Genomic DNA, 143,063 nt, shown 5'->3' with positions numbered 1-143,063 from the left:
GTTAGTGGAACATGATGTTTCGGTGTTTCAACTATTTCGGCTTTTCGTTTCAGAAAAAAAGCTACAACTGAAGAAATTTATTCTTAATAAAAAAAATTAAAAATAAAAATTATTAGAAAAATATAAGAAATATTATATTAACCAACTATAATTAAAAACATATTTTATTACTTAAAATATTAAATTTATTGCAATACATCAATAAAAGTAAAAAGAATAATCATATAAAATATCAAGAATATTATAAATTACATCCCATCGCTCAAACATAAGTCATCTCCTTCTAGGGATCGTCATAAAACGGATCATCATATTCAATGAAGCAGTACCCCTCGTCATCACCACCAACATCTCTAGGAACATCAATAGGATCGATGTATTCATCATTGTCATTCGCAACAACAACACATTAGGATCTTCCACATTTCGAAGCCTTGTTTTGGATGTTGAAAATACCCTTAGAAGCCTTTCAATGATGAAAATATCCTTTGAGATGAGTAGAGATGAGTAGAAGGAATTGAGCATAAGAAGAGGGATTAGTAGACATTAGAAGGAACTGAGAGAAAAAAATAGTGTGCAGAAGAAGTGATGAAAATGAGGGCTTAGATGGGTTTGTATAGTTTTTTTTTATTGAGGCAAAAAGACGGGAATACCGTTCAAATGGCTATAAAATGGTAAAAAAACAGAAGCAGGTGATCACGACCTCACAAGATTGGGAACAACCAAGTCCATGTCAGCTAAAGCTTAATATTAACGGGTCTAGGATGGGAAACCCTGGACCAGTTGGAGACGGGGTGGTTCTTAGGGACAAGAGCGGGTCAACAAGGTGGGCACTCTCAGGTCCAATAGGGATCACTGACAGCAATGAGGAGAAGGTTAGAGTGGTCCTATAGGGCATCAGGATGTTAGACAGAAGTTCCTTGGACCAAGCCATAGTAGAGGGAGAATCCTTCAACATGATAAGGTGGCTCAAGGCCTTGCCTCCCCATGGAGATTTGCTCGTTACTTTGATGAAATTCAGGACCGTGTGGCCGGCATATCTAATTCCTTCCAACATATCAAAAGATCCGCAAACAACGACATTGATGGGCTAGCCAGGGCAGGCTTATCTAAGGAGAGATTAGAGAGCTTAGATTTTCTCCCTCCTTGAGGGCTTCCAATGTTTGTTTGTTTTATGTTCATTTTCTTCTTGTAATGACTATCTCGATCGCGGGGTTTCCTCTTGTTGTCCTACACATCTCCTAACTATCGACCTGCAGTCTTGGACTGTCATATTTCTTGAACTACCCTACTGCTTGTGGTGGTTTTACCAGTGATTTCTTGCTGACTACTTCACCTCCATTGCAGGCCTTTACCACCTCCTTGTTGCTCTTGGTGTCCCCTTTTCCCCACCTTTAGGCGCGATATCGATTGCTTGGCAGTCCTTGGACAGATCTTGGCTTCCATTATTTCTCCTCCTCCTCTTGGACCTCCTACATCGTTGGATTTGAGACCGGCGCACACACTATCAGGTGAGACCTGTCCTATTTCAGTGCTATTGCCATTATTAACCATATCTTGCTGCTTTTATCATTATATCAGCCTTCCACCCAGCCCATACCTTTTATTAACGTTACCCTACCCTAATTAGGTGATTTTGGGCCCTAATATTTATCATTTCATTTTACTTTCATAGATCAGATATCATTTGATATTCACTATTGTTGCATGTTTTATTTGGGTCGAATTAAGCTTGTTGGTGAATTATTTTAAGGTAAACATATGTGTGAAAACCTTAACTAAGATTTGATCAATTTTTTGAATGTCTAATCTCATTTGTATTTGTAGTGCTGATTTTAATTAAAATTTTAGGCATTTTATGCCCCTAAAAGTTCTCTAGAGAACCTGCGAACCCTAGGTTTGCACCAAGATCTCACTGTATTTTATTTTTTAAATAACCCTAACCTACCTTTGAAATTCAAACATAGATTAACATACCTCATAGGCTTATACTACACTAAATGAAACCAAAAGGGGTCAAATTGGCCAAGGACGAATTTTTTACACATTATAGTAAAAAGATTTCAACACCTGCAGAAATTGATGACATTTTCTGTGATTTCTCATAAATGTCTCTTACCATTAAACAGTTTTATCTTCAAATACGTATTTAATCATTAATAATTCAACACTCCGCCTGCCTTGTGGCAATATCTCTGATACGATGTGAAATGACCAATTACTCCAAAAGCTTAAACTGTTAGAGTTGGTGTTATTTATGTTAGAAATATGATGTGCAAATCTGTAATTTTGGATTCGAGAATACTTTATACCGAATTAATCTCGTAACTTCAAAAGCAAAAATCAACATCAACTATTTTCTGTAAGAATTAACTGTAAACAAATAACAGAGTCATTAGATCACTTATCAAGTTGAGGATCTTTGCTGTCCTTAAGACAAATCCCGCCCCCACTATGACGAATCAACGGTGCAGATGGGCATCTCGGGGTATGCCTCCAGGATACAACATCTCTTGCTCCAGGGGTGTGCACTCACGTAGCCCGGATGCTTTAGAACTTGCTTATATGTGCCAAATCGCCTTGATCAGAAAGCTTGGGGGAGAAAAGAGAAGTTGCAGAAAAACATATCGAAAACAGAGAAGAATAATGGAAAAACAGAAAGTCGTTCCAAGAGGTATCTTTCTGTTTTCCACAAATCCGGTTTTATAGAATAAGAAGAGACACGTTAGATGAAACGTCTTACCCTTTAGGCGTTAATGACGTTTCCCAAACGATCACTAAACCACGTTTACAACGTATCTTAAACGGTAACAAGAAGATAAGTTATAACAGTAATATCAATTAAGTAATTAATAAAAAAATAATAAGAAATGATAAGAAAAAGCTTCAGGCCTACGCGCACGGCCGACCGAGCCGCGCCGGGCTGGGCGGTGCCCGTGTGTGGTATGGTCTAACCCATCAGGCCACCCGATGGCTCATGCGCAAGGGTCTCACTTTTCCTCTTTCTCATTCACAAGACAATGAGAGTGAAAGTATATATAAGTGCCCTCTCTCCCTTCCAAACTTCCCATCTAGGACTAAAGGTTTACACATGACTTTAGCCCTTTTGGAGGGAAGTTCAAATTTTAGTGAAAAGCCTCAAACACATAAAGTAGATCACAAAAGGACAAACCATAAAGGACAGAGATAGAGGCCACTTGTAATTTTAAATTACAAATGACTTTTTCTTTAAAGAAAATTCAGTAATCCCCCACTAATTTAAAATTACAAGAAAATAATGAAATTATAAAGAAATTGATTGAATCGAGGCAAAATATGTTTTGCATCAGGTATTTTTTGGACTTGAACCTTTACTTCGTGTAAGTATATCGAGTTTATCAAGTAGTTGGTGAATATATGTCTCGAACCAATTACTTTAAGAGATAAACTGAGACAACACACCACACACAAAACAAAGAAAGCATAAGCAAGTTCATACAGTGTCGCACTTTTCGGCCATGTGTTATATCCTGTTTTCATGAGCGCTCTAGAGAATTTAGCCCAATTCTCATAGGAAGCGACCACACTTCCACACTCATATAGGTGTATCTATCAGGAGTGCCCTGTAACTACGCACCTTACTGACAATCAGCTAGCCATCTATAGATAACATTAAGAGTCCTACAACTCATCGTCTTATCATTACAGCTTGCACCCACATCATAGGGATAGGCTTAGTGAACTTAATTCACATACAACTTGATGCAAAACAGATCACTCAAATAACTTGTTTTTCCCATTGAACCTACTTCTTGGGATCTCCAGTCAGATAGGTTGGGGTTCCTGTTATAGGTGATCTAAATAGTGGGCTTCAGCCCCATCCCCCTCAATGTGCTCAAGACTAAATTTTTATTTAGTCCTTTTGTAAGCCAATCTGATATATTATCAATTGATCTTACATAATCTATAGTTATCACTCAATTCTTCAACAATTGTCTTATGGAGTTATGTCTCCGACTAATGTGTCGGGATTTGCCATTATATACATTATTACCTGCTCTTCCAATAGCAGCTTGGCAATCACAATGGATTGTAATACCCGGTACTGGCTTATTCCAAAGTGGAATATCAGACAAAAGGTTTCTAAGCCACTCGACTTTCTCACTTGCTTTTTTAAAGCAATGAACTCAAACTCCATTGTGGATCGAGCTATACACGTTTGCTTGATTGACTTCCAAGAAACTGCTGCACTTCCTAGAGTAAAGACATATTCACTCCTAGATTTGGTCTCAAATCCAGAGACCCAATTGGCATCGCTATACCCCTCCAGTACAATAGGATATTTAGTGAAATGCAAACCATAGTTTATAGTTCCTTTAAGATATTTCAATACTCTAATTAGGGCTTCCCAGTGATCACTACCAGGATTACTGGTGTAGCTACTGAGTCTACCTACTGCATAGGCTATTGTGGACCCCGATCCGAGAGAGTCGGCGGTGAGGGACGTGTGCCCCCACGCGAGTCAGTCTCAGGATCATCCACGTGAATGGAGAGCTCTACCAAGGAACTCTCGAAAGAATAATGCCCCTCACAGCATGAGTGGCGATACAAAGGTGAGATACCTCTCGATTCGGGGACTAGCCCAGATTCGAGGCGTACCTTAAACAAAGAAGAGTCGCCATCCAAGGAAAAAGGCAAATGGGCCCTGGATCCCATACTATGCTCTGTTGCAACGGATAACCAGAGATATAAAATAAGGTTCGTGCCTGGTTACGAATTCGGAAGGTCTAAAGAGCACCTCATCCGCCCAAGTGCAAACACCTGGTCTCTTATGCCATTTACTTAATAATTTTGAAGAGCTTTGGGCGAAAATCATATGGAATGGGAATGAATATCTCCGAGAAGACGTCTATCTAATCATGCATGTCTCGGAGATGAAATCAAAGGCACACAAGATAAAATAAAAGAAACATGTGTCACCTAAGCATAGCTAGGTTATAAGTGACATTGCCTAATGGGTGTCTAAGTTCTGATGAACAAACACATGCACGACACACCAAAAAAGTATAAGGTCTGCGCAATAAAGTAAGAAAACACTGCAAAACATAGAAAAATGACTCGATACTATACAACCCTAAGACTCTAATCTATACCTAGGCCCGAGTCTTTAGATGATCTGATGTTCATCCAAAGAAGCCTACGTATCCCCGCCTCCACGAGAATCAAGGCAACGTAGTTCTTCGCACCTATTCTAAGCTATGATGCCTAAGACATCTAGACCTCTATCCTAGACTCGATCTAAAAGACCGGACTAGTTCTTAAAGCTTCTTGTGTGATTATTTAAATTCCAATGGATTGTAGATTTTAGGACACCCTATATGCCTTAACTAAATGCAGGTTAGCCCTAAGCTAATGCAGGTGGTTCCTATAATCTATGTGTAACTAGGCTGTACGCCCTAAGGGAAACAATGGGATCACTAGCGTATCCAAGACTTAATCATCAGTCGGCGATATGAATCGCCAACGGACTGGACGGAGGCGCTCCTATAACTCTAGGACAAACTCCTAACTCTAACACAAACACAAACAAACCACACAACACATCAAAGACAAACTCAAAACTCTAAAACTCTTTATCTAGGACAAACTACTAACTCTAGAGGAAGATCTTGTTGAAAACAAGGTTTTGAAGATTTTTGGTATTTTTTCTTAAAATGGGTAAATGATTTATTTACAAAGGTTTGGCTGGACCTGAGATAAGAATCTCAAGCTGCACTACGTACCTCGTGGAAGAGGATCAAGCCAACGTAGTTCGAAACAGAATTCCTAACTACTCTCCTAATGACTCAAGATTTTTTGAGATTTTTGGTTTTTCAGATGTTTTTGTTATTTTTAAGTGTTTTTGACTCGAGGGGAATAAATCCTATCATCATAAAGGGAGGACAGACTCCCTATATCCCGCAAAGGTTGGACAGCATCCTATGCTTTGCGGAGGGAAATGAACAGAATGACAACTCTGCAAGGGTTGGACAGCATCCTATACCTTACAAGAGCGGATAGAAAAACACAAGATTTGATGAAAGGTTGGATAAAATCCTAACCCCTATGATGATAGGACTGACTCCTGAAAGAAAAACAGACTCTCTAGCTAAGGACAGATTCCTAGGCTAAGGACTGACTCTGAAAATAGGATTCTAAGAAGGAGGTGCTAATGAGACAAAGCCTGTCTCCTAAAAGAAAAAGAGATAAAGAAGAGTGCTAGTGAGACTATCAAGTTAAGATAAAACTCACAAGTAATAAGGGAAGACCTTGTGCATATTTAGCAAAGGTAGAACATCCAGCCGGGCCGGACAGCTACCTAGCCCTAGGGTGCAACAAATGTGCAACCCAATACCCATAAGGGTAAGGGGTATGATGCCAAGCCGAGTAGGATGTTCTCCCAAAACCAAATGATGCACAAAGATGAGGATGCTAATAGAATGAGACTGGGCAAGTCTCTTAGACATATAGGTAGGATAGAGAAAAAAATGCGAACAAAGAAAAAGAGACCTTGTGCCTATTTGGTTTAGGTAAAACACCCAGCCGGGCCGGACAGCTACCTAGCCCTAGGGTGCAACAAATGTGCAACCCTATACCCATAGGGTAAGGGGTATGATGCCAAGCCGAGCAAGGTGTTCTCCCAAAACCAAAAGACGCACAAAAATGAGGTTTAGAAAGAAAAAAGAGATTGGGTGAGACTCCTAAACAAAAGATGAGCTCCAAGAGAGGTGCTGACAAGACATGGCATGTCTCCTAAGGATAGACTCACTAATGAGACAAAGCTTGTCTCTAAAGGATACAACTTTCTCTGTCTGAGACATAGCCTGTCTCCCTAAATTGAGGCTTTAAATGACAAAATTTAAGGGTATCTCAAAAGACTGGGCACGTCTTAAAAACAAACGAGGGAAGGGCTACTCGGACTAAGAGAGTCCCCTAAGGATGGGCTTAGGCTAGCGCCTTCATCGCCCTACAAGAAAAGGGGATTCTAATATCTAAAGAGAATTAACAGCAATCTATAAGACTGTGTTAGTCTATCAAAAAGAGAAGAAAATGCTACCAGATAATCGCAAATTTTATTCTAAAAACAAATCAAGTGCTAAGCAAAGAAGAATATACAATTTAATTGCAATCATAAAATGATAACTAACATTAATTAGTCCAGACCAGCCGCTGGATAGCCTAATAAAGTAAAAAAAACAATATCAAACACTTCTAAACCAACCACAAACCCCAATATGGGGACTCCAATGAAATTAGATGATGCCAAAGTAATCATCTGATATCATATACACATGATAATATTTCTAAGCCCGCCTTGAGATCAGACAGTACTCATGTCGATAATATCGAATAGAGTAGTCATCTGATCTCCTTCTTCCTATTAAAAAATTTATTTAAATAAAAATGAATGAGTATAATAATAAAAAAAATGAAAGGAAATGAAATCTACGTGATCAATTATAAGTGCTACAAAGTGTAGGAAATAATGGACAGCAGCTATGTGCAACTGTAGACAGCAGTTACGTGCTTGTGAATCGAACCAATGGGCAACAGTTATATGCAATAATAGACAACAATTATGTGTTCAAGATTTGCCAAAGGATAACTATGATTATCAACAATACCCCTAATGCAATTAAATCATAGTTAAACAAATCACAACATCTCACAGATAATATATTTCTGCATTAATGCCTTGTGATATGACTAGAGTAAACCAAAATTGCATGAAACACCAAAATCTTTAACAAGGCTATGGTTAAAGTAGAAGTTGATAGTTAAGAGGGTAGTCACTCAGTCACCCTGAATTTGTAAACAAGATTAATGGGCCAAGAGAGGCAAGACATTGGGCCGAAGCTTACGAACTTCAAGATATTAATAAAATGGGAATCCAGTAAAGTCATTGGATGCCACAAGCAACATCAGACTATAAGTTCAATCAAATGACAAAAATGAGCTCCTGTTTGAATCAACATCCTTACAACATAAGATTGAATAGCTGTTAATCCAATAAATTTGAATGAATCTCTACATTTATCCATACCCATTTTATTCTTAGGCCTAAAATAAGCCTACTGGGCCATAAGAATATCATTAAATCAATTTCTAGTCATCCATAGGTTGCACAATTAATCCCAAGTTGTTAAAAATAGAGATCAATTTATGAACATTTGGTATCAAGTCCAGAGTAAAAGAAAAAAAAAATCTTATAAACCTGTTGCAGCGAGAGAGACATCCAAACAATTACAAAAGCTTCATTTTAACTCTTATCTTTAATCATTTTAGATATAATCATCAGATTTAGCATGATTCTTATCATTAGCAGAAATCCAAATTTTCAATGGAAACACATACAGTAATGGCTAAAAGTAAGAATTTCTTAAAATTCTCTATTCAAAAGAAAATCATTTAACAGCTTTTCAGTACTAACACCAGGTAGAACATTTAACCACAAGAAACTGAGCAAATTTCTTAAACACAAAGAAATAAGTTAACTTTTCCTTAAAAAAAAAAAATTGAATTCCATCACATTAATGAACTAAATCCAAAGCATATTATCAATTATATCAGAACAAGTTCTTTCTAGCTATCTTTTGACAAAACTTAGCAAAAAAAAACTGAATCTGAACCAAAATCAAATTTTTTTTCCATTGATAACGTTAAAGTCGATCCATAGCAAATCATCTATCATATATAAGATTCTAGCAATTGTTCACATACAAAAGGTACACAGACTTTCCAGATAACCAAAAGAAGGTGAATCATTCTAAAAAAAAAATCACGAGGATCATGTCAGCACAGCAACTCAAATAAAATTGTCACAAACTACACACACAAATATACACAAAAAATAAATAAATAAATAAAAATAAATGAATAAATACCTATTTTCCTCAGCTAAGAATGAATATTGATGAGATAATACTCCAAAAGATGTATGGATGCCTCGATCTCCCTCTCTTTGGACTGCTTCAAGGTGCAGATGATGATCGGAGGTGAAATTCCGGGCCGGAATGGACAGATCTGGCCGGAAATGATATGGATCGGTAAGATCTGCAGGTTAGGGTTTCAATGGCGGAAACTAGGGGTTTTGTCTTGAAAAATCAAACGGAAAAATGAACTGAGAAGAGAAAGAAATAATTTTAGGGATGCGGCTACCGGCGGAAAATGATCTGGAAAAGATGATCGGAGAAAAGAAAATTGATCGGAAAATCAAACGGAAAATGAACAGAGAAAAAGAAAGAAACAGATTTAGGGATTCGGGATTTTTCTCTTATTCTCTTTCTCTGCAAATTTTCTCTATTTCTCAATCTTCTTCTCTCTCTGCAAGATGCTTGTTGTAGAAGGTGAATCGGCTAGGGGAAATGACCGGAATTTGATTGGATCAAATCGGAACTAAAGAAACTGCCGGAGAAGATGACCGGCGAAGGAAAAGGAGGATCGGCTGAAGAAGATGCCGGAGAAGGATCGTTACCAGAGATCGTGATTGCCGGAGACGAAGAAGTGGAGACCGGAAAACGATCGGAGGGTTGCCGGAGGAGGTGGATTGACCGGAGAAGAGAAGATCGGAGAAGAAGAAGGGAGTTGGGGTTTCGCACAGATCTCGCCCTCTCTCTCGGATTTTTCTTTTTTTTTTTAAATGAGGCTTAAATGGGTATATATAGGTAAATGGGGATGTTGATATCGGCACTCCATTTGATGGGCGCACAAATGTGCGATCTCAACAGGATAATTCACCTCTACTGTTGATAACTGCACTAACTTGCCTTGTCTTTTGTGCAATATCTTGGCGGATTTTTCTGGAATTTTGCAGGGGTATTTCTGGGATCATAAGGTTCTCAAAAATATGGTCATGGGTGCTTAGGGTCTTTGGATGACTGGAATTTTCCTTCAAATACACGGATTTTGGGGTAAAATGAAAAACCTAGTGGGCCACCCCCTCATTTGCACTACATACACTATTTCGGTCCATTTACTGGGCAAACGAGCTCCAATCTTGATGAAAATTTGCAGGGGGTTAGAAAAGACCCTCATCCAGCCTAGGGTGAAACTTGGGACCCTAATGCTGAGATTCGGATGAATTTGGCACGAGCCGGGAAGGTTTAGGGCTTAGTCAAAATGGGGTGTCTACAGCTATATCTGGCCTAGTGCAGTTCATCAAATACATTAGACTCCCTATAACTCTAGAGTATTCAAGTGGATTTACTCCATTTCCTTTATTCTTACATAACCTTATACTAGAATCATTACGGGTAGCCACAGGTTTACAATCAAATTGATTAAACCTTCTTAATATTTTTTCTACATAATGAGACTGAGTTAGAATTATTTCTTCTGGGTTTCTTTTTATTTTAATATCCAGGATTACATCTGCCTTTCCCAGATCTTTCATATCAAAATTATTTAATAAAAATTTCTTAGTGTCTTCAATTACACTTATGTCTGTTCCGATAAACAACATATCATCTACATACAGACATACAATAACACCACTATCCCCACTAAATTTGCTATATACACACTTATCTGATTCATTTATTATGAATCCATTTGATAGCATCACACTATCAAACTTCTCATGTCATTATTTTGGTGCTTGTTTCAAACCATATAGAGATTTTATTAGTTTACACACCTTATGCTCTTGGCCTTGGATTACAAAGCCTTTAGGTTGATCCATATAAATCTCCTCATCCAGTTCACCATTCAGAAATGCTGTTTTGACATCCATTTGATGGATTTCCAGGTTATAGATTGCAGCTATGCCAATTAAAATTCTTATAGTAGTTATCCTGGTTACAGGTGAATACGTGTCAAAGAATTACATTCCTTCTTTTTGCTTAAACCCTTTAGCTACTAGTCTAGCTTTGTACTTATCTATAGTTCCATCAGTTTTTAGTTTCTTCCTAAAGATCCACTTGCAACCAGGAGGCAGATCAGTCAAGATCCATTCTCATTACTCAAAATAGAGTCTATTTCACTCTTGACAACTTCTTTCCATAATGAAGAATCTGAAAATGACATTGCCTCTTTATATGTCCTTGGATCTCCTTCTAGAAAATAAGCAATGAACTCTGGACCAAAGTTTTTCTCTATTATTGCCATTTTACTTCTTTTAGGCTCTATTGATTCCTTAGACACTTGATGGTCTTTATCTATAGATTCAATGGGTCTTTTAAGTGTGTTCTCACTTAGACTAGACTTATAAGGGAATATGGTTTCAAAGAGTTCAGCATCTCTGGATTCTATTATGGTGTTAGGTTGCATATCAGTATGATCTGATCTATAGACTAAGGATCTAGAGGCACTGATGTTATTGGCATAACCAATGAATGCACAATCTACAGTTTTTGGACCTAACTTCGAACTCTTAGGATCTGGAATCCTAACTTTAGCTAAGCACCCCCACACTATAAAGTATTTAAAATGTGGTTTTCTATTCTTCCATAATTCATAAGGAGTTTTGTCAGAATCCTTAAAAGGTATCTTGTTCAAGATATAACAAGCGGAGAGAAGAGCTTCTCCCCATAGGTTCTGAGATAATCCTGAACTTCCTAACATTGAATTTACCATGTTCACTAAAGTTCTATTTTGACGTTCAGCAACTCCATTTTGTTGTGGTAAGTATGGTGCAATTACTTGATGTATATTTCCATGGTTTTCACAAAATTACTAAAATCATTAGAGGTGTATTCATCACCTCTATCAGATCTTAAGATTTTAATTTTCTTTTCTAGCTGATTCTCTACTTCGGTTTTATATGTAATGAATTTATCAAAAGATTCATCTTTATTTCTAATTAGATAAACAGTACAATACCTAGAGAAATCATCTATAAAGGTGAAGAAGTATCTTCTACCTCCTCTAGTTAATACAGTGTTTAAGTCACATACATCACTGTGAATTAAACTTAGGAGTTCTGTTTTCCTTTCTTCTACTTTGTGAAAAGGCTTCTTAGAGTACTTTGATTGCACAAAGATTTCATATTTTTCTGTTAGAGTTTTATCACTCTTAGGAATTAGGCCTATGTTCATCATTTTCTTTAAAGAAGAATAGTTAACATGACCTAGTATACCATGCCATAAACAAGTGGAATCAGTAATATAAGCAGAAGAAGATAAAGCTTTATTCATAATGTTCTCAGTTACATTCAGTTTGAATAGACCCTCACTAGAGTAACAATTTTCCACAAATACACCACTGTTAGTGATTACAAATTTATCAGCCTAAAAAACCAGTTTAAAACCTTTTTTAATCAAAAGTGACCCAAACACCTGATTTTTCCTAATATCTGGTACATGAAGGACATCACAGAGCTTTAGAACTTTTCCAGATGATGTAAGCTTCAACAGCACTGTTCCTTTACCCGTTCCTTTACCCCTTTACCCGTTCCTTTACCCGCCACAACAGAAGATGACGAGTTTTTCTTTCCAGATGAAGATTCAGTGAGATTTGCCTTAGAGTTAAACTCATAGGCCTTTGATTTCTATTTCCTGAAATGGTTTTCATCTTCAATTCTAAGATAAACAAACAAGTCTTGAAAAGAAAAATCATTTCTGTCATGCAATAATGTGTCTTGAAATTTCTCCCATGAAGGTGGTAGTTTTTCTATAATTGCACCAATTTAGATCTATTATTCTATCTTGATCCCTCTGGCATGTATGTCAGAAACAATCAACCGGATCTCATTCACTTGATCCATAATAGATCTACCATCTATCATCTATCATCTATCATATGTTTCTTTGAACCCACTGGTTCGACTAGGTATTTCTGCTCTAGAGTTTCCCACAACTCTTTAGCAGACTCAATTCTAAAAAACACATCAAATAACTGATTACTGAGACAACTCAGTATATGCCCTTTACAGAGATAGTTATCTCTTTCCTTTTCTCCGTGAGATGGGTTCTAGCAGGTTCTTCCTCATTTTCCAAGGATTTTGGTTCATTCAAAATGTAGTCTAGATTTAGAAAGGTCAGAAAGAATCGCATCTTTTCTTGCCATCTGCCAAAATCCGATCCATCAAATTTTTTCGGTCTCTCGGTTTAGGAAGGCATGATGATTAATTTTCAGAAGTAGAAATCCCAAAATTACAGATCGTGATAGATTTGCCTTAAGATTGTTAGAAATATGATGTGCAAATCTGTAATATAGGATTCGAGAATACCTTATACCGAAGTAGAGAATTTATATGATGGGTGGCCGTGAAAACACGTGAAGTCTAAAAAAATAGGTACGACCCACTTTTTTTGACGATCCAAACCGTTCATCTGTTTGGGCACAACGTAAATAGGTTGTGCCCCAAAAATCAGTTCCATAGGATGATCCTAACCCTCCGATCTGAACTGATCTGAATATGGAGATTTCCAAAAATCATTTATGGAATCTTCTACATATCGGAGGTTAGGATCATCCTATGGAACTGATTTTTGGGGCACAACCTATTTATGTTGTGCCCAAACTGATGAACGGTTTGGATCATTGAAAAATGTGGGCCGTACCTACTTTTTTTAGACTTCACGTGTTTTCACGGCCACCCATCATATAAATTCTCTACCAAATTAATCTCGTAACTTCAAAAGCAGAAATCAACAACAATTATTTTCTATAAGAATTAACTATAAACAAATAACAGAGTCGTTAGATCACTTATTGAGTTGAGGCACGAAGGATCTTTGTTGTCCTTAAGGCAACTCTCGCCCCCACTACGACGAATCAACAGTGCAGATGGACGTTTTGGCGTATGCCTTCAGGATACAACAACTCTTGCTCTAGGGGTGTGCACTCACGCCCAGATGCCTTAGAACTTGCTTATATGTGCCAAATCGCCTTGATCATAAAGCTTGAGGGAGAACATAGAAGTTGCAGAAAAACAGATTGAAAACTGAGAGAAGAATCATGGAAAAACAGAAAGTCGTTCCAAGAGGTATCTTTCTGTTTTCCACAAATCCGGTTTTATAGAATAAGAAGAGACATGTTACATGAAACGTCTTACCCTTTAAGGCGTTAATGACGTTTCCCAAACGATCACTAAAACACGTTTACAACGTATCTTAAACGGTAACAAAAAGATAAGCTATAATGGTAATATCAATTTAGTAATTAATAATAAATAAATAAAGCCGAGCCGGGCCGGGGCGGCGCATGTGGTATGGTCTAGCCCACTAGGCCACCCGACAGCTCATGCGCGAGGGTCTACCTTTTCCTCTTTCTCATTCACAAGACAATGAGAGTGAAAGTATACATAAGGGCACTCTCTCCCTCCCAAACTTCCCATCCAGGACTAAAGGTTTACACATGACTTTAGCCATTTTGGAGGGAAGGTCAAATTTTAGTGAAAAGCCTTAACCACATAAAGTAGATCACAAAACGACAAACCATAAAGGATAGAGATAGAGGTCACTTGTAATTTAAATTACAAATGACTTTTTCTTTAAAGAAAAGTAAACAATTTAATCATTTATACTTCAACAAAAGTAGATTTTATTTACATTTCTTGTTAAAAAAAATCTCATAAAAAACCTCACTCAAGAGATTAGAAGAAATTACAATTTTCTTGCTTAATCAACTCAATAAACTCAAGACATTATGAAAATAAACCTGTTGAGAGGAGAAGAGTTTAGAGAGAAAAGGAAGAAGTTAGGGTATGCTCCCCCTTACTCTAGTATTTATATATAAAGAGAACATACAAAGACCACTATGCCCTTAGGCTATGCAATACACCTTCTAACACTCCCCCTCAAGCTTGAATGTATATATTGTACATTCCAAGCTTGTTACATATGTCACTCAATTTTGTATAGCTTAAGGGCTTTGTAAACACATCTGCTAACTGATCAGCAGATCTCGTGAAAGAAACATGAATCTCGCCTCTTTGTATCCTTTGGCGAATGAAGTGGCAATCAACCTCTATATGCTTGGTTCTCTCATGAAAGACTGGATTGGTAGCTATATGAATTGCAGCTTGATTGTCACAATACAGCTGAGCTGGAGCAGATGAAGAGAAACCAATCTCTGAAAGGAGAGAACGTAACCAAATAAGCTCCCCGCTGGTATGAGACATAGCACGATACTCTCATTCGGCAATCGACTTGGAGACTATGTCCTGCTTCTTACTTTTCCACGACACTAGATTGCCACCAACAAAGGTGCAATATCCAGTGGTAGATCTCCTATCTGCTGGAGATCATGCCCAGTCTGCATCACAGAAGCCTTCTACTCGGGTATGACCAAGCTTCTTGAATAGGAGTCCTTTCCCTGGTGCTTCTTTCAAGTAGCGAAGAATCTGAATCACTGCTGCCCAGTGAGAAGTACGGGGTGAGCTCATATGTTGACTGACTGAGCCAACAGCAAATGATATATCTGGACGAGTGACTGTAAGGTATATGAGCTTACCCACCAGCCTCCTATATCTGCCAGGGTCATCTAATAAATCTCCTTCTTCTGGAAGAAGTTTCCCATTTGGGTCCATGGGAACAGACGCAGGTTTCACTCCAAGGTGACCTATCTCCTCAAGAAGATCTAGTACATATTTCCTCTGTGAGAGGGAGAGACCTCTAGTAGAATATGCAACCTCAATGCCTAGAAAGTATCTGAGACGACCCAAATCTTTGGTTGAAAACTCGTTCTGCAAGAAGGTTTTCAACCTGCGTATCCCCTCTGAATCACTGCCTGTAATGATGATGTCAACGACATATACTATCAATAGCACACAACCAGTAGTGGAATGAGAACTGAAGACGGAGTGATCAACTGCACATTGCTTCATGCCATAGTGCATGATAGCATCACTAAATCGTCCAAACCAGGCTCTAGGAGACTGCTTGAGACCGTATATAGACTTCCGCAACCGACATACTGAGGAGGACATCGCCCCCTGAGCAACATACCCAGGAGGTTGCTCCATATACACCTCCTCAGTAAGCTCACCATGTAAAAAGGCATTTTTGACATCTAACTGATGCAGAGGCCAGTCATGTGTAACTGCAAGAGATAGAAGAACACGAACAGACGGAATCTTAGCGACCGGCGAAAAAGTCTCTAAATAATCAACACCAAAGGTCTGAGTATAGCCTTTTGCCACCAACCGCGCCTTAAGGCGCTCAATAGTACCGTCAGGTAAGTGTTTGACGGCATAAACCCAGCGACAACCAACTGGTCGAGCCCCAGGAAGAAGAGGAACTAACTCCCATGTCTTATTGGCCTGGAGGGCCTCCATCTCAAGATCCATGGCCGCACGCCATCCCAAATGATCAAGTGCAGCTGGTAAAGACTGTGGCAAAGAAACAGAGGACAAAGAGGAAACAAAACTCCGAAACATCGGGGTGAGAGAATCATATGAAATAACAGAGGAAATCGGGTGAGCAGTACTGTGAGAACGAGTACAAGAAGCAATGGGAGAATCTGAAGTAGGAGTAGGAGAGATAGGTACCCGAGATGTGGGGGGTGTGATCTCCGGCTGCAAGGACGATGGCGCAGGCGGAGGAGGATGAGCTGTAGATCTCGGTCGACGAGGATGAGCTGTAGATCTCGGTCGACGAGGATATGTCTGCGGAGGAGCGGGAGGAGGAGCCTCAGTAGCCTCAGGAGCCTGTAGTGAAGAGGAGGGATCACAAACAGGAATAGTCTCAGGAACTAATACAGGAGGGGAGAGGAGAGGAGCCTGAAGGGTGGGGAGGGGAAGAGGAAGGTCCGAGTCAAGACCTGTGGAAGGAGTCTCATGAGAAGATACAAAGTAGGACTCAGACTCGAAGAATGTGACATCAGCAGACACAAAGGACCGACGCAGGCGAGGACTGTAACAGTGATAACCTTTCTGGGTACGGGAGTACCCAAGAAAGATGCATCGTTCAGCCCGAGGGTCCAGCTTATTAAAGCCAGGACCAAGGTGGTGAACAAAACACACACACCCAAAGACCCTAGGGGTGATAGGAAAGGGGTCATGACCAGGGTATAACACATCAAAGGGGGAAGAGCCACCAAGAACCGAAGATGGAAGCCGGTTGGCAAGGTGGCATGCAGTAAGAACAGCATCACCCCAATAGCTCTTGGGAACTCGCATCTGAATAAGAAGAGAGCGAGCCCCATCAAGTAAAGAGCGCATCTTCCTTTCAGCCACACCATTCTGCTGAGAGGTGTGAGCACAGGAAGACTGGTGGAGAATACCCCGACTGGAAAGAAAATCCTGGAACCCATAGGTAGTGGAGAAATATTCTCTAGCATTATCTGTGCGCAAGCATTTGAGGGTACAATCAAACTGATTTGTAACCTCAGAATGAAAAGTACGAAAAGCAGAGAAAACCTCAGAACGATCGTGAAGCAAATACAGCCAAGTCATGCGAGAATAGTCATCAATGAAAACAACAAAATATCTATATCCAAAAATAGAAGGAGTTCTCAGGGGACCCCATACATCAGAGTGCACTAAAGCAAAAGCGTGCGAGGCCCGACTAACAAGCCTAGAGGGAAAAGACACACGGTGGTGTTTTCCAAGTTCACAGGCCTCGCACTGAAAAGACTGAATAGGAACAGAAACTATAGAGGTGCGCCGTAAGCGCTCAATGCATGGATGACCAAGGCGGCAGTGCCACTGGTAGGCGTCGACAGAACTGTGTAAAATGGTACGGGGGGGACCTTCATCCAGACGATACAACCCAGCTACCTCACGTCCTTTACCAATCGTCCTCCCAGTCGCAAGATCCTGTAATAAGCAATAAGATGGATAAAATGAGACATAGCAGTTAAGATATTTAGTGAGCTGACTGACTGAAAGTAAGTTAAAGGGAGACTGGGGAACACAAAGCACAGAGGAGAGAGTAAGACCAGGGTAGGGAGAGGTACTCCCTGTACCAGAAATGGGAGTAGTACGGCCATCAGCGAGGGTCATAGACTGAGAGGAAAGAGGGTGAAAAGACCTGAGTGATGATAGACTACCTGTCACATGGTTCGAGGCTCCCGAATCAATGATCCAAGAGCTCGAGCTACTGAGAAGAGAGGCAGGAGTGCTACCTGGCTGTGCAAAGCCAGCACTGGGAGGATGGGCGGCCAAGCGTAGGCGATGGAGCTCATCATAGTAGGCCTGAGTGAAAGACGGTACAGCTGGGCTGAAGCCGGAGGAAGATGCTCGAGGATCAGAGTCGTCCAAAGTAGAAAGGTGCGCTGATCGCCCGAACTGAGATGGCGGCGGGGGACGACGCTCAGGATGTAGCACATAACAGGTCTCATCACGGTGGCCCTCGCGCCGGCAATGTGTACAATATGGACAAGGTCGGCCACCATATCCCCTGCCACTAGATAAATCCGTACCCATGGTACGTCCGCCACGACTAGAGTCACGGCCACGGCCTCGGCCAAACATCCCACCACCACGGGCAGGACGATCTCCTACTGCATATGCCGCGGTAGCATGACCATCAAAAACAGCAGGAGTAAGAGAGGCTCCACCTAGACACTGTTGTGCCCGCTGATAGACCTCCTCGAGGGAAGGCATAGTGCCAGAACCATAAATCTGCTGGCGAAAAAACATAAACTCGGGGCCCAAGGTCTCGAGAAACTGAACAACGCGAAGCTGATCCCGCTGCCGAGCGGCGACGGCTAAGTCTGTCGTCAAGGGCAGAAAAATGTCAAGCTGCTGACAGTGAGAGACGAACTGACCATAATATGTAGAAAGAGAGGTGTCACCACGCCGAAGATGCATCCACGCAGAATATGTGGCACTAATATGGGAGAGGTTACCAACGCCTGAAAACATAACCGCATGATCCCAAATCCTCTTTGCGGTCGGAAGCTGCATCATAGTCCCTGAAATCTGTGGGATCATACTCTGCCAGAGTAAACTACGGATATGAGCATCATCCGTTTCCCACTGCTCATAAGTGGGATCCAAAGCCGCAGGAGGGTCACGACGTATGGTGTAGACCTTCCTTTTGGCAATGAGATAAACTTCCACCGCCACTTTCCAATTCATGTAATTGGAACCATCAAGCTTGACCGTGGTCATCGGGAGGAAGGAGGCATCACCCGATGAATGGGAAATAGGGGTAGAAGAAGAAGAGGTTTGCCCGAAAGAGGGATTGTCTACAATAGGAGGATCCATAGAAGGAATGAAGTCAAAATAGACAACACACGACGTCAAAGTAAGGGACAAGAGAAATGAGAAGGCCTCGAGGGCATAAAGAGACCACTATGTGTGGTGAGAGAATGTGGCGCGACTCCGACGAAGGGGAGGAGAAAAAAAAAGACATAATAGGGCCTCTAGGGCATAAATGGAGAAGATGAAACGTCGGAGTCGCGGAGCGAAGAAGAAAAAAAAAAGGGGCGGAAGAAATTTAGACCATAGAGAGAAAGAGGGTTAGAACTTAGGGTGGGAGGGTTAGGGATTTAAGGTTTCATGAGAGATAGGAAATGTGATTAGTAGGGAAAAATGAGGGTTTTAATGAGGGAAATGAAGGGAAGGGTGAAAATGGGAAGAAAGAGGAAGAGATTGGGGTGGAAGAGAGAGAGAGAGAGCGAGGGAGGAGGAGGAGCAGGAGCAGGGGCGTGTGGGAAGGGTGGGCGAGAAGAAGGAGAAAAAAAAAAAAAAAGGAGGAGCGTGATGGAGGGAGGGAGGAGAGAAGAAGGAGAAGGAGAGCTCCTCCAATGGTCCCTAGGGCACAAAAACCCCTAGGGCTCTGATACCATGTTGAGAGGAGAAGAGTTTAGAGAGAAAAGGAAGAAGTTAGGGTATGCTCCCCCTTACTCTAGTATTTATATATAAAGAGAACATACAAAGACCATTATGCCCTTAGGCTATGCAATACACCTTCTAACAAAACCTATTTAAATCATTGAACAATAGCGAATTGTCTAATTCTGACGCGCATTAAGAGATTTGTGAAAAAAAACAAAAAAAAAACAGAAAATGGGAAAGAAGAGAAGGACGGAATAGCTATATCAAGATCTCGGATTTGGCTGAAGACGATCGGAAGACAATCTCGAAGACAGAGAAAAAAAAAATTCCTATTTTAAGCAAGGAAATTTTTTTCTTTATTTACCAACACCATCACATGCTCTCCGACACTCTCAAACCACTTTTCTAACCTTGAATAAACAAATATTTCATGAATATTTTTTCATAGTTGCCAAACATGTCCTAAATAGCGTATTTTCTTTCACCGGAATTCCAAATCCCATCTATCACAATTGGCCCCACAAATATTCCATGAATATGTTTTCATGGTTGCCAAACATTCCCTGAGTAAAAACAAGAGCAACATTAGGGCAACTAAAAGCGTATCAAGTGGATCATTTGATTGTTGATATAACCATTTTATGCATCAATTATTTTATGACCTACCCAAATTAACAGCATCAAGAATTTGGGGCACACTTGTTAGAGCACAAGAGAAATTGGATCAACGCTGATGATCAAATCAATGGTCCCAAACAAAGACATGTATGCGCATCAAGACCCTTGATCTTATAGAACATCATGAGATGGCCCACATTGTCTGGGTCCCATGTCGACTGTACATCCCATTAGCAAGGTTTTAAATTTCGGTCAACACCGAAACCAAAACGTTTCGAAACCGAAATTCCCGAAACGTACCAAATTTGGATCGAAATTTAAGATTAAATATTAATTTTTTATTCCTTACATAATTTGAGCCGAAATTTCAGCCCAAAAACAACATTTCGAGCGCCCGTTACCAAATTTTGCCCTAAATTTCAGGATTCCTGCTAAAATTTCAGTTTTAGATAGGACCGAAATTTAAAACCTTGCCCATAAGTCACAAAGAACTACAAAAGTCACTGGCTTGGCTTTTCTTGGTAGAACCCTAAAAGAGGCTTGAGATATCAATGACCTATGATCATCTAACTGAGGTGTTCTCGGGGTCATTTGGCATGGCTTGTGGTTGCCGATTGGATCGATCGGATAAAAGTGACACAAGCGGGGCCCAAAAATGTGTGTTAGGATTTCATCAACCGATTGTGAGGGCCAAACGAATTATATTGGACTCAAATTTAAATGTAACTTTGAGTCCTATAATTGGTTCTACACTCACAATCGGTTGTCATAATCTTAAACGAACAGGGCCTTAGCATTTTTCTTTATAGATTATTCATTTCATGCAGGGTCCCACTGGGCGGACAGCCAAAATCATGATCAATCCTAACAATCAATTCCTGCCATACATTTAAGGGAAAAGCATTCTTGTTTCCAACAGGAACAGTTGGTGGGCCCAACAGAAACCGTTGGTGGAATGGTGGGCCCATCTTTAAACAACGTAGGCCCCGCCCATACCACACCATAGGATAATCCAAACCGTTCATTTGATGGGCCATAAACGTAAATAGGTTGCATCCCAAAATATTATTTTCATAGGCTGATCCTAGCCCTCCGATCTAAATAGAAACTACATCTTATGCAACCTCTATAGATTGTAGGGTTTGATCATCCTACGGAATGATTTTTGGGGCACAACCTATTTACATTGTGGCCCATCAAATGGACGGCTCGGATCATCCTATGGTCTGGACGCTACACTTCATTTTCAAAAATATGGGTGGGGCCTAAATTGGTACGAACCACACCATAGGATGATCCAAACCATGGACGGCTTGGATCATCCTATGTTGTGGACGGTACGTTTCAATTCGAAAAATATCGGTGGGGCCTACAATTGGGCCTTAATGTTAGTGTACGACCAACTCCATAGGATTATCCAAACCATGGACGGCTTGGATCATCCTATGTTGTGGACGGTACGTTTCAATTCGAAAAATATCGGTGGGGCCTACGATTGGGCCTTAATGTTAGTGTATGACCAACTCCATAGGATTATCCAAACCATGGACGGCTTGGATCATCCTATGTTGTGGACGGGCCTTAATGTTACTGTACGACCACAAGATGATCCAAACCATTCATTTGATGGGCCAACCCTTTTGGGGGCACAACCCATTTACGTTATGGCCCATCAAATGGACGGCTCGGATCATCCTATGGTCTCGACGGTGCACTTCATTTTCAAAAATATGGGTGGGGCCTAAATTGGGCCTTAATGTTACTGTACAAACCACACCATAGGATGATCCAAACCATGGACGGCTTGGATCATCCTATGTTGTGGACGGTACGCTTCAATTTGAAAAAATATCGGTGGGGCCTACGATTGGGCCTTAATGTTACTGTACGACCAACTCCATAGGATTATCCAAACCATGGACGGCTTGGATCGTCCTATGGACGGGCCTTGATGTTACTTTACGACCAACTCCATAGAATGATCCAAACCATTCATTTGATGGGCCACAATGTAAATAGGTTGTGCCCCAAAAATCATTTCCATAGGATGATCACAACATTGCATAAGATGTAGTTTCTATTTAGATCGGAGGGCCTATGGAAATGATATTTTGGGACGCAACCTATTTACGTTTATGACCCATCAAATGGACAGTTTGGATTATCCTATGGTGTGGTATGGGCGGGGCCTACGTTGCTCAAAGATGGGCCCACCATTCCACCAACGGTTTCTATTGGGCCCACCACCTGTTCCTGTTGTGTGTGTGTGTGGAGAGAGAGAGAGAGAGAGAGAGAGAGAGAGGTCAAATGGTGGGAAAGTGACATATACGTTAAATCCTAATTACGTTTAACATTAACCAGCCGTCGGGGGGGGTATCAGCGCCCTTAGTTAAAACCTCTAATGGTGGTGATTGTTGGAAGGATAGCTTTACCCAAGATAGTTGGGGCCTAGGGTTGTCAAAGGATCCACCCCCATATCTACGTACCTATCCAAGTTAAGGTCCGTTTCAAATTAGACCCTCCATCATAGTGTCCTAGTATGTCTTACAGATTAAATTCTCAGAAGAGGGTGAGGGAAAAAGCACGCAGTAGCATTCGGTGCACTGGGTTTGGGACTTAGGCTCTGTTCACTTGTTTTCCTGGGAAATGAAAAGAAAATGTTTCCCGGGAATCTGACGTGGCATTAGGAAAAGAAATCCAGGGAATCTTTGCAGGAAAAGGTTTCCCTGGACTGTTTCTGGACTGTTCACTTGCGCAGGAAAATGTTGTCAAGGAAAAAAGAGGCTGTTTTCCAGGGATTTGCTTTCCTGGGAACGCAAGTGAACAGAGCCTTAGGGTGATTAGATTAGGAAGAAAAGAGGGTGACTCGAACAGAGAGAGATAAATGACAAAATACTAAAAATAAAAATCATTCAAAAAATTGCATGACATGTTTTTACTAAAATACCCGTAAAATAGTACTTAAAAAAAATGGATGGTATTTTGGTTAATAGAATAAAAATCGGATTAAGGATTGTGTTGTGGGATTTTGTTAATTGTCTGGGTCTGATCGGAAATAATTTAGGCTCCTATGGTAAGGATATGAAATGTCCATTGATCCTGGTAATGTCCATTGATCCTGGTCATTTGCCTTTACAAATTGGAAAAAGAGAGGAGAAGTGAAGAAATAGAAGGGTGAGGAGATAGGGACCAAAAAAAAGGAAAGGTCAATCATCATTTTCCGGTCAACTAATGAACGACAATAGAGGAAAGGAGTAGATAAGAACGCGAATAGCAGAGGAAACAGGATAAGCTAGGTGGATATCTAGTCAATATGAAATGATGAATGAAACAGAGTGGGAATATCATTTTTCCAAATATTATGCATGCTTCTCTTGAGATTTTTTTTTTCTTTTACTTTTTCTGAAAGTTGGAAGTAGCTTGTTAGAATATGTGAAATCTCATATGACCTTATTGGTGGATTGTGTCGAGATCTCACCGTTGGATCATCTTATTATATTAGGCAAGTTGGCTAGTAGCGGTAACCTAGATAGATTAGGAAACTAGATTTGGTTAGTAATTAGGTTAGAATATTCTACACATATCTTCTTCCATATCTAGCTTAATTTATTTCTATGTTTATCATGAAAGTGCTCTATAAAAGCAGCACCGGTTGGTTCTCTTGTAATGGTATCCAAGAATTAGTTGAAAATCTTGTCTTCAAAATTATCATGGTATCAGAGGGGTCGATTGGACCTAATTTATCAGAGCTTAAAAGAGCATCTTCTTCTTGGAATTTGCATTTGTCTGCAACACAGCTCAACCCAACTCACATAACCAAAACATTAACAAAAGGCATTTTTTCTCATTATCATATGGGAATCCAAATCATTCATTTGGTGTACTCTACCAAACATAGGCATGCCTCCAAAATCATTTCCATTTGTTGATCCTAGCCATCCAATCAATGACCATCGAAAAGCTTGGTATGTGTGCAATCAAGACTGTTGATCTTGTGGAACATCATGAGCTGACTCACATGCTCATGGTCCCGTTCCGAACAGTCATGCGTCCATAAAATAAGCGTTTTTTCTTTGATGGAATCTTTAAAGTGGATAATGCCCCCAACCCACCTCCCTCCCTCTTAACCTGATTTGACGTCAAAAAAGCATTAAATCTGTGACAATGATTTTTTCGCCCTACCTGTGGGATAATGCGCCTCCCTTAAACATGATTTGAGCGGATTTAAAGAGTCAGCCGTTAGTCGGAAGGTACTTTTTTCGGGACTTTTTAAATACACCGTTAGTCGAAATTTATGAAAGTAGCGGACATTTAGTGGGGCGCGAACTTAAAGTCCCAAATTACACGGGAAAAAATCACGTCTAATGTAAGTTCACCCTCCCGAGGTGAAACTTCAAGTCCGTGAAAAAAAGAACGTATCACAACCAAAGTCGTGCTCTCAAACCCTTCTCTCTCCGTCTCTCTGCCCTAGCTCTATCGCAACTCCAATCTTCAGATACTCTCCTCCCTCTCCCTCTATCTCCTCTCTCCCCCTCCCAAATAGCATTTCGAGGTGCAGAAACCCTATTTTGGGTTCTCTCTCTCTCTCTCTCTCTCTCTCTCTCTCTCTCTCTCTCTCTCTCTCTCTCTCTCTCTCTCTCTCTCTCTCTCTCTCTCTCTCAAATAGGGTTTTGAGGAGCACAAACCCTATTGGGTTCTCTCTCTTATTCGTGCTCTTCTCCTTCTTTATCCCCTTTCGAAATGTAGCAACCCTATTTAGGGTATCGGTTTATTCTTGAAGATTTGGCATGGGGGTTTATGGAAGATAGGGTTTTCATTTGTTTGGAGAAAAAAAAGGGTTTTATTTTCTCTTCCACACGGTCACAGTTCAATTTAGGATTTTCATCTCTCATTTTTAAATTGACTTGAGCTAATAAGAATTGGAAGTTGCCTATGAACTGTTTGTTTAAAGTCCTGTAGAGAATTTGCATACACAATAGAACTCAGACAATAATATGGTGTGGATCAATCCAACATATGGCCTATCAAATTGACGGTATGGATCAATCAATGGTGGGGCACATAATTTAATAGCATAACAATAATATGGTGTGGACCAATCCAACATATGGCCTATCAAATTGACGGTATGGATCAATCAATGGTGGGTCCCATAATGTAATAGCTTAATAAGATTGGGCATTCTAAAGCATTCCTCCTACTGAACAAATGTGATAGGACACGTCCATAAACAAGGTTTAAAATTTCGGTTTCGGTACCAGTTTCGGACCTTTGAATTTTGAAATTTCGGTAATTTCGGTCGAAATTGCGGTGAAATATTAAATTAATATAAAAAAACAGATTTTTTGGGGCAAATTTTGGAAAAACCGAAATTTCGGCCGAAATAAATGACTGTTTCGGTTTTTATCGATTTCGGTGTCGGTCTCCGCCGAAATCCAAAATTTCGGTCCGATATTTCAGATTTCGGTCGAAATTTAAAACCATGTCCATAAAGGTATAGTGCGTCCCACCTTGGAATGATCCAACCGTCCATTTGATAAGTCTTGCTTTGGCCCTATCCAAAGTAAAATGACTACTTTAGCAGGACCCACAAATGCACAATATTAATTTCACAGTTCGCACTACAGGTACACATTGCATTTTAAATTACAATGATGCTAATTAGAAATAGAGAATTTGCATACACAATAGAACTCGGACAATAATATGGTGTGGATCAATCCAACATATGGCCTATCAAATTGACAGTATGGATCAATCAATGGTGGGGCACATAATTTAATAGCATAACAATAATATGGTGTGGACCAATCCAACATATGGCCTATCAAATTGACAGTATGGATCAATCAATGGTGGGTCCCATAATGTAATAGCGTAATAAGATTGGGCCTTCTAAAGCATTCCTCCTACTGAACAAATGTGATAGGACACATCCATAAACAAGGTTTAAAATTTTGGTTTCGGTACCGGTTTCGGACCTTTGAATTTCGAAATTTCTGTAATTTCGGTCGAAATTTCGGTGAAATATTAAATTAATATTAAGAAAAAGATTTTTTGGAGCAAATTTTGGAAAAACCGAAATTTCGGCCGAAATAAATGACCATTTCGATTTTTATCGATTTCGGTGTCAGTCTCCACCGAATTCCGAAATTTCGGTCCGATATTTTGGATTTCGGTCGAAATTTAAAACCATGTCCATAAAGGTATAGTGTGTCCCACCTTGGAATGATCCGACTGTCCATTTGATAAGTCTTGCTTTGGCCCTATCCAAAGTGAAATGACTACTTTAGTAGGACCCACAAATGCACAATATTACTTAGATATTTTAGAAGGCCCACAAATCAGTGAGATCATAGTAAAAATTGATTTTTTTTTAATATTAGTAAAAATTGATTATTAAAACTCTATGACTTCAAATTCATGTATTTGTTGATGACTAACGGGTGATTTGAATGTCCACATGACTCTAAAAAGTCCCTGCCGGAGTCCCCAAAGTCACAAGTGTCCGCACATTAAAGTCCAAGGGGGGGTTAGTCGGGCGGGATTTACGTGGTTTTTGGCGGACTTGACGAGTTACGCGTTAGTCGGGAGTGCCTTTTTTCAAGAACTCTACAATACAGCGTTAGTCGCAAGTCTCTTAAAAACAGGGATTTTTGCATTGGCGGGGACTTAATGTTCACGAATACACGTGAAAGTGTAAGCGCTGAGTTCGCCTCAAATAGGTGTGTTGGACAAATTAGATGTTGTCGAGTAGGGTCTGATATATGGCTTGATTGAATCCAGAAATTAGAAATGTAAATAAATCAGTACTTAGCTTTTGTAGAAAACGTTTCTGTAAAACAGATTGAGAAAAAGAAGGCTGAGTCGTGCCACTGGTCACTCTCCTTAAGAATCGTATCCGCCCCCTACCGGTGCAAACCGGGATCCGCGAACCGATGCTCCAAGATAAAACAGCCAAAGTTGGCTCCAGTCCACGTGTACTCGCTGACTGGTCCACCTAGAATCACCGTAAAACTGTGCTCAGATCAGAACGGAGGAAAGGAAGAAGACAAGCAGAAACTTTGATGTTTTTTTTTCTGTAAAAAACTATATCCTCCAATGGTGCTGTTCTCTTCTTTTTATAGATGAGAATATGACTGTTGGAGGATAATTAATCACCATTAAAAGACCAAAACGTTTCTCTTTTAATCACCATTAAAAGACAAAAAACGTTTCTCTCTTAATCACCATTAAAAGACAAAAAACGTTTCTCTTTTAATCAAAAAACGTTTCTCTCTTAATCACCATTAAAAGACAAAAAACGTTTCTCTTTTAATCACCATTAAAAGACAAAAACGTTTCTCTCTTAATTACCATTAAAAGACAAAAACGTTTCTCTTTTAATCACCATTAAAAGACAAAAACGTTTCTCTCTTAATTACCATTAAAAGACATAAACGTTTCTCTCTTAATTACCATTAAAAGACAAAAACGGTTTTAGTTTTGAAAACACACCACAAGCACACTCACCAAGGTCTTGGGTTCAAGTCCCCACATATGCAAAAGTCTTTTGCTTTAAAACAAGAGAGGGAAACATAATTTGAATCTTCCCTCCAAATTTTTTTTTAACAAAAAGAAAAAGCATCTTTGACTTTTCAAATCATTTTTTATTATTTTGTTTTAAAAATTCTAACAAGGTGTAACTTTAAAAAGTCACGCTCGTCTGTCTTTCTTCCTTCTTTCGTCATTTCGCCTCTCTCCTCTCTCCTCTACAACGACATCCACATATCAAGCAACTCTCTCTCTCTCTCTCTCTCTCTCTCTCTCTCTCTCTCCTTTCTTTTGCCCTCCCTTTTTCAATAAAATTTCTATCTAGGGTTTTGGGTTTTAGAGACAGATTGAAGCTGAAATTTTCCCCCCTTCTTGAGAAGGGTTCTTGCTATAGGTTGTTGAAAACGAACCCACTTACCAAATGATATTCTCCTAATCTGTTGTAGTGTGCTTTTCCTTGTGCAACCCATTTTACATCTCCCTCCCTCCCTAGCCATTTTTCAAGGCCAAAACCCATTTTCCGTGATTTTTCTTGTTTCTTTGGTTCTCTTTTTTATGTCTGTTTTTAGGTTTGAGAGGGTTTGGGATTTGGAGAAAGTATGGCAGTTTTGCTTTTCATTTTCCCTCTCCCTCTCCCATAAGGATTTTGGATTTTCAGAAAACATGGCTATTTTACTTTTCATTTCCCTCCCTTGCTCTGTATTTGCCTATCTTTTAACCCTCTCTGTAAATCTATGTGGGTTAGAGAGGGTTTTTGATATCTCTTTTCTTGTGTAAGAATGAGACCCGTGCTTCTTTAGATCTGATCTATCTGGCATACATGGATTTTTTTTGGACGAGAGCTATTGTTCTTTTTCCCCAAACCCATCTCAATTCTTTAATTTGTGTAAAATCTTATCTATCTAGCCCACAAATCCACTGGATCATATTAAAAATTGATTATTAAAGCTCTTGGTCTTCAAATTCATGTATGTGTTGATGGCAAACGTGCGATCTTAATGCCCGTGTGACTCTAAAAAGTCCTTGCTAGAGTCCCTGGAATCCAAGTGTCCGCACATTAAAGTCCAAGTCCCCAAAGAGTCATGGACAATTTGTTAAAGTCCATTGGGGTTTTAAAATCCCCCACGACTAAACCCCCCAAGTCTCCAAAGAGTCATGGACAATATGGAGAAGTCCACGTATCAGTGTCCGCACATTAAAATCCCGCGCGACTAAACCCCCCCCCCTAAAGTCTGCTCACAATTCACACTAAAAGCGCGGCGCATTATCCAGTATCCTACAGTTGGGGCGAAAAAATCATCAGTCAGTCTGCCCACCATTCACGCTAAAGGAAGGGCGCATTGCAGGCGAAAAAAATATCACCCAAAACCCTTTTCTCATTTCCACAGTAGGCGAGATGCCAGTTTCGAAGTTCGCACTCCATCTCATGAGAATCACGTAAACCAAACGTCCTCTTCTTAAAATGTTAAAATACGCATCTTACGTAGTCACACTCCTCATCCAAAATACTTTGTCATGTGGGCCCCACAACCTCCTAACTATCTAACTCCGAATCTTTTATCTGTACCAACAATCACGGAGCAAACTCTCCTTCATAAAGCCTACCCAATTAGCAAGCGTCTTCTTTATTCACAACCCATCAGACGCGTCTTCCTTTAACACCTCCTTTAAAATATCTCTTTTCAAAGTTCATATCTTCCACCTCCCTACTCCCTCTCCTCAGTCCTCCCTCACCTCAAATGGCATCATCAAGGGGAACGGTGACGCGGACAGATAAGGTCCGTTCGATCTTCGAACGATTCGACATCAATGGTGATGGAGGCCTCGATCGTTCCGAGATGGGTTCTCTCGTTTCAGCAGTAAACCCTAATGTTGAATTCAGTTCCGAACAGATTTCCGCCATTCTCGACGAAGTTTTTCGAACTTATTCCGATTTCATCTCCGATCCGGTCGCCGGAATCTCATTCTCCGGCCTCCTCCGTACTTATGATGACGGTGCCGGTGACGTGGATCGTGATTTTACCGCCTTATCCCTCTCTTCTCAGGTAATTCCCTCTATGTTCCCTTCCATTTCTTTTGATAATAGGGTTTCCCAAAACCCTAACCCTAGGGTTTCTCCTGCTTGGGCGGCATCGCCTAACCACGGGATTGATTATGATAACACGTGGAAGATTGTCGATGATCTTGAGATTGTGATTAGGAGGAGAATTAGGGCTTGTAATCGTAAAATTAATGGAAAAGATTCGAATTTGGGCGATGGGTTTTCGGATAATGGTTGGTCTACGGATTTTAGTTTAGAATTGGATAGTAAAAGGGCGTTTGCAGATGAGAATTGTAGCGAATTTAGGGTTTTCTTGAAGGAATTGAAGGAGATTAGGGTTAGGATTGATGGGAATTCGACTAGGGAGGAAGCGTTTGATGGGCATATGGCGATTGGGAGGACTCTTTATGATCATAGATTGTTTAAAGAAGCTTTAGAGAGCTTTCTACGTGGGGCTGAGCTTAAACCGACTGATGTTCGGCCGCATTTTAGGATGGGCAATTCGCTTTGTTCGTTGGGACGATTATTAGAGGCGAAAGGGTGTTATATTTTGGCTTTGGAATCGGCAGAGATCGATTCGAATCGATGGTTAGGGTTGCTTCCGCAGATTCATGTGAATTTAGGGATTGTCATGGAAGGAGAGGGAATGTTGCTAAGTGCGAGTGAGCATTACCGCGAGGCTGCGATTCTGTGTCCAACGCATTATCGAGCTCTAAAGCTTTTGGGGAGTGCATTGTTTGGCGTGGGAGAGTATAGAGCAGCTGTGACTGCGTTAGAGGAGGCGGTTTTTTTGAAGCCTGATTATGCTGATGCTCATTGTGATCTTGGGTCTGTTCTTCATGCGATGGGGGAGGAGGAGAGGGCGATTTTGGAGTTCCAAAAGGCAATTGATTTGAAACCAGACCATTTGGATGCTCTATACAATCTTGGAAGGTTGTTTATGGACGTGGGTCGGTATCAAAGGGCGGGGGAGATGTTTGGGAGAGTACTCGCCATTCGACCGAACCATTGGCAGGCGCAGCTCAATCGAGCTATCTCGTTGTTGGGTGCAGGGGAGGCAGAGGAGGCAAAGAGGGCTTTGAGGGATGCTTACAAGATGAATAACAGGGTTGAACTGTATGATGCAATTGCTCACATAAAGAAGTTGCTGCATAAGAAACCCAAAGGCTGGTTGAGTTCAGTTGCTACTAGCATGGAAGTGCAACGTCAAATCAAGGCAGATTTGAAGGAAAGAGTTGATGTAATCAATGTTGAAGCTTCTAAATTCAGAGGGGCTAGTGAGAAGGCCACGCATAGGGAGTATCTGGCCAATGCCCTTCAGATAAGGGCATTCCAGAAGGTTACTAGACTCTGTCGCTGTGATGTGAGTCTCCTAAAGAAGGAGATGACAAGAACTGAGATTCCTGTGTCTTATTCGGGGAGTGGAGGGCCTGAGAAATCGATACGGAAAGCTGCCTTGGAGGCTATTCTTTGCAATTTGCTTAATTTTCTTAAACCAGAGACCTTACAAGAAGCAATTAAGGCGATTGATGAAAGGGTTCTGTCGGTCTTGGATGTGACGGGCTCTGGGAGAGTGGATCTCGGCATGTTCTATGCCGTCATAGCGCCCGTCTGTACAGGCCCACCTGAGAAGCGCAAGCGTGCATCTTTCGACGCCCTTTTGTGGCGCTCAATGAAGGGGGTTCCAGGTCAAATAGGAAAAGAAGATGCATCAATTTACTTGAGATTCTTGAGGGTTATATACTCTCCTTCTCAGGGATATAGTGACTTGATGGAAGTCAATGGAGAAGAAGAAAAATCGATGATTTCATATCCTGAGTTCCTCGACATGTTTGACAATCCCGAATGGGGATTCGGCATCTTAAATACTTTGGTGAAGCTTGAGAGTGCTGACCGGATTCGTCATGGGCTATCCTGTGCTGTTTGCCTGTATCCAATTATTGGGCCTAGATTTAAAGAAACAACCTCGCGATTCAGCCTTTGTGCACTTTGTTACAGTGAAGGCAATGTGCCGGCTACCTATAAGCGAGAAGAATACAGATTCAAAGAGTACTGGAGCGAGGCTTAAGCAATGAAAAATAAGCTAAGGCTTTTTGGGTTGCATTCAGAGAAGTCCCGGGATGATGGTTAGTCACATCCGCTTATGAATATCATTGGTTTGATTCCTGTATATCCTTGATACCTTATGATTTACTAAGCACTTGTCAATTCTTCCGGTTTGAGAGGTAGAAATCTTGGGAGTAGCCATTTTCTTTTTGTTACTGCCAAAAAATCTTGTGGGAGTGTAGAGTGATTCTTTGTGCCGCAATAACTTGGTATGAAATGAAATTATTATAGGCTATTTGTAAAGCAATTCATAGTAAAGCAGACTGATTTTATTCTTTTTGTTTCTTGTTGCTATCTCAATTTACATATTTGCTTGTATGATGTTGTGCATGGGTTGCTTTTCTTTATTTACTGTGAGTTTCTCTAAAAGAGGGGCTTGGAATTCAGTTGACAATGTGGGATACTTGCACCATACAGTTTCTTATATAGATTAATAGTTAATACTTGACACCAGATCTCTCTTCACACCATTTTTCAGTTGACATTGTGGGATACTTGCACCATACAGTTTCTTATATAGATGAATAGTTAATACTTGACACCAGATCTCTCTTCACACCATTAGATTACAACTCTGGATTGTACTTGCTATTTAGCATGAATATATCTGCTACTAGTGAATGAAAATTCAATCTAGCTCCCAACATAAAGAAAATTTTGAAAAGAATGTCTTCAAAGTCCATCTTTTGTCTTCAAATATGTAAATCGAGTGTAAACTTCACCTCCCATATAGATGCTTTCAAGACCATCTTTTGTTTTCCAATACTTGCAGGTTCCTCTCTTTCCTTACAGCCCATAAGATCACACATGGAGTTGCGTGCCACAAAATAAAAACTCTTTTAGATTGGATTTGCCCTCACCAACTTCGAGAAGATCCTTGAGTGGCCAGGGAAAGAACCACTAAATACTAAACCATTGCAGCACCGCTTTCCATATGCTCCAACCATCTGACACTAGAGAAAGATGTGATTTACATGTTCTTCGTCTTGCCTACACACGACACACCAATTCGCCATCTGCAATCCTTTCTTTTCCAGCACATCGAGTGTGTTGATCTTATCAAGAATGGCCGTCCAAACAAAGCGGCAAACATGGGATGTGATGGCTGGCTTACCCATCATCCTCCTCACGCTTCTTTACAAGGGTGGAGAAGACCGAATTGAAAAAAATACCATTGGCTTTCGCCTACCACATTCTACTATCCTCATCACCTAGAGATTAAAAAACACCCTCAAGAACACTCAAAAATTGCATAAACCTAGTAGACTTGGGCTCAGTTAGCACCCCTACCCCGAATCTCTATGAATAACACTTGGACACTTTCACCCTTTTATCATTGACAGTGACACTGACCAAAATGTTAGGGGCCGATTGGATACGCGGATTTTAGAATCCAGGTTTTTAGTTTGAAAACAGTGTAAAAGAGGGTTTATGATCAAGCTGTTGTGTGCTGTCCAGGAAGCGTTTCTTGGATTTTAAGCAAGAAAATCAGGTTTTAAAAATCTCTCATGCATCCTAAGATTCCTAAAACCTGGAAATATTGGAGGATCTGCTACTCTCTTGCTGATGGAAGAAGGGAGAGAAGTCAAAAGGAGTAAAAAACGACGGCTGGTCCGCTTCTTCTCGTCTCTTACCCTCTTTTACACTGTTTTCAAACTAAAAACCTGGATTCTAAAATCCGTGTACCCAAACGGCCCCTTAATGTCTGAAAAATCATATCACAAAGGACTCTCTCCCATTACAAATCCAACCAAAACCTAATCTCATTCTTGTTTCTAAATCTAATCCTAATCCCAGATATAAAGTCCTAACTTGGTTTATCTTTGAGCTTTGGCTTTAGTGAAATTTTATTTCTTTGATGATTTAATATGGCAAATCACTATCTTGGATTTGGAAGTTGTCGAACACCACTCTCTCCACATATACACCACTCTCCCCACACATTTCAAAAGGAGTTTGCTAAAAGGTTCTAAATAAAGGACCTTATCCGGGTAATTCTCATGTGTCATTGACAGAATTATTTATGTGATTTGAAAGGAAAATGCTTGTAATTGAAGCAGCAGCAGCAGCAACAAAAAGGGCTATTTCATTCCTATTGTTCCATTTGTTATTACCTTTATCTATTTACGTGCTAGGAAATCTTTGGAAATGGGATTATATTTTCATAAAAAAGGCAACAATAATTATGCCCCTAGCTCAGGGAATAATTTCTAAAAAGGGATTTGCTAGCGACCATCGCAGAAGGCATTTCGAGGATGGGTCGTTGCATGTGAGAGAAGCCACCTCATGAATGAAGACAAAATCTGCTGGACACACAATGCCTTCTGCGATGGTTGCTAGCAAATCCCTTCACTTTATCAATTATCAAATGACACATAAATCTCAAATCCATGGAGTAAGACATCAATTTCTCAGTAAGATCAATTCTCTTGATTGCATGATGGACTCCCCCTCCAATCAGCTTTGGTATTTCGTCGATGCCGGAGATTGCTTTTCTGGTTTCTCAAATTCTTAAAGTAGGGGTATTTTCATCATTCTTTTAATATAGTTTTCTGTTCAACAGTTCTACTGCTTAACTTGTTTTTCCAGTGGCACATGTCTAAACACAGTTCTTTCAATGAAATCACATTTATGTTTTCCTAGCAGCCCATAAGCTATAAAAAGAATACATGTTGCATTTCGAGGAGAAGCGAGTATGGCTTCGAGAGGGACTCATTTTCCCATGAATAAATGGTAAATTACCTTCTCTATTATGCCAATGTCATTTTTACAGGTGGTTTCGACTGGACAGGTTCCATATAAACCAGTTATACAGTCATTCTTTTTTACTGTATGACTATTATAAATCATTGTTTTGTGGGACCAACTTGTTATTGCTGTGGAATTAATCTTCTTTCAGGGGAAATCTTTCAAGAAGTACTACACTCACATTAGCCGCATGGAAGGAGAATTGAGGTTCTCGGTTACCTATGAGAGAAACAAAGTTTTTGCATGAGCCCAACAAAGAGGGTCGCTTGTGGGTACTTAATACAAGAACTTTTTTCTTTAGTGGAAGACTCATTAAACCGTAATTTTGGGATAAAAAAGGAGGTAGTTAGTAAAACATCCATAACTTTCTCATTTTAAATCCAAATCAAGTGAAATATGTCTCTATCTGTTCATCTCGAAGTTTTCTTTCAAACCCAACAAACAGGATCAAAAAATTCAAATGAAAGAGAGAGTTATGTTCTGTTTTCTAAAGACTGTGCGAAACATCACCCCATTTAAAACCTCTATAACTCTCCCATTTTAAATCCAAAAGTGGTGAAATTTCTACCAATTGGAGATCTTAAAATTGTCTTTCAACTAAAAAAACTCATCAACAAATTCATTGGGATGAGAGAGATATGGTCTCCATAGGTTTTGTTCATGGAAAACCTCTATTCTCCATTCCAATTTGGGTTGGGATTTGTTTTAAGTCAAATTAAATTAATATTTCCTTTTTTATTATAAACGCAGGATTTGAATTTTGTGCTATCATAAGATCTATATGAAATTGATCATAAATGGACTTATGATCTATTTATCCAGTAGCTTCAAGTCTACATATATTCAATCTTTAAGCCATTTCGGGGTAAATCACTCAAAGGGAATCACACCATCAATCTTTTTCCCTTGAAAAATAAGGACAAAAAACAACAACCATAGCATGAGTTATAGTTTCAAATTTTTTGACGAAAAAATTTTACCAGAAAAAACCTTTTAAACTAAAAAAAAAATGGGTTACCAAAGCTCAAAAGTTCTGATTTTTGCTAAAAAGAAAATTCGGACTAAGCATGTCAGCTTCTTGATAAAACCATATGTACTAATAGCTTTAACAACAAAATAAGAAAGATCACATACGCACACTGATATGTGCTTTAGGTCCAAAGTGCTACATTGTCACTGGTGTAGATTATTTATATGCAAAGAAGAGGAGTTCAGAGGACTGATCGATTTCTCTACAGAGAAACCTACATTTTCTCCTGCTAAGCTAATGTAGCATGCTGGGTCCTGAATGCAGCTGATATGTCTTGCTTGGCACCACCTGAAGAACACCCGGTTGCTCTGCGAAAAATAAGATTCATAGTTAATAAGCGCCTTCCATAAAAGCAAGTGGTTAAACAAACCAATGTCCTGGTAAAGAATCAGAATTTAAAAGCATGATGAGACTACGGAAAATAAAATTTTAAAACAAGGACTCATTACAGTTTTGGCATGGCAGGCTTGCCAGAGAAGAATGAGTTTTGGAAACTGTTTATAAATTGTAAAGAACATGTATCCCATACCCAGCTCACAACAACTTCATAAATTATTTGGAGACATTAAAAGAATCCATATTGTGTAAATGAAAAGACCACTGGAGCTATAAAAGTTGGAAGTCAGGTGGAAGAATGGCGGTGACAGGTTATCACCCTAACCTGATGGTAGCTGTAATTTGTAAATTGGAAGAATGGCAGTGACAGGTTACCATCCTATTGGCATGGTAGCTGTAAATTGCTAGTGAAGAAATGTTAATGGAGAAATCACCTCCCACTAGCTGATTCACATCTTGTCTTTCATCTGCTACAAAGCTAGCAAACAATGATCTGAAGACCAATGAAATGTTTTTTTTTTTTTTTTGAAATGGCATCCAATGAAATGTTATATCCTTCAGTTTGGTAAAATGGGATTTAATTTTCTTCTTGTGCGGGGATGAGCTAGAACTGAACTATTGATCTCAAACTCTCAAAATTTCCCACCTTCTACAATCTCTATCCCAGATCATGGTATATATTATGAGTTGGGGACGATTGCTTTAATGTGTGAATTTGTGATGAAGTTTATCTAAATTAACTGTGTCTATAGTTCCTATGAACTCATGGATCCAGATAACTGATTTGTATCATAGTTTGAAACATCTATGGATAAGTATCACATGAGGAGGCCACCAATACTTTTTCTATACTTTTTTTTTTGAATGACAAATACTTTCTATACATGGGTCACTGTAAATGTATCATGGGATTTATAACTGGTCTGTACTGCTAACCTGTTATTAGGGCACAGGCAGTTTTCTACATTACATGATTTTTTTTGGTAGGTAAGCTGGGATCGAACAGCTGACCTCAGGGTGAAAGGATGAAGTCTTTACCAGCTGAACTAGATGCTCAACCCCTTTCTAGATTTGCATGATTGTGCCCCATATTTTATTTTATTTTTGAATAATATGATTGTGCCCCATAATAAAGGAAAACTGAAGTGTGGCACAACTTTTGCAAGTTTTTTTTTTTTTGAAAATGTTATTTATAACATTTTTCATCATCATCAGGCTCCAGACAACTTTTGCAAGATTCTGGAGTTTAAAATGCAGATGGCTTAGAATTATTTCCTTATGGGAAAACTGAAGTGTAGTACAACTTTTGCACAAATTCTGGAATAGTAGCAAGTAGTGTTTGGTTGCGCAGCAGTTCTTTCTTAGAGCAGTAGAAAAAGTAGGGGTGTCATTAGCAAAAACAAGACAGTGAAAAGAGAGAGAGAAAGAAAAGACAAGACCTTTTCACTATTCTTCTACCAAAAATTTAACAGTTTGGTAGAATTTGGTTGGAAGATGAGTAGAGGGGACATTAGTGCCACATGCGCGTCACATGTGCAAAAAAGCAATAATGTCTGGAATATGTTGGGGAGTCAAATGGAATTTCAATGCAATTTTGGCAACCAAATAAGGAATCGGCATTCATTGGCATTTGAAATTCCAATGAATGCCAAGTGTTTGTGCAACCAAACATACCCTAAGTGACGAACTCAAGGCTGCAAGTACACACAAGTCAAACCATCCTACCCAAGCATGCTACACGGTCCAGATCTCCACACCTAAACTAGCGACTATGATACAACATTAATTGTCATCCATGACTTCAGTCCTACCGAAAATGATGATAATCCATTGCCCCACAAAATGCCTCAACACTCGCCATCTAAAAAACAGGGGGAAAAAAGGCTCCCAAACTCCCCTCAAATATCTTCATTAAAAAAAAAAAAAAACTCCCTCAAATATTACATGGAAGAAGCTTCGATCAAGCATATCTTCTCAGAAAGTGTCATTTCCCTCTATGTCCTAGCACCAATAACAGAAAATTGAAAGGAAGAAAAAGTTGCTAACAATTCAAATGGCAACGAACTTTTTGCATCATTGATTCAATTATCGAAAGGACCGAATAACTCGTAGGAAAATTTTCAATCATGAATGAGAGGAACCTTCAATTTAAGGGTCCGGTTGACAGAATGTAGATCAGAGACCTATATGTAGTTACAAATTCATGGAAGGCACATACAAGGGTGAAAGAATGCATGTCACACCAATGCTAGTACGTGAAATGAAATTGCGAAAATGATGAAAGGACAAATCATTGATTTGGCAAGGAAATGGATGGGCATGAGCCTGCGCACCCCAAATAAAGTTAAATTTTGGGCTTGATTAGCTTAGGGGTCCAGCCAGTTTCCATATCCTGTTATTGACACCACATGAACATTCAGATCACCGATGTTTCTTAAGGTGTCAATCTCAACCCTGACATACCGAACAATGCCTTCACAGTCGAAGTGCACGTAAATGTTATGTGCTATGTTCATGTGTATGTTACGAACATCACAATCTGACAAATGTACCGAGTCTGGAATTCAAGAAACCTAAAAACACAAAGGATTCGTGAATTCAGTAGTATATTTTAAATTTTTAATCAATTTTAAGAATTTAATACTTTTAGATCTCAATCCGTATGGTGAGTGAGGGCGGGAGACTAATATACCTGAGAAAAACAGAGTGGAGAGAGGTTGAAAAAAGGCCGAACAAGAAGAAATAGAAAAAACTCCACTGTCTCAGGTACTTCACCCAATCTGTCTCGAGTGCTTCACCCATTCAAAATAATCCACGTAACATAGGTCAATTGCAGCTGAAGAATACTAAGATCACTCTTTTTTCTTGTATCAAGGTTTCAACTGATACTTGATACCAAGTGATTTTATCAGTTGACACAAAGGCTTGATTGGAGTTGAAATGAACTTTAGATCTCATAAGGCTCAAGTGGAGTTGAAATGAACTTTAGATCTCATGCAAACTACATAATATAAGTCACAGAATCGATCCATCCCAATGACCTCTCATAACACAAATTTCTCACTCTATATAATATATGCAGAACCATCATATAACCCATACAAACAATATCCATATTGTGCAATTTCCATGGTTTAGGTACGAACTCAATCTACCTAAGATCAATCTTTCAAGAATTTAACACTGAACGATATACATAATTTATCTGCTTATATATCCCAAAAAAAAAATATATGTATGCGATCCTGAACCAAAAAAATAAGGAGAAAAATTCAAACTTAGTTGGAAGTTGGAACATCTTTCTATACACACACACACTACGCCTTAATGATTCCAAATTGTCATTCGCCTTTTCCAACAAAACAGGAAAAAGTTTTTTTAGCAATAATTTTCCGCCTTCAAATTTTGAGTTTGCCACCTCTCAAAAATGAACATGCTGAGCAATTTCGGTTTCGCGCCCCCCAAAATCAACTTGGTTGTTTGAAATAGAGTCTGCCGCTTAAGAATATGTTTTTCGGCTCCAAATCCAAGTTTGCTTATGAAATTGAGTTTCGCGCCTCTCTTAATTTCAGTTTGCCGCCTGCTATTATTTAGGGATTCCAAACGAGTTTTGTAGGGGCGCAAATCTCTTCCAAATCCCCATAAGCCTCTCTAACGATTCATATTCCATGGAATGAGAATCACAATATAGCAAGCCAAAATCTCTCTCTCTCTCTCTCTCTCTCTCTCTCTCTCTCTCTCTCTTCAAAGCCATCAAATCATAAAATGAAATGGTGATTATGCTGGAGGAAACAATTACAGGGCAACATATATCAGCCGAACCAGATACCTTTGCCCTGCCCACGCCTACTCCACGACGACCAAAAGGTAAAATTTTGGAGATTTTCTCTTTTTACTTGAGGCTTTTATACACGTTTGTGCTGAATTCCATCTATTTGGATAGGCACATACTGGAGACAATTCTGCCAGACTACAACTCCAGTCTTTGGGTGGAATCCGGTCAGGTTTGTTTTGCTTGACTTTATCTTGAATACCGAAAAGGACTCTGCACCTTTTCAATTCATATATGGTAAACTGAATTTTTTTGTATTTTCTTCCCCCTTTTTTCGATTTTCCATTTACATTTTGTATTTTTTTCAATATCTATTTTGGGAGGGTAAGATGGGATCAAACCTGTGGCCTCGAGATTCAGTATCTTTTTCCTTAATAAAAGCAATCTTTTCATGATATGTTGGGCAGGGCTATGGGTTTCATGCAGAAAATTGACTGTTGGACATGAGCTTGGAGAAGCTCATCACGGCACACAACATGATCTTACCTCGGTTGCGTTAGATTCAGGTCGGGATATCGAGGTCCACCACGTATTTGATCTTGAATGTGGGACCTGCCATTACTACTCCTCCAACGGCTATAAATAATAAAGGTCTGTCATAATTTCTGTCTATGAAATTGGGTTGTCTATCTGTAGATATTCTGTGAAATCTTGAATTTATAGAGAAAGGTCCTTGGTATTCGTCATCAGTAAATAGCATTTCTATTGGCATGAATTTGTCGGCCCCGTACATTGCATGGGTGTTCTTAACCATGTTTCTATCCATTGATCATTTTACACCTAATCTGTCCTAAATCCATGCAAATAGTGGGGCACAATATTCTACACCTCATGCTATGATGGATTTGGCCCCCCATTTTACATCTCATGTTTTGTTGTGGTGTCCCCCTCCCCAAACCCATGAATAATGTGGCAATTTAGACACTTCAGGTTATTGATAGAATGGGGCTATCATGTTTTTTAAGGGGTGGTGCCTACCATTTCACAACTCAGTTTTTTACTTTTTTCATTGTGTGGGGCCAACCTTTTACACCCATGCATAGCATGGGCCCTGAATACTAGTATGGGTGTGTATGTGTGCGCGCGCGCGCGCTCGGGCGTGCATGTGTAGATGAAATGACACAATTTTTATTAGGGGTGTCAATGGATCCAGACGGTCCGATGGATTGTCCGAATCCGAACGTTAATGAACGGGATCTAAACATATGAATAGGATCCATGGGCATATTTCGGATCATCAAATTTGGGATCCGAAAAATTTTGGATTGTGTATGGGCACGCCACAGATGCCCATTGGATAGTCACGATCCAAAATGGTTTACAAAAATACCCTCCAAATTTTGTTAATGCTAACCGTTCTATGAAGGGTATTTTGGTCAAAACCACTCTTATCACTCAATGAATCAGATTGGAATGCGATTTCACTCATTTTAGTCGTTTCATTTCATACTTTCACGAAGGGAAAGAGAGGAGTTTTGTTCTCTATGCATCATATTCTTTGATAATAGTTATACATTATATTTGTGTATGTAATTTTGATTAGTTTTATTGTTTACAAGCATTATTATACACATAGATTAAACATAGATAAATTTTTTATTTAGTTGTAGAAAATGCATAGAGACACACTAATAGTGGACTGCCATTCTATCTCTTTTTTTAAAAATTAATTGTTTACATAGCTTAGTGGGACATAATAGGACACTCCGATGAACGGTCCGAATTAAAATGGCTCGTGATCATGACGTGGAAAGTAGGATCCGAAGAACAATCCGACTCCGACCCAACCGATAAGGAATTTGAAATGATCGTGACTGTGACATAGGTGGATCTGACCCGAAGTGGATCCGTTGACACTCCTAATTTTTATTATAAAAAAAAGGGAGATCAAGAGAGAAGTTGATAAAAAATCTCTAGGCTCGCCTTATTAACATCTGATTTGACGTGCCAGTCAGCCTCGCTATTAGTTGATCGTCGAACATGTTGCAAACGGACCAGATCTCATAAATCAACTCTGCAAAAACCTTCAAGGTGATGTCAGTTACATACTATCCATCTAATAACATTGAGGGAATCTCCTCTACAATTAGCCTGACTTAAATCACTTTTATCAGTGATTTTGATTCCATGCAGCATTGCTCTCAGTTCCGCCTTATTAGTCCTTAACCCCAATGGGCCCTGAAAAAGCCCATCTATTCGATTTCCTTCCTCGTCACTGAGAAGACCTCCTAATCCTATCGGCTCAGGGTTACCAAGGTTAAAACATCAAAGTTTAACTCCAACCAGCCTGTATAAGGGGGCCCATCTAGGGGAATTCCACCCTCTTTGAGCTAGTGTGAATCTCATTCTAGCACCTATTAACATCTTAGACAGATAAAAACTTGAAACAAGATGGCGGTAGTCGTTTTTTCTAGTAACGATGGGATATGACTTGTTCGGGAAGTAACCTTTATAACACCTGGCGATATTGAGAAAAGAACGTGGGCCTGGGAATGCGAAGAGGTGAGTTTTATTTTACATAGGCGGTTAAAGGGGGAGTAGATTACTTTTTGGGCTGTTCTTCAACAAAGGCATTTTTGTTACTGTGGTAAAAAATGGCCGCTTCTTCCTCTTCCTCTGGCCCTCGTACTTATAAAAGAACTCAAAAAGATATTCCACAGTATATGGAATGGTTTCAACATCGTCACTGGGTTTGAAGCTTGCGATATAATTCTGCAATTGCCGAGGTGAAAGTTCCCACCTTACCAGAACAAGTCAAGAAGATTTTCAAGCAGCTGTGGGAGCAGTTCAGGAGGACTACAACCTAGTCTCTGAAGAATTCTTCCCTTTTACCAGTACACCTAACATTAAGGAGATTAGTACACCGGTGTATAAACTCCCTTTTTTCGAAGCTGGTTGGAGTATACTGACAATCTGAGGCGGACTCAATGGGAGGAAAAAAGGAACCTTTGTCTCCAAAAGATAGCCGAAATTATAGCTATTCGGAAGAACCCGATAGAAGAGGTCCCTTTTCCTCAATATGCCTTGGAGTTTTGGCTTGAGGACATGGAGTTGGAATTGGATATCGGAATCTTAATGGTAGAGCTGCAGGATTGTGCTGAACAGGTTTAAGTTAAGGATCGGAAAGGAGTTAAGTTTGGGCAACTTGATAAAAGTTTTTGTCTTTTATGCTCTGTTTGGTTGCCGGGTTTTTTTTGTTCCTGGGAGTTATGTGGGAGAAAAAAATACCCTGGGAGATAGGTGGGAAAAAAAAATTCCTAGAAGTATCCTGGTAAAATAAAAATCCCATGTTTGGTTGACCGGATTATGGTGGGAAAAAAAAAACCTTTGTTTGGTTGCTTGAACTGTTGGGTAGAAAAAAATTCTTCTCAAGCTTATTTTTGGTTCCTGAGTTTATTTTTGTTCCTGGGGTTATCTTGGGATGGGATGAAAAGGCAATCATTACAAAAGTGGGATTAAAAAATTCACCCCACAAGTAATCATTACAAGAGTGGGATTAAAATAAACCTAGTGCTAAAAGGCAACGAAACATGGGATGGGACCAAAATTTAACTAACTCTCCCACATAACTCCCAGGAACAAAAAAAACCCGGCAACCAAACAGAGCATTAGGGGTCTAGGAGCACGGACGTGGGTGGAAGTTAGTGATGGATGACACAAACAGGTATCCATATGTATGTAAAAAGGGGGGATAAGAAAATATTAGCAGGTTGGTTATGGTGGATGCTCTGGAGGCTGCTTTTGGCACCGGTAACGTTTAGGAGATAGTCTCATTTCTCTGGTAGCCCATATAGATACTGTGTTTTGTTTTAGGGACTTCTTGTCCCCAATGTACGACTCATGGTGTGTATATATATATATATCACTTTTCAAAAAAAAAAAAAACTTGAAACAAGAGAGAATCCACATCCAAGAAATAAAGAGAATTGTTGTCTAAATAAAGTGAGAGCCATTGACAACATTTTTTAAAAGCTTGGCATTCGTCTCCTTCCAAAGAACTCTGAATTTGTAGCTACCAGTGTCACCCTCCAAATAATCCTCCATTTCCTAGGCCAGGATGCAAAATACCAACTATCCAGGAGGTCAACCAAACGAAGAGGGAAAACACACGATATCCTTAAATCTTTATAACTAACATAATAGTTTTCAAAAAGGCAAACCAAAACTCCTACTTAAATTCACACTGAAATCCTGCAATAATATGAACAAAAGGAAAAAAATTCCCAAATATTTTACCATCAAAAGAAAAATAGTTTACCATCAAAAGAAGAGATAAATAAAATTCCAAATCCACACTCTCCTCCTCCAGTCCATTCCAAACCACCATTCAAAGAAAAAAAAAAGAGAGATAAAAATCCATCCACAAAAATCAACCCATGAACAAAACCCTAACATGGAGAAATCAATCCAACTCAATAGGCCTATGTTAACAATGCGTGTAATTTCCACAATTGATGCCACAGACTACCTAACATCAGATCAATCTTTCAAAAGTTTCCACACTGACTGATATAAACAGTTTATCTGTTCTTGGTAGAAAAAAAAAAAAAAAAACTAATTAGTTTGATCATCTTTTATAACTAACAAACATTTCCCGATAATCAAATCAAAAGCTATTTATTTAATTCATGCCAAAATTCTAAAACAATATGCGAACAAAAGGAAAATAAATAAAATCCCGAAGGTTATACCGTTATACCATTAAATCAAGAACTAAATCAAAGTTGTAAACCAATAACACCTACAATTCATCCAACCAAATCACCATTCATTAAAAAAACAAAACGAAATTCAAGAACAAAACCCTAACATAAACAAAGAGATAAACAAAAGGAGAGAGATAGAACCCTACTTGACATTTCCGAGACCTGTTGAGGAGTAAGCCTGGCTGAAAACCCACTCGCTGCATTCTTGTAACTGTAAATCAAAGCATCCTTCGCAGCTTCCTCACTACAAAAAAATGAAAAATGTAAAGACAAAGAAACTTTAGAAATGGAAAACGGGGAAAAAAATCAAGAGAAAGAAACCCTAGAAATGAGAAAAAGGACCTTCCAAGTACAGAAGCTAGGGTTCGAATGTGGTAAGTTTCGGGTTCTTCTTCTCCTTCGGGTCTTTCTGTGTAGACGATGTGAACAGAGGTATCTTTTTTGTCGTTTTCTTTTGCTCCTGGAACTGGAACAGCTTCTGCCATCTTCGATTTTGATATTGCCACCACCACCAACAACAATAGCAGAACCAACGATTTCTTCATTGATTGATTCTTCCTCCTTTTTCTACTACTTATTATTTTCTTTTCTTAGCTCTTACGTTTAATGAATATTATCTTCTTGTCTTGCTGTCTCCGTCGTTGGATCGTTCTATGCAAAATGAGTTGTCTTTTTCCTCTGATTCTCCTCTTACCCCCTTGTAGTGTAAAAGGAGAATCATAAATACACTAGAGGGGGCTGGACTGGGGAAGAAAAATAAGACAAATTTTACTTCTATCCAGATGATCTAAGCCGTCCATTTGTTGCCCCTAAAAATAACTCTTCCTGAGATGATCCTAACTCTTCAATATATTTAGTATAAAATGGATGGTTCGAAACATTCATAAAATAGGAAAAGGTTTTCGAGCTTAGAAACCCCATCTCCCATAGTTGTTTCAGTCATCCAACCTATTCATTCTATAGGTTATGATTAGGGTTATAATTTAGGGTTATGGTTAGGGTTAGGATTTGTAGAGGTTTAAAATAGATGGCTAGAAGATTGGCTACTATAGATTGAATAGTTAGGATTATGGTACGGAGATGGTTTGTTAGGAACACCCTATCTATGTGAGGTCCTATAGAATGAATGGGTTGGATGAGTCAAACAACATGGAGATGGTATATTTATAGTGCTCTAGCACGGGCTGAGCTAGAGCTAAGAATCCTCGCCCTCTTCATAAAATGGCAGTTTATAAACCTAGGACCCACTGTATTTTATTGTGTCGGTGTATTTCTTTGGGAATTCACCCTCATGTATAAAATCTAGCATTAAAGATCATGTATTCAAGTGGGCTTACCCTAAAGATAGGAGTTTTTATATCATGCCCAATCGGGCATGCTCTTGAAAAAAGCGCTACCCTTGATATTTGATCCAACAACAACCCCCTTTTTCATCTTTTTAAGGGGCTGCTGTTGGATCAAACATCAAGGGTGGTGTTGTTTTCAAGGTCATGCCCGATCGGGCATCATATAATTTCTCTAAAGATGGATGGATGTTCATATTCGGCCAAAAGAACAAGTAGAATAGCTTTTAAATTTTTTATCCAGGTTTCCAAGTTTTTATGTGGTGTTGGCCCGTGCTTGATTATATTTGTTTTAAAAAAGGTAAATGATATATTTGCCCCCTTTTCCTTCCTGGGCCACCCCTTGTACTATAACAGAGTGGTGATAAATACACTACAGGGGTGGCCCTGGGAAGAAAAGGGAGTATATATATCACTTTCCCTTTAAAATATGCAGTGGGACCCACGTGGTTAGATGATCCAAACAAATCATTTGTGGGGTCCAACTTTAATATGTCGTGCTTAGAAAATCAACCCTATAGAATGATCCTAGCCCACTGGTCAAGATCATCCTGTGGAGATGATATTTGGATCACGTCCTCTTTTTGGCTGCAGGTAGTACCTTGTAGATTAGTGGTGTAAGTAGTCTATAGAGAGGAGACAAACATTTGATTTTCCTAGAATTTATCTCGTAGAATAGTGATAAGTAGTGTTCAATTGCCAACCTTGTAAAGTGACGGGAGGTGTCATTGGAAGGTAAAAGGAGGGGACATGGATGCCATGTCACCAGATATACAATAATTTCATATGAAACTTGTCTTGTGGCCTCGAGGAATTTCAACGCTACATTGGCAACCAAACAAGAGATTTTAGTGTTCAAACAGTTAGCTAGGTACGTGTATGCGCTGGCCGTACCAGTGAGTAAAGTGAATTTTCAAAATTCAATTCGAGGGATAATCAATTCTATCCCCTGGGATTGGATTCTAGCTGATTGAAAATAAGAGGGGAACATCACTTCTTCCTTGGGCTCTTGATGACGTTAGAAACAGAGGACTTTCAAACACAGCCAAAATGCAAGCTTAAATGTCAGTCCATGCATAATGCAAGCGACAGAGTTGAAATCGATAGGTATTCGATTAATTTGCGACAAAATAACACAAATAAACGCCAATGCAATGGATTTAGAGCTGAATTTTTTTTTAAAAATGCTCATCAATGTGGATGAATCTATTCCTTTAAGGTTTCATGTTCTCGAAGTGATAAAAAATGGTAATTGTAATGTAAATTATGACATATTTTGTATTGGTTCCGAGACCCCTTCCTTGGATGCATCCATCTCTTTATATAGATTTCTATTGCAAAACGTCCACAACCAACTGGTTCTTGTCTCTCGGAGGAAACCCGTCAAAATTGTCAACTTCCACTTTGAATTTCAAGCTCTAATTCGTTGAGAACAACTGTTGTTGTCCATATTCTTCGGAGAAAATGATAACTATCCATTGATTTAGTTCCATGAGAGTGATCTTAAATTCAAAAGTGGGTGTAAATACTTTTTCATGAGGTGATCTAAAAATCTCCCACATACAAAGCTGGATGCTTAAAGCGGATATGGGTTTTAGGCTATTAACACTTAACATCACACGTGTTTATTTTTGTTATTAACCTAACTCATTCACAACAAGTAAATGGTCGACAGAGGAGCTTTGTTGAGGCCAAAATCTGGATGCGATTCAGATGGCCCCAAGGAGGAAGAAGAGCTGCTTGCGCATAGGAACAAATGGTCAAAAGACCACCAGGAGTTTGTTCTCCAAGAAGCCCTTCCGCTACTTAAGTCAATGGCATCAATATATACGTAAGGAATACACAAAAGTAATGGTTTAGGACCCGTACCCTAGAGCCTTTGAACGATTTATAAAGACCGAGAATCTTGGAGCAAGGAGGAAAGTTGCCTCTTGAAGGCGCTTTCCTGATTGGCTGAAAGACTTTCTAGATTATGAAGGAATCCTAGGAACTCTGAGTTTCGTTCTTGAATTGGGGAAAGATTCCTGGAGTGCAGAATTCCATGCATATCTTCTAACTGTTAGCCTTCCGGGAATACTAAGCTTCTCGAATTTACTCTGACGATTACTTTGACGACTGGCTTTTGGTGTTGTGCTCTTGTGAGATCCCACCTCGGAAAGGGAGAGAAAGTTCATGGGCTATCTATGTGAACTCTCCTTCTCCCTGCATAGATGTGTTTTCAGCATCCCTGCGGGGTGGGTCACAGTTAGTGCTATTGGAAAACAAAACCGTGGCGGGTTGTGACCCAAACTAGACAATATTTACACAGTGGGTCAGGGCAGTACCTCCGTAGTACTGTGTGACAGCGATGACGTTGGGCCCTAAGGGGTGGATTGTAAGATCCTACATCGGAAAGGAAGAGAAAGTTCATGGGCTATAGTCACTGTGTAGATGCGTTTCAGCATCCCTAAGGGGTGGGTCGGGCATGGTTAATGCTACTAAAAAACAAAAAACGGCGCGGGTTGAGACCCTGAACCAGACAATATTTACACGGTGGGATCGAGGCGTCTATGGTTTCTATGGCTTCCACGTTTAAGGTGTGGAATTACTCTATTACCATTGACATGTGTTAGCCCTGGACTAGGTCATTATTTTTACCCCCATATGCTCCATCGAAAAAAAGAGCTTATACTTGATGTAAATCTCATGCACGATATGAAGCTTTAACACTCTTCATTACTTGATTAATTCGGCCATTCAAATATCTTCAAGGTCATTAAGAAGCTTAGAAGCATTAGTAGAGATGCCTTTTTTGTCGGTTGGGGTGGTGCCTAGCACCTTTGAAACAACCAGTTACTCAGAAAGCTTAAGCTGTTGGAGAAGGCGTTATTTAATCTTTTATACTTTAACACTCCCCCTCACGTGTGGCGCCTCTTTTGGGTTTGGCCATTGCATGTGGATTTTTACTATCAAGGAGGGTTGAACCCAGGACCTTTTCTCTGATACCATTTGAAACAACCAGTTACTCCAAAAGCTTGAGCTATTGGAGAAGGCGTTATTGAATCTTTTATACTTCAAAAGCACCTTCGAGCCCTCGCAATTTGGTTCTAAAACCCCTTCGACATTGAAGATTGATCCATTGAGATTAGAGTCAATCGCTCGGTCATCATAAGCCCTAACCTAAGTCGTGACTCTAAGAAAAATAGTTAATCAGCGGAAGGCATCAATACACTCTCACATCCCTTGAGTTAAAAAGTGTAGTTTTATCTAAAATATTTGTTACAACAACTAATTTAGTGTGAGATATTATCATGTGTGTGCTCGTCCGGGATGAAATTCTTTGGTTCTAATTGTGGGCTTAAAATGTCGTAAAACGGAAACCACAAAATGTTAAGTGATAGGTTTATCTGCGCGACAAAAAATGCACTTGATTGCATGTTAAGCCCGATCCAATGGGGCAGCCATTAGTCCTAGGGCTACCCCTAAGACAAAAAAAAAATCAACAAATTTAATAGCGAGCTCATGAACTTTGGACATGATGAAATTTGATAAAATCCCAACATTAGAAGTCTATATCCGATTTAGGATCAGGATCCCAATGTTACAATCGTATACTGAGTTTAGTGCTCCATTGGACTGTCCTAGATTGGAATGAGTTCAAAATTTTATAGCAATATCTCTATACGTACACCTCAATTGTAAGCAAATATATACACACCTTAGTCATTAATTTTATTTAAACAACTTAAGCAACATATGTTCGGAGTAGAAATGCATTCTAGTTTCCATCACAAACTGGAACATAGGGCATGTAAATCAAGTTGAAGGATAAACAAAGAGAGAGTATCTTGATCCACAACCACTATTAGAAAAAGGGATCTGCTAGGCAATTTCGCGGCTCACTTTTACAGGAGAGAACAACCATCTTCAGATTAATTAAATGAAACAGACAAAATCTGCTAAAATACGAGCCCGTGCGGCTGTTATCCGGTGAAAAAGTGAGCCGCGAAATTGCCTAGCAAACCCAAAAAATTAATCAATAACTCATGCTTCACCATATATTGGAATCTAATTGACCTTTTGAGAGGTCTTAATGTTTCCTTAACTTTCCTTACACATGGCTCATCTTTTTGTTCCTTAAACTGAACCACAACGTTTAACCAATGTTTAAAAGAGGAAAGATTCAATCCGATCACTTCCCTCTCCTTTTACTGGGGACATTTTAGTGTAAAGCCTTGCAACAATCTAATCTTAATTGGGTACAACTTCTCACATGTGGGGGTGGTACATTTTACTGCAAAGCTTAACATCAATCAAGTCTATCATTGGGTACAACTAGTCACATGTGGGGAGGGGGGCTATTCGTCATGGGATCGATGGATATCCTTGTGCCCAAGAAGAAGAAGAAGAAGATTATTCCATATAAAATTATTCCATGGAATATTTCCGGGCGCAGTTGTGAGAGATAGGCAGAGCAGGTGGGAGAGAGAGAGAGCTTTAGGCCATGTCTGGCATTCATGAAAAATTCTCCATGGATTACTAGTGTATCCACTCATGAGAGAAGGGCAAGGAGGGCGAGAGAGTGAGATAATTGAGAGGGCACTTGTTAGGAGAGGGCGCAAAGTGGATGAAGAACAGGGAAAAAAAAATCTCTACCAAAAATAGAGTTTTTTTTTTTCCATCTCTTCACTTATGCCCTCTCAATTCCATCCCTCTCCGAGCCTTTCTACCCCTATCAAACAAATATTCCATGAAAAAAAAAATCATGGTTGCCAAACTTGGCCTTAGAGGGTAGGAATGAGGACAAAATGGGAAATCTCTAAAAAAATAGCCCCATTAAACTGGATTGCCCCCTATTTTTAGATACTTTTCATGCTCCCCTCACACCCCACCCTATCAAGTCTGTCAGTCACGGGCCCCTCTCTCACAAGTAGCCCCACAGATATATGTATGTTTTTTTTAAAATTGTAAGTGGCCCCACAAATATTGGATGAAATATTGTTCCATGATTACCAAACATGCCCTCAAGACATTTATTAAACTTACTGAAAAACTTGCAAAATCATGGGACCCTTTTTCAATCCAAGAGAGTGGTCCGTTTGAAGTTAAAACATGTTGTACCCAACCAATTAGGGAGCGTCTGATAGCCATCTCATAGTAAGTAAAGTACATTCGCCATTTAGAAACTCAAACAGTGGCAATTTAGTCATTTCATAAAAATAATAGAAAATGGCAATAAAGATGTTTCTAGGTCTCAGATCGAGAGAGAGAAAAGGGGCAGAGCGCCCTCCTTTTTTCATTTTCTCTTCTTCCCTCTCTCATTTATAAATAACACTCGTTCGATTCTCCTTCAAAACCCAATAAAAAAAAAAACTAGGGTTTTTGGTTTTCTTTCATCCTTTTTCAAATGGATTCGGCCGTCGATTCTCAAGCTTCGGTAGAATTACAAGAGAAGAAAAACGAGAACGAAGACGAGGGTTTGTTGCCGAGAGCGCAAAAGCTGATGGCAAAGATCACGTCCTCGCCTTCAAACCCTAGCCCAAAAGTCCTCCATGCACTTGCTTCGATTCTTGAGACTCAGGAATCCAGGTCTCGATTCTTTCTCTTTTCATCTCTTTTGATTTCCCGCTCGATTTGTGTGTTTTTTTTTTGTGTGTGTTTGATTTTGTGTGGGAATTCTAGGGTTTATCGTTCTTATTCTAGGTTTTATTGTTCGATAATGATTATGATGGGGTATTGGGTAGTATAGTGTCTCTGGGTTTAGAAATTAGGTCTTGATTAGCGTTTTGAGCACAGAAATCATGGAAAATGCATGAGAGGTTTGGATTATTGGAGGATTTCTTGGGATTTAATGTTAGTAAGTTCTTGAAAGTTGGAGTTTCTAGGTTTCAGATTTTATTATGTCAAATGTGATTAGGGGCGATTTTTTATTTTTTAATTTTTTTATCACTTGCTACTGTAATTACTGTTAATGTTTTTTAGATAATGATTATTTGAATCCAGGGTTCTCTTTTTTTTTTTTTCTATTTTCATCTCTTTAGATTTCCCGCTCGATTTGTGGTTTTTTGTATCTTGGAATTTGAGTGGGAATTCTAGGGTTTATGGTTCTTATTCTAGGTTTTATTGTTCGATAATGGTTAATATGGGGTACCGGGTAGTACAGTGCCTCTGGGTTTAGAAATTAGGTTTTGATTAGCATTTTGAGCCCAAAAATTGGATTATGGGGGGATTTCTTTGGATTTAATGTTAGTAAGTTCTTAAAAGTTGGAATTTCTAGCTTTCAGATTTTATTTTGTAAAATGGGATTTAAAAAAAAATAAAAATCTTTTCTCACTTACTTCTGTAACTACTGTTAGGGGCCGTTTGGATATGTGCATTTTAGAATCCAGGTTTTTAGTTTGAAAACAGTGTAAAAGAGGGTTAATGATCAGGCTGTTGTGTGCTGTCTTGGCAGCATTTCTTGGATTTTAAGCAAGAAAATCAGGTTTTAAAAATCTCCCCTGCAACCTGAGATTTCTAAAACCTGGAAAATGGGAGGATCTTCTACTCTCTTGCTGATGGAAAGAAGGGAGAGAAAACAAAAATGAGTCAAAAATGACGGCTGGTCCTCTCCTTCTCTTGTCTCTAACCCTCTTTTACAGTGTTTTCAAACTAAAAACCTGGATTCTAAAATCCGCGTATCAAAATGGCCCCTTAATGTTTCTTAGATAATGATTATTTGAATCCAGGTTTCTCTCTCTCTCTCTCTCTCTTTTTTTGAAATGGTAGTATATTAAAAAGGAACCGTGATGTTCCATAGAGAAATACATGGAGAGGAAAAGAAAAAACAATGGTTCTTTTTTTTCTCTATTTTCATCTCTTTTTATTTCCCGCTCGATTTGTGGTTTTTTGTATCTTGGAATTTGAGTGGGAATTCTAGGGTTTATGGTTCCTATTCTAGGTTTTATTGTTCGGTAATGGTTAAGATGAGGTAGCGGGTGGTACTGTGTTTCTTGGTTTAGAAATTAGGTATTGATTAGCATTTTGAGCACAAAAATCATGAAAAATAGATGAGAGGTGTTCAGATTCTTGGGGCATTTATTGGGTTTTAGTGTCAGTAATTTCTTAAATGTAGGAAGTTCTAGGTTTCAGATTTTATTCTGTAAAATGTGATTCGGGGTGATTGTTTTTTAAACTTTTTCTCACTTACTACTGTAATTACTGTTAATGTTTATTAGATAATAATTTTTCTTAATATTTATTTTCTCTTTTTGTATCTTCTGTAAATGTCATTATCCCTCATGTTGTAAACATTAAAACATTGAAATGAAAGCGGTGGACTGTCAGATTTGCCTCTGCTATCTTCTCCTCGGTGGATGGGGACGTTTTGGCTCACCCTACTGTTTGTGTCTGATGAGTTTGTTGGTGGGAAAAATTTCTACACTCTACTTTTATAAGAGAGAAAATTTCTCTCAATCGAAGGTTTTTGAATGCCTTTCCAATTAATAAAAATGTTCCTCAAATTTGAATAATGTGCGAACCGCGTTCAAACGATTGTTGGTTTGGATGCCTCGTGAACAAGGACTTAATAATTTGTTTAGTGTAAAGAGAAAAGTTCACCAAGGAACAAGACCAGAGAATGCCTTCTTCGAGGCAAAGCCCATTGATGTTTTCACCGCACACAATTGAATTATAGGAAGAAAATGTAGAAGGGAGAACGGATCTATGTTACAAACTTCTCTTAGATAAAAAGAAAAGATACAAGTTGTATGTTGATTTGGAGAGAGATCTCCATTCTTCTTCTTCTTCTTCTTCTATTCTATAGACTTTTGCCCACGGTAGTTGTTGATTAAACGTCTCATAACTGCTTATGATATCTTTCAAAATTTGAATTTGACCCTTTTGCGATCAACATGTGATCTTTATTTCAAATTTGAAACAATAACCACTCATCCCTCTGCATTCAACACGTACTCTTATTTCAAATTTGAAACAACAGCTACTCATTTTGCAATCAACATGTGCTCTAGTTTCAAATTTTGAATTTTATGGTGTAAACATTTCCCCCCGCCACTGTTTAGATGTTATCTGAGCATATTGTCACGCTTTTCGGAAATGATACATGTCTATTTGTGAAGGCGGTTTACCTTCCTTTTCGAAAAAGTGTAATAATTACATTTTCTTCGAATCCGGTGCAGTCCTGTAATCTCTACGCATGGCAGTCCTTTTCTGGTAACGGCATTCTCCTATGTAAATAGTAACCTTGGTCAGTCCAGAATCAATTTCCCAAATCTTTCATTTCTTCGTCTTACATCAACAGAGAGCTCATACAAATCAATGAACTCCATTCCATCAAAAAATTTTGGAGCTTGAAATCGAACTCTTCTTGATTCAATTTAACAAATTCTATTGTGGGCAATAGAACATGATTGCGATTTGTTGCCCGTTTGAACCCATTAATAAAGCTTTTGACATCCTCTCCTGGCTGTTGTTTCAGCATAGTATAGTCGAGTCCATTGTCGATATTGTTGATAGGTTCTTTGAGATGTGACATTTCATGTTGATTTATGTAGCTAGGAGTTATTCACGAGTCATTTCTGAAGAATTTTATAGAGCAAATTAGGAGTTATATTTCAATTTGATAGCACATACTATGTCCAATAAGGCAAACAAATAGGCGTGATGAATCACAACTGAGGGCATTAGTGGAAATGCTTAGCTGACGAGGAACATCATCAATGGAACTTAATTCTACCCATAACATAGTTTACATACCACAGTTCCATTCCTCGTTCTCTTTAGATTATTTGTGGTCATCCCCGTCTGCACCTTCTAAACTATACTTCAATGTTCTGTCTTGGGATGCACATTGTAGAGGTTGACACCTTGTCAACTACATCGATGAGGTACATTGAGAGATGTTAGAGAAATTGCAACCAAGTATTTAAAACCTCATTGGTTGCTCTCATGGCCGCACCCCAACGAGTTTGGGACAAAGGCTTAGTTGAGTTGAGTTGAGTTGAGAATTGGTTGCTCTTATGGCCCATCACTTAAATCCTTTAAAACCTAACAAAGCCTTTTAAAACCCATTTTTTTCCCATTGGACAAAACCCTAAGACCCACCACATAACCTAAATCCTTTTCCATATAAAGCCTAGCACCCACTCGTTCTAATCCCCCCCTCTCTCTTTCATGGATCTAGCTCCCGTCCTCTCCTCTCTCTCTCTCTCTCTCTCTCTCTCTCTCCTCACTGCTAGGTCAGCCGTCCCCTTTCTCCCTCCATCTCCTTCTCCGCCTCATGGTCTCTCCCTTCTCCTTGTACAAACTTAGGGTTCACGAGTCATTTTCTAGTAACTTTAGGAGCGTAGATAGGTTCTAACTTCAATAAAACAATGCCACCGTACGTACTCATAAAAGAATAAACTAGTAATCAAATGGCAACTAGGTTTTTGCAAAGATTCAAAGCCTTAAAATTATTTCACCAATAGAGATCAAATTACACAATCAAGTTTCATACATTGAGTTATAAAGCTGGGAAATCAGGTAGGAAGAATGCTAAACTGAAGGGGTGCCCTTGCAAAAACCAGCTACAAGGTGGCCTCTATTGGATCATCCCACCAAAGTGCAATTATTATGGCATGGAAAAATATAGGATTAAATGAATAGTAAATGCACTTTGGTGAGATGGTCCAATGGTGGTGCCCTTGTAGCTAGTTTTTTTGCAAGGGCCCCTTTCAGTTTAACATTCCTTCGTGTTACTAATCAAGAAAAGAAGATCTCTAATAAAATCTATTAGACAAATCAGATTTATAAAAGAAACTATCAACTTTGGCCAAACGAAGCTAGGATGGATTGTTGGCCAGTAGCAAAGGTGAGAGTGTGAGTGTGAGTGTGAGGTAAGGATAATGAATAGGAGCATGCTAGGGTAAATAAAGTGATAGGTGGGTGGGAGGGCTAAAAGAGTGATGTAGGTAAACTAGTGAAATAAAGTTGACGGATATGTACCTTTGATGTCGTACGGGGCCTCGGACGTCGTTCTAGTGTAGGTGGTCTCCAAGAGGGGAAAGAGTGATAGCTAGAGTAGAGATGAAAATGGGCTAATCTTAATGAAGAAAAGGAGAAATGAAGGAAAGAAGGATCAAAATCAAGAAAAGAAGAAGATCCAGAATGGATCAAAATCAGGAAAGGATCAAGATCACGAATAGATCAAGATAATAAAAAAGCGGCTAATGAAGATCAAGGGAGAAGAAAGATATGGTGGAAAATAGGAATAATTTAAACATCCAACCGAAAGTGGGTGAAAAGGGAACGGGAGAAAATGATGTAGGGAATAGGGATGTAAGAGGGGGAAGAGGAAAGAAGAAGAAAGAAAGAAAGAATGAGACAAAGAAACAAGAGGGGGAGTGATTGAAAGAATGTAAGAAGGGAGAAAGTATCGAATAGAGAGGGAGGGAGGTGTGCCTTTTTCCACAATTTTCAAGAATTGGGCTGGCGGGGCTGTTTTAGGAGTTTATATATGGGGTGGCTTGGTATTAAGTGGTGGGCCATGGTTTTTGACAATTGATCATAGTTTAAGTAGGCCAAGGGTCAAGGTTATAAACAGTGTTGTATGGATTCAGATTCTGTGTATATGCATGAAACTTTACACACACACACACACATGCGTGCGTGCGTGCGTGCGAATTTTGAGGGTGGAAGGTTGGAGGCGTTAGAGTGCTTATTAAGAGAGTCGAATGACAAAGGGGCAGTTAATCTCAGAGGTTCCTGGGTCGAGGCGCTAGGGTTTTTACTAACAGAGGTACGGGTTGTGCTTTCACATAAAAAAAGTTAAGAAGAAAACACGTTTAAAAGGAAAAAAAATATACAAGACTCGCATTTTAAAAGAAACAATAATGAGTTAGATTCGCCTGAAAAAATAGGATTCGTGCGGGACATGGCTACGTCAAGAATCGGGTGTGTCCCACCCGAATCCGTGTTCGATTCGAGTGTAAGGATGTGTCGACGCGGATTCGGCATGGGGGGCAAAGAATCCAAGCAACATGGCTTATAAAGATGAGTAAGTGGGCTAGTGTAAACGCTATAAAAGGTGGGTAAAAGATGGGCATGTGAGAGGGTTAGTGGGTCATATGGTTATATGGACATCCCCATATCTAGGCTAAATAGAAGGCTAACACATCTAATAAATTATGACCTAAAAGAAATATAACATATGTCCAATTGTCCAATAAAGAAAAACATCTAAAGACTAAGATGACTGAATCCCATCACCTTTTATTTCTTTTCCTTATCCCTTTAGTATTGTTTTGGCCATAGTTAAGTGTTTTCTTTATAGATCTAATTTTCTAGGACATATTTGACATATTTTTTATTTTCATTAGGTAGCTATTTTGTTTTTTAGATTATTGTACGGAGCATGTTTTGATGAATTAATTTCTTTTGATGGTTTAATTCTAAAGCTTAGAATTTCTCTGCTTGCTTATTAAATTAGAATCCATATTATGCTCCTAAATTCCCAGAAAAGTACCTGCGAATCCTATGTTTTCATGAATCTTGCAAGTGCAAAATTCGTTTTTGATTGATCAAATGTCTTATATTCTTAGAATGTTGACTGCTCTGATATGCTTCAATTTTCCTCCTGATTGGTCAGTATCAATTTGTGGCTTCAATAATTGATTTATTCACGTTGGTGTTTTCATCACAAGTTTGTGTTATAGCCTATCTGTATGATATAACCAAAGCACCACATTTCTCGTATTATGCTTGCATTGTCTTCATGCTTGAAAGTTCCAGGTGGATAATGTCATGCGATTTTTCTTACTCATTTTGATTGTTTTCCTCACAAGTTTGTGTTATAATCTACCTATATATTTTGACCAAGGCACCATTTATCTTGTATTATGCTCGCATTTTCTTCATGCCTGAAAGTTACAGGTTAATGTCATTCTTTTTCTTACTTATTTTTGGAGAGGTCTCTGAACTGTTACTAGGCCTGCTTTTACTTCAGATATGTGCAGGAGTCGGGTAATTCCTCTTTCAATAACACGCGAGCTTCTCACAATATTGGAAGGCTGGGGAACTTACTCCGGGTAACCGATTCTATTTGTACTTGCTTTCATGGTTTGAACTTAATGGTGAACTGCTGCATTGACCATTTGACCTTTAGTTGCATTGCTTCTTCCAAATCTCTTTGTATCAACTTGGAATATGATATTGAATATGTCAGTTGGGGTTTCAGCAGAATTTTTCTTTCTGAAAAGTTTTTGTTTTTGCTCTCAGGAGAACGAAGAGTTCTTTGAGTTGATATCAACTAAATTTTTATCTGAAAGTAGATACTCAATCAGTGTCCGTTCAGCCTCTGCAAGGCTTCTTCTCAGCTGTTCCACAACCTGGATGGTAACCTCAGCATGTTTTTTTACTCCTTTTTGTACTTAATTTCTCTTTTCTATTAAAATAACTGCTCTATCTTCTATCTTCCTAAAATATGTCCTTTTTTTTGTTCTTTGGGTATTATATGGCTAATTACATATTAAAAATCCGTGTAGTATCCTCATGTTTTCGAAGATGGCGTGCTTGAGAACATCAAATCCTGGGTGATGGATGATACAGTAAGAGTTTCAGGCGACGAATGCAACGGGAAGCACAAGTTGGGGAGGAATGATAAGCCCTCTGATTCCGAAATGCTGAGGACTTATGCTACTGGACTTCTTGCCTTACCTTTGGCTGGGTATGCACTGTAGCTTAATGTCATTCTCTTCTTCCATTTTCTTCAATGCTGTTGCTATTGTTTGTAATATTCATCAAATTTGATGTTTGATGATTCCAGAGGTGGTGAAGTGGTGGAAGATGTTTTGACATCTGGGTTATCAGCTAAACTTATGCGTTATCTCCGCACACGGTTCCTTGGGGAGATGAATCCTAGTCAAAAAGATGCTAATTATGCAAAAGACGCTAGTAAAAAAGATGCTAACTATGCTACTGAGATTAAGCATGCCTCTGGTGCCACGTGCATCAGAAGTAGAGAAGACAGTAGAAGTAGGTATCGGCAGGTGTTGGATTCCACCCATTTAGATGGTTCGAGAGTCGGAGACGAGGGGTTATTATTTGATGATCAAAGTGGAGATGCTTCAACAGAAATGGTTGCTATGTATGAGGTGGGTGAGGATGATGCTGAACAAATTGGTGAGGACAGATGGCACAGCAGGGATTTGCATGATGGTAATGCGAGAGAAGACTCTTCAAGGCGCAGGACAAACCGGGGATGGACGAGGATAAGAGGTAAGGGGAGGATTAATGAAGGGCCCACAGAATATGATAGGGCTTTGGCCTCTCCTGGAAGTGGACTACGATTAGGAGGGCAAGGGCGGAGTATCAGGGATAGGAATCTCGCAAAAAATGCTGACAACAGAAGTGTAATAGATGCTAAAAAGAATTCGAACAGGGTTGAAGATGATGGATTTGCTTTAGAAAGAGATGATAATGATGATTGCTTCAAAGAATGCAAAGTTGGAACAAGGGATATCTCAGACCTGGTGAAAAAAGCAACAAGGGCTGCTGAGGCTGAAGCCAGAGCAGCCAATGCGCCTGCTGAGGCAATCAGAGCAGCGGGAGATGCCGCTGCTGAACTTGTCAAGACGGCTGCCTTAGAGGTAAGATTTGTGCTTTCAGACAAGGTTTCAAAATTCCAGTATCGGTATCGGGCTGAAACCAAAAGTTCGTCCGAATTCCGGTCATTTTTTTCTCGTTAAAATCTGAAATTTATGCTTTTCGGCAAAAAAGTTTAAATTTTGGGAAAAAATTAAAAAAATACATATGGCCGAAATTTCTGAAATTCCGAAATCAGAAATTTTGGCCGAAATCTGGGCCGACACTGAAATTTGTAATTTCGGTGTTGGCCCCAGCCGAAATCCAAAATTTCGACTGAAATTTCGGCATTTTGGCAAAAATTTAAAACCACGCCTTCAGATATTTCACCATTTTAATTTTTAGTTTCTTCCTTGAAAATCATACTTATGATGCAGGCATTGAAAAATACGAATGACGAAGATGCTGCTGTTTTGGCTGCTTCTAAAGCTGCATCTACTGTTGTTGAGGCTGCTATAGCTACTGAGCTCTCAAGGTCAGAGAAAATTTTGTGTTTTGTTTGACACAAGGGATTTGCTAGCGTCCATCGCAAAAGGCATTTCGCGGAGCGTCTGTTGCAAGAGAGGGCAGCCACCTCAGATGAATCAAATGAATAAGACAAAATCTCAGCCTATATGGCTGATTGCCACATTAGATGAATTAAATGAATAAGACAAAATCTAAGCCCATGTGGCTGCTCTCTCTTGCAACAGACGCGCCGCAGAATGCCTTTTGCGATGGATGCTAGCAAATCCCTTGATACAATGAGCTCAAAATGTGCATGTGATGATTTTCAGTTGATGACAGGAGCTCCTATGATGTCAAATCAGATTCAATGAGTTCGAAGGCATTGGAGTCCGAAGCAGATGAGGACCTGGAAGAATTATTCGTCTTGGATGATGATTCTCTTGCACGATTGAGAGAAAAATACTGCATTCAGTGTCTTGAGATCCTAGGAGAATATGTTGAAGTTCTTGGTCCGGTTCTTCATGAAAAAGGCGTTGATGTGTGTATTGCATTGTTGCAACGCAGTTCAAGGCATAAGGATGCGTCGGAAAGCTTGATACTTCTGCCCGACGTGTTGAAACTTATTTGTGCTTTAGCAGCACATAAAAAATTTGCCGCATTATTTGTGGATCGAGGTGGCATGCAGAAACTTCTCGCTGTCCAAAGAGTCCCTCAGACCTACCTTGGTCTCTCTTCTTGCTTATATACCATTGGTTCTCTTCAGGTAAGGGCATGGAATGAGAATAATTGGGTGAAAGTATCAGTAACTTCTTTTGACTTCTTTACCTCTTCCAGCTTTAGTTCTCTTACCCTGTGTCAAATATCGGCGAGAAATTGAAATTCTCACGAATATATTGCGATTTTTTCGCTATAAACTGGGGGCTTGACTTTAAAAAAACATCTCGATCTTATCATTTGTTCTAAAATCTCCCAAACCTCCTAAAACCTCCAACCCAATCCTAATTCTGGGTTTAAAAAGTCTACATATTTTTTATATTTTATATTTTTCAAGAGAAAAGGGTTCCTGTGCTCGAGCGCAGATAGCTTATCTGCGCTCGAGTGCAGGAAACAAGGGTGGGGCCACATTGTTGGGGTGATCCTAAGCATTCATTTGTAAGGCCCCATCATGGATGGGGTGTGTACCAAAAATCAGCTTCATTGGATCATCACAGGGTGTCCATTTGTGGGGTGAAAATGGATAAATACTGTTTGTCCACTAATCTGCCAATTTTTTCACCCCACAAATGATCCAATGGAGCTGATTTTTGGTGGACACCCTATCCATGAAAGGGCCTTCCAAATGAATGCTTTGGATCCCCCAGCAATGTGGGCCCAACCCTGTTTTTGCACTCGAGCGCAGAAACCCTTTACTCATTTTTTAAGTAATTTTATTTTTTACTATTTTCCCTTTATAAACCCAAAAAATATATTTTTAAAATATCCCGAGATTTCCCTTGCCGAGAAATCCCGAGAACGATATTTGTGACATAGCTCTTACATTTCTTGTCCACTCCACATTTTTAAGTTCTGTTGATTGCTCATGCAGGGGATTATGGAACGTGTGTGTGCTCTTCCTTCAGATGTTGTCAACAGGGTCATAGAGTTAGCTCTTCAGCTTTTGGGATGCCCCCAAGATCAAGCCAGAAAAAATTCTGCCCTATTTTTTGCCACCGCATTTGTTTTCAGAGCAGTTCTGGACTCTTTTGACGAGCAGGATGGTTTACAGAAATTACTGAACCTTCTACGTGGCGCAGCATCAGTGAGATCAGGTGGTGTTAACTCTGGAGCACTGGGACCCACTAATCTCGGATCTCTTCGAAACGATCGATCACCTTCAGATGTTCTGACTGCATCAGAGAAGCAGATTGCTTTTCACACCTGTATTGCACTGCGCCAATATTTCAGAGCACATCTTCTTTTGCATGTCGACTCTCTTCGCCCTAACAAAAATAATCGGAGTGTGTCGCGGAATATTCCCAGTGCTAGGGCTGCCTATAAGCGACTTGACATCAGTAATGAGGCTATGGATGCAGTTTTTCTTCAGATACAGCGTGATCGAAAGCTTGGACCTGCAGTTGTGAAAGCTCATTGGCCTGCAGTGGAGAAATTCTTAGCCTCCAATGGACATATCACTATGCTGGAATTATGTCAAGTATGATGTTTCGAATTGTTTACCTCTTTTATATCACTGCCCCAAATTTCGTACCTATCAATGTTATATTCATACTCTACAAACTCTTACGAGTCATACGAATCAACGCTCGAGTTAAGTCGTGTCGCATGGGCTTTTGAGGAGAGTCGCATGGGTGACTCGCCTTTGTTGAAGACTCTTACGAGTCGTCTGGTGACTCTTACGAGTCGATGGGCCCTTGCTTTCTTGTTTTGTTGGTTGAAAACTTTGAAGTTGGAACTTACTTATTTTTTTGCATAGAAGTTACAAGTATATAGTCCCTTTTCAAAAAAAAAAAAGTTACAAGGATGTAGTTTCAAGCATATAGTTATTTATATTTTTGGCCTGGTGCTTTATCCATGTGCTATTGGGTTATATTTTTTACATGCTTCATCTTTTGATATATAATTATATTTTTTTCAACTAAATTTCTGTTCTTGTCAAAAACTCTTACGAGTCATGAGTCATAAAATTAAGAAATCGAGTCACAAGTCGAGTCACGGGTTGGCAACTATGGTTATATTGACGGATTTTGTTGTTTCTCCACTAGGCTCCACCTGTTGAGCGTTATTTGCATGACTTGGCCCAATATGCTTTGGGTGTTCTGCATATTGTTACCTTGGTTCCCTATAGCCGTAAGCTGATTGTAAATGCCACATTGAGCAACGAACGTGTTGGTATGGCTGTTATTTTGGATGCTGCTAATGGTGCTGGCCTTGTGGACCCTGAGGTAAAAACTTCACGAAAAACATTTTTTCATAAATTTGAGTTCTGCAAGTGAAACCTTGAAGCCAGTTCTTGCTTTTGCAGATTTATGTAAAAGTGCTAAGATCTTAATGTGGGTCCCTGCTTTTGTCTTTTGCAGGTGATTCGTCCAGCTTTGAATGTGTTAGTCAATCTGGTTTGCCCTCCTCCTTCAATCAGTAACAAGCCCCCTGTGCTTGCCCAAGGTCAGCAATCTGTTATAATGCAGACTTTAAATGGTCCCGCTTTGGAGAATAGAGAAAGACATGCAGAAAGAAGTACCTCAGATCGAACTGTTTCCTTTCCCATTCAGAGTGAACCCAGGGAGCGGAACGGGGAACCTAATGCAGTGGAGCGAGTGAGCTCATCAGTAAGCAATTTACAAACAGCTGTGCCTACTATTGCTTCTGGTGTAGTTGGAGATCGCAGGATTTCTTTAGGGTCTGGGGCAGGATGTGCTGGACTTGCTACACAGTTGGAACAAGTATATCGTCAAGCAAGGGAGTCTGTTCGTGCCAACAATGGAATAAAGGTTCTCTTGCATCTCCTCCATCCTCGGATATTCACACCGCCCACTGCTCTTGATTGTCTCCGTGCTCTTGCATGCCGGGTTCTGCTTGGCTTAGCCAGGGATGCTACAATTGCCCACATATTGACAAAACTTCAGGTGAGTGAATGTTATATTGAATACTTAATTTGTTGGTGAAGCACATCTGTGAGTTTTGCTTGTTGGGTCGTGTGCTTTGGGCCACCGTCTTTTGGCATAGCATTGATGATATTTTCTAAACAGTTCCAGAATGTTTAAAAGTTTTGAAGGATTTTCATGATTGAATAGAGTGGACTGTTGCTATTGAAAACAAAAAGAAAAAGAACGAAAAAGTGGACTGCTGTTTCCTGTTCTGATCCAGCACATGGCATGTATGTGGCGAAAAGGACTATCATCTCAGCCATGTGAAGACTATCGGAACATATGGTCCCATGTTGTACGTGTTAAAAAAACTTGAGGTTTGATTTTCTGTGGGCCTCAACTGACCCGTCCTGATCACTATTCTTCCAGGCCTTGTGTATGGTCAGTGCAGGAGCGTAGGTAGAAATTTTAAGTGGTAAGCAAGTTTCGCTGTCACTCAAATATGATTCCTCGTCCCTGCACACGCTTACTTTTTAGGGCATCAATAAAAAATGCAAAGCCTAAGGTTGATGAGCTGACTGTAGTCCCTTGACCCTTTCTCTCTCAAAGTTTCCACTCCCCCACAAAGAAAAGTCTCTATTTTTCCATTTCTATTTGTTTGTAACCGTCATGTCCTACTCTCTCTCTATAATCTCCACATTAACTTACGATCCCCTTTCGCTCTCTCTGTCAACACTGTTTCCCTTCATTCCCCTCTCTCTATTTTTGTGTCAATTTTTTTTCTTCTCAAGAATAATTTATCTGCAGAGAGGTTTGTATTCATTTTTTTTGAATGGTAGAGGGGTTTGTATTCATCTAACATATGTTTTTTTAATTTGCTTTGAATATAAGCTGTTGGTTCCATCCGCTTCTCAAAATTAACTCATAACCATTATCATTCAAAAAAAAAAAAAAAACTCCTAGCCACTCTCTCTCTCTCTCTCTCTCTTGCATGTGTGCGTGTCGCCACTGTTTTAGTCTCATGTTCGAACATTGCTGCGCTTCTGGTATTGCTTAAGACCAGTTAAGTTGGTGGTTCAGTGTTGGCCTAATGGTCTAAACCTGAAAATGACTTATTTGCACCGTTATTAAAGAAAGTTGTAAGGAAGAAATTATGCTTTTAGATTTCCATTTTTTTCCTTAAATGCAACTCAAGAAATTTTTAGGCGACAGAAATTCACATAAATACATGTTGATCTCACTTGAAACGTCTCTCATTCATTACACCCTTGACATGGCAGACATGTTTCCTCAAAGTTCCAAACAATAGCTCCCCCCAATTTGCACCTTTCCCTGTAAAGATGTGCAAACCATTAGAATTTAAGCCTTTTTGTCTTGATTTTACTCATCTTGTGCTTTTAAAAATCCTCATGAGTTCATGGAAGATCACTTAACTAAAGCTATGTATTATCCTCCAGAAGCGAAAATGAAAACCCCAAGGTTTGATCCAATAACTCTAGATTCAGAGCTACGACCTGAAACCTGCATCTGGATCCACAACTAAAATGAAGAACATGGTAAATGTTCAGCATATATTAAACTTGTAGTAACGCAATTATTGTACAATCATAAACCTGTTGTTCAAACTGTTTTAATCTTTATTCCAGAAAGCCAAATCCTACCCTCAAAATATGTCGCAAACTATGTATTCATCAAACTGCTTCAGCGGTCCTTTTTTTTGAATGGCAAAAATATTTTTATTAAAAGAAGAGACCGAGAGGGTCCCTGGCATTACAACATCAAGAAAAAGAGGAACATTGGAAGGAATAAATCAGACAACTAACTAGGGAGGGAGGAAATCAACGAGCTCTACACTCTCTTTCGACACCCCTTCTCTAGCTAACCTATCGGCCTACCCATTTGCTGAGCGCTTGACATGGGAGAAAGATTTGGATGCCCTCTTATTCTATCCTAGATTTCATCAAATAAGGAAGCAAACCTCAAAGGTACCGCTTTTGAACCTCTCTGCCATCTAATGACATTGAGAGAATCCCCTTCCACTACCACCTTGTTTAGGTCCATGTTCTGAAGAAGTTTACTTCCACGGTACACTGCTTTCACTTTTGCCTCCTTTGCGTCTGCCACCCCAATGGGTCCATTGAATGCCCAAATGACCCCCCCCCTCCACGCCCCCAACACACACACACACCCATCCTTCGTTCCTGAAAAGGCCTCCAATACCCGAGGGTCCTGGGTTCCCTGTACTTGATCCATCAAAGTCCAATTTAGGATCCCTTGAGAAGGAGGTGACCATGCTTGTACTTCTTTAGGATCGAAGCTAACTTCTTCACATATTACACTCCACCCGTGCCATAAATCATTGGCTGGCACAAATCTAAACTCTGGCAGAGTCTTCACCTAGGAAATAGTTGAGGCAATCACTTTATTGAAGATGAAATGAGCTCCCTTGGAGAACCCCTTAAACGTCCCAGTATTTCTTTCTTTCCAAAGCACCTACATCGTAGCTAGAAAAGAAACTTGCCACCTTCTTCTTCCTTTTCCTTTCCATGGTGCTATTGCCCAACTCTCCGATGCTTCCAAAATTTTGGCTGGAAAGACCCACGGGATTCCAAATCTACTTAAAAGTTTGCCTCATACTTCCCTAGCTATCTTACAATGAATTAGTATGTGATATGTTGTTTCTCCCGCCTCACTACACAGGGCACAATGTCCGATGATCAGGATGTTTCTGGCTCTAAGGAAGTCTATGGTTTGTATGCTTCCAAGCAATGCAGTCCATCCAAATAAACAGACCCTTGGAGTTAGTATGTGATATGTTGTTTCTCCCGCCTCACTACACAGGGCACAATGTCCGATGATCAGGATGTTTCTGGCTCTAAGGAAGTCTATGGTTTGTATGCTTCCAAGCAATGCAGTCCATCCAAATAAACAGACCCTTGGAGGTGCTTTAATGCCCCACACTTTGGCTACTTTGGAGGAGACGGGGCAAGGTAGGAGATAATGGTAGAATGATTTCACCGAGAAGTCCCCACCTGAATTCTAGACCCAAATGTGTTTATCTTCCCCATCTAACTTGATATAACACCTTTCCCAAAATCTGCAACTATCTTCCCACCAATTCCAGTTCCCTATCAAAGAAGTTTCTGCGAAAAGGCGGAGACCACACAACCCCATAATCTTACGAGAGAAGCACTCTTTTACCATAACATCCTTTGTCATAGTTATAGCAAACAACTGAGGAAAGGTTTCCTTCAATGGAGTGTCAGAACACCATTTGTCCCACCAAAATCTTACTCTATTCCCTGCACATACTCCGAATTTTATTCCTTCCATGAACTTTACTTTAAAGCACATTATGTCCCTCCATATAGTCCGGCATGGCTTCCTGAACCTATCCTCCGTCTCCCAATAACCCTGACAAGCCCCATATTTTAATTCAGTCACTTTTGCCCATGGCTGAGATCCCTCTTCCCCAAATCGCCATAGCCATTTACCTAGAAGTGCTTCTCGGTCTCCTTAACTCTTCTAATTCCCGAACCGCCAGCCTTTAAAGGCTTGCAGACATCTTCCCATCTGACTAGGGGAATGCCTTCAGCAGTCTAAACCCTAGCAGTCTAAACCCTGCAAAAGCAAACATCAATTGATATCTGTAAACTAAATGCCTAAATCCTAGCTTCCTTAATGACTGAAACCCTGATCTTTAATTGATTTAAGTGGTGTGAGGAACATATTTTTCTATCGTGATTGTGTTTTATCATGGTATAGCTTTGGGGTGATGTGTTGTAGGTTATGATTTGTTTCTTATTATTTGATATGGGCGGAGATGTGAAGTTTTACGTGTGTACCTTTCTGCTTCATCCAAGTAAGAGAGGCGAAAGCTGAACATCATATTTCTTCTCTCTCGGATGCTGCAGAAATAGCACGACAATCACAAATTTCAACTTAAAGATTACACCAAGCAGATAACCTCAATAAAAGACAAGAAGAGAAGGATATGGTGTTCCATCAAAGATAAAATGACCGCAAAAGGGGAAAACTCCTTGCACAAACTTCAAATTCATAATGGTTACAAAACCACTCTGAAAACCCCTTGTATACACCACTGGAGTGCATAATGTGAAAAAGAACCAACCTTTTATTGCTGCTTGGTGAAAAAATGGTTCTATAAGCCATTATTCTCTCAGCCACACCATCAATCATCTTCTTTGTTTTCAGGTCCTAAATGACATAATACGAAGGTTCAAGGTTACAATGCTGTTTAATTATCTGATAAGACTACTCACATATAACATATTAGATGAAAAATGAAGTTGTAGAATAGAGGAGAGGGTCAAGGAAGGAGAAACCTGAAGAGTTTCATTCGCAAAAACAGGATTGATCCATTGTCTATTTTAACATTATCTTTATTGTGAGATGAAATGGAGGAGATAAAACCATCGATCTAACCATTCATATGATCTGAAACTCTATAATCAATTATCTAAGATGTAGGGGAAGATGACATTGAAGCATGGGTACCAGATCTATTTCCATTTTCTCCAACTCGAATATGACTTCAAGGCAGATTGCTGAGTAAGAGAAGTACCTCATCATGTAGGATTGGCATTGCTTCTCTTGCTTGCCCTACCACAGATATAGTTGTAGACAACTTCAAATGGAGGAAGTTAGTCTTTCTCTAAAACTTTTAACACCCTGTGACTGGAGATTGTCATCTAGCTCTACTAGGAACTAGGAAATCCTTCTCTTGTCAATTTTTTTTCTAAATGTCCTTGACAGTTATCTCGTGTCAATTTTTTTTCTAAATGTCCTTAACAGTTACCGGGAACTCCTAGTTGGATGGGAAGCTCGCTTCAGAAGCTAAGTGTTTCTCGCCTTCTAGATTTAGGGGAAGTGCTTTCCCCAAATGCTTCCTGTGCTTTTCGTCTCAATTAAGAGTACGCTTCCTATTTAGGTGATTGTTTCTTCCTAAAATAATGTTTTCTCCTTTTGATAATGTTGAAGAAGCGTATTTAAGAAAAGAGTGCATTTAAAACTTGAAAACTCATATTATGTTTCAAATGAAAATTTGTGAATCTTTTCCGAAAGCTTAACATTAAATATACATGAATAAAACATGTGAAACTGTAAATTCCTAAAACTAGTAAATTCGAATAGTCGTGAAGTCTGTTTTTTTTTCCTGCTTGTAATCCTTACCTAAAATAACCCTTCCTCTCTAAGCTAGTAGAATCCTACTCTTTCTATATACTTTTTATTCGCTTCTTCCAATGGGGCTTCTATGAACGCTTCCCACACATTTTCTCTTTCTAAATCCCTCGCTTCCCACTTTCGCTTGCTGCATTGCTTCTTGTACTCGTTTCCCACTCTTTCAATTATGCACTTGAGCAATGGGTTGGTAGTGATCTAGCTTTCCGCTGTTGCGTCTGACGATATCATATTATTCCTTCACAAACATTTGACTGTGCAAGATTTTCTTTATCTCGATGCAACTGATAGCCCCTAATAATATCATGCTTGTGGGAATGTGTTTTGGCCATGGTATCTCATACACTCTTCTCTCCACACAAGAATAATAATGATGAAACACAAATCAATTGGTTCTTCAAATTAAAAATTGGTCCTTCAACATCTATAAAAGATCAAGATCAAGAAAAGAGCAATGAAGATCAAGAGGGAAAAAAGATAAGTGAAATGTTTGTGAACGGTGAAAAAGAGGAAAAAGGGGGAACAATTTATGAACTCAACCGGGAAGGTTGAAAAGCGGAAAAAGGGTAAACGGTTTATAAACCTAACCTAAAAGGATCAATGAAAAAGGGTGATTATGAATGTAGGATGTAAGAAGGGAGAAAGGGAATTAATGGAGGATGTAAGTAGGGAGAAGAGAGAGATGGAATAGTAGAATAGGGGAGGAGAGAAGAGAAGAGAACAGAAAGAGAGAGGGCGTACCTTGTTGCAAAAGGGGCTTCTTTTCATATTGCTTCCAAAATCTCCCAAACTTCCTAGGGCTTCCACCTTTTTGGTCTTTTATATGGACGAAGGGGTTTCACGCTTATTAAAAATAGTAAGCCTGCAATCACTATAAATAGTAATTTTGCGATCACTATAAATAGTAAGTCATCAATTATTAATGCAGGTGGGCCATATGATGTGGACATCCTCCACATATAGGATACAAATTATAACTAAAAATAGAATAAATCTCAAATAAATGAGCTAAAAAGTGGATTTAAACAAACTAGTGGTGGAAGGGGGTCGTGGAAGGGGATTCACTAAATGTTATTAGATGGCTTCGTGGATCAAAAACAATACCTTGGCATTTTGCAGCTTATTTTGATGAAATTAAGGATAGGGTGGGGATGGCATCCATCTCATTTTCACATGTTAGGCGGTCTGCCAATGCCGAAACAGATAGACTTGTAAGAGATGGGGTCTTCAAAGAAAGCTTGGAGCTCTTTGATTTTTTACCCCCTTAGCTTTCTTTTGTCTTTTTTTTTCTCTCTCTTCGGTTTGTATCTCATGTGTCCTCAGGGACATTCTCCGTCTCTGTTTGCTTTAATGGAATTTTTGCCATTCCAAAAAAAAATGAGCTAAACAAGTCTGATAAAAAAACTAACTAAAATTAAGTCTATGGCTAATGGATCACATTATATATGCTTTAAGCATCTGCTTATCCCAGAAAGCTCTTAGCAGCATTTGACAACTTCTTAAAGCATATAAGACTAGGTGACTTTGGATAGACAAACAAATTGGCATTTTCTAAACATTAGCGACACAAATACAGATACAGACATCCCATATCATGAGATTCATGATAGTACACATGACATGTATCACAAAATATCATAAAACTTAACTAAATTTGACTTAGAAGGTAGAATTAATAGTAAGTTAAAAGTATAACATGATGTGTCAGACACAAGTATTTAAGTATTTTATTTATTTGCTTATTTTATTTGGGTTGAATTGATGTTCAAAACTTGTGATTGTTTTCTTTTTTCTTTCTGAAGGGTAAAATTTATTGAGAGATTGCCATAAAAAAAAAACATATATTGAGAGAAGGGAACAAAAGACCGAGATGGTCAAGCTACATCAAAACAAAAGAGAGATCAAGGAAAGACTCCCAAGGGAAAACGGAAATACAAGAAACTTCAAGGGGGCATATGGTCAAGCACCTCAAAAGCAGCTCTCCCCACCATTCTACAGGCCAGGTTATCTATCTCCGTGTTAGCTGATTGAAAAGCATGCTTGAAGCATTGCAAATGACCCTCGATCAAACTCAAGAGTTCCTCAATTAAAACTGCGAACTTTCATGTAATCATGTTAAGTGAATCTCCCTCCACGATCAAAGAATCAAGGATTTCTTGATTGACCACCTTGATGCCATGCAGGAGGGCTAGGATTTCCACCTTGTTGGAATCCGTTGTACCAATAGGACTAGAAAAAGCCAATCTAACCTAAGAATCGACTCCACAGAGAAGCTCACTTATACGAGCAACCCCTCCCCTGCCATCCTTATCTTGTTTTTGGTGCATTGTAATTAGTATTAGAGCAAAGTCAATTATTTGACTTGTATCTAGTGACATTGGTACAAGAAATCATGGTCATGAAAACTTTGACGAGATAGATTGACTGGGTTATGCACGAGATTCAACTCTTACGACAAGGATTGGGCGAGGCTGCATTGAGGGATGCCAAAAATCCTTGTGAGAATTCCACAAATCAACATAATGATTTCTAAGGTCGAACTCAAGCCCCAACCCAATTAGGAGGCAGAACAAGGTTTGATTTGGTGGAATCAACATGGAGGAGTTTTGGGGATCCATACTTAGCATGCTGAAATGGTAAGGCCTACAATGAAGAATAGAAGTTTGACTTCATTCAACATGCTATTGCAGATAGGGGTGTAAACGAGCCGAGCCAAGCCGAGCTTGGCCAGGCTCGGCTCGTTAAGCTCAAAAGCTCGGCTCGGGCTCGAACCAGGCTCGGCTAGGCTGGCGAGCGGCTGGCGAGCCTTATCGAGCTTGGGTTATATTAAATTCACACCTCTCATCTTCCCTGGACAGCCCTATCTAGTGTAATTTGACTACTCTTTTTACACTACGGGGGGTGGTCCAAGTAACAAATGGGTTCCAAAAAAAAGTGACATATTTTGCCTCCCCCTTTCACTCCCTGGACAACCCTTTTAGTGTATATATTAACATATAATATATATATTTAAATATATTAAATTCCTAACGAGCCTTAACGAGCCGAGCTTGGCCTAACTCGGGCTCGGCTCGTTAAGCTTAACGAGCCTGGCCAGCCGGCTCGGCTCGGCTCGTTAAGGATTCGAGCCGAGCTCAAGCGAGCTTTCGAGCCCGAGCTAAAATTGACACCCTTAATTGCAGATGATGGAACTTATGCACAATTGCTGGAAGTAATCCATGATCTAGACTATAATGAGTATCTAGAAAAGGAGACACATGATTATGAGTTTTGTGGAGAGTGTGATCTTGATGCCATTACTTAAGTATCTCCGAACTTGGGCATAGTCTAGGTTTGCCACTTAATCCACTATCAACTCCGCTGGGCTTGAAGACTGTGCTTCATGGATAGACTGATGAAAGTCCTTGCTGCTGAATGCGCTGATTCAAAGATTTACAGATTTGGCTTAAGAATAAGCTTCCTTCTCTCGGGGTGCCGCTCCCACCTCGGAACCTCGATTCGGCGCTCCTTAGAAAGGAGCTCCAAGGGAGCGCAACCCCAGAGAGATGGGAACCGCTCTAATGATGCTCCCAGCCTGCTTCTATTACTTTATAAGTTCCCCCATCACCAATTTCCTTATATCAAACTTCTCAAACCCTTCAAAGTACTTCATTGCAGCAAGCACAAAGGCTTGTGACTCTTCAGAAGGCACGAGGAACGAGTGCACACAAATGAAGATGGTTAGAAATTAGCTTTTAGATGTACTTAAATTTTGAAAGATACATATGAAAATGGTTAGAAACTATTATTTTTTGATGTACTTGAATTTTGAAAGATATATAAAGAAAATATTACATACACACTCCCATGACGCTCCCAAACTTAGACTCTTCTAGGCCCCACGCTTCCCCGCCCCCGCCCCCGCTTCGTGCTTCTAAGAGAATAAGAACTTGAAAAGGACTCAACCCATTCAAAACGATTTTTGGCATCTCATTTATCAAAAACATAGATGTTAACTTCAGACCAGAGGATTTTTTATACGGAACATCTTTCGATGACACCAAGACTATTTAAGAGGCTGAATGGTTTCATACCACTCAAAGATCTCATGAAGTTCCTGATCGACAGAGCGCAGTCGAAGAAAAGTCCAATGTGTTTCAGTGCGGAAGATCCAACAACAGTTTCACCAATTGATTTGATTGACCACCCAGTGGAGGTAGTAGCAAAGTCAGTGGTTCCCCTTATCCGGAACCAATAGTTGATTTGGGACCAGCCTGTCCTTTCGGCTTTCCTCTCGCTTCATCGCCTCCTAGTAGGGGTGCAACTCAGGTCGGGTTGATGGCTACCCGACCCTGACCCGAGCAACCATTTGCTCAACCTGAACCCGACCCGACCCGAGTTCCAACCCGATGAGGTTCAACCCGACCTGACCCGAGGAACCCTTTTTGCCAACCCAAACCCGACCCAACCCGAGAATTTAAGCTTAAAAAAAATAAAAAATTATTAAAAATGCCGGGTTCACTCGGGTCGGGTTGCCCAAGCCCTCAACCCGAAACCGACCCGAACTCAACCCGGGCTGAGAAAACTCAACCTGAACCCGAACCGAACTCAACCCAACCCGACTTTTTTCCGGGTTGAACCTGCCCAAGTTGAACCCCTACCTCCTAGTCCTTACTTTGCTGTCACTGGAAAGGAAGGATAGACTACCCCTAAATGAGCAACGCCAACCGCAGCCTGGCTTAAGTTGTAGCCACAGTCTCCCTGTGCGTGTGCCACCGTAGCTTTGGGTAGCCTTAGCGGAGTGCGTGTGCAGCAGTAGGGATGATTGAAAGAAGGACACAAAAGATTTGGCCGAAAAAGTGATTATAGGCTGTTCTAGTAATTTCTTAATCTGCTTTATCAGGCTCATCAGTTGTCTTGCCTCGGGTAAAGGATAATTTGCTTAAGCTTAGAATTCTTAAGATTAGGGAGAAACATGAGCTTTTGGTTTGGATGCTTCGGTGGGTTCAGATTCTTGTATTAAGGAGCTACTTTCCCGATTCCCGCCATTCAATCTCGATTTGACCTTGCACTGGGAGCTCACACCCGAAACACGCAATGGAGGGCATGTGTGAAAAAGGATGAAGACAATTGATTGCAAAGTCTCATTATTAATTTTGTGGTTTGTGTTTAATTTCATTTTTCCTGTAATATAGAGAACTTTCTGCTAGTTTTGTCTTATTAAGAACTGGATGGTTCTTCGTCTTGTAATTTGAAAGCTTTAATGCAATTCCTAGTATAGTTGGCTGAATGGATTTAGTTTTTCATGAGATGTTATGGTCTCATCCTGAATATTCAAGATTGAGAAATGTTCTTTTACTTACACAGAAATGCAAGAAATAAAAGTATTTTTTTTAGCATCACTTAGCATAAATATTATTTTAGTTTTTTGAAAATCAAAACAAACAGATCAATTGAACTGCCATTGACTGATTCAAACAATAATTATGATTTTCAGTAAATGGACAATCGTCCGAATTTTTTGTAGGTGGTCATATTTTTCACAGATGCGAGGTTTTCTGTGTCTATTGCATTGCCATATGTGTTCCTCCTTGCAGGTTTACCGATAAAATCATGGCATATTAGTTGAGAAACAAAAGTTAAAGAAATCATTGTGTCCTGATTATTCTCACTGGGAAATGATTTTGAATTCTCAATCATATGAACGGTCTCTTTGAATTGTTCTGGCCATACCAAATATCCCTTTCCATTGATGCCCATTTTCTTGAGTTTTCAGGTTTTTGTAATATCTTCCCTAGATAATCATGGTCCATAGGATTCTGATATTCAATTTAATTGGTATATGGTGGCTGAAGTCGTGATAGATGATCTGAGAAGATAGGTAGAAATACATGCCATTGAATTCACAGACAACCATATCGTTTACTTACAGTTGCAACCTTTGGGTGCTTCGAAAATTGCTAATAATATGAATTAAATTATCTTAGTTTTTGTTTTTTTCCTTCCTCCTTTCTAAGAAAATGACCATATTTCCTTCCTCCTTTGAAGGATCTATTTCCTTCTCTTTTTCCTGTTACATCAGATGAGTAAGCCTTGGCGAAAGATTGCTTTGAGAGAAGGGGTGACTGGGTAATCTGGAAACCTGGGTTTAAAAGAAATTTCTTTCATAGAGAACTTCATGCAGTGGCTAGCTTTTTTGAGACCCTAGAAGGCTGTTATATTCGTCAATTTGGTAAGGATAAATGGGTGTGGATATGGGACTTTACTGGGTATTTACTGCCAAATCTTTCTATAATAATTTGGTGCCTTCTTTGCCTTCCCTATTGAAGCAAAAGTGTGGAAGATTCAAGTTCCTCCAAGGGTTGGAGTGTTTAGCTGCGCTGCTATCCGAAATAGAGTTCAAACGATGGACTTCCTCATAAAGAGAAATGTAATAATTGTCGATCAATCTCTTTGTGCTTAGCGACATGTCAATCTTTTGACCATATTTTCATTCATTGTAGAGTAGTATGGGAAGTGTGGAATGGTATTCTTGCTAGGTTTGGGATTTCTTGGGTCTTTCCTTCCAAGCTCTCAGATTTACTTGATAGTTGGTCATTGGTTCCATGGAAGAAGAAAGGGAAAGTTCTTTGGTCTGTTTGCCTCCTAGCCACCTTATGAGTGATATGGAAGGAAATAAATGCCAGTCTTTGAAGGAGTCACTAAATCCACCCATTTTCTTTTCATTCGTGTTATTGAGTTGACTATAGCTTGGGTGAGAAGTCTTCTGCTATTCCGATTCGTCTCTGCATATGATATTTGGGAAGGTTGGAGAGTAATCTGCTAAGTGAAGAACATAGAGCCTCAGAAGCTCAAATTTGGATTGCCTCTACAAATGGGTTGTGGGAATTAAATTTTGACGACTCTAGCATGGGGAACCCGGATCCAGGTGGCATGGGAGGGGTCCTAAGGGACCAAAGGGTTGAAGTTCTATGGGCATTTTCAGGGTCAATAGGCTTGGTTGATGCCAGTGAAGCTTAAGGCAGAGCTGTCCATTAAGGTATTATTCATCTGGATAAGAAAGCTCTTGATCGAGTGATTGTGGAGGGCGACTCTTTAAACACTATAAGGTGGCTCAGAGGTTCTTCCGTTCCCCCATGGTCCCACCAAGGGCCTATAAAGATACAAATCCTAATTAAATCTAGGCCGTAGATTTTTCGACCAAAGATTAACAGCTAGATCTTCGATTTTTGCGTTTTCGGACAGTAGGATATGTAAATTAGATATTGGACCGATCTCCAATTTGTAAGATTCTTGTGTATTTCCTATCCTGTATTTGATTTAATGATCTTAAAAATCGATGGTCATTGTGTATTTTCATCACTTTTAGTATAATCTATTTTTGGGGCATCAAATCTTGTCCGTCCGACATGATTTTGGTTTTGGTAGATAGGTATTCCGAATACTTATCCAACGGACCCAAGATTTAGCGATTTGGACGTGATTTGAGCAAGTTATGACCCTTTTTCTATTAGGGTTAGTCATAGTTACGAGTTTTGTCTTATTAGACAACTTTTAGGTTGTTTTATTTAAAAAAGATAAAATGTAAAAGTAATCTAATATAAATCTAAATACTAATAATATATTAGAATAAGCTAGGAAACCCAATATTGATATTTCCACCCATCTTAAGTTAGTATTAGATTATAGTGAAGAATCTAATAATTAAAAACCTTATTGAAATAAAACTCTAGGTTAAGTTTATAAATAAATCCATCCAGGGTTATTTTAATCACCTAAAAATTGAAGGAAAAGGAAAGAAAGAGAGGAGAAGAAAGGAGAAAGGAAGCTACGGTTTTACATCAATTGGTTTTTCGTCTTCGAGCAAGTGCCCGAAAACCTATTTTTTTGTATTTTTTGGTGTAAAATTGGTATGTTTTTGCTTTTAGTGTTTTTGGTTGTTCAAATTAGGATTTTAAATGTATTTCACATGGATCTTAATTTCTTTTGAATCAAGAAAAGAGTTTTTGATTTTCTTTTTAGGATTTTTAATGTAGAAATCCTATTTTTCTTATGTGAAACTATTACCAAATCTATTTTAAAGTTTAGAGGGTTTGTTTATATATGTTTTATCCCACACGTGTGATTTAAAGAAAGTCTTATCACCACTCTTTACATGCATATTTTTCTCAGCTTTTAGGGTATGAAAACTGCTGATTTTACGGAGTTTTGTACCATAAAAACTGCTGATTTTTACTGTTTTATATCCCTAATTAGTTGCTGATTTTGGCAGTTTTATACCCTAATTAGCTGCTGATTTTCGATGTTTTATATCCCTAAATCGGTGCTGATTTTGAGTATTTAAGCACATAAATAGTGCTGATTTTCAGTCTTTAAGGGCAGATTTAAATGGTTTTTTAAATGATTAAGTGCTGATTTTTCGTAATTTTATTTCGTGATTAGTCGCAGATTTTTATAGTTATTATGACTGATTTACTTGCAGATTTTTAGAGTATTTTGATGAAAAAATATATATTTTAAGGTATGGAAAATATGATTTTTGGGACCACATAGAGAGTAGTTGCTCTTAACTTCCACTCTCCTCTCCCTTTCCATCCTACCAAATACATGGCTATCTACTTTCCTACACTGTCCCTTGACAGCCAAACACTCTAATTCATACTTTTCTTCACTTGACCTCCACTTCACTTGGATGTCACGTCACATCCTAAGGATTTCCTCCCTTTTCTGTGGTCGTCTGTAACCAGACAGTGCCTAAGCGATTAAAGAAGAGAGAGAGAGAGAGAGAGAGAGAGAGAGAGAGAGAGAGAGAGAGGATTGGGTATGCTGCCAATCATATAACATCCCCTTATTTTATTCACTTAAGTGGAATAATATGAAATGACTATTGTGCCCTTACATGTAAAACATAATGAGGAAGCGTAAATAAATAACATATATCTCAACATTCTCTTTTAATGGTCTAGGGAAATCTCAGTCCTCCTTGGCTTGTTCTCGCTTTTTTCTCTTTCAATAAAGTTATCACTAAAAAATATCATATTTTATGAGTAATATGATAGGAAAACGGCGTGCATATTTTCACGTATGGTTAGGGCTTTTGATTTTCTCAGCTGCGGCTGAGGTTATCAAATATCTTATTCAATAGTGAATAATTTGTATAGTTGTATATACAATTAGAATGCTTCAAAAAGACCGTCTTCTGCTTTTAGCCTTTTACACACGTGTGCTATTGATGATCATCCCTCACGGCTACCACTTTTAAACCGCTGTTGTCACTTAAAGCATATCTGTAATATGTTTAATATCCATTTTATTTATTACACTAATTACCATGGGACTTCAACTTTGCTGCAATTAATTTTTCTTCTTCCTACCCAAACAGGATATATTTATTGTAAATATGGTTTGTTGATTTTAAGAAGGTTGCTGCCTGCTGATCTTTATCTGTGAACACTTTCAAAACTCCCCGCATCAATCGTCTATTTACCGGAGTCGACTACCTTTTACCTTTCAGAGTTCACATTTTTCACTACCAAATCAATCGAAACTCTTTTGAACCTCTGGAGTTATGACCTCATCATCCGAATACTTGGCTACACTGTGCTGAGTCGAGTAGGATTTGCTTTGTTTGCATTTGGCCCGCATCCACATTTTGAAACATTGTATTGCTATCTACTTTATTTATTGAACCTGGAAATCCTATATCTAATCAATTATGACAGTTAAAATGGGTCTGTGATTTGTATCTCTATGTTTGGCTCAATATTTTAGGTGGGTAAGAAGCTCTCAGAACTGATTCGAGATTCAGGAAGCCAGGCATCGGGAACTGAGCAGGCCAGGTGGCAGGCTGAATTAGCTCAAGTGGCTATTGAACTAATTGGAGTAAGTATCAAAAGACCTACCACACACTGCATTTACTCATGTGCACTTATATATATGTTTTTTGCCAAGACCAAGTCTGCCTCTTAACTGGTTTATGATTTCTAATTATTAGAAGAAAATAATTTTGGGAAATGATATCAGCACTCCACTGTTATAATAACATGCGCGAAGTATGTTGTTGTTTAGTATTTAAAGAGCTTGAAAGAGCTTTTGAGAACTGTAACATCCCTCTGACAGCCCTTTAAATACTAAACGATAAGATGCTTTCACGCATCTTATTAAAACGGTGGAGTGTTGATATCATTTCCCCTAATTTTTATTCATTTATTTTGCAGATATAATTTTTTTATTCATATATTTTGCAGATCGTAACTAATTCAGGCCGTGCAAGTACATTAGCAGCCACCGATGCTGCTGCTCCGACTTTGAGGCGCATTGAAAGAGCAGCAATAGCTGCAGCCACTCCTATTACTTACCATTCCAAGTAAACTACTTCCTTTCTCTGCAAGCTATGTTCTTTTAAAAATTTTCACCTCTCCTTTCCATTTGTTCTTATTTGTTCTTTTGTATGAATTTCAGGGAGCTATTACTCCTTATACATGAACATCTCCAGGCATCCGGCTTGGCCACTACCGCCGCTTCACTACTTAAGGAGGCCCAGTTGACACCTTTGCCATCTTTGGCAGCACCACCACCTCTCCTCCACCAAACTTCTGTCCAAGAGACCTCTTCGATACAATTCCAGTGGCCATCTGGTCGTGCTTCCTGTGGATTTCTTTCAGATGCATCAAAGATAACACCGTGGTATGAAAACCCCAACATAAAGTCTGTCTCAGATCTATCTTTTTCAAAGAAGAAACCACTGGTTTTCTCCTCTTATCTCAACTCTCAGGGAAAAAACCAACCACCATCTCAATCATCATCAATCAAGAACTTACCCAGTTGTTCTAAAAACCCATCTGCACCTGTAGGGGTATCAGAAACTCAAATATTGCCTCCTCTCAGTTCTAGCTCGGATGCTGATCTCCCATTTAAGACACCAATTGTGTTGCCCATGAAGCGGAAGCTAATTGAGTCAAAGGATACTGGTTTCTCATTGCCAGTAAAGCGACTCAACACCTCTGATATTGGGTTTCAGTCTCCAGTGTGCCAGACACCAAATCCTGTTCGTAAAAGTGGTCAATCGATTGAGACGGTTGGATTCTCTGCCACTCCAAATTATTGCCAGAGAGATCAATCTGGACGAATAACACCCTTGAGTGTTCTTGCTGATAATCAGGACGATATCCAGTGTCAAAACACTCCCGTAGGTCAGACAACACCCTTTGCAGCTCAGCTTGGTCTTCTAATTGACGCCCAAGCCGGCAACACAGAGCGGGTGACCCTTGATTCATTAGTGGTACAGTATCTAAAACATCAGCATCGTCAATGCCCTGCTCCTATTACCACATTGCCCCCACTATCCCTATTGCATCCACACGTTTGCCCCGAACCGAGCCGGAGCCTCGATGCACCGACAAACACAACTTCCCGGCTCAGTACACGTGAGTTCAGGAACCATCATGGTGGGGTCCATGGCCACCGTAGGGATCGGCAGTTTGTCTACAGCAGATTCAGGCCATGGCGTACTTGCCGGGATGATGCTGCCATTTTGACATGCATTACTTTTCTCGGAGACTCTTCTCAGATTGCTACGGGATGCCACACTGGTGAGCTTAAGATATTCGACTCAAACAGTGGGAATGTGGTGGAGAGTTATTCGTGCCATCAGACACCAGTGACTCTTGTACAATCATCCCTATCTGGAAGTGCCCAGTTGGTGCTCTCTTCTGGGGCCTATGATGTTCGGCTGTGGGATGCGTCTTCAATATCTGGCGGGCCCATGCATTCGTTTGATGGGTGCAAGGCTGCACGGTTTAGCCACTCGGTAGCCATGTTTGCAGCCCTGTCGTCAGAGTCATCTCGTCGCGAAGTTCTCTTGTATGACATCCAGACCTGTAATTTGGATCTGACACTCTCTGATAGCTCCAGTGCCGTGTCAGGTCAGGGTCGTGGGCATCTACAGTCTCCTATACATTTCAGCCCTTCAGACACAATGTTACTTTGGAATGGGGTCTTATGGGATCGGAGGGTTTCTGGTCCTGTCCACCGTTTTGATCAGTTTTCAGATTACGGGGGTGGCGGCTTTCATCCTGCTGGAAACGAGGTATTATTATCCCACTTTAATTCTGAGTACCAATGAATTATTATTCGTGGATGCATTTTTGTATAGTTTTGCAAGAACCTCTGCTGTTCGTTGATTGATATCTTTCTGAAAAAAGGATAATCTTTTTCTTGTCAGTTCCTGCAGCCAGTAGTTCTTCTTTCTGAACATTACTTTGAACATAACTTTGATACTATGACATTCTAGAAATTATTTTGTGATCGCAACCCACAATATGATAAAAGATTCCTCTTGCGAAACGTTCCAGTGCCGCTTTACGTAAAACTTGAATACCCAGTAGAAATTGCCATGCAAACATGGTGGTGCGTAGAATACCCAGTAGAATATATTCAGAACCATTAGAAATAAAACAAAATGCTTCTCAAATTGACCCGTGTGTGTGTGTGTGTGTGTGTGTGTGTGTGTGTGAGAGAGAGAGAGAGAGAGAGAGAGAGAGAGTTAGTTAGTTAGTTAGTCTTGATCTTTTAATACCAGTTGATGCAAACATAATGTCATGAGAGCAACATGTTTTCCAGAAGGATTTTCTTTAATATGCTGAAGCACCATTTTATTGATGATTTTCATTGACATAGTATTCTACATCCTTGTTTCAGAGTCACCTGTATCTAGTTCTGTTAATTTTCTGTTTCTGTTTGCTTCATGTATCTGAATTTAATAAATATCCTCCTTTTAGTTCCATATGACTGCAACTTTTTTTTTCTTTTTTTCAAAAGGTTATTATAAACTCGGAAGTTTGGGATCTCCGAAAGTTCAAGCTCCTCCGAACCGTGCAATCATTGGACACAACGGTGATAACATTCAATACCAGTGGAGATGTAATATATGCGATCCTCAGAAGAAACCTCGAAGAGTTAACATCGGCCGTCCACACTCGCAGAGTTAGGCATCCACTGTTCGCTGCATTCCGAACTGTGGATGCTGTAAACTACTCGGACATTGCCACAGTCCCCGTTGACCGGTGTGTTCTCGATTTTGCCACAGAGCCAACAGAGTCTTTTGTGGGAGTGGTGGCCATGGATGACCATGAAGAGATGTTCTCCTCAGCTAGGCTCTATGAAATTGGCCGCCGGCGTCCCACAGATGATGATTCTGACCCAGATGATGGGGTTGAGACAGATGAGGATGAGGATGATGAGGATGATGACTCAGAGGCGGATGAGGATCCCCTCTTGGGCGCAGATTTAGATGATGATGGTGATAGCGAGGGTGATGACTTGAGCAATGAGGACGATGATGAGAGTGTGGATGATATAGATGATGAAGATGGAGATTTCAACATTGATGATGTGGACTTTGACGGCGGCCATGGGATGTTGGAGATCGTTACAGACGGTGACGATGATGAGGATGACAGTCAGATTGTTGATTCTTTCAGCAGTGGGGATGAGGGAGATTTTGTGGGTAATGGTTTTGGATTTTAATGTTTATATTTTTGAACTTGTAAGGGGAGTTTAGTTGCAACTTGGAGCTGTAATTATTGTTTTTGGGTTCTTCATTAGGTTTCCTTGGCATTTCCCTCTGAAGAGAATGAGAAAAAGAGAAACAGTTAGATGCATTGGGTACTCGGATGAAAGTAGAGAGGGAGATTGTCCTTGGCCTGTGATTAAAAAAGGGGAAAAAATAAAAATAAATTTCTGATTCTACAATTTTTTGTATTTAGGAAAACTCCTTTGCCCCTCTTTTTTCAAAGCATTATCCCAAGTCTTGGTTTTAATATATACCCTTTTTTAATCTTTTGTGATATTGAAATCATAGTGTTCTTTGAAATGAGATGGACACAAAGATCATAAGTAGCCACCATTTCAAAAAGAAAAGAAAAAAAGAGATCATAAGTAGCCTTTCAATCCCTGTATATTTAGTTGACAAATGATGTCGCCTGTGGATTTTAATTTTTGCTAAATACGAAAATCTTTCAATTGATTCCATATGTGTAACATTTCAACCCACCCCTTCCAACTTTTTTTATGGTTCTCACTTGGCAAATATCCTGTTATGAAAAGCTACGCACTGAAGCTTGGTGTGCGCCAACTCCCCTGTCCACTTTGGCGTGCATTTCAACTCCCAAATAACAGAGCCCACTGTAACATGTAACAGGCAGGCGTGAATAGTAAATCAAGGGCGTTGGAAGATGGTCCTTAATGATCTACATTAGATTAACTAAATGCTCAAGAAACCAAAATAGGAAATGCCATTATCATGACTAGTCAAAAGATCTGCTACAGCCTTTCCTACAAATGAGAAAAATAAAATAAAATACAGCCCACCTGGCTTCCAATAATTTCTCTAGCTCCCAAATGTCTTACAAAATTCAAATTGGAAGATGAGCTGATTCAACAAATCAGGAGTAACTGATGAGTTCTTCCATAATCCTGTATACCATAAGTAAAGAGGCACCTTTGCCAGAGGCAAAGTGTACGAATCTATTTTTCTTGACTGGAGTTTTGGGTGATGGTCAACTTTTCATTCGTATGTCCGCTTTCTCTTGAGGAGGGTTGGAAATATGGAGATTGAACCGATAAGGAAAAGGACTGCAAGGGTCTTAAAATCATAGAGATCTTTAACTGACTTAAGATCACCCAGAGCAAGGCCCGCCTGTAAAAACAAGAGAATACACCTTAATGTATTAGCATATTAACAATATAATGTCTATAGTTTCTTAATTGGTTTAATAAATTTTCGCTACCAATTTCCATAATGGCAGGTCCTGAAATTTCTTACGAAGAACAGCAATATTCACAATCGCCAACGGGCTGCTCATCAGGGACACAAGCATAATAATTAAATTTAAAACATAAAGAAAACAGCAAGTAGGAATGGAACTTGGGCCCATAGTTCAAATGGGAAGTGAACACCACCCAGGTCTATAAACCATCATTCAGTGATTTTGCATGTCTATGTTTTCTGAGAAATAAATTCCTTCAGCACTTTACCAATCAAATGTTAGAGGACATGGCTATCCAAAGTCAATACAGTCAAAACTAGTGTACAAGTAAATAAACTATCATAATGGTATAATATATCAAGGGTTGACAGTATCTTCAGGCTGCAACTGAGGAAACATATCAACCTGAAAACTCAAAAAAAATAAATGTAATAATAAATCAAATGCAGACACTTCAAATCTCATGTCTATGTTTTGCTTGACCTACAAAGAACCAGAGCTAGTTTACAAATCAATCAATCATCATCATTGCCTACCACATCAACAGAAGCTCTAGTGCTACAAGAAAGCATTCCAAGTTGAAAAGGAAGGATTATCAATAGGAAACTACAAAAAATGTGAAATACAGAATGAATGATTTTTTTTTTTTGAATGGTAAAACAGAACGAATTAAATGTACACAAAAAACAACCTTACACAAAATTTAAGCATAATAATGGAGAAAATCTCTTATCATATAGTGGGTGGAAGTTAGCAACTCTCTAGTTTTAATAAGGGCACCCAATCATTTTTTACACTTATCTAATTAGCTATTAAAGGCTGCTACATCCAACAAAAACCAATCAAATGCCAACTAGAAAAAGAAGCACGTATACTTCCCTTCAAGAAACGTTTCGTAGAGACAAGGATATTATATCCTCTTATCAAAAGAAATGTTCCGTCGAGACAAGGAGATTATCTTTCCAATTCCTTCCCTTCTTCATTTCAATGGAAGGAATATACGCTTCTTTTTCTTTAACATAGTTAAGAAATGTTTTGTAGAGACAAGACTGTCTCTTTCCAATTCTAGTAGAGATCGTACACTTGCGGCTTTATTGGCTATTAATTACATTTCTTGAAGAAAGAAAATACCTCTGATTATCCATCAAGAGGTTCCCTATCTAAATATAACTTTTAGTAAATTATCCTCTAGAAAGATCTGATTTTTGTCATCAGATCCTTTCGAATAGAGTTTCTTTGTCCTAAAGACTTTCTTCACCTTCCTTTTGAGGAGCCATCATCTTTGAGGAGCCATCATCTTTATCATCCTTCTCCTGGAGGAAAAATGTCTTGTCCCTTTAGGGAGTCTCTGGGAAGAGATCCTCGAGGGACCTTTACAGAGTCTCTGAAAAGAGACCCTAAAGGAATTTTCTTCTTTCTCCCGAAGGAGAGAGATCTTCTTTCTTTTGAGAAAAACGCCTTCTTTATCATTTTGGAGGAAACCGCTATCTTTATCATCTTTCTCCTGAAAGAAAAATGCCTTCTCCCTTTAAGGAGTCTCTGGGAAGAGATCCTAAAGGGACCTTTAGAGAGTCTCTGGAAAGAGATTCTAAAGGGATTTCTTCTTTTTCCAGAACGAGAAAGGGTTTCTTTTTTTTTTTTTTTTGGAGAAACCGCAATCCTTTTCATCTTTCTCCCGGAAAAGAAAGGTCTTCTCCCTTTAGGGAGTCTCTGGGAAGAGATCCTAAAGGGACCTTTAGAAAGTCTCTGGAAGAGATTCTAAATGGATTTTCTTCATCCTTTCAATGAAAGAGAAACATCTTCCCCAGAGAAAATCTGCAAAAAAAAAAAAGAAAAAAAGAAAAAAAAAAAAACTGGTAGCCCATATCTTTTCTCACCTTTTCTCTCTTCTCTCTCTTATTTTTCTCCTTTCGCGTAGCTCTTTCTCTCAAAATATCCGATCCCCTTTGTTGAAGGATCTTCCCTCTATTTATAGAATTCTTCTTGACGTGGTTAGGCAGCTGCCACCTCACCCCTTATCTCTCAACTTCACGATCTCCAATTCTTCTTTTGTGGGGAGTTAAGTGATTCCCTCCTTTTTGAAAAGTGGACCACTCATCTCTTCCTTTTGCGAGACTTATTTTGGTCCTTAAAATTTAGGGATTTCTTTTCCCTTGGTTGTGGGCTCTTCTTTTATTTTAACTTTTATGTTTATCCTTTTTACTTTAAGGAATAACATGATGCGTAACCACTGCTTTTCTCTTTCTTCCTACTTTAATAAGAGATTTTACTATTATCCCCTTTTTTGTAAAATTTCTAGTCCAACACTAGTAGAACCTTCCCCTTTTGGTTGTATATTTGAGGACCTACGGATAAAGGCAATGAATGGTGGAGCTTGTGAATTGGTGGATTGTACCACCTTGTCTCTCAAATTCCCAATAATCCGAGTTAGAATAAGGATGATTTTTATAAGCAATGTTTTGAAAATCAGAAAAGAATCGTAAATTGTATTGAAAAGATTCATTCAGATATATATATATATATATATATATATATATATATATATATATATATCAAAAAATATAAAAATCATAATCTAATCGGCTCAAATTGACCAAGTCTAATCTTAACACTAGTTGGGTTCGTCTATATGGATCATTTTCTTCCATCTATCCTATCCAGGGTCATGTTCTCTGATATGTACCTAGCCCTCGAGTCTTTCCTCATTGTTTCTACCCAATTTGTTTTCGGTCTCCTCCTACCTCTTTTTACTCCATCAACTTGGCACGAGTCACTTCTTCTCACTGGAGCATCCAAAGGCCTACATTGGATATGCCCAAACCATCTCAAGGGGTGCTCTCTCATCTTCTCCTCAATTGGTGCCACCCCCACCTTTTTACGGATGTCTTCATTTTTAATTCGATCTAACCTTGTGTGGCCGCACATCCATCTAAGAATTCACATCTCTGCTACACTCATCTTATGCACATGCCGCTTCTTGGTGACCCAACATTATGAGTCGTACAGCATGGTTAACCTCACAGCTATCTTATGAAACTTTCCCTTCAACTTGGTACGTATTTTACGATTGCACAAAACTCCTAAAGCATGCTTCCCCTTCAACCAACCTGCTCTTATTCTGTGGTTAACATCATCTTCAATCTCTCCTTCCTTATGTAGGATTGAACCAAGATAGCAAAAGATATCCCTCTTAGGTACCTCCTGTCCAATCATATTTACTAAATCCTCGCCCCGCCTTCTTATATTACTAAAGTTGCACTCCATATACTCTGTCTTAGTCCTGCTCAGTCTAAAACCTTTGGATTCCAAAGTAGTTCTCCATAACTCTAACTTAGCATTAACTCATGCTTTGGTTTCATCAATTAATACTATGTCATCTGCAAATAACATACACCACGACACCTCGTCCTAGATACCCTCTTTAAGTTAATCCATAACTAGAGTAAAAAGATACGGGCTTAGAGCTGATCCTTGGTGTAGTCATATTGTAATTGGAAACTCACTAGACGTGCCATCCGTAGTTCTGACACTAGTTACCGCTCCATCGTACATATCCTTAATCATATCAACATATTTAGTAGGCACTTTTTCCCTTTGAAGGACCCATCACATAACACTCCTGGGAACCCTATCATACGCTTTCTCCAAATCAATGAAATCTCTCAATTAACTGCCTAATCAAGAAGATAGCTTCCATAGTTGATCGTCCGGGCATGAAGCCAAACTGATTCTCTGACACCTTAGTCTATTTTCTTAGTCTATGCTCAATTACCCTCTCCCAAACCTTCATCGTGTGACTCATTAGCTTAATTCCTCGGTAATTGGTGCAACTCTGGATACCCCCTTTATTCTTATAAATAAACACTAATGTACTCTTCCTCCACTTATCGGGCATCTTCTTAGCCTTCAAAATATTGTAAAATAATCTAGTTAACCAAATCAAACCCACCTCACCCAATATCTCTAAGTCTCAATAGGAATACCGTCAGGCTCCATAGCCTTACCTATCTTCATCTTTTTCATAGCTACTCTTACCTCTGATGTTCAAATTCTAAGGACAAACCTCCGGTTTGTATCATCAAAAGCGTTTTCAAGTTCTCCAAAATTCGCTACAGGTTCTCCATTAAACAACTTATCGAAGTAACTTCTCCACCTCTCTTTAACTTCGTTTTCTTTTACTAACAATCTTTGATTCTCGTCTTTGATGCATTTTATATGATTCAAGTCCCTGCTCTTCCTTTCTCTCATCTTAGCAAGCTTGTAAACATCTTTTTCACCCTCTTTCGTCCCTAACCTCTGGTACAAATCCGCATAGGCCTTGCCTCTAGCTTCACTTATTGCCTTCTTAGCTTCTTTTTTAGCCAATTTATACTTCTCAATGCTCTCCTCATTTCTACAATTATACAAACATTTATAACACTCCCTTTTAGACCTAATCGCCTTTAGAACCTCTTCATTCCACCACCACGTATCTTTAGACGGCGGCCCACTCCCTCTAGATTCTCCAAGTACTTCTCTAACCACTTTCCTGATATAACTAGTCATCTCATTCCATATATTATTAGTCCCTTCGTCACGACTCCCACGTCCTTCTTTAAGCAGTCTATCCTTATACATATTCAGTTTTTCCCCTTTGAGATTCCACCACCTAATCCTCGAATGCCCAACATCTCTATCTTTTCTGTTCCAACGTTTAATGCATATATCCAACACCACCAGCCTATGTTGTGTGACTAAACACTCCCCTGGTATGACTTTATAATCTTTACACGCAGCTCTGTCCTCTCTCCTAGTGAGGATAAAATCTATCTGGCTACAGTTGGTGCCACTGCTAAAGGTTATCAAGTGTGAATCTCTTTTCTTAAAAAAAAAAGTATTTGTTAACATCAAATTATATGCCAGTGCAAACTCCAAAATATCTCCTCCTGCCTCATTCCTATTGCCAAACCCAGTCCTCCATGAACCCTCTCAAAACCTCCACTAGTTCCTTCCCACAAGCCTGTTTAAATCTCCTCCTACAAATAACTTCTCTCCATGTGGTATTCCTTGGACTACTTCATCCATATCCTCCCAAAATTGCCTCTTGACCGAGTCATTTAATCCTATTTATGGGGCATACGCACTAATAACATTAATCATCTCTTCACCTAATATTAATTTAATTAGAATAATTCTATCACTTAGGAAGCACGGGTACTCTCCCGGGGCTCCCGCACCCGCACCCGACACGTATGGGGTGCGGGTACGCCCCGGGTACGTCCGGGGTACGTACCCTATTTTTTTTTTTAAAAAAAACCAGTTTTGGTGGTTGGGTGCGTGTCGGGTGCGCACCACGCGTACCCGACACGTCATGCTTCTTCCTGCTGTTTCTCTTTCCTCTCTTGTACTTCCCTCTACTCTCCTGTACTCGGTATTTACATGTAAACCATTAAAGTAAATGGACAATAAAATAGTAAAGACATTTACTTAAGATTTACATGTAAATAACGGAATACCCCCCTTTTGGATTTACTTAAAAATAGTCAACTCTCCAGTTCTAGTACAAAATTCAAAGAAAAAGGGTCGGGTCAAAATTTTAACTTTCTTAACTTCCAAACGGTGGGGTATTTTTCAAATTTTAAAAATTCATAAAATCTATTTTGTCCAAACATTATTAAATCCCAAAAGTCCGGTAAAAAAAATCTCATAATTTGGTCTTTAAAAATTATTCATCTTGTTAGGCACTGGTCAACACAATGGTCACATACTTTTTTTTCTAATGAATGATGTATTGATGCCTCATGTTATGAAATATGGAACTTAATCACTTATGAAATGAAGAGTAATATTAGAATTTTCCATTTTGGTGATGTTATTGTTATTTGATTGCTCTACAATTATTATTTTTTTAATTTTTATAAATATATAATAAAATATTAAAATATATTATTATATTCGGCGTACCCGAACGTACCCGCACCCGGTTTTTTTGGCAAATCACGTATCCACGTACCCGTGTCGTGTCGTACCCGTGCTTCATAGTCTATCACCCTTCCTTTTGATATTTTCAATTTCATTTCTTAGGCTCTTATCTATTATAATCCCTACACCATTTTTATTCCGCTCCTTCCCTGAATACCATAACTTGAAATCCATATTTTCTATTTCCCTAGAATTTTCTCCTACCCATTTAGTCTCCTGAAGGCAAGCTATATTAACTCTCCTACTCATCGTATCAACTAATTCCCTTAGGTTACCTGCTAGTGAACCTATGTTCCAACTGGCTAAACGAATCCTACTCTCTTGAACTAGCTTCCTCGCCCCCGTCCAGTAAAGTGCGAGGACCCTTGCTCATTTTTCAAATGACAAATATTAAGTATTTTTGTGTGATGCCATTTTGGTAGCATATAATTTAATTAATAGAGTTCACAACCTACTTTGGAAAATTTGTTTTAATAGAGGGAGCAAAATTTGGCTATGCTTGCATTGGGCTTATCTTTTCTGCCAATTATTTTTGAATGATAATAATCCATTCAAAAGAAAGGAAAAAAGGCTAGGGACCAAGGGGGTCAGAAACAAATGTAAAGGCGAAAAAGAAAAAAGAAGAGTATAAAACACTACAAAAGGAAATGAAAGCATCCAAAAAACAACCAGAGGAAGGATCTGCAAACATTCCAACTCTGTTTTGAAGGTAGCCAACCAGACCAATAGATCGGCTTCCCAGTAGATGGATCTCAAAATATGTTGAAAGGACACTACGTGATCCTTGATTCTATCTCAAATTTCATCAATAACATCTGCAAATCTACATGGGTAACTAGAACAATATCTCATCCAATTGATGACATTTTTATAATCACCTTCTACTATGACCTCTAGATCGGCTACCCCTACCAACTGAATTCCTACTAGAAGAGCATGAACTTCCACCACCATTGTGTCTGTGCGCCCCAATGACCCCGAATACGCCCATCTATGGCACCATCTTGCTCGCGAACGTTCCACGCCAGTCGGACCAGGATTCCCTAGGCTAAAACCATCGAAGTTCAGCTTCAGATAGCCTAAGGGAGGAGTTCCTCTGTGGGTCGCCCTATCCTTATGCACTCTTCTTGGGCGAATCCCATTCCAAGATTATTTTAACTCGTTTTCGCCAATTCCTTTAAACTCTGTCAAGACACAAGCCCACCGAAACACCAAAGATTGAATACGTAGTTAGTACTTGCGAATGCTTTTAGAGCTTCCTCTGAACATCCGATTGTTCCTCTCTTTCCAAAGGCTCCAAATGATTGCTAGCAATATTAGGCTCTAGAGAATGCGTCATCTCCTTGGCAATGGCGCATAAGACCAGGCTTCAAAGAGGTCCTCACACCTCAATTTGAGCCGGAAGGGTCCAGGCAATGTTGAATAAAAGACATACAGAAGAACAAATAGCAAGCATGCAATAAATAAACAGATGGTCTACCATTTCTCCTACTTCAAGCCAGAGGGCAAAATGGTCAAAGATAATTTATCTTCAGGCTTCACAAGTGGTCCACATTCATGATCATGTTGCGACATGTTGTCCAGGCGAAAGGACATCCCCTAGGGGCGCAGGGGATCTCCATGCTCTACATGTTGGCGAGGCAGACGACACTAGCATTAGGCATCGGTAGAAGAACCAAACTGAAAATGCTTCACCTGGTTTCTAGACCCATATCCTCCTATCCTTAGCACTCATTTTAATGTAGATCGTCTCTACGGTTTCCTATGCATCTATCTGTCAAAAAAGTTCCTGAGAAACTGGACTCGCCACAAGACATTGGACCCTTGTCTCAGAAATGAATCACCAACCAGTAACCCCAAGACAGATGCTACTCTAAACAAATCTGAAAACTTTGTTTTGAGGGGCACATCCTCGCACAACAAACACTTTGAATCTCTGGAACTGGCAAAATGCTTTTTTCTTCATGAGAGATTATGATAGACATGATATTTGATTGGTATTATCATATTGCGCCACAGCACAAGATATATCCCTTTTGTGGGATCAATAACAACTCTGTGCAGAAAAGGATATGTCGTGAGCGAAGATGATAGACTTGCAATGGTAAGTAGGCTTCACACAAACCTCAAAGCCCATGATAGGCTTTAGCGCTGGCCAAAGCTTATAAGTCATGATATGGTATGCTAGAGTTTTGACACCCTTGTTAAACTCTAAAACAAATGCCTTGAAATCCTTGGTTAAGTTCCTAGCCTCCAATTGTAAGCAATCATATCAGTTTCAATTCCACCAAAGCCAAAACTAGAAGCAACATTGTATGGACTTTGCACCCAATCTTTAACAAAGTTTACCCATGTTTCTCAACTTCCCTAAGGTTTGTCATCACATCAAACAAGATTCTAGAGGCTATAGTATCATGAAATGTTGTGTCAATTGCTAGTGATATGTAGTCATCAGCTTCCAAACATCCTAGCCCGAGTGCAACCTATTTTCACTTGGATCAAATTATCGGTTGAAATTTTACAAGATGTACTGTTTTCTATTACTTACCAACAAATACAATTACGTGTTTCCAACCTCCATATGTGTCAAGACATAGAGAAAGCCTTGTCGTGTGAAATTAGAAATATAGAACACAATCTCATTAGGGTCCACCAAAACCAACAACAAACTACTATAAGAATACACGGCTGTTAGAAAGAAACCAACTCGGAGAGAAAAACCTAATTGAACGAGAGATGTGTTATGGTTAAAGAACTTACTCTTACGGTGATGTAAGATGCGGGAACAAGGCCCACCAATGTTGCAAGGAAGAAAACATGAAAAGGAATATCGACTATGGGAGATGCCACATTAATAAATGTGTTGGGCAAAGTCGGAGTTATCCTCAAAAAAAGCATGTAATTCAGAAGCTTTTCCTTGCGCTTTGCAATCTGTTTTGTTGCCAGAAAAGTTATGTCAGCAGATTTATCAAACATAAATCCACTTCATGGTAAATTAGACTAGCAATTTAAAATCATAGATATTAACGTCAAAGAAATCCCAAAGTATATTAATGTCAAAGAAACCCCAAAGTATACCTCTGCCTGGAAAAACCTCAACCTTTCAGGCCACAACCAGCAAACTAAAGGCCTGCCAATTAACTTAGACAAGAAATAGCAGGATGATGCCCCAGCAGTTGCAGTGAAAACAACCAAAAGAAGGCCTCTGATAACACCAAAGAGGGCCCCGGCAAGCAATGACATGAATATGGTTCCAGGAATCATAAACGTCTGCATGAAGATGTAAGTTGAACAGTAACCTAGCATGAATTGTGCTTGGTAATCTCTTGCATACATTGCAAGATGATCTCTGCACATAAAAGTTGCAAAGAATGAAAATCATAAGAGAAAAACACATTGGAGCACGAATACATTATGTCTCAGCAGAGTATCTGAATTTTTGTAGAAAAAAATGAAAATCATAAGAAAAAAAACACAAGGGAACACGAATAATGATTTGGGCCATTTCGCAATGAGAAAGACAATCGAGAATCCTGACATTATGTCTCAGCAGAGCACCTGAATTTTCAATGCTTTCCTAGTACAACTAGTATGAGTTTGAAATTTTAAGTAGATACCATATGGCGATCATTTTGAAAAAATGCAAACAAGTGGAAAAAAAAATCAAACTATGAACCATGGGCACACTGCATTAACAACAATTCATTTTGAAGCTTTAGCGACGGTATCGAACACTTTAATGCAAAAAGCATAAGCAGACAACAGTAACATCACTAAGGACAAGTTGTTAGATAAAAAAACATAAAAACAGAGAAGTTATAACGGCACCAAGAACAATTATGAATTGTTAATTCAGCAAGAACATACTATTTTGCACATAATAGAAAGAAGGACGAATGCCACAACTTGGCAAGAAGATAAGCACTGATAATAATAATAATAATATGATGCGAGCTAATGTTATTTTAACAAGTGAACCCCTCCGCAATGGAAGTTCAGGAGGCTCTTTATGGAGATCATTACATTTCTAAACAAGTTGATTTTCTATGCTCTAAAATAGACAGGGAAGGAAATGATTTAGCTGATAAGTTAGCAAACTTTGGGTGTACTTTTATCAACACAAAGGTTTGGCATGAATCGAATTGGTTCAAAAGACAAAATAATATTAAGGATAGATGATCAGAAAAGATCTCGAATAAGATTAAATTATATTTAGGAAAGACTGTCAGAAAGGATATGTAATAAAAGTTGCAACTAAGAGATTCAATTGCAAAATCAATAATATGGCTTGAAGAATATAAAACTATGAAATACACAACAATGATCTGACCATATCCTTTGAGAAAATGGAATCTGATAAGCCGGAAAAGACTCCGTTAGTATCGCCATTAATTTACACTCAAGCAAATCAATAACAGTGGCATTGGGTGCACATCATTGACTCTTAAAATTTCTAATATCACCTAAACTAGATTTATCAAGATATATACCTTGTTAGAACAAACTTCTAACATCTCGAAGTTCTTACTAATCCAAGTTTTTAAATTTCGCTTTCGGCTTTGGCCATTAAAATCGAAATATTTTGGTTTCGGTGTTATAAATCCCTGCCAAAATCTTGTAAAACTCAGTGAAAATATTCAGTTTCTCTTAAATTTTGGTGGAAATCTTATAAATAGGATGTACCCATCATGAAAATGAACAAAAATTTTGGTGAAATTTGATGAATTTCCAATTCAATGTGAATTTCATTTCACATATTTCGGCCAAAACGAAATGTTTCGGACGAAATTTTAAACTATGCACTAAGCCACCCATTCACCCAACATACAAACAGATGGGAATTTCAACAAATCAAAGAGGAATCCCACTAAGGATTCAAAGATCCGATATGGTGCAGGGTATTTTTTAAATTGACCAAATCATCGGTCAATTTCACCATAAACGGTATCCCATTTTAGAAGTGTTTTCCTATCAAGATAAACTTTTATTGAACAAGCATTTCAAAAAACCAAAGAGAAATCCCACCTGAGGATTCGAAGATCCGATATGGTGCGGGGCAATTTGAGAATCTTGTCATAATCTGCAGGAGGCATAGTCAAATAGATACAAAAGAGACCCGTCGAAAAAAGCAAGAACACGCTCATTGCACCCGCCAATTCCCATTTTGACAATGGAAATCTCCCCTCCACCTTTGCCCCAATTGGTTTCTTACTAGTGGGCGAATCCTCTAGTCCTTTTTCTTCATCCCTCACTCTCAAGCTTTCATTAATCAAACTCCTTGGTGCTGCCATCATGACAATATTCAGCACAATGCTTTAACACCATCTAGACCGTGAGATTATTCGAAATCCCATCAAATCATAACAGATTAATCCAAAACCCCTTTCTCAAAACCTCAAATGATGTTGAATTCAAAATAATTCTCACAAAAAATGCCCAAATTTCAAATTTAACAACGAATCCCTCTTTTTTGGATCAAAATGATCTCAATCTCGGAGAATTCAATCCGAACCCTAACAAAACAATGCACAAATTTGAATCAAACAGAATAATACACTTAAAAATCCACCAAAATTCTGTGATTTTAGAGAATTTCTAACCCTAGAATGAAACCCTAGAACTGGAAAGGAGAGGAATAAAAAGGAAATCGTTACAGATTCGTCTAGGGCAATTAAAGGGGAGCTTAGAAAAGACAAAGCAAGAGAAAGAGAAAACAAAATTCAAAGGATTGGAGAAGGAAGAAAAGAAAAACACAAGGAAAAAAAAAATCTAGGGCGAAAGTAAGGTCTTTTGCAGGCAAAAGGGCATGAGGAAAGCGTGTGGGGCCACAAAAATGAAATAGAGTGTTTTTCGCGTGAATGACTCTGTGTCCTACGTTTTATATAGGGCAATGATAAATTCGCACCCTCTGTCGGATAATACGCTCCCCAGTAAAGGAGCGTATGTGGCAGACTTTAACGCTTTTTGACGTCAATTCACGGTTAAACTGTTAAAGTGGTGCGAAATTATCGTCACCCTTTATATATTAAAGCTTAGGAGCTGTTAAAGACTTGATTGACTCTGACTTCCTTAGTATCAGGATTTGCTAGGGAATTTCGCGGAAAGCCATTTCACGGATGACTTTTGCACGAGAGAACAGCCACCGCAGATGAATGAATTAATAAGATAAAATCTGCTGAAAAGCGAGCCTGTGTGGCTCTTCTCTCGTGCAAAAGTCAGCCGTGGAATGCCTTTCCGCAAAATTCCCTAGGAAATCCTTATAAATAATTAATTGATTATGGGTGCATGATATTTCCCTAGGAAATCCTTCTCCAAAGGATTGGAGAAGGAAGAAAAGAAAAACAAACGATGAAATGAACAAATAAAACATCTGCCATTAATCTTCTTCAGTTTAGCAGTTTTCTGAAAGGGAAATGATATCAGGACTATCATGTTTTGAATTCTGCTGTCCTAGCTTGTCTCTTGCTAGAGTATTTTAGGAACTTTAATAACCTTTTCACAGCCCTTTAAATGCTAAGAAGCTTGCTTCCGTGGAAATATCAAAACATGGTAGTGTGATATCATTTCCAATGATGAAATTCAATTGAGAGATTGAGAGATTTTAGGAGGCCACGTTTGGACCCCCACAAGATCTAGATATGGATTTCTCACATTTGCAGTTGAGATTTGGACTTAGATTTTCAAATCAGCTACAACGAAAAAAAAAAAAAAATCCAATTTTCAAATCTGTCCTGCAAGACATTATTTGGAAATCAATATTTGTGGCAAATTACCTTCACCCTCGCTGCTCTTCGACCTTGCTGCTGCAGGAGCTCGACGTCCCTCCCTCGTACAAAATGAGCATGAGGATGATTGATGTATTTTGTATCCAAAACTCAAATCCAAATCCAAATCCAAATACAAAAACATGAGGTATCCAAATGTGGCCTTAAATTGAGAGAGAGAGAGAGAGAGAGAGAGAGAGAGAGAGAGAGAGAGAGAGATTCAATTGAAATCCAAATCCCTATATGATCATCCAACGACTAATATCACTTTTTTTTATTTGTTAGTAGTGCTTTTAGAATTGTAACATCATTTAATTGCTAATTACACAAGTACGAAGTGAAGAGGAGAGTCTCATGATTAAGAGGAATTGTGGATATCAACTCCTAAACAAAATTAAATCAAAATTACCTCTAAAAACCACATAATAAGATTTGGATAAAATGAAATCTCTTCTCTTGCAACATTCCTCTCCTTCCTCGTGATGCAAGTGATTAAGAGGGAAGAAGAAGTAAGTAGAACACAACACAATAACACAATCAAGAGAAGGAAACAGGAGCAAGGCTCAACCAAATTGATACGTTATCAATAAACAACATAAGTTTGTCATCCTCAACTCCATTTATACAACACATTTTATAGGATTCTTCCATAAGAATCTCCCTCTCGTCAACATTAACTACTAACATACAACTTACTAGACTCACTTAAAGATATAGGACAGTTGTAGAAATACAACTTACTCGACATACCTAATGAAACACAACTTAATAGGACTAATAAAAAGGGCACTTGTAGAAAAAATCTTCCAAGCATTTATTTAAAAACAACCTTGGGCACTTCACCTAAGCCACCAACGCATCACATGCCTGCCAAGTTGGACTGCATCACGTCATGACATTCAGATTCAATGCCATAGTGGAGCCCATCGAAGTGTCTGAGCCCGCCATCACCCGCTGTCCTGTAAATTGGATAAGCCTATCTCCATCTGCATACCAAACACAGCTCATTTACAGTAAACTTAAATCCAACAATGAACTTTGAGCCCAACCTTTGAATCCGAACATCTGAAGGAAACTCCATATAGAATGTGGATCAGTAGTATCTCAAACATTTATCAGGAACCCAAACTAGCACATTCAGAGTGTTCTTAACATCACTTTAGTGTACTATCAGGAAAAGAACCCTTATGACTAGTTTGTTTTCAATACCCACACTAGAGATGTTCCTAAGAGGTTGAATATCATGCATTTTTTAGGCCATAATTAAGGTTGCAACCTGGATCAACCCGACCCGTAAATAGCCCGGGTCGGGTTCAGAAATCATGGGTCTTGGGTTGGGTCGGTTTATAATCTCTTGTCGGGTCGGGTTTATAGAAAAAATACCTGAAACCCAACCTGACTCTTATGCAGACATTAAATTTCTTAAGCATCTCTTGAATGACATGACACATTATTTTACAATATATTGATATAATTGTTTTCATTGAGGTGATCAGGTTATTTGTGGTGTGAAAAAGAAATTTCCTTCTTAAATCTATACCCTTAATGACCAAAAATCTATTTGCTATTTTCTACAATCTTTAAAATTACTTGCTGTCCTAAGCAAAAACATTTAAAACCCGACCCAAGAAACTATTTCCAGTAGGGTCGGGTTTATGAATCTCGGGTTTCCCAGATAAAGCTCACCCCACCCAAACCGACATAATTTCTAGCATAGGGTAGGGGGTCTGGAAAACCGTACCAATAATGTACGCAGGTAAATTTAGAAAGCTTGTTAAACCCCTCATGAGGTTCTACACATAGTCCTCATAATGTGGTCCATGGTTAAAAACTTAAAATACCCCATCTTTCAAAAATATGTTTAAATTTCCTAAACCCTAAACCCTCTCTTACGCATAAAATGCGACAAATGATTTGGTGTCCAGAACAAGAATTTCGTAAAAAGCTCACTCAAGTAAACGCATCAGGCACACAAGACTGAAGGCCCTTAAAGGAGAAAACTGATCTTATTTCTCGAAGGTAAATTGCATAAACAGAAACTGAGTAGCTAATTGCCCTTTTTGAATTGAAAATAATCAACCATAAAACTATCATGAAATTAACAAATGGGGATGCATGACACCTATACGCAGTAGATTTCAACACATCTTAATGAATGGAAGAGTGGAAAACTTACAGTATTAAGCATGATAGGTGTTTTCCTTGTCACTTTGGATCAGCTCCAAGTCCCTCTTTGGCGTTGGAAGGATCAATATATCTCCAAATGACCCCCAAACTGCTACCCATGATGTTCATAATAACTGCAGACATGCCAGCTGGCAGAGCGACCAATGGTGAGGTGAAATGAGAGGTTGCCAACACCACACCCAAGGATGAGTTCTGCATTCCAACCTGTTCATAGTTAAAGAGGTCAGTCATATGTGCATGCAATCTATGTCACAAATATCTCCGATAATTTTAAAATATTGCATTTTTATAACGACATTTTGATAAAACGACAAAATCCTGAAATAATCCTGAGATTTTAAAAATATAGTGATATTTTTATTTTATATTTTTTCTTAAAATTTATATATATTTTTAAATAATTTTATTTTTGTCGTTTTTCCCCATATAAACCTAAAACAATGAAAAAAAGTAATATGTCCCAATATTTTTCCACGCTGAGAAATTCCAGAGAACAATATTTGGTCTGCCCAAGAAATGGATCAAATCTAAACTTGTTGGAGTAACAGCATTAATCTTTTTCTTTTTTCTTTTTGATTGAAGATAACCCCACGTGGAATATTACACGCTCGAGTATTTGTTGTTCTTTATATGATCAAATCAAAGAATACCCAGCACAGCGTGCCATCATAATACGATGAGGCGCACGCATATCCCATCCACCATTGACTACTCTACACTGTCTATACGGTGCATCCCCACACCCCAAAAATCACTTTGATGAGGAAACATATCACACCTGTGAGAAAACTGCAATTGAGGCGACTTTGTGATTAAATATGATCCGGATGTTCACAAGCTCCACAATAGAGATGCCATATCCTGAGAATCACCATATAAGACGAACCCAACCATCCAACCAAAGAACTTGAATGTTGATCCCAATCATCTGAGCCAATTGAACAGTTAGGATTGTCCAATTGCAATATTTCTTCGGCTATGGCATCTCCATGGTCAGTTCCACTGAGCGAATGATCCAAATCATGTTGGTGTCATGTCAAAAGTGGAAAATGCAATTGTGCTTAGATTCTCACCTTATATACACGCACATGTGGGGGAAAGAGAGAGGAGCAAAAAAGATTTAAAGGTTCTGAACTTATGATGAACCGGCTCTAATGTTGGATAAAAAGCCAGGGATAATTACCATTAAAAAATAACAGAAAATTAGTATACCAGACACTTTTAACATTTTGGTTTGGTTGATACCATGTTTATAGCCAGTAAAAATATTAAATGTTGGTTCAGACTTCAGAAATTCATATTTATAGTCCGGATCTACACTGAATATGATAACTCAAACTAGAATAAGATCTTAATATTTAGATCAGCAATACCTCAATTGAAATTGCCCGTCGCTGTTTTTCTCTGAACCCACAAATGGCTGCTGATAAATACCTGAACATGAAAGCTTCTTCAAATCATTCATTGGCATCTTCTGAACAATCCAAATGTATCAATTAGAACATTTAGAACTTTTAATCCTACTATCCATGATAGGCAGTTTATTGAAAATATAGATTCATGTTAAAATAAGCATTAAATCAGTATATTAACCAAGATAATCAAACCTATCCACATATGTGAAATTCTCAGAAAATAACATCTACATTAAGTTATGAAGAAATAGAAAATTCGGTTGGCTGCAAATGCTTCTTAGGCTCAAATGTTCATCAGAAAATTCGGTTGCATGATCTCCAAGAGGGAAGGTCTTAAGGCACTTGCAACTGAGTGCCAGACCTGCCAGCATGTGCTATGAATGTGGTGGATGGAAGCCTCAAATGTTCTACATATATCTATTTATCTAGTATCTCATCACTTTTGGGGCCAAAATACAAGGCTGCCTACCATATTTGCTCTCTCTCTCTCTCTCTCTCTCTCTCACACACACACACACACACACGATGACATTGTATCACTTTTCAACTTGACTGGACCTGGAAAATACTAGGAAGCTCTGATACCTGCAAGAAGCGTGAGTTCCCCTGTCTAATCCAAGTTCGATATCTGTTCAATGGGTTGGGCCAACTGCCAACATCCAAGGTTGCCTACAACATTTGTTCAAACACCTGATGGCATTGAAGGTTTCACCTTTAACCACAACTGGACCTGAAAAAATACCAGTAGAATGCTTTGATGCCTATAGCAGAAGAGTGAGTCCTTAGTTAGGACCCTGAAAAGACTAACTTTACTCGAATCTGCCTGTCTTGAAAGCTCTACTTCTTTTACCTGCCGGAACTAGATTTCGAGAACTAGAGTGAAATCTAAGCTTAAGGGAACTCGATAGTGGAGGTTTCCATCTTTCAATATTAGTCTTCCTTCTCTTGTCTCCCAACTACGATTTTGAGAAAATCCAAGATTCTAAAATCCGTGTATCCAAACGGCCATAAGTTATAGGGAAAGAATTAGAAACAATCATCCTTTCCCTATCAGAGCCTGATTCACGATTTCATTTGTCATGCCGTCAGCAAGATGAGGGATGAGCAAGTAGCAGGTCTCTGAACTTGAGTAGATATCCCAAACGTGTGAAATGTTGTTGGTGAATCTCCACGGGACATTACTTTGCCCTGAGACCAATGAGACAACGCGGGCAGAACATCCCTCTACCCAAATCTGCCTCCCCAAGTAATTTAATAGGAGCTTTAATCCCAAGAAGGGCACTCATTTCAACTTCGTTTGAATCAGCGAAGCCAGTGGGACCAGAAAAGTAGAAAATAATGTCTCACAATCCGTTTCCGAGGAAACCCCCAATGCCGGTTGGGCCCTGATAACGTCCAGAACTTCCATCAAAGTTCGGCAGTTAAGCTTCACCGAATTGGGAGGAGGAACACATCTCACATACTCCTTAGATGGAACAAACTTGCCACAGGCTATCTTGAGGGTGTCGGATATGGAGAAGGTCCAATTGGGGGACAGCACTTTAGCTCAAAGGATGATATACAATTTGGTATTTAGGATGTGAATAAATAAAATTCGGTATTTACGATAAGGGCTCCGATGTTTGTCTTGTTGTCATTGAAGATCCTTGCATTCTGCTCCTTCTAGATGCCCCACATAACAACAAATGAGGTTGTGGGTCATAATATCTTCCCTCTTTTGCCAAGCTTCCTAATCTGCCAGCTTCTAATAAGCTCACCCATAGATGAAGGGAACACCCATGCAATTCAAAGCTCTTGAGAATGCGGTCAGCGGCAAAAGTTAGTAGAGATGGACCAAGAAAGGTGTTTGAACTTTCAAGAAGGATTTGATCAAGAATTTACTGTTAGTCCCGTATCCAGAACCTCATCATTCATCGTCATTATAAATAAAAAAGTGTCTGAGGCTTACAATATAGAAAAAAAAGAGAAGCGAACAAGAAAGTTCTAAAAACCTAAACAAAAATTTAAACTAAAATACTTTTTAATGACTTAACAAACTTGTTCCCCGCTTTAAATTATTGTAATACAGATGTCATCTTATATGGATTCTTCAGAGTGGGCTACATACCCGTGTTGGACACGTTTCGGATTCCACTACTTTAGGATTCTCTGCAACGCTTCTAGATCTCTTTTATCTATTTTTTCTAAATATTAGTAAAACAGATTTACAAGTATCACATATTTCAAGTTTTATCCATTTTAATAGTAAGTTTTTATATGAAAATAAAACATCATATTTACTTAGCCTACTAAAATTTTCAATGCCTGTGTCAGATTCCAACACTCGTACCTGTACTCATGCAACATAGCTCTGTTACACTAGACGACGTAGATACAAAGTAACCTTCTTTCCTTCAATGCAGCTTAGCTGTCGCAGTAGAGCTAAAATTTCAAAGAGGAATGAAATCACTAGAGCTAACAGCCACCACAACACAAAACCATACTAATGTACAGATTCCTTCAATAAGGGTCCTGAGGCTATAATGTGGTTCATTTTAAAACTCTGTCTTTGAAGACGAATATCATTTCTTTTGTTATGAATATGACCCTGTTCTAAACATACGAATCATAACATAAAATAAGACACATAAGAAATTGCATGTGAAGTAAAATGCATGCAATAATGCAAGCAATTATGAATTTAAAGCATTAAAAAGAGACAGGGGAGGTCATACCCCAGAAAGAAACCCGCGAAATGCAATAAAAAAACAGACAGTATTATAGCCCCCAAGTCTCCCGAGAAGTTGTGTTGGATTGCAGTAAGTGGAGCTAGATCAGAGTCCACTCGTGCACTAGCCATTAATGATTTGAGACGAACGGCATTTTCTGAGAACACACTGAGAAACAGAAATTTTTCATAGTTACCCATTGAGAAAAGTAGCAGTGAAAAGAAACCAAATACAATCAAAACCCAACCTGCTCGCAAGCAATGACGAAGCTAATACTGCAAGAAGAGGAGCAAAAGGCGTAAAAAGTTTGACAGCGGATGGAAATGTGCTCTGCATGTAAGAACCCAACAGAATAGGAGCAACAACCACCTGTAACAGAGACGTTTAAGATCCTCTCCCCCAATAAAAGTGAGATTGTAAGCATATGTGAATTGGTAGATTTGACCTGCAGTGTACTGATGGAAAGCTTGATAGCATCCACAGGGACATAAGTTCCAGCGAAAATTTTGGTCAAGAGTGGAGTCAATAGTACCGCACCTAGAGTGGTGCACAAGGTCATAACGATGGATAGTGGCACATCCCCTTGAGCAATTAAGGTCACCTGTAACACTATTTCACAGGAACAGATAAATGAATGGGAAATGATGGAAATTTGACTTGTAAACAAACATGAAAGGAAGAGGGTGGCAGCGGGTTCTGGCTTCAAAAAACAAAAAACAAAAAACAAAAAACAACTGATTCTCTATCACTTTTGGCAGTCCAATTTCAGTTTTAGCAAATTGCTAGAACGAACCGTGGCAATGTTCAAATAAACATCACATGTATATAATGCTGAATAGTTCTACTTAAATCTACATAATGGATATGTGGATTCGTTAACTTAGCAAATCAGGGGAACTCATGGACTATATGCACAAACTCATTAAGTAACTATATCATGGTAAGCCATCCTTAGATGCATTGTCCCCTATTATTCAATGTGGCCTCCCATAAAGAAGTGAGTGTGGCTGCATTGCTCGGTAGAAATAACAATAGGGCAAGTTGGGATTTTAGGTTCAGAAGGAACATTTTTTTTTGGCTCAGGAGTAACATTTTTTATCCGGAGTTGGAAGACGTCGCAGCCTTTCTTGATAGAATCAACTCAATTTACATCAGTCGGAAGTTGGACAGTGCCTGTGTGTGCCCTCTCCATCTAGGTTAGTTTGGAAAATTAAATCCATGTTGAGAGTTGATGCCTTCTGCTGGTCAGCATGTCTACATAAAATCCCCATGACTGATCGCCTTCGTAAGTGCATAAGTTAGTTGTCAATCATTGTACACTCTACATTTCTGATGTTGATTCTGTCAACCGACTCCTCATCCATTGCCAATTTTCACGTGAGTAATGGTCCTTTATCTTTGGTCTCTTCGGAGCGTATTGAGTTCCCATAGAGAGCATCAGAGTACTTTTGTTCCTCTCAAACTGATTTACCTCTTCTTGCATAACTACCATCCAAAATTCATCCTTTTCAGCTTCATGTATGGATTTAGGCTCAATCTAGGATAAGAAGACTAGGTTTGCACATAAGTTCAATTTCTCTCATTTGAAAGAGAGAAAAGGAAAGTTTTCACAGGCAAATCGAAAGGTGTGGATGGTATTCGGCGACAAATATTCGCTATCAGGGTTTAGTGGGATTCAATCCTCTCCCTATTTAGTAGAGGTGATCACAACGAGAAGAATTCACACGGTGGGCCTCAAGCCCATGTGGACCCCTCCATCTCTTAGGAGGTTAACTGGGAACTTTGATCGCCGGAGTTTGGGCAACCCTAGTCTGACTGGCATTGGAGGAATGTTTAGGAATGCCCAAAGCGAGGTTTTATGGATCTTCTTGGGTCCATTAGGTAAGATGGAGCTATACAGGCAGAGGTCACACACTCTTAAGTGGAATTCAAGAAACTTAGAGGGACCAGTTATAGCAGTTGATCATTGAGGGAAACTCCCTCCATGTGGTCAGATGGGTGTGAGGGATCGCATTTCCCTTGGCAATTTGCAGATGCCATTTGAAGAGATTATGGACACATTAGAGGGGATGTATTTAAAGATAAGATATGTGTGGCGCCCAAAAGACTAGGAGGCGGATTTGCTTGCACAGGCGGAGGTCAGTATAGAGGAATTCCAATTATTTGAATTTTTACCGCGTTGAGGAGTTATATCAGGTGATTTCCTTTAGGGGCTTCTGAGTTGTATCTTTTGCTTTGATCCTGTTTATTGTACTCCGCCTCTTGACCACCTCGGTCATCAGGTTTTTCATTAGTATAATGTTTTTTGAAAGATGAGATTTTAATGCTAAATGATTTGAGTACAATTCAAAAAAAAAAAAAAACTAAAGCATGGAAAAGGCATATGGGCATGAAAGGCCGAGTATCTTACCACATTGGATGCAGTACCACCAGGGCAACAAGCAAGCAAAATCAATCCAACTGAGAGAGATGGCGAAAGCCCAAGGCATTTGCTAATTATCGCTCCTAAAGTTGGCATAATAGTATACTGAGCAGCACACCCAAACAATATCTGCTCAAAATAGCAAAAATAAATATATAAGAAACCAACACATCAGAGAAATTCAATATAATAGAAGATAGATCCTTTTTTTCCCTTCCATAAGGATATCTATTGAAAACAACCTGAATACCCAAAAAGACTAGAATTGAGCTTCATTCCTCACAAGTATTTAAAATGCTTATCTCTATATAAAAAGTGCTTAAAACTCACATTGTTCTGGAAAGGAAAATTGATTATCTATTCTACTCCCCAAAATAATCCTAGAAAATAAACCCTAATTTTTCCGAAACCGCTTCGGTTGCAGCAAAATCACAGTTCAATGGTTCCTTTGCAAAGATCAAAACATAAGCATGTTAAATGCTCAGAAAAAACAAATGGCAATGAATTTCCTAAAATGAAAAACTAAAGCAATCCTTCCAATTAATCTAAAATCAACTAAAACACCCAAACTGCCTCAATCTCCTTTAATCAGATTCCATCAAAAATTCAAATCAAATTGTAAAAGATATCAGGAGTCTTTCAAGGTCCCAGAACTCAAAAAGAAAAAAAAAAATTAAACCCAACCATAACCCAACTGACATCCAACCATTAGGTTTAGGGTTTAAGATATCAGGAGTCTTTTAAGTCCTCAGAACTCTTCAGAAAAATCAAAAGAACACTCCCCTCTATTTTTCTTTTCCTTTTTTTTTTGACTTACTGCGAGAGGTCTCTGCATGAACAAACTATAGAGGTCTTTTAGCTCCAAAGTCAACCCCATTGCTAGCATTATAAACCCTAGAGAGAAGCTATACGAAGTGGGCCCTCTCTTCACAAACCATGAGAAAGTAGAAGGTTTTACACATGCAACAAACCCTCCAACAGCCATATAGACAGGATAGAGGCTTGCTAGCGTGCCTAACATATTTTCCCATCTGGGTTTGTCTGCAGGAAGCTCTTCATTGCTTCTTTGAAGAGATTTAATGGAAAGGAGCCTCGGATGTGGAGAAAGAGTGGGTTTTCTGGCTCTGGGAGTGGGAAATCTAAGGTGGGTTTTTGGGCAAGAAAGCAAAGGATGGAGAACGAGAGAGACAGACATGATTTCTTGAAAAGATGGTTTTGAATGAAGGACCGGTTAGGCTTAAAATTGTAACAGATACGGCTGATCTGGCGGGCCCAAGGGGCTGAACTGAAGTAACTGAAGTCACAAGAGCGCGCGCAAGAGAAGACCAACCCGGAGTCGCGCTCCTGACGGGCCCTTCGACACTCAAGTCAGTATGAGCAGAAGTGCAGAGCCAAAATTTTAAGGGTGGTGGTTCAGAAGCTATTACCCCTGTTATGAGCCTTGAAAGGCCTTTTATAGAGGGGGACCTGGGGTGGATGGATTACCTATCCCAGGACAGGTGTCGGCCCTTTTGTGGGTTTAGGTTTACTTGCTCTTGGCAGATTTTCCAGACTGCCCCTGGGCAGGTGTTGAGTTCATGGTGGGCCCTTCTGGGACACGTGTCGACAGCTCATTAGTTGTTATTTTTCATACCCCATCAGTTCCCCCCAGTTCTCCACGTCATTATAGTGATTTGGGGAAGTGCGAGGAGTTTTGTTCCCGAACGGTAGAGCGAGCCGGTGTTCGGGATGGCTCGATGAAATGACGTAAGAGGTTCGGCTGGAACTGACTGGCCAAGCCGTCTGTCCGGCCTGGGACGACCAGAAGTTGAAGTGTAAAATCTGTCCGGCCAAGCCGTCTGTCCAGCCTGTGACGACCAGAGGTTGAAGTATAAAATCTGTTCGGCCAAGCCGTCTGTCCAGCCTGTGACGGCCAGAGGTTGAAGTGTAAACTCTGTCCGGCCAAGCCGTCTGTCTGGCCAGAAGTTGAAGTGTAAAATCTGTCAGGCCAAGCCGTCTGTCCGGCCTGGGACGGCTAGAGGTTGAAGTGTAAAATTTGTCGGGCCTAGGACGGCCAGAAGTTGAAGTGTAAAATCTGTCCGGCCAAGCCATCTGTCCGACCTGGGAAGGCCAGAGGTTGAAGGGTAAAATCTGTCCGGCCAAGCCGTCTGTCCAGCCTGGGATGGCCAGAAGTTGAAGTGTAAAATCTGTCCAGCCTGTGACGGCCAGAGGTTGAAGTGTAAAATCTGTCCGGCTAAGCCGTCTGTCCGGCCTGGGACAGACACATTTTGTCGTTTAGCGAATGCGTCATATTCTGGCCGGCTTGGGACGGACACATTTTTGTCGTTTAGCGAATGCATCCTATTCTGGCCGGCTTTGGATAGACACATTTTTGTCGTCTAGCGAATGCGTCGTATTCTGGCCGGCTTGGGACAGACACATTTTTGTCATCTAGCGAATGCGTCATATTCTGGCCGGCTCGGGACGGACACATTTTCTAGACAGGCACAATCGCTTAGAAGGTATCCTGAACTCAAGCACTTCATTGGACAACCCTTGACCCCTTGGAGATTTTTCCCGCATCCATATCGTACGCGCGTAGTCTATACGTGCGCATTTACTCATGCCCTTGCCTCGAAGTGTGTGTCCTTCATTAATGAGGGACACGTGGCATCATCTGGTTCACGAATGTGAACCGCCTTCAACCTCAAGGCTATAAAATGAGGTTTTCACCTTTCATTTTTTTCACTTTTACTTTCACTTTTCACTCTGCCTTCTCTGCCTGTTCGGCTCGGGTTGCTTGTGGTTGTGGTCGTCTGCGAATTAGGAGCATTTATCTTCAGACCGGTAATCTTCTATCAGCGCGTCTTTATTTGATTCTTTTCCTGCGTCCCCTATGTCTGGTAGTACCTCTAGCTCTGAGTCCGGTTCTGGGTCGTCTTCACGAGAGTCCGCGTCCTCGGGCAGTTTGGCATCTAGTTCGTCGGAGAGGACCCAAACAAATCCGCCCGGGGTTCCCGGCCCGTATATGGCGAGTCCTAGTGTTAGTGTAGAGGTCGTAGATAGTGGGGACGAGGTGATTTTGGATCTGAATACCACCCCGCCCTCGACGGATAGTTACTTCCGGGCAGAGGTGAGTGTGGGTAGTGATGCTGCCGAAGCGTCCACCACATTCCTTCCGGGCCGGGCTGTCGAGGTCACTGCTAGGGCTCGGATGGACGCCGATCCCAAATATAATATTCAGGCTCTTTACGAGGAGAATATCCTTGATGAGTCCAGACTAGGGGACATTAGAGATAGGTATTGTATTCCCCAAAGGTTCAGGCTGAGGGCCGCGATAGAGGGAGATAGGGCCTGCAACGACAGTACCGACGTCTGTATATTTGATGAGTCGTTAAGAGCCGGGCTCAGGTTTCCTTTGCATCCATTCTTTGCCGCAGTCCTTCGATATTACGGCCTGGCTCCTGCTCAGGTCGCGCCGAACTCATGGAGGACGCTGGTCGGGTTCATATACCTCGTCCAGGGCCGGCTCCAAAGGAGCTTGTCCATACCGTTGTTTCGGATGTGTGCGCACCTGAAGAGGCATAAGGATGGAGGTTGGATTTACATCAGCCAACGCCCTGAGGTGAAAATGATTACCGGCATTCCATCCTCCACACACCTATGGAAGAACAAGTTCTTCTATGTCGAGGACGACGAGCCCATTGAGCCCTGACCGGTTCCATTGAAGTGGGACACCCCAGATACACTCGTGCTGAGCCGCAAGCTGCTCTTGGAGGGCGAGGATATGAGAACGTTTGCTCTAGTTTACGAGGAGTTGCATCGGGAGGGCCTGATTCATTGTGCGGACTTTTCTAGGGAAGAGGTCCTGGTCGGGCCTGGCATTAGTACTGTGATCCCGGCACGTATGTTGCTAGTCTTGCTTTTGAGCTCATCTTTTTTTTCTTTGTCTCTGACCGGTTTTTGTTTGTCCTGTTGAATTTCAGAAATGCAGACGCAGTCAAAGCTGGAGAAAGTGAGGCAGGGGGCCTTCGGTAGGGGCCAGGGCCAGCAGGACCAGAAGAGGAAAGCCCCTGAGATTTCAAGTCCCGCGCCGACTAAGGACGCACCGCCCCCCAAGGGCAAGCCCACAGTGAAGTTGGTCGGCTCCTACGGCCGAGGAGCGGGGAGCTCTAAGTCAGGGGACGCAGCTACTGGAGCCCGCCCTACTCCCGCGAGGTTCAGGGACAATGTCTTTCAGCCTAACTGGGTCGTTCAGAAGAGCGACACCGGCTTGGGTGATACCCGGGTGGTTATGGAGATCGTCACCAAAGGCCTACTGAACAAGGACCAGCTCCGGGTTTTGAACGAGCCCCCAGATGCGGCCGATGAGGCCATTTTCTCCTCGCTTTATCAGATCGGATTGTATTATCACGACTTCCGCGAGAAGAGTCGGAAGTTCTCCGCCACGATTACTCAGTCCGAGGAGGAGAACGGCAAGCCGATGCAGGAGGCTGTCGAGCTCCATAGGTCCATCAGGGAGAGGGACGAGGAGATAAAGAGGCTTAAGGCAGAGATGGCCGCCCAGAAGCAGAAGGCTACCGAAGCCCTCAATGCACAGAGGGAGAGAGCCTGGGAGAGGCATATAGGGGCCGTGGCAGAGGCCGAGCAGAAGAAAGAGGACGAACTCATCAGTTTGTCCACCGAATCCTACAAGCTGGGATTCATGGATTGCCTTGAGCAGGTCAAGGGATCCAACCCGAATGTCGCTCTGACGGGCATCGTCCTTCCCGATCCGCGGGTGGTCAGGGATGATGACGAGCAGGACGCCCCTGCAGTAGCCGACGCCCCAGGGGGTGGGGGTCACGGGGTGTCTTGAGCTTACCACTTTTCCCTCGGCATCGTCACACAATTTTCTTTGTAGTGGCCCTTGGAGGCCCCACTTTTTGTAATGGTCCTTGGAGACCCAACTTTTTGTAATGGCCCTTGAGGCCCAACTTTTTATGAATAGAGGTTACATTTTGCTGTCTACTGTTTCCGCTTGTGCGCCTTTGACTAGTATCGATTAATTCAACACTGTGCCGTTGTTTTAGGGAACTGGGTTTCTGAGACGGTTTTGTTTTTCTGCCCGGGCCCGTTCCTGACCAGGAATTCGCTCCCGGTCTTTGTGGAGACGAGCTGGGACGAACCAAGCAGCGAGTACCCAAGTTTTAGTGAACTGGGTTTCTGAGACAGTTAGGTTTTTCTGCCCGGGCCCGTTCCTGACCAGGAATGCGCTCCCAATCTTTGTGGAGATGAGCCGGGGCGAATCAAGCAGCGAGTACCCAAGTTTTAGTGAACTAGGTTTCTGAGACGGTTTGGTTTTTCTGCCCGGGCCCGTTCCTGACCAGGAGTGCGCTCCCAGTTTTTGTGGAGACGAGCCGGGGCGAACCAAGCAGCGAGTACCCAAGTTTTAGTGAATTGGGTTTCTGAGATGGTTTGGTTTTTCTGCCCGGGCCCGTTCCTGACCAGGAGTGCGCTTCCGGTCTTTGTGGAGACAAGCCGAGGCGAACCAAGCAGCGAGTACCCAAGTTTTAGTGAACTGGGTTTCTGAGATGGTTTGGTTTTTCTGCCCGGGCCCATTCCTGACCAGGAGTGGGCTCCCGGTCTTTGTGGAGACGAGCCGGGGTGAACCAAGCAACGAGTACCGAAGTTTTAGTGAACTGAGTTTCTGAGACGGTTTAGTTTTTCTGCCCGGGTCCGTTCCTGACCAGGAGTGCTCTCCCGGTCTTTGTGGAGACGAGCCGGGGTGAACCAAGTAGCGAGTACCCAAGTTTTAGTGAACTGGGTTTCTGAGATGGAGTGCTCGGAGATTTACAAAGAAACAATATCCTCTTTATCATTCACATTCGGGCGTACTCACAACAACATTGGTTTTTGCGCCAAGCGGCCGGCTATTGATAGTATTTTCGGAGGTTCTTTGAATTCCAGGCGTGGGGTAGTTGGTGCTCCCCAAGTGTCTCCAGCTTGTAACTCCCCTGGCGAATTATATCTTTCACTCGGTACGGCCCCTCCCAGGTCGGGGAGAGTTTGCCTACCTTCTTCGGCTGTGAGATAGCAGCCTTTCTCAGGACTAGGTCCCCTGCTCGGAATTCCTTTGGGTGTATCTTCAGGTCGTGATAGTTGGACACTTTCTGTTTGTAGGCCGCGACCCTGATTCGAGATTCTTCTCGGGCTTCCTCTAGCAAGTCGAGGTTTGCGCGGAGCCCATCTCCATTGATCTGCTCATTGAAGTTGATGACTCTGGGAGACGGGACGCCAACATCGACGGGTATTACGGCCTCAGTTCCGAAGGACAAGTTAAATGGCGATTCCCCCATCGCGGTGCGTGGGGTGGTACGATACGTCCATAGGACGTGATAAAGCTCGTCCGCTCATCGGCCTGCCTTTTCGTCCAGCCTCTTTTTGATCCCTTGGAGTAGGATTCTGTTCGTTACTTCAGTCTGCCCATTCGTCTGAGGGTGCGCCATAGAAGTAAATCTCTGTTCGATCTTCAAGTCGGAGCAGAATTTTTGAAAGTTTCGGCCGTTGAACTGTCTGCCGTTGTCCGTTATCAGGATGCGGGGTATCCCGAATCTGCAAACGACTGACTTCCAGAAGAAGGTCTGTACGTTTTGCTCTGTGATCCGGGCCAGAGTTTCAGCCTCCACGCACTTGGTAAAATAGTCAATGGCTACCACGACGAACTCACGTCTTTCGGAGGCTGGTGGAAAGGGGCCCAAGATGTCCATCCCCCATACTGCGAAAGGGAGTGGGCTGATGATCAGGGCCATGGATGCAACAGTTTGGTGGATGGTGAGAGAGAACTTTTGGCATCTCTCAGACTTTTTGACCAGGTCCAGAGCGTCTTGCCTTAAGGTGGGCCAGTACAGGCCTCTCAGTAGTACTTTGATGGCCAGGGCCTTGCCCCCCAGGTGTTCCCCGCAAATTCCTTCATGCGTCTCTTGTAGAGCGTATGCGGCGTTGCTTGGCCGGAGGCACTTTAGGTATGGAAGGGTGTACGACCTTTTGTACAGGCTCTCACCATCGAGGGAAAATTGGGCTGCTCTCTGTATCACCTTGCGGGCTTCCTTCTTGGCTTCAGAAAGCTTCCCACTTCGTAGGTATTCAATGATTTTGTCCATCCAGAAAGGCTCGTGCTCGACCTGCATTACTTCGACGGCCTCATTTTCGATACTGGATTTCTGCAGAAATTCCATACAAATACTCCCGAGAGTGGTGTAACTGGATGCAGCTAGCTTAGACAGCACATCCGCTTTTGCATTTTCCGTTTTAGGGATTCTGATGACCTCGAAGTTTTTGAACTTGCTGGCTAACTGGCGGAACTTGGAGAGGTACTTGATCATGCGCTCGTCGTGGGCCTCATAGACTCATAGGATCTGGTTTGCGACTAGCTGGGAGTCGCAATACGCCTTCAGCCTTTGGGCGCTGGTCTAGACTGCTAGGTTCATTCCGGCGATGAGAGCCTCATATTCTGCCTCATTGTTGGACGCATGGAATCCGAACATTAGCGCATAATCCAGAACAAAGTTATCGAGCCCAGTGAGAGTCAAACCGGCTCTACAACCAACCTTGTTTGAAGATCCGTCCACATATACTTCCCAGAGCGGTTCGTCGGACGATGGGCTCTGTTCTGCCGGTACAGGGATGTCTTCTGCTCTTCCTGGTTCGGTCTCAGCTTCCGCTCGCTCCCCAGTTGTAGTGCATTCTCTGCAACCGGGGTCTGGGTGACTTCAGATTCGATGCTCTGCTGCTGGATGGTGCATTCGGCCATGAAATCTGCCAGCTGTAGACACCCCATTTTGACCATGCCCTAATCCTTCCGATTTTGCGCAAAAACCCCATCAAATGAATGAATTAGGATCCCAAACTTCACCCTAAGCTAGGTTAAGGCCCCAGCTAAGTCCCTGCGAAATTTCGTCAAAATCCGAGCTCATTTGCCTAGCGAGCGGGTCGAGCAAAGTCATAGTACAAATGCAGAAAAGGGGGGGTGAATTCATCCTGAGCGGTGCAGATCGTGGTCCGAATAGGACACGATTGCACTGTGCGTTTATCAATATTTGCGCAACCGCGCGCCGATCAAAATTGGTAGTGTGGATATCAACCACCAAAATCCCTTATAAATATCATGTTTTCTCTCGTTAAAAAAAAGGGATCTGAAAAATCAGAGAAAAAAAAAGAGAGAGTTTTCTTTCCAATTTTTTCCCCAAATTTCTCGATTCTGTTTCCGATCTTCTCCGGTTAAATTTCCGGTCGATTCCTTGCCGGAACTCTTATCTTTGCAACTTGACAACCTCTTCTTTCATCAATTTTGTCTCAGATTTCACTTATCTCTTGCCAGAACTCGATCTTCATCTTCTACCCTTTTTTCTTCATCTTCTCCGGTCAAGATCCGTTGAAATTCCGATCAAAATCCACTAGATTCCAGCCGATTCACCTTCTCCGGTGAGCTCAAGATCCGGCCAAACTCCGGTCGCTATTCTCCATTCATTTCTTCTCTGGATCCCCTAAGCTGTTCCTCCAACCTTTTCCTGCAACTAGGAGCTCTAGATCTGCTCTTGAACCTCCTTCATCTCCGGCGATCTTTAATTTCTCTGGTCAGTTTTTCGGCAAGCTTCCAATCTACGCATCCGAAGCTGAAATCGGAGCTTTAACTTTGCTGGAGTTGTGGATTTTCTCAATCAAGCTATTAGCATTATTTTTTCCTTTAAAGGAAGGTATTAATCATGATCTCTGTTTTTAGAAATGTTTAATCGTATTTAAACATTAGTTTACTCGGATTAATTCTTACATTAATCAGATCTGAGATAATCCTTTTGTTATTTTGTTCTTTTCTGTCATCTGAAGATTATTTTAGAGAATGTATTGTTATTTTGGTTTAGATCTAAAACTAAAATATATGAATAAAAAAATTGTACAAGATCTAAAATATTCCTTTTATTTTGAGATTGATAATTTGTAACGAGTTGATTTTGTCTCCATTATCGAATTAAAATTTATTTATTTATTTATTTATTTTTACATAAAGATTTGTTCATTTAAGCTTTGATTTTCCTTCAATTGATTGAGTACTATATTTATCATGAAATTTTCATTATTTGAGGAATAAAATATTAGATTATTTTGATACACAAAGATTTTTTTTTTTTGAACCGTGTGTCTGTTGTGTTAATTTTTAGTGAAAAGTTTTTCTGGAAGGGCTGTTGCCACATAATGATATGTTAATACTCAAATTCTGCAATTTTTCTCGAATTTTAAGATCTACCTATCATTTATTAGTATATTTGTTCAATTGGATATTACATTCCATTTGTTGAGTATGTCTGATGAGGTGATCATATTCAAGTATTTTTTGGAAATAATTGTTGGTGGTTTTGAAATGATTAAGACTGAACATTGCCCTGAAAAATTATTTGCCTTATATTAGAGTTAATCTTGTTGCCACAATGATTTGGATGTAGCTTTAGACCATTAAAACTGCTAAAAGGAATAGTTTGTTTTGTTTCTTTTTGTAATGGACTCTATAATTCCTTGAAGATAAGTCTCAGAAGCTTACAAATTGAAAATAGATAAGCTGAATTCTATGCATATACCATTCCCTCATTTACATGTCCCTTTGTACTTTTAGCTATGGTTTCATTTTCCATTTGATTTTTGTTTGTCGTGGTAGATCAATAGCTTGATTTCAATAGTTCCTAATTTGTTGAAATTGAAATGGTTTCAATGTAATTGAAAGGGTTGAATGAAAATTTATCCTGGAAAATGAGATTAACATAGCTACGCCATTTTTTTAGTTAATTACAGTAGCTTGCTCTAAATGATTTATACGAGTGCTTTTGTGTACTTTATCCGCTGATTTTTGCTCATCAGAAAACAAAGAGGTTGAATAGTCAATTTTTAGATTTGTTAGTATTTAGCCTGTGTGAGAATAGTAGTATTTCAGATAAAAGGAAGGCCATATGCATTATTGAAAACACTTAAATGTGGTTGCGTTGATTTTTATTTTTTTTATTTTTTTATGGAGAAACCAAGTGATGGGGTCGTGTATACGGTTGTCCTTGAAAGATTTTACAGGTCCAGTGTTCAATAACTTAGTGCAAGAAGAATTTGTACAAATTTTTAGATTGAAGTGGTAAAAAATATTAGTTTTGAAGAATCAGAAATGGAGGATTGGCGTTTGGGTTTTTTGTGATTTCCTGGTTAATTAATTGATTTTGATAAATATCATTTCATAATATGAATTTCCCTTGCTTCAGAATGTTAGCACTGGTACTATAACAGGTTGCACTTTTCTATTGTCTTATCCTTCCCATTTCACTGGCATGAAGAACATTTTCACATCTTATGTACTGTTTCATCATTGCTGTCCCACTGGTTATATATCTACAATTGTGATCTTTACATGGTACAAAAGCACATCACTGTTTCATCATTGCTGTCCCAGTGATTATATATCTACAATTGTGATCTTTACATGGTACAAAAGCACATCACTGTTTCATCATTACTGTCCCACTGGTTATATATCTACAATTGTGATCTTTACATGGTACAAAAGCACATCACTGTTTCATCATTACTGTCCCACTGGTTATATATCTACAATTGTGATCTTTACATGGTTCAAAAGCACATCACTATTGTCCCATTGCTATCTCACTGGTTATATATCTACAATTGTGATCTTTACATGGTTCAAAAGCACATCACTATTGTCCCATTGCTATCTCACTGGTTATATATCTACAATTGTCATCTTTACATGGTTCAAAAGCACATCACTGTTGTCCCATTGCTGTTTCACTAGTTATGTACTTACAATTATGATCTTTACATGGTTCAAAAGCACATCACTGTTATCATATTGCTACCCATTGGTTTGGTTCACTAACACATAGCTGATGTCCACTGTTGTTCACCACTAGCTGTCCATTTTATGCACATTTCTGCGCTGTTTGAACACTGATTCAGCGCCTTTTATGCTCATTTCTGCCTCTGTTTAGACACAGGTTTATGCACATTTTCTGCTCATTTCTGCCTTTGTTTAGACACAGGTTTATGCACATTTTCTGCACATTTCTGCCTCTGTTTGGACATAGGTTTATGCACATTTTCTGCTCATTTCTGCCTCTGTTTAGACACAGGTTTATGCACATTTTCTGCATATTTCTGCCTCTGTTTAGACACAGGTTTATGTACATTTTCTGCACATTTCTGCCTCTGTTTAGACACAGGTTTAAGCACATTTTCTGCATTGTTTCGACATTGGTTTGGCTCATTTCCTGCTATGCTTTGGTCATTAAATAATGTAGGCTTACCTTGTTAGGATCCCTATATGGTATGATTTTGTTTTATTAAAAAAAATATATGACTTCTATCCTTGAAGTGGTCAGACAACCTTTCATTAACCAAGTGGAATCATTCTATGAAAATGGTGTTTAGCTCTTTGCTATTAATTTTGTAGATTCAAATGGTACCCTTCTAATTCTATTTATAGAACTGCTCGTGCTCAACCTACTTCTCTTATTTCAATTTCTTGGCTTCTAGAATTGCTTTGTTTAAGTAAAAGGACAAGGTGAGTTTGTCCCATGGGATAAATATGATTGAGGTAATATCTTTCCTTAAGGAATTGATAATTGCACTGTCATTCTTTGATAATGGTACTACTTTTACTCTCACACCTTTTGATAATGGCAGCCCTTATATCAATTGACACCCTTACCATTCTTAAAAGTTGACAACCTCCTTAAGGAATTATGAGCACTGTTTGATAAATATTTGGATGGCAAAAGCAACATAAATTTATCTTGCATTTTCATTTTAAGTGGATAGAGATACATGTTTCAAGGATGATAGTGCTATTTGTTAGTTATGGGTGACATCACATTATTAGAAAAAAGTATTCAACTCCATTGATGTCGGTTAGAATATTTGTAGCTCATTTGTATTGATTTGATTCTTACTGTTTCTACAGGTTAATATTTTTTATAGCAGACTTACTTAGTCTCATTAGCATTTTGCTTCTTGCCCCTGTCTTTTCTAAGATTTTCGTAGTTTTAATATTGTGCTCTTTCTACTTCATTAGAGACTGACTTTGTTATTAGAATAAATCCCCTATTCATCGTCGGGGCAATGAAGGCGATAGCCCAAGCCCATCCTTAGGGGATTAATTAAGTCCAAATAGCGTTTTCCCCTCTCATTTAGAAGACTCTCTAAGTCTTTTAGGCATGTATCTTGGATATTTTGATTCTCCTCTTCATTGCAAGGGCAATGAAAGAGCTATCTAGAGCTTTTTTTTAGGAGACAGGCCGTGTCTCATTTATCCTACTGATCATCATCGTTTTAGGGAGACAATCCAAGTCTCAAATAGAACATCTCCTTTAGGTTAAGGACCGACTTGGTCTGTTAAAAACCGTATCCTTCTTATCATTGCAAGGGCAATGGAGCCCATCTCTATGTTTAGGAGACTTGCATAGTCTCACTAGCACCCTTCTTATCTCCTCTTCTTTTAGGAGACTAGCCTAGTCTCGTTGGCACCTCCCCTCTTAGGGTTGTGCATTAGGAGTCAGTCCTTTCGTATAGGAGTCAGTCCTTTAGCATAGGATGTCTGTCCTTAGTTAGAGAGTCAGTCCTTCAGTTTCAAAGATCTGTCGTATCATCATAGGGGTTAGGATTTTGTCCAACCTCTCATCAAATCATGTGATTTTTATCCACTCTTGCAAGGCATAGGATGCTGTCCAACCCTTGCAGAGTCGTGTTTCTGTCTTTTTTCCCCCGCAAAGCATAGGATGCTGTCCAACCTTTGCGGGATATCAGGAGTTTATCCTGCCCTTATGATGATAGGATTTTGTCCCCTTGCACCAAAAACATTTCAAAAACATTCCAAAAATCAAAAACCTTAAAAAATCTTGAGTCTTTCAGAGTAGTTAGGAAAATCAATTCCGAACTACGTTGGCTTGATCCCTTTCAACAGGGTACGTAGTGCAGCTTGGGATTCACATCCCAAGTCCAGCCAAACTCTTAAAAATAAACATTTCAAACCCTCCAAAAAAATGCAAAAACTCTTCAAAACCTTTTCAAAAAGATCTTCCTCTAGAGTTAGGAGTCTGTCCTAGATATTTAGGGTGTTTTAGAGTTAGGAGTCTGTCCTGATTTGTTGATATGGTGTGTCCTGTCGCGTGAGTGTCCCTAGAGTTAGGAGGCTTCAAGTCGATCGGTTAGACATTCAGTTGAACCGATGGCTAGACTAGGAAGCATATAGTCAGCCCATGATTTTCCTTAGGTTGCACAACCTAGGTACACATAGGATGTAGGGCCCACCTGCATTAGCTTAAGGCTAATCAACTTGCATTAGTTAGGGCATATAGAGAGTCTTAAAAATTACAATTCACATGAACTTAAGTGATCGTACAAAAAAAGCTTTAAAAATCAGTCGAGTCTAGTGGATCGAGTCTAGGATAGCAGTTCTAGATGGTTAGGCATCGTAGTTTAGAATAGGGCATCGAACTACGTTGACTCCGATTCTTCCTGAGACCGGGATACGTAGAGCAGCTAGGATGGACGGCCATCTTGGTCCGAGTCAGGTCGCATTAGAGTTATGACTCATTTTGTCCAGTCATGTATAGAATTGAATTGTGTTGTGTGTTTTGCTGTGTTTTCTTTCTTTCATGTACAGATCCTATACATTTAGCTGCAGCATGCATGCATTTGCACATCAGAACTCAGACACCAATTAGGTATGACACTCATAACCTAGCTCTTTAGGCTTGTCACTCAGAATCTAGCTACTCCTAGGTGACACTTATTTCATTTCTTTTATGTGTGATTATTATTCATCTCCGAGACATGCATGATTAGATAGACGTCTTCTCGGAAATATTGATTCTCATTTCATATGACTTTTGCCCAAAACTCTTCAAAATCATTAAATAAATGGCATAAGAGACCAAGTGTTTACACTTGGGCGGATGAGGTGCTCTTTAGACCTTCCAAATTCGTAACCAGGCACGGACCTTTCTTTTATAATCTCTGGTTATCCGTTGCAACAGAGCATAGTATGTGATCCTTGGCCCACTTTCTTGGATGGCGACTCTTCTTTGTTTAAGGTACGCCTCGAATCTGGGCTAGTCCCCGAATCGAGAGGTATCTCACCTTTTATCGCCACTCATGCTGTGAGGGGCACATTTTTTCGAGAGTTCCTTGGTAGAGCTCTCCATTCACGTGGATGATCCTGAGACTTCGCGTGGGGGCACGTCCCCCGCCCCTCTCTCGGATCGGGGTCCACACCAGCACTTGGGCTTTTATCGCCAGCCTAGGCAGGTACTGGATATCAAATTCGCTCAGCTCCACGGCCCATTTCACTAGTTGTCCTGAGGTGTCTGGTCTGTGGAGAACCTGTCTGAGCGGCTGATCGGTCAGGACCTTTATTGTGTGGGCTTGAAAATAAGGCCTCAGTTTTCTGGCCGCCAAGATCAGGGCGTATGCCAATTTCTCAACCCACTGGTACCTGATTTTAGCGTCGTGTAGGGCCTTGCTCACATAGTAGATCAGTTTCTGTTGGTTGTGCTCTTCTCGGATTAGCATGGCTGCCAGTGCCATGGGGCTTACGGATAGGTATAAAAGCTGCTCCTCCCCAGCTCTGGCTTTGTCAACAACGGTGGAGAAGACAAGTACTGCTTCAATTCCTCGAATGCGGCTTGGCACTCCTGTGTCCAGGGTGTTGTTTTAATTCCTTTGACGGCGTTGAAGAAAGCCAGGCATCTCTCTGCGGACTTTGAGATGAAGCGCCCCAATGCGGCTACCATTCCTGTTAGCCGCTGCACTTCTCTAATGGTCCTTGGTGGAGTGAGCTCCACCACGGCTTTGATCTTTTCTGGATTGGTCTCTATCCCTCTTCGGTTGACCATAAATCCTAAGAATTTTCCCGAACTGACACCGAAGGTGCACTTCGTGGGGTTGAGCTTCATGTTATGCTCCCTTAAGACTTGGAATGTTTCTTTCAGGTCGGATACATGATCTTGTGCACTTCGGCTTTTAACCAGAATGTCATCCACATAGACTTCCATGTTACGGCCAATCTGTTTCTTGAAGAGCTTGTTCACGAGCCTCTGATATGTGGCCCCGACATTTTTTAGGCCGAAAGGCATGACACGATAACAATACGTCCCCTGATCGATTATAAAGGAAGTCTTTGGTATATCTGATTTGTACATTCTGATCTAGTTGTACCCGGAGAAGGCGTCCATGAAGCTCAGCAGTTTGTGACCTGTGGTGGCATCTATCAGCTGGTCGATTTTTTGGAGCGGATAGATGTCCTTGGGACAAGCCTTGTTCAGGTCGGTAAAGTCGACGCAGGTCCTCCACTTCCCATTGGCTTTCTTTACTAGGACCACGTTCGCCAGCCAGTCCGGATATTGAATTTCTCGAATGAAGTTAGCCCTCAGGAGCCTCTCCACTTCTTCCTTGATCGCTTGCCGCCTTTCCAGGGCAAAATGTCTCCTTTTTTGTTTCACCGGTCTGCATGTGAGATCAACACCGAGTCTGTGCGTAGCACCTCCGGATCTATGCCAGGCATGTCTTCAGGAGCCCATGTAAAGACGTATGCATTGTCTTGAAGAAACTGGGTGAGGTTCCGCCGGGTGCTACTGTCCAGAGAGAAGCCGATTTGGACGACCTTCTCACTATCACCTTCGTACAGATGGATAGAGATGAGGTCTTCGGCGAGCTGATTCGCCTGGGCTTCATCTCTCAGATCAAGTAGCTCAATCGGCAGCGACTCTGAGGTGTTTTTGCCTTTGAGTGCCATGGCATAGCACTCCATGGACTGTGGTTGATCTCCTCTGACTTCACCCACACCGCTTGGTGTTATAAACTTCCTTTTCTGGTGATATGCTGAGGCGACGGCGCAGATGAGGTTCTGGCTGGGTTGTCCCAAGATAGCGTTGTAGACCGAGGTGGCCCTCATTACCAAGAAGTTGACCATTGCGAAGGCTTGACAGGGCGGCTCCCCGACGAGGACTGGGAGTTCAATCTGTCTTTCTACTTTCACAATCTCTCCCGAGAAACCGAACAGGTCGGAGTTTGCTGGCCTCAAGCGGTCGTCTCCTATCATCATTTGCTTAAAAGCATGATAGTACAGGATATCGACCGAACTCCCGTTGTTGACAAGGATTTTCTTCAACTCCCAGTTCGCGACGAGCATGGTTATGACCAGTGCGTCATCGTGAGGTAGGATTAAGTTGTCGAGATCTGCATCTGAAAAGGCGATTTCGTTCTTCGTCTTCATCTTTTTGCTACATGTGTGCACGGCATTGACTCAGCGTGCGTAAGCTTTTCGAGCAGCAGACGATGTGCCCCCGGCGGCCGGTCCGCCCATAATTGTGTTGATGACCCCCTTTGGCTGGGACCGGTGTATCTCCGGCTGTGGACTCGATGGCAGGGGAGATTGATTCCGCGCAGGAGGCTGAAATAGTCAAGAGGGGGGGTGAATTGAATTTAACTCAATATTAGGCCTTTTGAAAATTATCTATAACCCCTAATTGGAATTTTTCTTCACTTAATTAAATATTTGGTTAGTGCAAATATAATTGAAAGAACAAAGTGAAATGCCAAACCAAAACAATAATGGAAATGCAAGAGTGAGAAATGACACACCGATATATAGTGGTTCGGCCAACGGCCTACTCCACTCTACTCAAGGTCGCACTTGAGGGATTCCACTATTGGAGACCTCCACGATGCCCGGCTCCGAGGCGGTTACAATTCCAAGGGATATTAAACAAGGATGCCCTTACACCTTTACAAAGACTCTCCTTCTCCGCCGAGTTCTAAGCGGTTGCTCTCTAGGGAATTAAGAAAGGAATGCCCTAGCCACCTATACAAGATTTGAAAGAGAATAGCTTGGCTTCTTCTTGAAAGCTTGATGCTCTTTGTAGACCCTTGATTGCTCTTCAAAGATGGTGATTTGCAAGTGAAAGCACTACTATATCCAAACTCAAAAGATTCACAAGTGAAAGGCAAGTTTGGGATGAAAAACAAAAACTCAAGCTAAAATGGATTGCAAATGTTTTTGATGCTTAAGGATGTTTTTCAAAGATCAAGAGAGAGTGAAAAACTTCTCTACATGTTGTATATATAACCACACCAAAGAATATGACCGTTTGGGGGTGGAAATATCAAAAACCAACAATTAATTTGAATCCCAACGGCTATTTTTTAGTCTGTCGCGAGGTTCTCGGAGTTCCGAGAACCATTCTCGGAGTTCCGAGAAATATTCTCGGAGTTCCGAGACAACGGCCAGAAGAAATAAAATTTCTACTGGACCATTTCTCGGAGTTCCGAGAAATTGTCTCGGAGTTCCGAGAAAATGTCCAGATGCTACTGGACCTTTTCTCGGAGTTCCGAGGGAACTCTCGGAGTTCCAAGAAAAATTCTCGGAGTTCCGAGAAGCCTAAAAATCCGCAGTTTTTTATTTTTATTGCAAATTTGATTTTTAGCTTTTGGAACTCAACTCCTATGGTTATTTTGGAATGTTTATGAGGGTCCCAACATGTTGGTCCACCACATAACCATTCACTAATGCATTTTAAGTTCTTAAGTGTTCTTTGAAAACCAAGTTGAAAACACTTTGCCTTGACTTGGAAATCTAAAGAGAAAGGATGTACAATGATACCTATGTAGCTTTCAACTTATCTTTAGTCTTGGTCTTCAATTGATCTTCCATCTTGTGTATGCTTGCTTGAGAGATGAGGTGAGCTTCACTTAGCTCCTTTGACTCTTGTATGGGATATCTCCAAGCATGACCATGTTGTGTGTTGGTTTCTTCAATGATCAATCCTATCTCAAACACAACACTTCGAAGCAAATTGATTAGTATTCAAAAACACAATCAATTATGTTTAGAATCATCAAAACAAGATAGGAGAGTAGACTCTTGGGCTTACAATCTCCCCCTTTTTGATGATGACAAACAAAATTGATTATGAGGTGTGTGTGGAGTGACATAGTAGGCAAGTGAATACTAGAACTCCCCCTCAATATATGCACACATATAAATGATACAAGTTATAAGCAAGTGGTGCATATAGTCAATTGAATAGATAATCAATTTCAAACTTCTCCCCCTTTTGTCATCGACAGAAAGGGTGTAAAAAAAAAAGGAGTGGATAACTCCCCCTGAATCAATGCTTATGGTATAAAATTATATAACCAAGTAATGTACATATACCTGTTCATGATCGAGATGTTGACATATGTCAAGATGTTAGGTATTTTAATTAAAGTGAAGATACCTCTCCAACTTAGAAAAACTAAGAAGGCTAAGAATATCAATTGAGTGATTTTTAAGATTAAAAATTTGACATCTCATTCATGCAGATACTACCAAACAAAGATTATATATATAAATACTATATAGATAAGCTGGTTAAAGGCACAAAGTATTTATTTGGCAATTTCTTTGATTTGATCCGCACTCCATATGTTTAAGGCACTTCGGATATAGCAAATTCTATCATCACTAAGGGGTTTTGTAAAGATATCCGCTAATTGTTCTTCAGTGTTGATATATTTTAAGCAAATATCCCCTTTTTGTGAGTGATCTCTGATGAAGTGGTGCCTAATCTCAATGTGTTTTGTTCTTGAGTGTTGTATGGGGTTCTTTGTTAAGCTTATAGCACTAGTATTGTCACATTGGATGAGAATATTTTCCATTTTGATTGCATAGTCCATCAATGTGCTTTTCATCCATAGGACTTGAGCACAGCAAGCTCCAGCTGCCACATATTCTGCTTCTGTTGTGGACAGAGCTACTGAATTTTGCTTCTTGCTAAACCATGAAACAAGTGATTTACCCAAGAATTGGCAAGTCCCACTAGTGCTTTTCCTATCTACTCTACATCCAGCAAAGTCTGCATCTGAATATCCGATGAGAGTGAAGGAAGATGATCTTTCATACCACAGTCCTAGACTTTGGGTTCCTTTTAAGTACTTGAAGATCTTCTTAACTGCCGATAGGTGAGATTCTTTAGGATCCGATTGAAATCGAGCACAGAGACAGACAGTAAACATAATGTCTGGTCTGCTGGCTGTCAAATAGAGCAAACTACCTATCATACCCCTATACAATTTCTGATCCACAGATTTGCCAAATTCATCTTTTTCTAGCTTAGCAGTAGTACTCATGGGAATTCTTGATGTCTTACTGCTATCCATGCCATACTTCTTTAATAACTCCTTTGTATATTTTTCTTGATTTAAAAATATTCCATTTTTGTATTGTTTAATTTGGAGTCCTAAGAAGTAGGTTAACTCTCCCATCATGCTCATTTCAAATTCATTTTTCATTAAGGTTGCAAATTCATCACACAATTTTTGATTAGTTGAGCCACAGATGGTATCATCCACATAGATTTGGACAAGGAGGATATCATGATTTTCTCTTTTGATAAATAAGGTTTTATCCACCTTTCCCATCTCGAATCCCTTTTCAACTAAGAAAGTGCAAAGCCTCTCATACCAAGCTCTAGGAGCTTGCTTTAATTCATATAAAGCTTTATCAAGCCTGAAGACATGATTTGGATGTTTGAAGTCTTCAAAACCTGGAGGTTGCTCAACATACACTTCCTCTTGGATATAGCCATTTAGGAAGGCACTTTTGACATCCATTTGATATAGTTTAAATCCTTTATGAGATGCATATGCCAAAAGTATCCTAATAGCCTCCATACGGGCAACAGGAGCAAATGTCTCATCATAATCTATCCCTTTCTCCTGATTGTACCCTTGGGCTACAAGCCTAGCTTTATTCCTAGTGATAATTCCATTTTCATCCAATTTATTTCTATACACCCATCTCGTGCCAATGACTGGATGATCACTAGGTCTAGGTACTAGCCTCCATACCTTGTTCCTTTCGAATTGACTCAACTCTTCTTGCATGGCCATCAACCAATATTCATCCTTTTCTGCTTCCTTGATGGATTTTGGTTCCAATTCGGATAGGAATGCCAAATTATTGCTCACACTACGATAGTATGATCTAGTTCTTACTGGCAATGTGGCATCACCTAAGATTTGGGATTCAGGATGATCAACCAATGTTCTCCTATCCCTAGGTAATGAGGCATCATTTTCATTTTCTACTTCCTCACTAGGTGGTGTATGACTAGTAGATGCATGAGGAGGAGCACTCAATTTTGGAAAAAGATGTTCAACGGGTTCATCCTCATCATGTGGCATTTCTTGAGGTGTTGGCTCTCTTTCATCAAATGTCACATGCATGGATTCTTCTACTACTAGGGTTCTCCTATTAAATACTCTATATGCTTTGCTATGAGAAGAATACCCTAAGAATATTCCATCATCCGACTTCTTATCAAATTTATGTAAATTATCTCTAATGTTCAAAATGAAGCATTTACATCCAAACACTCTAAAATAGCTTATATTTGGTTTCAAGTTTTTCCAAAGCTCATAAGGTGTTTTCTTAGAGATTGGCCTTAAGTATACCCTGTTTATGATATAGCAAGCGGTGCTAACCGCTTCCGCCCAAAAATATCTAGGGAGATCATTTTCATGCAACATTGTTCTAGCCATTTCTTGGAGAGTTCGATTCTTTCTTTCTACTACTCCATTTTGTTGAGGTGTTCTAGGTGCGGAAAAATTATGTTTAATGCCATGTTCATTACAGTAAGTGTCAAAGTGTACATTTTCAAATTCCGTTCCATGATCACTTCTAATGTGGGAGATGGCAACACCTTTTTCATTTTGAATTTGATTGCATAATGTTAGGAAGTTTTCATAAGTTTCATCTTTATGTCCTAGAAATATGACCCATGTGAATCGTGAGTAGTCATCAACAACTACAAACACGTACCTCTTTCCACCTAGGCTACTAGTCTTCATTGGTCCAAAAAGATCCATATGAAGTAGCTCCAAGGGGTAGGAAGTTGAAATCATATTTTTAGGTGCAAAAGAGCTTTTCAATTGTTTTCCTAATTGACAAGTTCTACAAATGTGATCCTTGATGAATTTGAACTTAGGCAATCCTCTAACACTTTCTTTTGAGGAGAGAGTCGAAATGAGATCCATTCCGGCATGACCCAACCTCCTATGCCATAGCCAAGAATCCTCACTAATGGCATTTAGACAAGTCACTTTTTGGAGTCTAAGATCATCTAGTCCAATTGTATAAATGTTATTGTCTCTAGACCCTATGAATTTTACTTCTCCATTTATCTTATTTTTAACAATGCATTTGTCGGGATTGAAGACAACTTCAAAACCATTATCACATAATTGACTAATGCTAATAAGATTATGGGACAAGCCATCAACAAAGAGTACATCATGTATGGGAGAGGTAGAGTTACCTATGGTGCCTTCACCTTTGACTTTTCCTTTCTTGTCATCTCCAAAGGTAACTTCTCCACCATCCTTGAGTGATAGTGATGCGAATTGAGTGAGGTCTCCAGTCATGTGTCTAGAGCATCCACTATCAAGGTACCATGTGTTCCTCTTGTTGTGGCTTTTAAGGCATACCTACATAGGAATAGGCAAGTGAGATCCCTTAGGTACCCAAATCTTCCTAATCTTGCTATGTTCATTTGTTTTCACTTTAGAGTTCAATTTGATCTTATCTTGTTTAGCATGTAAGCAAGCAACTTTATAATGACCTAACAATCCACAATAAAAGCAAATTTTGGTACTACTAGAGGAAGTCTTTTCAAGTTTGTTTTTATAGTTAGATATTGTGGTATTCCATCTATGTCCAAGTCCACTTTTGTCACTTGACATTCTTTGAAGATTTACAAGTTTATCCAATTTTAATGAACTATTTTCAAAATTTTCAAAGAGTTTCTTGAGTTCATCATATTCAAAAGATAGTTTACCGTTTTCATGCTTTAGTTTGTTATTTTCAATAGAAAGATTTTGTCGATTTTCATTCAAAGTCTTAATGGTAGCATTTAGCTCATGAATCTCTACTTTGCATTTTTCATTTTCATCATCTAAGAATTTATGATCCTTTTTTAACCAACCAAATTCTTTTGTCATGTTAGCAAGAGAATTTTCAAGTGATGCAATTTTATCAAATTGAATTTCAAGTTCATCATTTGCACTTTGTAAGGAATCTAAAACTTCTTGTAAGATAATGACATCATTTAAAGTGTTTACCTCATTGTTGTCGTTTGTTGAGGCCATGAAGCACACATTTCTTGCTAATAGGCAATCTTCCCCATCATTTTGTTCGCCTTCGCTTTCAATCTCCTCATCCCATGTGGCGGACATTCCTTTCTTGCCTTCTCTTCTCTTGAAGCGGTTCTTTGAAGTAGGTTCATTGTTGAGTGGACAATCCGGGCGAATGTGTCCAAGCTTCTTGCAACCGTAACATCGGGGTTGAGAAGATCCATCACCAACTTCTTCTTTCTTCTTGAATGGAGGATTGGTCCTTCTATTTCTCATGCCTCCCATGTTTCTTTGCAAGAATTTGATCCTTCTTGTTAGGAGAGCTACTTCATCCTCGATGTCTTCCTTTGCATCTTCACTTTCACCTACATTACAAGCAAAAGCAATTCCTTTTCCTTTTTCGATTTTAGTTTCGATTTCGGGTGCTTTTGTTTTGAAAATCATTTCATGTGTGATCAAGGACCCTATAAGTTCATCTAGGTTCAAAGTGTTCATGTCCTTGGCTTCGGTGATTGCGGAGGTTTTGGATTCCCAAGACAAAGGTAGGGATCTAAGAATTTTAGTTACTAAATCTCTATTGGAAAATTGTTTTCCAAGTCCCCTTAATCCATTTACAAGATTGGTGAATCTAGTGTACATGTCGGCAATTGTTTCATCGGGTGTCATTTGAAAAAGTTCGTATTGCCGAAAAAGATGGTTCATTTTAGATTCTTTAACTTGATTGGTTCCTTCATGGGTGACTTCTAGAGTGTCCCAAATTTCCTTAGCCGAATTCAAATTTGATACTCTATTGAATTCTCCGGGAGATAGAGCACAAATGAGAGAATTCATGGCTTTGGCATTATAATTCGAAGCTTGTTGTTCGGCTTCGGTCCAATCATTTAAATTTCTTGTGGGTAGGATATATTCATTATTAATTGCTCTCCACATTTGATAGTCTTGAGTTAAAAAGATTTTCATTTTAGTTTTCCAAAAACCATAATTTGTACCATCAAAATAGGGTGGCCTAGTGTTTGAATAACCTTCATGATGTTGAGGGTAGTTTGCCATTTTTGAATCTTTACTCTAAACCGGTTAGGGTTTTCAAAAAAATAGAGACGAGGCTTTGATACCAATTGAAATAGTCAAGAGGGGGGGTGAATTGAATTTAACTCAATATTAGGCCTTTTGAAAATTATCTATAACCCCTAATTGGAATTTTTCTTCACTTAATTAAATATTTGGTTAGTGCAAATATAATTGAAAGAACAAAGTGAAATGCCAAACCAAAACAATAATGGAAATGCAAGAGTGAGAAATGACACACCGATATATAGTGGTTCGGCCAACGGCCTACTCCACTCTACTCAAGGTCGCACTTGAGGGATTCCACTATTGGAGACCTCCACGATGCCCGGCTCCGAGGCGGTTACAATTCCAAGGGATATTAAACAAGGATGCCCTTACACCTTTACAAAGACTCTCCTTCTCCGCCGAGTTCTAAGCGGTTGCTCTCTAGGGAATTAAGAAAGGAATGCCCTAGCCACCTATACAAGATTTGAAAGAGAATAGCTTGGCTTCTTCTTGAAAGCTTGATGCTCTTTGTAGACCCTTGATTGCTCTTCAAAGATGGTGATTTGCAAGTGAAAGCACTACTATATCCAAACTCAAAAGATTCACAAGTGAAAGGCAAGTTTGGGATGAAAAACAAAAACTCAAGCTAAAATGGATTGCAAATGTTTTTGATGCTTAAGGATGTTTTTCAAAGATCAAGAGAGAGTGAAAAACTTCTCTACATGTTGTATATATAACCACACCAAAGAATATGACCGTTTGGGGGTGGAAATATCAAAAACCAACAATTAATTTGAATCCCAACGGCTATTTTTTAGTCTGTCGCGAGGTTCTCGGAGTTCCGAGAACCATTCTCGGAGTTCCGAGAAATATTCTCGGAGTTCCGAGACAACGGCCAGAAGAAATAAAATTTCTACTGGACCATTTCTCGGAGTTCCGAGAAATTGTCTCGGAGTTCCGAGAAAATGTCCAGATGCTACTGGACCTTTTCTCGGAGTTCCGAGGGAACTCTCGGAGTTCCGAGCTCGGAGCTCCGAGAAAAATTCTCGGAGTTCCGAGAAGCCTAAAAATCCGCAGTTTTTGATTTTTATTGCAAATTTGATTTTTAGCTTTTGGAACTCAACTCCTATGGTTATTTTGGAATGTTTATGAGGGTCCCAACATGTTGGTCCACCACATAACCATTCACTAATGCATTTTAAGTTCTTAACTGTTCTTTGAAAACCAAGTTGAAAACACTTTGCCTTGACTTGGAAATCTAAAGAGAAAGGATGTACAATGATACCTATGTAGCTTTCAACTTATCTTTAGTCTTGGTCTTCAATTGATCTTCCATCTTGTGTATGCTTGCTTGAGAGATGAGGTGAGCTTCACTTAGCTCCTTTGACTCTTGTATGGGATATCTCCAAGCATGACCATGTTGTGTGTTGGTTTCTTCAATGATCAATCCTATCTCAAACACAACACTTCGAAGCAAATTGATTAGTATTCAAAAACACAATCAATTATGTTTAGAATCATCAAAACAAGATAGGAGAGTAGACCCTTGGGCTTACAGAGGCGGCTGTGACCACCGAGGGCTCTGGCCCTGGAGGCTCTTCTCCCCGCGTTCTCTCCTATGGCCGTCATCCTTGACATATTTTTTTAGGTATCCCCGGCTGATCAGCAGCTCGATTTCTTCCTTAAGCTGCCAGCACTCGTCTGTGTCGTGCCTGTGGTCCCTGTGGAACCGACAATATTTCGACTTGTCTCTCTTGTTTCCTTTGGAGATCATCCTGGTCGGCCACCTTACGAATTATTCTCCTCTGATCGCAGCCAGTATGTGTCTCCAGGTGATGTTGAGAGGAGTAAAGTTCTCCTCCCTCCTTTGGGTGTACCTCTCTCTTATGGGGGCCTTATCATCCCTACGTTGCTTGGTAGGGTTCTTTTCTTCAGAGGTTCTCCTCCGGTTTGAGTCCAAGGCCGCCAGAATCTCCTCCACGGCTATATATTCCTCAGCTCCGGCCATCAGATCCGCCAGTGAGTGCGAGTTCTGGCGAGCAACTGATCGGCAGAAATCATTAGATTTGGCGCCTGCGAGGAGAGCATTCATGGCGGCTGAGGGATCCAAATTCGGCACTTGGAGAGCCTCCCTGTTGAAACGGCTGACAAATGCTTTCAGAGGTTCGTTATCCTCCTGCCACAAGGCCATTAGGGATGATATTGTTTTCTTGGGCCTCCGGCTGCTCATAAAATGGCGGACCAGATCGTCCCCAAAGCCCTCAAAGTTGCTGATGGAGTTCGGCTTGATCCTCGAATACCAGTCCCGGGTTGCACCGGTCAGTGTGGTCGGGAACGCTTTGCAGAGGAAGCAATCGGAAGCGCCGTGGAGGAGCATCATTGTTCTGAACGTCTCCAAATGGTCCACAGGGTCAGTGGTCCCGTCATATTGTGGAACGGTCGGCATTTTAAACCCTCTGAGCACTGGCGCATTCATAACATCGCCGGTGAACGACGGTCTGCTTGAGAACGTCCTTGCAGTAGGCCGGCCTTGATCATTTGCCAGCTCTTCTATACGGTGATCTATCTCTTCTATCCTCCGTAGCATTGGATCAGCTCTCCGGTCTGCTCGGTCCATTGATCTGTTTCTCTCCACAGAGGGACTAGCTGCGGAGCCGGAGTGACTCTCCGAGCCTTTTTGACGATGTCTGGGCCTCTCTCTGGGTGCACGGTCCTCCTGAGCTCGGTGCCTCTGCACTGAGCGAGAACGCGACCTGTGGTGATAGTGAGGTTCCGTATGGGCATGCCTGATCCTGGAATGATGAACTCTCCTCGTAGAGTGGTGGGTTCGATCTCTACTGAGAGGTGCGGGCTCCCCCCTGTGGGCGTTCGACCTTTCCTGCGCAGGTCGTGAGGCTTCTGGGTGATGCTGGGGAGGCGCTTGGATCAGATTCTGGTATTGACCAACAAGAGTGGTCATTTGTTGAAAGTTGAACTTGCTCTGGAGTGGGAGCGGGGTTGAGGTGTTCCGAATAAGCGGGGCTCTGCTCTGCTACTGCTGAAGGAGCCACTATCTGCGAGGCCATTCGTTCACTTCGAATCCTGCGAGGCGCCTCTGCTCGAGCTGTCCGAGCAGTTGTTACCCGGGCGCTCCTCCGTTCTGCCATTTTATAAAGGAGATTCGAACAGCTTTTAGTTCAGGGTCCCACGGATGGCGCCAATCTGTTAGGCCTAAAATTGGTAACAGATACGGCAGTGACGTAAGAGCTGATCTGGCAGGCCCAAGTGGCTGAACTGAAGGAACTGAAGTCCTGCACAAGAGCACATGGGGTCAGAAGACCAACCCGGGGTCATGAAAGGCCGAGTATCTTTGTAAGCCCAATGGTTTCCACCTTGGCATTCCTATCTTATTTTGATGATTCCAATACACAAGTGATTTATGATCACTAATGTGTTTGATTGTCTAAGTTGTAGATCACATTGGTGCTAAGACAACATTGCTTGGATTGAGGCAAAGAAACACTCATTGGACCACTTCATGAAGGCCAAAGACATCAAAATCCAAGACAAATGAAGACTTGGAGAATCCATTGAAGATCAAGTTATATTAGATTGTATTAAGATCCAATCTTAGTTTTAGATTTGAAAGGCATAATTAAGTAAATAAACACACACCCTAAAAATATAAGTGATTGTATTTGTGGAGTTCCAACACCTTGGAACCCTCATAGCAATCCCATCTTGGTGTTAAGTTGGAAGCCCAAAAACAGAAATGAAAATCTGCTCAGACATAGGCTTCTCGGAACTCCGAGAGTTTTTCTCGGAACTGCGAGAATTCTCGGAACTCCGAGAACACTACAACGGTCGGAAAAATGGCCGTTGGGAATTTTGCTGGAATTACCACAATGCCATTGAACGGTCATATTTTGGTTTTCCTATATATATGGGCATTCCAAACATTACAATCATGAATCCTAACACTCTAAAAACCTACTTGAACATCCTTAGAGTGAATCAAACTTGTTTATGCCTCTCATCATCTAAGATTAGGATTCGGATCTATAGGCTATATTTGTACATCTTCTGCAAAGTTGTAAACCCTTGTGAGGGATTTTTGTTCTTTCTTTCTTATTCAAGAAATTGTATTCGGGCGAGTGTTCGGAGAAGCGTAGCCCACTCTCCGTGGTGAGGATTGCCACCAAGGTTAAAGGTGATTGGAATTTATAATCGGCACCGATCTTCGCCGAAGTTAAGAAGATCTCTTAGTGAAGCCATCAACGGGTCTTTGTTGGTGGAGTGGAGTAGGCCTCGCGTTTTGAGGACCGAACCACTTTAAATCTCGGGTGCACTCTCTCTTGAACTCTAGCTCTTTACTTTGCATTGCACCTCTAGATTTAACTTGTGTGCTTGAATTTCATTTTGATCTCTTAATTTCCAATTTAGGTTTGAGTTTTCAAAAGATTAAAACTTGTTAGAAACCTAATTAATTCTCACTCCTCATAGTTGCCGTACTAGGGACCACCCTTGGAATTTCACTTAGTATCAGAGCAAAGGCTCTTAAAAGATTTTCTTTTCTGTAAATCTTTGGAAAATTTTTCTTTAAAAATTTCAACAAGGGAAAGATCATAAGATCTTTGGCAACTTTCTAATTGTGAAATGACGGATAGAAATGGAACCGGACTTCCTGAGGGCCATTCCACAACTAGACCTCCCTTCTTTAATGGGTCCAACTATGGACATTGGAAGACAAGGATGCGCATCTATCTTCTTTCGATAGATGTTGAACTTTGGCATATTGTTGAAAATGGATACATTTTGCCTTCCACACCATTTGAAGAATGGAATACGGTAGAAAAAAGGCATGCAAATTTAAATTACAAAGCTATATATTCTTTGTTTTGCGCCTTATCTACGGAGGAGTTTAATCGAGTTGCTCTTTTTGATTCCGCCAAGATTATTTGGGATACACTTGCCGTTACCCATGAGGGAACATCACAAGTTAAAGATTCCAAAATAAACTTGTTAAAGAGCAAATATGAAATGTTTAGAATGGATCAAAACGAAAGCATTTCCGAAATGTATACCCGTTTTTCTAAAATTTCTAATGAATTAGCAAATCTTGGTAAATCTTATCCTACGGATGAGCTTGTGAGTAAGTTGCTTAGGTCTCTTCCTCCATATTGGGATCCAAAGGTAACCGCCATACAAGAATCAAAGAATCTCAAGACGTTAACCATGGAGGAGCTTGTAGGATCTCTCATCACCCATGAGATGCTCCTCACTAGCCGACAAGAAGAGAAGAAGCCGAAAGAGAAAGAGAAAGAGAGTCGATCTCTAGCTCTAAAAGCCTTCAAAGCAAACTCATCATCCTCTAGCGAGGCGGATAGCGATGAAGAAGAAGCCTTAAGGAAATTTAAAAGCTTATGGAGAAAGAAACATAAAAAGGATAAAACGAAGAAGAAAGAAGAAAGTGAAGTAGAAGGAGGAATAAGGTGCTATAATTGCAAGAAGGCCGGACACAAAAGACCGGATTGTCCACTTCTCAAGTCATCTTCCTCAAAATACAAGGGAAAGAAGGAATGGAAGAAACATAAAGCTCTTGCCGCCGGATGGGATGCTACTAGCACCTCGGGAAAGAGTTCAAGCGAAGGGGAAGAAAAGAAAGACGATCTTTGCTTCATGGTACTCACCCATGAAGACGAGGTAAACTCTAACCCTTCATGTTATTCATCTAGTAGTGATAGTGAAAAAATATCATATGATGAATTGTGCTCAACCTTGCACTCTCAAATTTCTAAAAATAAAATTCAAAAGAAATTCATTTCAAAATTAGAAAATGAACTTAATTTTCTGAAAAATGAATTTTCTTCCAAATCTCAAGCACAACTTGAAAATTTTAAACTTGAGATTGAAACCCTTAAGGGTTGTTTGGATGAGAAAACTTGCCAAATTGCAAAACTCCAAGATATGGCAAGCTCTTTCAAGTCTTATGAAGATGAATTTAATGATTTTCTAAATCAAATAACCCATCTTTATAATGAAAATGAAAGGTTAAGATTATGTCTCCATGGATTCTTAAATGGTGACAAAATTATTGACATAATCTTAAAGAAGACTAGTCAAAGACCTAAACATGCATATGATAGGACTAGCGTATCTAACCCTCATGTTAGATGCCATTATTGTGGAATAAATGGTCATTACCAATTCCAATGTGCATCTAAGATTAGGGAAAGTGTTGGAACAAAAAAATCTTGGGTTCCCAAAGCCCCCATATGATTTTCATCATATGTGATTAGATTAGGGGCTTGCTCTAAAATTGAATATCTTTTTCAAAATTAATTAAATATCCTCTCTTATATTGAATAAAAATTCTTAATAGGGGGAGTTCTAGGTTTGTCTTTTTCCTTGAAAAAGGGGGAGCTTTAAATTGAATATTTCATCCCTTTGTTTCTCTTTTACCCCAATCTTTTTGATTGATGCCAAAGGGGGAGAGAATTCTTGAGTAAGAAAAATATATGTGCTTTTTATTGGAAAATCTCTTGTGCTTATCATCATAAAAAAGGGGAGATTGTAAGCCCAATGGTTTCCACCTTGGCATTCCTATCTTATTTTGATGATTCCAATACACAAGTGATTTATGATCACTAATGTGTTTGATTGTCTAAGTTGTAGATCACATTGGTGCTAAGACAACATTGCTTGGATTGAGGCCAAGAAGCACTCATTGGACCACTTCATGAAGGCCAAAGACATCAAAATCCAAGACAAATGAAGACTTGAAGAATCCATTGAAGATCAAGTTATATTAGATTGTATTAAGATCCAATCTTAGTTTTAGATTTGAAAGGCATAATTAAGTAAATAAACACACACCCTAAAAATATAAGTGATTGTATTTGTGGAGTTCCAACACCTTGGAACCCTCATAGCAATCCCATCTTGGTGTTAAGTTGGAAGCCCAAAAACAGAAATGAAAATTTGTTCAAACATAGGCTTCTCGGAACTCCGAGAGTTTTTCTCGGAACTCCGAGAATTCTCGAAACTCAGAGAGTTTTTCTCGGAACTCCGAGAATTCTCGGAACTCCGAGAAATGGTCCAGTGACATTTTTTTCATCTTCTGTTTGAATTCCCGGAACTCCGAGATTTTTTCTCTGAACTCCGAGAAATATTCTCGGAACTCCGAGAACACTACAACGGTCGGAAAAATGGCCGTTGAAATTTTGCTGGAATTACCACAATGCCATTGAACGGTCATATTTTGGTTTTCCTATATATATGGGCATTCCAAACATTACAATCATGAATCCTAACACTCTAAAAACCTACTTGAACATCCTTAGAGTGAATCAAACTTGTTTATGCCTCTCATCATCTAAGATTAGGATTCGGATCTATAGGCTATATTTGTACATCTTCTGCAAAGTTGTAAACCCTTGTGAGGGATTTTTGTTCTTTCTTTCTTATTCAAGAAATTGTATTCGGGCGAGTGTTCGGAGAAGCGTAGCCCACTCTCCGTGGTGAGGATTGCCACCAAGGTTAAAGGTGATCGGAATTTATAATCGGCACCGATCTTCGCCGAAGTTAAGAAGATCTCTTAGTGAAGCCATCAACGGGTCTTTGTTGGTGGAGTGGAGTAGGCCTCGCGTTTTGAGGACCGAACCACTTTAAATCTCGGGTGCACTCTCTCTTGAACTCTAGCTCTTTACTTTGCATTGCACCTCTAGATTTAACTTGTGTGCTTGAATTTCATTTTGATCTCTTAATTTCCAATTTAGGTTTGAGTTTTCAAAAGATTAAAACTTGTTAGAAACCTAATTAATTCTCACTCCTCATAGTTGTCGTACTAGGGACCACCCTTGGAATTTCAATCTTACCACATTGGATGCGGTACCACCAGGGCAACAAGCAAGCAAAATCAATCCAACCGAGAGAGATGGCGAAAGCCCAAGGCATTTGGTAATTATCGCTTCTAAAGTTGGCATAATAGTATACTGAGCAGCACACCCAAACAATATCTGCTCAAAATAGCAAAAATAAATATATAAGAAACCAACACATCAGAGAAATTCAATATAATAGAAGATATATCCTTTTTTCCCCTTCCATAAGGATATCTATTGAAAACAACCTGAATACCCAAAAAGACTAGAATTGAGCTTCATTCCTCACAAGTATTTAAAATGCTTATCTCTATATAAAAAGTGCTTAAAACTCACATTGTTCTGAAAAGGAAAATTGATTATCTATTCTACTCCCCAAAATAATCCTAGAAAATAAACCCTAATTTTTCCGAAACCGCTTCGGTTGCAGCAAAATCACAGTTCAATGGTTCCTTTGCAAAGATCAAAACATAAGCATGTTAAATGCTCAGAAAAAACAAATGGCAATGTATTTCCTAAAATGAAAAACTAAAGCAATCCTTCCAATTAATCTAAAATCAACTAAAACACCCAAACTGCATCAATCTCCTTTAATCAGATTCCATCAAAAATTCAAATCAAATTGTAAAAGATATCAGGAGTCTTTCAAGGTCCCAGAACTCAAAAAGAAAAAAATATATTAAACCCAACCATAACCCAACTGACATCCAACCATTAGGTTTAGGGTTTTAGGGTTTAAGATATTAGGAGTCTTTTAAGTCCTCAGAACTCTTTAGAAAAATCAAAAGAACACTCCCCTCTATTTTTCTTTTCCTTTTTTTTTGACTTACTGCGAGAGGTCTCTGCATGAACAAACTATAGAGGTCTTTTAGCTCCAAAGTCAACCCCATTGCTAGCATTATAAACCCTAGAGAGAAGCTATACGAAGTGGGCCCTCTCTTCACAAACCATGAGAAAGTAGAAGGTTTTACACATGCAACAAACCCTCCAACAGCCATATAGACAGGATAGAGGCTTGCTAGCGTGCCTAACATATTTTCCCATCTCGGTTTTTCTGCAGGAAGCTCTTCATTGCTTCTTTGAAGAGATTTAATGGAAAGGAGCCTTGGATGTGGAGAAAGAGTGGGTTTTCTGGCTCTGGGAGTGGGAAATCTAAGGTGGGTTTTTGGGCAAGAAAGCAAAGGATGGAGAACGAGAGAGACAGACATGATTTCTTGAGAAACTTGGGTTTGGGTTTTTCTCTGTCTGGTCCCTGATCTACCAAGGAACGGCCCATGATTCCATTGATCTGAGCATAAGGGTTGGATAGATCTGAAGACTACATCAGAACCGAGTCTGTCGTGTTCGTCGCGGAACGTCTTCAACTATTGGATCTCGCGCATCATCAATCGCTTCTATTTGATCATCATGGCCAGAGGTAATGATCCTTTTCCGCATAAAGTTAACTAAATATCTAACATGCCTTTCATTATTATTGCCTCTTTAGAACTTTCCATGTATAGATAATATCCATTTAGATTCTTAGTTTATTTATTTGTCATTCATTCGATTCTTGTAATATCTATAAAGAGATGTAACCATTATACACAAAATGACATAGAATCAATACAACAGATTGGATTCCTCTTACTCTATGTTCTTCATCATTGTTATTGCTTCTTTGTTCTTGCTTCATTCCCATTTAGTAAATATTTCTTCTTAATCAAGGTTACACATCGTAGTATACTATTTTTGTTTCTTTTTAAAAGAATATTTTATCCTTTTAATAATGTTAAATGATCTTATTTTAAACAAGAGTGCATTTAAAACTTGAAAAGTTTCAAATAAAAATTATGTAAATCTTTTTCTAAAAATGTAACATTAAATAAACATAAAATATGTGAAACTGTAAATTCAAAAAACTTATAACTCTAATTAGTGCAAAATATTTTTTTTACTTGTAATTCTTACTCATATTAACCTTTATGTCCTAACCTACGACAATCCTGCTCTTTCTGCCCTAACCAACTACAATCCTTCTCTAGTGAAACTGTAAATTCCTAAAACCTTAATTCTAATTAGTCGCAAGGTCTTATTATCTACTTGTAGTTCCTACTTTTATGTGTGGGTCTTTCTATGTACTTCTTATCAGCTTCCAATGATGCTTATTACAAGTTTTATATTGATTCCTAACGATGCTTCCCACAAATTTTCTCTTTATTTTTTGCAGAACTTTTCATTTCCTGCATTTTCTCTTTTCTAAACCCCTCAAGTTCGTTTGCGTCTTTTGAGACTATTCCATGTCATTGTTATACTAAATCTTCCTATCGTATCCAATTTATGCAGGGCATTTTCCCCAATTTGCCCTCTCTGATGTTCTGTGCAAGATTCTTGCCACATGTACTTTCCTCCGGCCACAAGTTCTCATCTTGGTGTTGTTTTTCTTACTTAGCTTTGGTTTCTCCTTGAATCATCGAATACGTGTCCTACTTTCCCATTACATGCGGGTTTTAACAAAACCTCCACCTGCGCGCCGTTCATCTCGAGTTTGCTTCCATCTCCGTCACCAACAGACGATGTAGTTGGATTGACCTTTGGACTCTTTGTAATCTCTTGATTCAAGCTCTCACTTCTGATTATTTTACTCTTGGTAATCTATTGATTCAACCTCTCACTTCTGTTTATTTTTTCTACTTTTTCTAATTTAAGGCCTTTTCACTATGTATTATATATATATATATATATATATATATATATATATATATATATATATATATATATTGAAAATGAATAGTCAAAACTACATATTGGCAATGATTAACATTTACCAACAAAATTTACACATTACAATTGAAAATGAATAGTCAAAACTACATATTGGCAATGATTAATATTTAACAACAAAATCTACACATTACAAATAGGATTGAATGATAAGCGTGATTTTGAGTCATGAGAGGGGGTATAGATGCAATGGACTTCGGGTAACTTTGGGAGATTTGAGGAGCAATGCCTTAATCCCACATGACTTTTGACTTCCACTTTGAATACACAAGTTAGTCGAGAGGTTCGGAATTTAGCCCACAGACTCCCCCAAAATATCATTCTCTTGTCAGAACGCCGAGGGGGAATTGAAAACAAGGTGTTGTAATGCCCCTAACATGAATGATGCTTCCAAAGACGTAGAAGGCGTTGTACTCTTGCAGGCTTACTTTTAGCGGATTTTGTCTTATTTATTTAATTCAATTCAACTGAGGTGGCTATTCTCTACTACAAAATCCTTTCAAAATCTAGTTTTGGAAAACCTTTTGATAAACAATTTACGAAATCACCTAGTCTGTTTTCTTCGGAGTTTAGGGCAGTAATCAAAACTAGAAAAGCCTCTTATAGAGGTGGTGGATTCGTTGTTGGGCATCCATATTGATCTCGAGGGCTACCCTATGGCCCAACATACCCGAATGTGAAACCCACATTGAGAATCACTATGAGGCAAACCGGAAACTATAGAGTAGGCCCACTAACCACTATGAGCCCTCATGTCAAAGGATATATAAAGGGCACTGCATTAATAGAATAACCTCATTACTTATTCATTCTCCACAGGTTATTCTAGCATATAGGGATCCCGTGCATAAACCATTTAATGCATTCGTGCTTCCTCTTTGGGTCCACTACCCTAGTGGCCAAGATAAACCACCCCAATACCTGTATGGAGGATAGGTCTGATGCTAGTTGTGTCCAGGAAGAGATGTCTTGTCTCAACTCCAACCAGGAACATTTAGGCATGCAAAGAACCGGAATATCATATCTCCTTGCACCCTTAGGATTTGTGAATCCATGGGCATGATATTCCTACTTGCTACTTAGGGATAACCATGTGTTCAATAAAATAATCATGTTCTACATTCTATTAGAGTACCCAATAAATGTCATGAATTTCATCAATTAATCAAATATATTACAAGGTAGCTTGCTTTTAGGGCATATACACTAACAGTTGGCCCTCCAACTTTGCCCCACTAGCTGATCATTGATCAGTATACAAGCATGGTTCATTATACTTTTTACTATTATGCCCTCTATGTAGGCCCACTAATGTACAATGGACTATCATATATGTGGGCCCACTGAGCATGGTTTGTCATTGAATCTAAATGAAGTATTCAGTTTCATTTTTTAGGCAACAATAATCCTATTTTTATTTTTTGAAATGGTGGGTCAATTGAATTAAAAAACAGGGAAGACCGAGAAAGTCTCCTTGAAAATTACATAGAGGAAAAAAACAATTCAGAATAAAAATACAATGATCTCACGGAGGCAAAAAATCAAAACACTCCAAACCCAACCACACAACCCCCGATCTAGCCAAAGCATCCGTCTCACAATTTGCAAAACGACGAACATGGTTGAAGACAATGGAGGAGCCCTCCACAAGATCTGAGATTTCATCAAAAAACGACCAAAATCTCCAAGGAGGGACCACCGACCCACGAAGCCACCTAATCACATTATGTGAATCCCCCTCCACAATAGATATGTCAAGAATTGAAGCTCTTTGTCAATCCGTTTGATACCATGATAGACCACCCTTACTTCTGCTTTATTTGAATAACACACCCCAATCTGCCCCGAGAAAGCCCAAATGGTCTCCCCCAGTAATCGCGACATAGACCACCAATACCGGCGGGCCCCAGATAAATATTTTCCCCGAAAAAGTTCTCATTTTCATATTTAATAAATCAAACAATCAAAATAATTTTCAAGTAACTAAAAAGGATAAGGTTTTTGGATGAAGCCCTTTCTATGTGCCTTTCCTTCCAACCAAACCAGGCCTAATGGAAATGATATATCGCCTCTTTTGTTTTTCTCTTCCTAAAAATGATTGTATTTCACCTCTTCGGTTTGTCTTTTTCCGCAGATTAAAAAGTCATTTTTTTGGAAAGGTCAAGAAAAGCGGGTAGACATGTTGGGAAAGGGTGTGCATGGCAAACCAATTGTCTTCATGTTTAAAACAACAGGTTTTATATGATGAACGAGGACATGCTCTTATTATAATTTCTCAAACCCATGAGCCATACTCCCGACATTCGCATACGAATGTCAAAAGTACCTTCACTTTGTCTATATAATTTGAGAAGTGCTCCAAAGTAGCATTAGTTTTGATTGGGAAAAGTTATCACAAAAATAAATTTTCTAAAAGAAAGATATCTCCAAATGTTCTCTTTTAGATAACCAAAATACCCTTTAATCATATCTTAAACATTTGTGAGAAATTTTGAGAGCCACAAAGAAAACTTTTACAATAAACAATAGTTATTACAGGAAAGCAAGTAGCATCCGCATGCAAAACTCAAAGGAAAATAGTTATTACAGGAAAGCAAGCAGCATCCGCATGCAAAACTCAAAGGAAAGTGATAATGGCATTCTAATGTTTTGACAATGGGACCCCTCACATCACTAAACACTTTCCCCATTGGGGATTCATAGCTTTTTGGTAATTCTAACAGCCTTTAACAACTAACTAGGAAAGTACAATGTGAGGAGAGGTGCCTTATTATTGTTATAAAAAATGGAGTGCCGATGTCATTTCCTTAAATTTTTTTAGATGACATAAGTACCTGCTCATAAAATTTAATTAACCCAAAAGTCACACAGTTGCATGATAATTAATGAACAATCTATGGACCCGGCCCCTTTGGATGCCACAAAACTTAGTTCTTATGTGCAAATAAGCATAATAAATCTTACTTGTAATTGAGACAATAAAGCTGCTTTGGAATTATAACTATTATTTGCAAATAATCATATTTAACTTTAAAACTATCTACATATAAGATTGTATGCAAATAACTATAGAACTATTCAAAGAGACCCTACTATCAAAACTGTTACACACAAAAAAACAAGAGACTTACTATTCAAAAAAGAAAAGAAAAGAAAACCAAGAAACTTTAGACATTTGGAGAATAGATTTCAGAGAATCACCATGGACAAAGAGAATTAGCCTTTCCTTTAGTACTAGTTCTTCAACATTTGACTACATCTGTAAATGAATAAGCTCCTTAGACAAGGAACTTGTTTATTGTGTAGTTAATAAGTGTTAGGAAATGAGGCGAGGAAGCGATTTCCTTGGTTCAAAGCATTGGCCTCATAATCAGGAGGAATCAATGGCAAATTTGAATTGGAAGATGCTGTTGCATCATAGGATTGCGACGCGAGTAAACAGTCGAGCATTTTCCAATCGATGAATTGTTCTTCCTTGTTGAACTTTTCTTCGTCGGTAGTTACACTAGGTTCAAAACCTTCTTTAGCAGCCAAACTTGTTGATAGAGAAGGGCTTTCCAACTGTGGAAGTTCAAGGAGTTGATTGAGATGGGTCTGCTTTGATCCAATTTCTTGCTCGTAGATAGGTGATTGTTCGTGAAAATTTCGTCCCTGATAAGAGTCGACAAACTGTGTTGGCCTGATGACATCTTCAAGAGTTTGAAGTCCGACGCGATCATGATCTCTCATGAAATAGTAATTAGGATTCCAAGTGTCAAAGCTTTGGCGTTGATTGGGAATTTGTTTCTTGAATGCTCGACAGACGACCCATCCTTCTTCCTACAACCACACAACCAAGTAAATTACTTGTTGGAAACAAGAACTAATTTTCCATGAAAATAATGTGTAGGGATATTCTCTCACCCTGCTTAAAAGAGTTAGTTAGGGTGAGAAATGGTACACAATTACAGGCTGTTTTGTTAAAGATAGGAGATAAATTCCTCACCCCTTGAGGGTGACAATTAGCAACTCCCACATATATCAGTGTGTAGTTTTTAAATGATTGTGTTTAGATTTCAAAAAATCAATTTTTGCCACATCCCTTGAGGGTGACAATTCGTAGTTCCCACATATATCAAGGTGTGTAGTTTTAAATAATTTTCTTAAAAAATATTTTAAAATTTTTCAAGAAGTTGTTTTCTGAAACTCAA

At 39.7% G+C, this 143,063-nt stretch overlaps 6 protein-coding genes and 1 pseudogene across 10 annotated transcripts in view; 2 read left to right on the top strand and 5 right to left on the bottom strand.

The window, feature by feature from the left end:
* Window positions 1-29,504: 29,504 nt before the first annotated feature.
* LOC143888309 (putative TPR repeat-containing protein At1g05150 pseudogene) lies at window positions 29,505-32,259 on the top strand (annotated as a pseudogene).
* A 3,529-nt stretch (window positions 32,260-35,788) lies between these two features.
* LOC143887383 (subtilisin-like protease SBT3.11) lies at window positions 35,789-45,268 on the bottom strand. The gene is made up of 3 exons (XM_077391480.1): window positions 44,980-45,268; window positions 44,784-44,881; window positions 35,789-36,071 (listed from the first exon to the last, which is right to left on the bottom strand). The coding sequence occupies exons 1-3, from the start codon at window positions 45,180-45,182 to the stop codon at window positions 35,998-36,000; spliced, it is 375 nt and encodes a 124-aa protein (XP_077247595.1). The 5' UTR covers window positions 45,183-45,268; the 3' UTR covers window positions 35,789-35,997.
* Window positions 45,269-51,225: 5,957 nt separating this feature from the next.
* Window positions 51,226-82,540, top strand: DCAF1 (DDB1-CUL4 associated factor 1). Its single transcript, XM_077392681.1, has 14 exons — window positions 51,226-51,548; window positions 57,943-58,024; window positions 58,215-58,331; window positions 58,481-58,662; window positions 58,762-59,584; window positions 59,957-60,054; window positions 60,366-60,789; window positions 61,612-62,217; window positions 62,786-62,965; window positions 63,101-63,646; window positions 78,560-78,670; window positions 79,036-79,154; window positions 79,250-80,876; window positions 81,608-82,540. The coding sequence occupies exons 1-14, from the start codon at window positions 51,367-51,369 to the stop codon at window positions 82,313-82,315; spliced, it is 5,805 nt and encodes a 1,934-aa protein (XP_077248796.1). The 5' UTR covers window positions 51,226-51,366; the 3' UTR covers window positions 82,316-82,540.
* A 226-nt stretch (window positions 82,541-82,766) lies between these two features.
* LOC143888308 (putative membrane protein At4g09580) lies at window positions 82,767-95,289 on the bottom strand. Of its 2 annotated transcripts, XR_013254530.1 has the most exons (5): window positions 94,543-95,289; window positions 92,596-92,866; window positions 92,278-92,448; window positions 83,159-83,486; window positions 82,767-82,972 (listed from the first exon to the last, which is right to left on the bottom strand). XR_013254530.1 is itself a non-coding variant. In XM_077392682.1 (4 exons), the coding sequence occupies exons 1-4, from the start codon at window positions 94,809-94,811 to the stop codon at window positions 83,355-83,357; spliced, it is 843 nt and encodes a 280-aa protein (XP_077248797.1). In that variant the 5' UTR covers window positions 94,812-95,289; the 3' UTR covers window positions 83,057-83,354. The 2 variants fall into 2 exon arrangements, 1 of the variants encoding a protein (XP_077248797.1); XM_077392682.1 differs by lacking the exon at window positions 82,767-82,972 and having other exon boundaries at window positions 83,057-83,486.
* A 1,555-nt stretch (window positions 95,290-96,844) lies between these two features.
* On the bottom strand, window positions 96,845-106,239 carry LOC143888306 (putative sodium/metabolite cotransporter BASS2, chloroplastic). 3 transcript variants are annotated; one of them, XM_077392679.1, is made up of 8 exons: window positions 105,831-106,239; window positions 105,002-105,142; window positions 103,037-103,192; window positions 102,839-102,960; window positions 102,598-102,759; window positions 99,842-99,902; window positions 98,458-98,672; window positions 96,845-97,267 (listed from the first exon to the last, which is right to left on the bottom strand). In XM_077392679.1, the coding sequence occupies exons 1-7, from the start codon at window positions 106,206-106,208 to the stop codon at window positions 98,487-98,489; spliced, it is 1,206 nt and encodes a 401-aa protein (XP_077248794.1). In that variant the 5' UTR covers window positions 106,209-106,239; the 3' UTR covers window positions 96,845-97,267; window positions 98,458-98,486. The 3 variants fall into 3 exon arrangements, 2 of the variants coding, with proteins under 2 accessions (XP_077248794.1, XP_077248795.1); XM_077392680.1 differs by having other exon boundaries at window positions 102,839-102,921; XR_013254529.1 differs by lacking the exon at window positions 96,845-97,267 and having other exon boundaries at window positions 98,647-98,672; window positions 99,842-99,942.
* Window positions 106,240-110,904: 4,665 nt separating this feature from the next.
* Window positions 110,905-111,330, bottom strand: LOC143888835 (uncharacterized). The gene has a single exon (XM_077393231.1). The coding sequence runs from the start codon at window positions 111,328-111,330 to the stop codon at window positions 110,905-110,907; it is 426 nt and encodes a 141-aa protein (XP_077249346.1).
* A 30,724-nt stretch (window positions 111,331-142,054) lies between these two features.
* Window positions 142,055-143,063, bottom strand: part of LOC143887382 (NAC domain-containing protein 37-like) — a 4,172-nt gene continuing 3,163 nt past the window's right edge. For both annotated transcript variants that reach the window (XM_077391479.1, XM_077391478.1), the window contains exon 4: window positions 142,055-142,692. In XM_077391479.1, the coding sequence (XP_077247594.1) occupies window positions 142,180-142,692 (513 nt within the window). In that variant the 3' untranslated portion in view covers window positions 142,055-142,179. The remainder of the gene's footprint in view (window positions 142,693-143,063) is intronic.

Source organism: Tasmannia lanceolata, unplaced genomic scaffold (genome assembly GCF_043159265.1).
Source record: "Tasmannia lanceolata isolate RefF3 unplaced genomic scaffold, GAP_Taslan_0.1 ptg000012l, whole genome shotgun sequence".
NCBI classification, from domain to species: Eukaryota; Viridiplantae; Streptophyta; class Magnoliopsida; order Canellales; family Winteraceae; genus Tasmannia; species Tasmannia lanceolata.
Note: the sequence above shows the minus strand (reverse complement) of the source record. Positions and strands in the feature narration are given on the sequence as shown.

What these genes read in the sequence shown, in the direction of transcription:
- LOC143887383 (XM_077391480.1), bottom strand. Translation starts at nt 45,182, where the DNA reads ATGAAGAAATCGTTGGTTCTGCTATTGTTGTTGGTGGTGGTGGCAATA. An exon ending in CTAGCTTCTGTACTTGGAAG is followed by an intron (nt 44,882 to 44,979) that starts GTCCTTTTTCTC and finishes ATTTTTTTGTAG; the next exon opens with TGAGGAAGCTGCGAAGGATG. An exon ending in ACAGGTCTCGGAAATGTCAA is followed by an intron (nt 36,072 to 44,783) that starts GTAGGGTTCTAT and finishes TATTTTTCGCAG; the next exon opens with AGCAACCGGGTGTTCTTCAG.
- DCAF1 (XM_077392681.1), top strand. Translation starts at nt 51,367, where the DNA reads ATGGATTCGGCCGTCGATTCTCAAGCTTCGGTAGAATTACAAGAGAAG. An exon ending in ATAGCTACTGAGCTCTCAAG is followed by an intron (nt 60,055 to 60,365) that starts GTCAGAGAAAAT and finishes AGTTGATGACAG; the next exon opens with GAGCTCCTATGATGTCAAAT. An exon ending in CTGGCCTTGTGGACCCTGAG is followed by an intron (nt 62,966 to 63,100) that starts GTAAAAACTTCA and finishes TGTCTTTTGCAG; the next exon opens with GTGATTCGTCCAGCTTTGAA.
- LOC143888308 (XM_077392682.1), bottom strand. Translation starts at nt 94,811, where the DNA reads ATGATGGCAGCACCAAGGAGTTTGATTAATGAAAGCTTGAGAGTGAGG. An exon ending in TGAGGTTTTTCCAGGCAGAG is followed by an intron (nt 92,449 to 92,595) that starts GTATACTTTGGG and finishes GCAACAAAACAG; the next exon opens with ATTGCAAAGCGCAAGGAAAA. An exon ending in CATCTTACATCACCGTAAGA is followed by an intron (nt 83,487 to 92,277) that starts GTAAGTTCTTTA and finishes TTGTTTTTACAG; the next exon opens with GCGGGCCTTGCTCTGGGTGA.
- LOC143888306 (XM_077392679.1), bottom strand. Translation starts at nt 106,208, where the DNA reads ATGTCTGTCTCTCTCGTTCTCCATCCTTTGCTTTCTTGCCCAAAAACC. An exon ending in TTTCCATCAGTACACTGCAG is followed by an intron (nt 102,961 to 103,036) that starts GTCAAATCTACC and finishes TCTCTGTTACAG; the next exon opens with GTGGTTGTTGCTCCTATTCT. An exon ending in TCGTCATTGCTTGCGAGCAG is followed by an intron (nt 102,760 to 102,838) that starts GTTGGGTTTTGA and finishes TCTGTTTCTCAG; the next exon opens with TGTGTTCTCAGAAAATGCCG.
- LOC143888835 (XM_077393231.1), bottom strand. Translation starts at nt 111,330, where the DNA reads ATGGGGGAATCGCCATTTAACTTGTCCTTCGGAACTGAGGCCGTAATA.